General features: G+C 42.2%; 2 protein-coding genes across 2 annotated transcripts; one reads left to right on the forward strand and one right to left on the reverse strand.

Moving 5' to 3' along the window:
• Nucleotides 1-20,453: 20,453 nt before the first annotated feature.
• On the reverse strand, nucleotides 20,454-83,600 carry LOC311128201 (12S rRNA N(4)-cytidine methyltransferase METTL15-like). The gene is given in 7 exon segments (XM_084160217.1): nucleotides 20,454-21,181; nucleotides 27,958-28,136; nucleotides 31,252-31,316; nucleotides 31,319-31,445; nucleotides 37,529-37,665; nucleotides 82,896-83,149; nucleotides 83,589-83,600. Coding segments are annotated over 6 exon segments (1,176 nt in total). The 5' UTR covers nucleotides 83,142-83,149; nucleotides 83,589-83,600; the 3' UTR covers nucleotides 20,454-20,759.
• Nucleotides 83,601-83,843: 243 nt separating this feature from the next.
• LOC311128195 (kinesin-like protein KIF18A) lies at nucleotides 83,844-109,066 on the forward strand. The gene is made up of 18 exons (XM_084160209.1): nucleotides 83,844-83,924; nucleotides 84,303-84,635; nucleotides 84,951-85,108; nucleotides 85,289-85,393; nucleotides 85,535-85,645; nucleotides 85,769-85,966; nucleotides 90,530-90,709; nucleotides 90,951-91,025; nucleotides 91,224-91,333; nucleotides 92,170-92,332; nucleotides 92,534-92,698; nucleotides 93,861-93,982; nucleotides 94,834-95,102; nucleotides 97,838-97,897; nucleotides 105,397-105,802; nucleotides 106,239-106,328; nucleotides 106,436-106,533; nucleotides 108,711-109,066. Exons 2-18 carry the CDS (start codon nucleotides 84,326-84,328, stop codon nucleotides 108,845-108,847), a joined length of 2,757 nt encoding a protein of 918 aa, XP_084016335.1. The 5' UTR covers nucleotides 83,844-83,924; nucleotides 84,303-84,325; the 3' UTR covers nucleotides 108,848-109,066.
• Nucleotides 109,067-132,585: the final 23,519 nt, after the last annotated feature.

The following is a 132,585-nucleotide window of genomic DNA, read 5'->3' on the forward strand; positions in this document are numbered from 1 at the left end:
AGTTTTTACATGACAAATTGTAAACTAATGTGCGTTTGACACTTGCGCCTCCTTAGCGCCAGCTGAAAATATAGCCCTTAAAGTGTTATGTAGTTGTTTAGGGCATTCCAATTTTAAGGACTTCCCTACTAATAGATTAAGGACACAAGTCATTTGTAACCGAGTGGCTATGCATGGAAAGACATTTAAGAAAAGTGACACTAGTATTTTGGAATGTTTTGCATTCTGTTACCTTACATGAACGGAATGCATCCTAAATCACATGGAGGCATATACATAGATAGGGGTTACGTAGCATCACCCCTCACACACATACATACACATCCTCTGCCATCTTCTGCATTTTAATTGTCTCGCTGTTTGAAGTAACTCAAAGTGAATATGTGATTTGTCAATTGATTTTTTTCCTCCCAGGCTATGAATAAAACACTTTAATTATTGATGTGCTGACGTCAGACGTCCGTTTGAATGTTGTATGTGGTGCAGACCTCTTTCTCCGGGCTGGCTACTTCCCCTCCCCTCACATACTCCCCCTATCTGACACCCCTACCTGGCATTAATGGAACTCTCAGCGCTTACGTTGCAGGCAGCTTGCAGAGAGGCATCAACCAATGAGAAGGCGGCGCCAGGCACGAGGAGGACGGGGCATTCACAAGCGTTGAATAATAATAAAAAATGAGTCTCTCTCTGCTGCATTCCCCTCCGCTAGAGGCTTGTCTATGCCATCAGAGTGGTGTAACTCTCTGGAGCAGCTGGCTCCTATGGTAAACTGCATCTCAAAGAGCACTGCTATGATTTGGCTGATTATGATTTCTCAGATCATAGCATCATATTCTCTGGGACATACTTATTTTCCCCTAATGTTTTTTAGAAAGAAAAAAGTGGATATGGCACAATGAATAAAATAAAGAACACTTCATCTATCTGTTCATCTTTTATTCACATGTATTTTACCTTTGGTCAACACATTTAATATGTTATATTACAAGTTACATTGCCTCATTATGTTATGCAATCATAACTTAATGAGGCAATTGGCAGAAAAAGTTTCCCTTCACTACAAAATGCTAACATTTTGTTAATATCAAAATGTGATTTTTGTTATTCACTTTGAATAACTGAAATATATTTGAAAGATTCCATTTGAATATCTGAGGGATGTTAGTGTTGAATGGCCAGCTTAGCAATGCATGCACCAGTGTGGAAATTGGGGGACAAATGATGAATACCAAATCTGTCAACAGGATCAATGGGTGACATTCGGCCAATAGGGTGCGCGTGAATAATTGACTGGGTGAAACATTAGGCCTAGTTCTTGCTCGGTCAGCGTTCCTTGTACAAACTTCAGGTGGAGAGAACATAAAAAAATGTTTGTGTGATTTGATGCTGCGGTCAATTTGAGGAAACATAGTGTGTGTTTTTGTTTTGTGTGTGTGTGTGTGTGTGTGTGAGTGTGTGTGAAAGAGAGAGAGAGAGAGAGAGAGAGAGAGAGAGAGAGAGAGAGAGAGAGAGAGAGAGAGAGAGAGAGAGAGAGAGAGAGAGAGAGAGAGAGAGAGAGAGAGAGAGAGAGAGAGAGGTGGTTAAATTCTACAACCATCTAAAAGGAAGTGATTCCCAAACCTTCCATAACAATGCCATCACCTACAGAGAGATTAACCTGGAGAAGAGTCCCCTAAGCAAGCTGGTCCTGGGGCTCTGTTCACAAACACAAATATAATTCACAGAGCCCCAGGATAGCAACACAAATAGACCCAACCAAATCATGAGAAAACAAAACGAGAATTACTTGACACATTTGAAAGAATTTACAAAAAATCAGAGCAAACTAGAATGCTATTTGGCCCTAAACAGAGAGTACACAGTGGCAGAATACCTGACCACTGTGACTGACCCAAAATTAAGGAAATCTTTGACTATGTACAGACTCAGTGAGCGTAGCCTTTCTATTGAGAATGGCCGCCGTAGGCAGACCTGGCTCTCAAGAGAAGACAGGCTATGTGCACACTGCCCACAAAATGAGGTGGAAACTGAGCTGCACTTCCTAACTTCCTACCAAATGAAAAGAACAAAAGAACAAACACCATCGTAAATACAACCTATACTTATGTTTATTTATTTTCCTTTTTGTACTTTAACTATTTGCACATCATTATAACACTGTATATAGACATAATATGACATTTGAAATATTTTTATTATTTTGGAATTTTTGTGAGTGTAATGTTTAATGTTAATTTTTGATTGTTTATTTCACTTGCTTTGGCAATGTAAACATATGTTTTCCATGCAAATAAAGCCCTTAAATTGAATTGAAATTGAAAAATTGAGAGAGAGAGAGAGAAAGAGAGAGAGAGAGAGAGAGAGAGAGAGAGAGAGAGAGAGAGAGAGAGAGAGAGAGAGAGAGAGAGAGAGAGAGAGAGAGAGAGAGAGAGAGAGAGAGAGAGAAGATATAGACTGACAACTCCATCCACTACAGATAGAAGGAAGGTAGAAGTTTATAGTTGTTGCTTTTAATAGGTTTTGAAGAGCCTATTCAGAGCTCATAGAAAAACCAGACTCATTTCATTCTGCTGCCCAGTCCCAATAAGACCTAGGATTGGAGAAAAGAATGGAATGTTGTTCCAAGGTCTCGTGAATTAGACGGATAAGAAATAGGGGAGAGGAAAGTGGGAGTGAGCAAAAGTTTAAGTTACAGCACAAGTACGCAACTATGTTCACTATTTCACATATTAAAGGTGTGATCCATACGCTTGCCCCGGCCGACACTTTCTATAAATAACTTGATTGCATAATGAAACTCAAACGCGTTTGAATTGTCTATAGGTGTTTAACTATGTTGTTACTGTAGCACTCCAGAAATAAACATTTTAACCTCTTAAGGATCTGACCCTTTTTTTCAATTTTCGCCTAAAATGACATACCTTACATAAATTAATGTAGGAGAACATAACACATTACATCCGGTAAAAGATAATACAAACAAAAAACCGTGTTTTTTTCTATTTATTTATTTTGTTCCATCATCTTTGAAATGCAAGAGAAAGGCCACAATATAATATTGCAGTTTAGGCACACTTTAGATTTTGGCCACTAGATGGCAGCCGTGTGTGTGCAAAGTTTCAGATTGATCCAGTGAAGCATTGCAATACTGGACTATTTTGTGTCAAGTCTGCCCAAATGTGCCGAATTGGTCAATTGATACATTTTCAAGTACATAACTATAGAGAACATACAAAAATGATATGGTAATACAAAATGTAAGTTTACACACTCCAGGAATGTCATTCATGATGGATCATTAGCTTATACACTAACTTTCACACATTTAGATGACCGGGCGGGGTGGGTGTGGAGCCAGAGACAGCAGGGGTTCAAACTGTAGAATCCAGTTCCTATATTTGAATATAAAAATGGATTTTATCAAACAAAACTATGCTAAATTTTATCTCTGGGACCCTTAGGATGACAAATCAGAGCAAGATTACTGAATGTAAGTACATTATTTACCTTCAGAGGTGAATGTATCAAACCACTGCACTCTCCTCATACAATAGCATGGTATTTTTTCACTGTAATAGCTACTGTAAATTGGACAGTGCAGTTAGATTAACAAGAATTTAAGCTTTCTGCCCATATAAGACATGTCTATATCCTGGAAAGTTTGCTGTTACTTACAACAGTCATGCTAATCACATTAGCGCACGTTAGCTCAACCGTCCCGTATACGGGACACCAATCCCTTAGAGGTCAAACTCAACACACGTTTGACCACACGTTTGACCTCTTTATTATATCATTTCGGAAATATAATGCAAATAAAAGGTTTATTTGTGAGCTTGTGAAAGAGGTGCTTGGCTTAGATAATAGATTAATTTAATTTTGGAAGACTAAGGTCCTCCTGCATTATCACTTTGTCACGTTTGCCACAGGGAAAAGAAAATGGATTCCAAATTTAAGTCAGATATTTGATTATAATTCAGTTGTCTGGGGGAGTAAAACCAAGGGTTAATCGCTGCATAGCATTACTTTTTAGAGTTGTAATAAACAATGGCAGAAAGCTGCATCTTTTTAGATGGCCTGTCTGTAATGAGGACTGCAAGGCTCTCTATTAAACATAATGAAAATAAACACCAATTAGGGCATTTTACACACTCAAGATAGAGATGGGCTCTCTGAAATAAGTGATGAAGGAGATTCAAGCACCTAAAGGACTGTTGAGGAGAGCTCATAAAAATGATGCTAAACAGGCTGAAGGACATATGACAAGCTACAGATGCTGATGATGAGTAATCCTGGAGTCAATCATCTTTTCATCCTTTTATATTCATTATTTACAATCAATGGCTGGCTCAGGGAAAACTGTTCTGAGGGCCGGTGGGGGTGAGAAGGGAGGGTTATGTGTCTGTGCTTGTTTTAAAAGTGCCTATCTCTGTTAATGATGGGTGAATCATCCCGGCCCCCCTTCCCACCCCTTGTCCACCACTAGCAGCATACAAGCTACTAATGAGCTCCTTATCAGCATCAAGTTTTTTTTTTTTTTGTAATTTTAGCAGATGCTCTTATCCAGAGCGACTTACAGTTAGTGAGTGCATACATTTTTCATACTGGCCCCCCATGGGAATCGAACCCACAACCCTGGCGTTGCAAACGCCATGCTCTACCAACTGAGCTACACGGGACCTGAGCTACACTCTGGTCACATATAAATGTGCATTTGCTCTCTAACCTGGTAAATCCATAGAAATTCTGACTGGAGGATAATATGTTGGCTGTTGCTGTACATATTAACTAGCCATCAGCAGCAACATGAAGGGTGTCCCAGCTAGCACATTTGGTTCTTCGGAAGTTGTGGGAACGTATGTTTTTAGTTTCACACTGGTTGAGGGGACGAAGCCATAAGTTTCCTGACAGTAAAACTGAATTTTTTTTAAACGTTCTGAGAACAGAAGTGAACATTTTGCCTGTTCTGGGAATGTTTATTTTTAGGTTGCAGGGAGGTTCTGAGAACGTTTTACTCTGGTCCCTTGAATGTTTTCCTGGGAGGTTTAATCTACACTCTGAGAACGGAAATTATAGGTTATTTGGAGGTTTTTGAATAACGTCCTTAAAACTTTCACAGAATTTTTCAATAAGACTTTTAATAACACTGTTAGCTTATTTTGGGTTAACATTTTTGAACTCCAAGCACAGATAGGACAAATGGAAATGCATTTCCTTAGGCATTAATCATTTATTTTTTATTGTGACAGCATGAGTGAGATTCAAACCTATAATCTTCTGCTCTCTATAAATGGAATTAGTCCACTGCGCCACCAGAATGGAACTAGCATGCCATGTTTCTTCACGCATACAAAGCTGTTCATTTCAGTCTATTCAAACAGACCCCATTTCAAAGGAAACAAGCACTCATTAAATGTGCAATATGCAGAAATTGCTCTGCCATTTCCTGGTTGCTAAAATTCTAATAGTTTGCCTAATTTCAGTTTATGTGACAAAACAAGCAATGGATAGTGTTGAGAATCATTGTCCCATTTAAACTGCTGTAAAATATATTTTCAATAACCAAAGATATTGTATTCTCAGCTGTTTGAAGCTGGTGTACAAAACCAAAAGTAAAAGACACAAAAACGAAACGTAAGAACAGGAAGCATAGAAATAGCGCACATAGAACACATCTACCGCTTCTTAGACTTGCTTTCGATGAGAATTACATATCTATAACTCACACTTCTATGTGAATTTGGTCGGGTCGCCCAAAAAGTTACATATTGCAGCTTTAAGATCAGGTGTGGCCAATTAGTGGGTGCGGCCAACACACCTGAACACACTTAACAAGCTAGAGAGTTTTGTTGATGCTGAGAATGGAATGTATATGTTTTTAAATAACATTCTTAGAACATTCTCCAAACATTACTACAGTTTTCTTGTGGTTTTTATGGAAAGTTTTCTTAAAGTTCACTGAACAATTTGAGAACATTACTTTAAATAGAACAATGAGGAAACCTCTAGGAAACACTGAAATTCCCACAGAAGAATGTTGTTTCTTAAGTTTCTCTGAACTATATGAGAACATTCCCAATGTCAAACCAGTTGGAGAACGTTCCTAGAACATTACCAAAATTAAATGTAATCATGTTTGAACTTTTAGAAAATGTTGTGTTAAAGTAATGAAATACCAAGAAAATTGTTTTTTTTGTCAAGTTCCTTAAATGTGCTGAGAATGTTCCAAAGCCACGCAACTATCCTGCACCTTTCCCAGAAAGTAATAATAAGACAACCACTCTCTCACCAAGCTCTAAACGTACAATCATCACCTTGAAAATGAAGATTAGGGGCTTGATTCAATCCAAGCCGGAAGGCAGTATTTACCCAGTAGCTCTTTTTCCAATGGTCAAATTCACTCACAGATTGGTCTTGGGTACTGTATAAAAACCTACAACTACTACCAGGACGACTCCTCTCACAGGTATGCTTTCACGTTTCAGAATTAGAAGTGGGTGGGCACAGGATGAATATTGTCAATAAAGGATTTGAAAAAATGAATACAGTACTAGTCAAACGTTTGGACACACCGACTCATTCAAGGGTATTTCTTTATTTTTACTATTTTTGACATTGTAGAGTAATAGTGAAGACATCAAAACTATGAAATAACACATATGGAATCATGTAGCAACCAAAAAAAGTGATATACAAATCAAAATATATTTTATATTTGAGATTCTTCAAATAGCCACCTTTTACCTTTATGACAGCTTTGCACATACTTGGCATTCTCTCAACCAGAGTCAACTGGAATGCTTTTCCAACAGGCTTGAAGGAGTTCCCACATATGCTGAGCACTTGTTGGCTGCTTTGCCTTCACTCTGCCGTCCGACTCATCCCAAACCATCTCAATTGGGTTGAGGTCGGGGGATTGTGGAGGCCAGGTCATCTGATGCAGCACTCCATCACTCTCCTTCTTGGTCAAATAGCCATTAACAGCCTAGAAGTGTGTTGGGTCATTGTCCTGTTGAAAAACAAATGATAGTCCCACTAAGGCCAAACCAGATGGGATGGCGTATCACTGCAGAATGCTGTGGTAGCCATGCTGGTTAAGTGTGCCTTGAATTTTAAATAAATCACAGACAATGTCACCAGCAAAGCACCCCCACACCATAACACCTCCTCCTCCATGATTTACGGTGGGAACTACACATGCGGAGACCATCGGTTCACCCACACCGCGTCTTACAAAGACACGGAGGTTGGAACCAAAAATCTCCAACTTGGACTCCAGACCAAAGGACACATTTCCACAGCTCTAATATCCATTGCTCGTGTTTCTTGGCCCAAGCAGGTCTCTTCTTATTGTTGGTGTCCTTTAGTAGTGTTCTTTGCAGCAATTCGACCATGAAGGCCTGATTCACACAGTCCCCTCTGAACAGTTGATGTTGAGATGTGTCTGTGACTTGAACTCTGTGAAGCATTTATTTGGGCTGCAATTTCTGAGGCTGGTAATGAACTTATCCTCTGCAGCAGAGGTAACTCTGGGTCTTCCATTCCTGTGGTGGTCCTCATGAGAGTCAGTTTCATCATAGCGCTTGATGGTTTTTGCAACTGCACTTGAAGAAACTTTCTTGAAATTTTCCGTATTGACTGACCTTCATGTCTTAAAGTAATGATGGACTGTCATTTCTCTTTGCTTATTTGAGCTGTTCTTGCCATAATATGGACTTTGTCTTTTACCAAATAGGGCTATTTTCTGTATATCCCCCCTACCTTGGCACAACACAACTGATTGGCTCAAACACATTAAGAAGGAAAGAAATTCCACAAATTAACTTTTAAGAAGGAACACCTGTTAATTGAAATGCATTCCAGGTGACTACCTCATGAAGCTGGTTGAGAGAATGCCAAGAGTGTGCAAAGCTGTCATCAAGGAAAAGGGTGGCTATTTGAAGAATCTCAAATATAAAATTTATTTTGATTTGTTTAACACTTTTTTGGTTACTACATGATTCCATATTTGTTATTTCATAGTTTTGATGTCTTCACTATTATTCTACAATGTAAAAATAAAGGAAAACCCTTGAATGAGCAGGTGTGTCCAAACTTTTGACTGGTAGTGTATGTCTGCCCGATGTGGGCTAAAAACTCAAAACCATTGATCTATGAGCCAACTATTTTCGTGGACTACGCCATCAATTAGTCTAGCAGTCGGGAAAAAATACAACAACCTGACATGACCACCATTGTCATCTATTTTTTAAAATTTTATAAATTTTAGTCATTTAGCAGACGCTCTTATCCAGAGCGACTTACATGAGCAATTAGGGTTAAGTGCCTTGCTTAAGGGCACATCGACAGATTTTTCACCTAGTCGGCTCAGGGATTAGAACCAGCGACCTTTCGGTTACCGGCACAACGCTCTTACCCACTAAGCTACCTGCTCTTATTTCTTGTGACGATGGATGTAGCTCCGAATATAAACGTATAATCCTCATAGTTTTTTCTTCGTAAAAGCACATAGTAATAATAATGGCGCCAGAGTCCCCCTAACCAATTGTGTGTGTCTTTTCACGTTATTTGTAATTGACCAAAAATAGCTTCTGGATACAGTGGGGAGAACAAGTATTTGATACACTGCCGATTTTGCAGGTTTTCCTACTTACAAAGCATGTAGAGGTCTGTAATTTGTTATCATAGGTACACTTCAACTGTGAGAGACGGAATCTAAAACAAAAATCCAGAAAATCACATTGTATGATTTTTAAGTAATTCATTTGCATTTTATTGCATGACATAAGTATTTGATCACCTACCAACCAGTAAGAATTCCGGCTCTCACAGACCTGTTAGTTTTTCTTTAAGAAGCCCTCCTGTTCTCCACTCATTACCTGTATTAACTGCACCTGTTTGACCTCGTTACCTGTATAAAAGACACCTGTCCACACACTCAATCAAACAGACTCCAACCTCTCCACAATGGCCAAGACCAGAGAGCTGTGTAAGGACATCAGGGATAAAATTGTAGACCTGCACAAGGCTGGGATGGGCTACAGGACAATAGGCAAGCAGCTTGGTGAGAAGGCAACAGCTGTTGGCGCAATTATTAGAAAATGGAAGAAGTTCAAGATGACGGTCAATCACCCTCGGTCTGGGGCTCCATGCAAGATCTCACCTCGTGGGGCATCAATGATCATGAGGAAGGTGAGGGATCAGCCCAGAACTACACGGCAGGACCTGGTCAATGACCTGAAGAGAGCTGGGACCACAGTCTCAAAGAAAACCATTAGTAACACACTACGCCGTCATGGATTAAAATCCTGCAGCGCACGCAAGGTCCCCCTGCTCAAGCCAGTCGCCGTGTTTGGAGTAAGAAGAAGGATGAGTACAACCCCAACAACACCATCCCAACCGTGAAGCATGGAGGTGGAAACATCATTCTTTGGGGATGCTTTTCTGCAAAGAGGACAGGACGACTGCACCGTATTGAGGGGAGGATGGATGGGGCCATGTATCGCGAGATCTTGGCCAACAACCTCCTTCCCTCAGTAAGAGCATTGAAGATGGGTCGTGGCTGGGTCTTCCAGCATGACAACGACCCGAAACACACAGCCAGGGCAACTAAGGAGTGGCTCCGTAAGAAGCATCTCAAGGTCCTGGAGTGGCCTAGCCAGTCTCCAGACCTGAACCCAATAGAAAATCTTTGGTGGGAGCTGAAAGTCCGTATTGCCCAGCGACAGCCCCGAAACCTGAAGGATCTGGAGAAGGTCTGTATGGAGGAGTGGGCCAAAATCCCTGCTGCAGTGTGTGCAAACCTGGTCTAGACCTACAGGAAACGTATGATCTCTGTAATTGCAAACAAAGGTTTCTGTACCAAATATTAAGTTCTGCTTTTCTGATGTATCAAATACTTATGTCATGCAATAAAATGCAAATTATTTACTTAAAAATCATACAATGTGATTTTCTGGATTTTTAGATTCCGTCTCTCACAGTTGAAGTGTACCTATGATAAAAATGACAGATCTCTACATGCTTTGTAAGTAGGAAAACCTGCAAAATCGGCAGTGTATCAAATACTTGTTCTCCCCACTGTATCAGGACAGCGATTACTCACCTCGTATTGGATGAAGATTTTTTCTTCAATGAGTCGGATGCGAAGGATATTCTACAGACAAGATAATCCATCCACCTGACAGGTGTGGCATATCAAGAAGCTGATTAAACAGCATGATCATTACACAGGTGCACCTTGTGCTAGGGACAATAAAAGGCCACTCTAAAATGTGCAGTTTTGTCACTCATGTTTTGAGGGAACATGCAATTAATTTCTCAACAATAAGCCGCCTCCAACGTCGTTTTAAGATAATTTGGCAGTATGTCCAACTGGCCTCACAACAGCAGACCACGTGTATGGCGTCGTGTGGGCGAGCGGTTTGCTGATGTCAACGTTGTGAGTACCCCCATGGTGGCAGTGGGGTTATGGTATGGGCAGGCATAAGCTACCGACAACGAACACAATTGCATTTTATCTATGGCAATTTGAATGCACAGAAATACCATGAGGAGATCCTGAGGCCCATTGTGAGGTCAATTTTTTAAAGGTATCTGTGACCAACAGATGCATATCTGTATTCCCAGTCATGTGAAATCCATAGATTAGGGCCTAATGAATTTATTTAAATTGACTGATTTCCTCATGTGAACTGTAACTCAGTAAAATCTTTGAAATAGTTGCAAGTTGTGTTTATATTTTTGTTCAGTATAATTTCCTTTGTTCATATTTCCCAGGTTATGTTAAGAGTTACGTGTGTCTCTGTCATTCTGGATGTGCATAATAGGAGTGCCTGCGCACTACGCTTTGGAGCTTTCCGTTGAATAAGAGAAAATTATTGTTCCATATATGAATGGTGATGAAATATCATTAATAATCATTAATTCTGATTAAGATGAATGTACCAATGTAACAATGGATGTGGAAATTGTATTTTACATTGTAGAACCAGTTTATTGGTTGTAATTGCCAAATGGGTAATTGTATGGTCCTGGGAGGGGCCAAGTGCTTATGTACTGTACCTGTTTGAGCTCCTATTAGACAGATTCGATTTGGTTTCTCAAGGGGAGGCTCCAACTATGGGTAACTGCATACTTGGAGCGTGTCTAAAAGTGGGCATTGCAAAAGAAGTGGGTGGCTCAACAGCGATGGGTGTAAAATCAGCGCTCCATTATTGGTTAGACCGGCCATAGTTAGGTGCACCGCTGTTCAGCTTAATGTTTACGTAGCAGGTTAGGAGAATTAACGTGGCAAGTTATGAGAATTAATGTAGCAGGTTAGGAGAATTAATGTAGCAGGTTAGTATAATTAACGTGGCAGGTTAAGAGAGTGAGGTTAAGGTTAAGAAAATGGTTAGGCGTAGCTAAAATGCATAGGATGTTAGGATAATTAACGTGGCAGGTTAAGAGAATGATGTTAAGGTTAGGAAAAGGTTTAGGATTAGGATTAGGCTTAGCTAAAATGCTACAGTTTTCAACAAATCGACTTTAGCCACGCAAAACAGTCTTGAGTGGTATCAAATCTGCCCAATTAGCTGATTCGCTTTCCATACACCCACTTCTGTTGACATGCCCACTTTCAGACACACTCCATGTATGCAGTTACCCATGACTCGGAGGCTGTGCACCCTTTACCTGTGTCTGTTCAGATAGAACAGGTTAAGCCTGATACAGAGGCTATTTCTTTGTTTCTTCCTTTGTAAATCTACTTGTATATTTTGTATCTGGCACTTTCACTATTGGATCACCAAGACCTATAAATAAATCTACACTCTGAGCACGTCAACCTGCCTTGCCTTCTGCTGATTTCATCCCCTTACGACTGCTACAAGGTCCCTATTTTACAATTACATAATCAAAATGTGCTGTAGACAAAATAATCAAAAGGGCTGTATGGTAGCCTCAATAAATTGACAAAGATTTGTAGTCGAACAAGTCATTGCATGTATAGATTTTTTTTTTTTACTTGACTTGAAAAAACTTGTGACAACTTGACTTGTGCTTAGAATGCACGACTTGGACTTCACTCAACTCGACCCGTTTTACTTGCGACTCAGACCTTGTGACTTGGTCCCACCATACTGAACCCCTCCCTTGAGATGATGTAGAGTCATCACGATTTCAATGGTAAAGTTGAACCGCTAGGGGCAAAAAGAGCTAGATTTACTACAAAAATACCAATATATATCACTTTTGCAAGGAACTGTCAAAATGAAGACCAGAATTGACGTCTGGTTTTCCATTAATTTATTTTCCATTTTTATGAAAGTTACTCTTTAAGGCCAGGATTCAATCAGATTAGAGTTAACCCGTGATAACCAACAAACGCATAGCATATCATTGCTTTTGTTTAGGCGATGTCGGAGGTTTAACTGCTTTGGAGCTGTCAAATCAGTGAGCGGCTGCTGTTGCGGTCATTGTGACGAAACCATCCTTATATCCCACCCGCGTTAGAAGTTCAGAATGAGAACGTGTAGGATATACAGAAATGACACTCAAATGTAAAATCATGAAACAAAATAAGGATTTATATCAGCCTAATCGAGGTGTAATGGCCTAATATACTGAACAATAACCCCTCCAAAGATTGAAAGGTGGCTGTAATCATCGGAAGGCATATGAATCCCAAAACATCAGCAGAACAACAAGAATGGATGGTAGTAATGTCTCAGTATGCACTTTGGGCTGCAAAATGTTCCATGACGGGTTCTTTACAAAGAATACATGTAAAATAAATATTCAATATGGAAAGCACCTCCACACCACACCTGTCAACTCCCACTGCTTGCCCTTCTACAGTACATTTAGTGTTTTAAGCAGAAGGGTACAGCACACACCTGTATTCGAGTGTGATACGCTCTGGATAAGAGCGTCTGCTGAATGACTAAAATGTAAATGTAAACGATACAACGCATCACTCAATCAACAGCTATTACCTAACACCTGAAAACAATGAAACATCCTGTCAAGCTCCAGATATTCTCTTTTGTTTTTAGCAGTGTCCTCACTTTTTGAGCTCCCAAACAGAAAGTGAACAGCTTGAGTGCTGGCCTTGAAGAATAATAAGGACGGGGAGGCTGATGTGCACCTCTCTCCCCTGTGAGCTTGCCTGCCTGTGAGGAGGAGACGGAGAGAGATAGGACTGGCGTACGCCACAGATGAAGTGATCCTCGTGAGGAGGAGGAGGCACATTGAAGCAGATGCAGAGAAATGTGAGAGGGTGTCAGTGAGACTGGTGATGACGCGCTCATGGCTGCGGAGAACTGGCGAGGCCGCGGACCTGGCTCTGACTCACCTCATCCCCACGAGGCCTCCTGGCTGACGTCACTCGGCGCGCTGTGGCATTTTTCTGCTTCAACTTCACTTGCAGGCAGGCACACTTGAGCCCTCGCCTCTAAAAGACTCACACAAATGTGTACACTCCCTCCTGCAGTCTCACTCACTCACAACCTCTTCGTTTTCTCTGCCATATTGCTGTTTATTACACGTGCACACTCTTTCTGTCTACCAAATGATTCCCTCTTAACCCTGAGCCAAAACCTTTTGGCTGCTGAGTGCTGGAAACACGTGAATGGCTGGGTATATAGCCATTTTACCATGTCTACAAGATCAAATTAAATGAAAAACAATCACACTGGACTAGATCACCAACTGTTTTCTCCAAAAAATTTACAGTTTTAGTCCGTTTGCCACCTACGCACAGGGCTCATGATGCAATAATTGCATCACATGATTCAATAGGGTTTGGGCTGACCAATTTGGTTTATACCTTTGGTAAAGTTGGGGAGAACGTCACTGGTTTTACTACTCAGGGGAAAGTGAATGTACTGTGCATCAAAGGACCATGATGCTGCAGGTTTGTGTACATTGGTGGCCTCTCCTTTTGAATGAAAACTATGCAAGAGAACAACACACACAAACATCACATGTTAACAATGCATAGAACAATAAGAGGCAGGGGTACATTGCAATTAAATCATAAGTGGGCCTCCTCAAATGTGGAAATTGTACATTATTATCTCGCCTGGCAAATAATGCATCAGTGGTAATTGCAGTTGCACTTACGACTTGTTTTGATCAATTACTTGTAATCAGCAATAATCATATAATTTGCCTGGTAGAAACCAGAAATACCAACGACTATTCCGCTCTCTCTTTTTGACCTACCTCTCCCTCCCTTTTTCTTTCTTTCTGGTAAAATGTCAAGCATGAGGTAAAATAACCAACTGCCTGATTCAATGGTAATTGTATCTGTTAATAATTAATAAGGACAGTCTTAGTCATGCTGCTGGGCTGCAAGAGTGAATGTATTGATGTGGAATAATAGACTAAAAATCATTGTGTTAAAACTGTGATGGAAGATACAGTAGTTGTAGCTGTGTGTGTGTGTACAAGTGTGTGCATGTGATTCAGTCAGAGGAGGCTAGTAGGAGGAACTATAGGAGGACAGGCTCATTGTAATGGCTGGAACGGAATAAATGGTGGTTTCCATGGAATAAAATGTGGTTACATTTGTTTGATGTGTTTATACCGTTCCATTTATTCCATTCCAGCCATTACAATGAGCCCATCCTCCTATAGCTCTTACATTTACATTTTAGTCATTTAGCAGACGCTCTTATCCAGAGCAACTTACAGTTAGTGAGTGCATACATTTTTCTTTTTTTTCTTCTTTTTTTTCATACTGGCCCCCCGTGGGAATCGAACCCACAACCCTGGCATTGCAAACGCCATGCTCACGGGACAATTATTTCTTTATGTCCCGACTCATTTACATTTACATTTAAGTCATTTAGCAGATGCTCTTATCCAGAGCAACTTACAAATTGGTGCATTCAACTTAGGATAGCCAGTGGGACAACCACTTTTTTTTTAATGGGGGGGGGTGGGGGAGGGGTAGAAGGATTACTGTTATACTATTCCATTATTAGTTTTTGACCAATCAGGATCACCCATCTCTCGGCGTCGGTTACAAAGCGGAGAGCTTAATTTCATTTCATTCCTGTGGCGGCCAAGGAGCCGATGACCATCTGGCCAAGAGGGTCCTCATTGGTCATGTTTATTTGTCCTCCACATTTTGACCAGTGAAGGCTGCTGAGGGAAGGATGGATCACAATAATGGCTGGAATGGCATGAATGGAATGTCATGAAACATGGAAACCTTGTGTTACTTCCTTGTGATACCATTCCACTCCAGCCATTACCACAAGCTCATCCTCCCCAATTAAGGTGCCACCAACCTCCTGTGATTTAGACCCATAGCAAACATTTTTTTTTGGTCTTTGACACTTGATCATGCTGTCCCATGAATCATTTCAGCTACACCATGCCCCACAGTGGAATAATATAGAACTGATCTCAGGTGTTTCAATTCACCTGGGACCAGATTGATTCTGGTAACCCCGTGGATCAAACAGACAAGGTGACAATGTAAAATGAGGGAGGAGTATTCATAAATACATAAAAGTTTTAACAGAGGAGTGGAGGAATCATAGGAACCTTCCCTCTCATCATCTAATTAAATGCTCCATCACAGCTCAGAAATCCAACACCAGGGATCATTAACAGTCTCTTTGGCCCTGATTAAAAAAGGAATCACCCTCCCCGCTAACTGCATTAGAGTTCACTAACGATGAGAGACAGATGTCGTGGCCATTACAGACAGACCACAGGACTCCTGTTCGTACACTGCTCCAGCAATCTGACACACCAACAGGGTAGCTGCTGATAAGCTGCCAGGAGAGACCAGTTTGAGGAGGACTCCATTTGGGCCGTACAGGAGGATGTGCTGCTTGGTCTGGAGTAAATGACACCTTCAACAAACCCTGTCATTACCTAAGGGTGATTGTTTTGTCTGCAACCTCCAATTCACTGTCATCTTAAAATGGTGCGTGGTGAGAGCCCATGGACTGCCACTGGGAATATTACAGGCCGCAGTGCAGACGTGATAATGGAGCCAAAGTGGAGGGGCCGCAGGACTGAGTCAGAGGCCCCCACTGTGAGGAAGATTATTTTATTTTGCCGCCACTATCCAATACGTTGCCTCATTGGTGTTGATTACTGATAGCTCCTGGTTTCTGGGCTTTGTCATTCCCCACTGTGCCAAAGAAACCTCCTGTCAGTGTGATTTCCTTTATAGCACCGGACTATTTTGTTATTTTAACAAACAACCAATAACAAAAATAACCCATCTCAATTTATCTATTCCCATGTACGAAAATATATAGCATTTTTCAGAACTCAAAATTCAGAAATTGACTTTGGTGAAGCCTTAACCCAAATACTTTTTCCTTGAGAATAGACATACTGTGTTTAAAAGCTAGGGCACATCTAGGACTAAGAGTTTTTCCTGACTACGTAACCTCAGGCCTGGAGAATTTACTGATGAGAAAAAACTCCTGGCCCCAAATCCTATAGTAATGTCTGTGCCCTGTGTAAATTACGTTATAGACTGTGCACAAGGTTTTCCTCTAGCTCTGGGACTTCTCAGCCTGTCCAGTATGTTGATCATTATTATATGAGCAGAGTGGTGTGGAATTCAGTCCATTCATACAGTCCACTGGGGAGTCGGTGACCTGTCTCCAGGGTATCTACTCTCCTGAGACGAGACCATACTACCTCAGGTCACTATGTCATCTGACAATGCAGAGAGGTGCATTCTATTACAGGTGAGAATAAAATAGATTATTTTGAGAACGGACTGAGTCAGAGTGGGGATATTTATGGTTGGGTTCAGGGCATTAGCTATGCATTCTCAGGAGGGGGAGGACTTTGAACTAGGACTATTTGAATTTAATATTTTATTATCCATATCCAAGTTTTTAATTGAAAGTCAGCAAAATGCAGCAGAAGCCTCCCCTACAGTAGCTGTGCTCCCCGGCTCTGCTTCAATATGTCTGTCTCCTCCCACAGCCCCTGCGTCATTCACAAAAATCATTCAAATGGCTTTGACCTCAAAGCCTTTTTCATTGAGAAATCTTTTTATAGCAGGAGCAAGAGAGACGGGTGGGGAGTGAGTGAGTGAGAGCAGAAGGGTGGGAGTTGTTGGGGGGATGGGGTTCGGAGACTGTGCTGTCCCTACCTGACTAGCAATGTACTCTGAGCCACTGCTTCTCTCTATCGCTCAGAGGGGGAGCCATTGGCCGGCACGTGTGTCTGTTTGATCACGTGTGACGAGCTATTGGCCAAGATACATATCTCTTCTGCCTCTGATAGTGAAAAATTGTCTGGAGCAAGCAACAGTCAGACTGTTCAACTATTGAACAGTAAGCCATTGGCTGGAATAGCCCTCTGTTTACGGATTGGCTAGAGAAGGCTTTTTGGCTCAAGTTACAGCAGTGCAGACAGGTTGAGTGAAACAGTGAGCTAGTCTTGGAAACAGGCTAAAATACTTCAGCTCCTTTGTTCATCTCCCAAGCATGCACAGCACACACACGTATGTACTGTAGAGCTCAGATTCCATTGGTGGGCCCTGTGTAGCTCAGTTGGTAGAGCATGGCGCTTGCAACGCCAGGGTTGTGGGTTCGATTCCCACGGGGGGCCAGTATGAAAAAAATTATAAAAATATGTAAGTCGCTCTGGATAAGAGCGTCTGCTAAATGCCTAAAATGTCAATGTAAAATGTTGGGTCATGGGCATGTCTTCAATCATTGACGTTTTCCCAATTTCAAGAGGATGTCATTTTTTCAGCCATACGCATTGAATCTTAACAGGATTCTACATGCTTGTGAATGCAATTTTTTCATTAACTGCATATTTCATATATTTTATTTTCTTTATTCTATGCTCCCTTTCTCAAAGCTATGGCTAGTGTTCCAAGACTTGTTATTATAAATATAATTTCCCTTTTCCAAGGTGACTCGACAGCAGGGATCCAGCGTGCACACCCCACCTCCACAAATAGCCTACCCCCCACCACCATACCATCTCCACTCAGCCCACTCAGGATTTCACATAATGGACAAAAGGTGTCTAATTATGGCTAATTAGAATAAATGCAAGCATGATTCTCATTACTAGCCCATTTATTCTGTTGACTCACATTTTTAATTGGTACATTAAAAGAAACACTGCACGCAAAGTCAGGGTGGAGTTAGGCGATGAATGTATTACTTTTGGTCTAGAATGAGCAGCCCAAAGCGAATGCACAGAGCAGGAAACAGGAAGTGCTACTAGGCTCACGTGACAAAGCGTTCTTTCATTGCCCCTCCCATTGTAAATGTAGCCAAATTTGTGGAAACATCTGGAAAAGTGTCAAATCATTGTTAATGTAGAAAGCATCCAGATCCATTCATATCCTTATCCTTTGGCTCCGGACAGACAGACTTCATCCAATATTGTCAAGGCTGTCTAATCTATTCCTTATTTTTTTAGACGTATACCAAACAACCAAAGCATTCACAGAGAAAGGGACTGGATTTCATTTTTTATTTGCATTCAGTTACAATTTCCCTCTGTAATACCTTTCTCAGAAAACTGAGGTGAGTTAAGAAATCGGTTTTGTGAGTTTGTTCCTATGGCAACTTACCCAATACACACCTTTTGTTAGTACATGGGGACGGACGTGTGTAACTCTGTGAGACTTAGCCAGAAACGGGCTCTGAGTATTGATTAACATCTTCCTGGTAGGTATTACTTATTACTTGGTAGTAATTCAATCCATGGATTGATACATGGCTGTTAATAATAGAGCAATTTATCCCAACGACTGTTTACTTAAGCAACTGTTTCCATGGTAATTGAGAACATACAGGCACAGGTTAGTCTCATTTACAACCACTGACATATCTCCTTTATGCTCATCTCCCTCCACACAAGATTAACTCAATTGATGTTCACAATGTAGTTTACAAGTCTTAATGTTACCAAATCAGGATCCATGACCAAGAGCATGTAGTGTAAAACAGAACACTGACAACAATTGTTGACAGCTATATGTAATACAAGAGACTTGTTGATAGATTTGAATGTAAAGAAGAATGTGGAATTTGCAATATTTTTCAGAGGGGTCACTAGTAAAATACAAAAGGTGACACAGGTTATGAGACGTGGGGAGAAACAAAGAACATATTGTTAAATTGGTTGGACAAACTTGGAGTACTGAAGAAAGATTTAATTTGGTCAGGTGGCAGAGAGGGTGTACAGGAAGGAGGCAGATGATGGCGTGATGATGTGTACAGGTACTGGCGGGTGGATATCTATAGAATAATTTATGGTTGGAATTGTCACCAGTTGCACGATTATGAGTCAGTTATATTGTGGTCATCAAATGGAAAGAGTCACATTTTGAGTTTTGTTTTTTGAATTTAGATTACACACACCAGGTGTTCCATGTCTGAATAATTCCTGATTAGAGGGGAGGAATGAAAATCAGCAGAACCTCTGACCTCAAGTTCCAGATTGTAGAGTAGAGGGTCTTCAGAGTAAGGGGCTTAGAACCCTTGGACCATCCATTAAAGAACAGATCAAAACATTCTTATTTCAAACTGAATTCAAATAACCCTGACGACTGTGTGACGTCGACCGACCTCAAAGGACGGGCGTCCAAATTCTACATACGCCATCGTTTCGCAGAAGATTAAAACAGCAAACACATTTAGACACAGTTAAATGTTACTTCTGCTGTTTAGTTTCCAAGGTAACAAGAAGTGTATATTTAGAGTGTACAGAACGAGGCAGAGGGGAAGAAAAGTGTTGATCCTCTTGATGGAACAATTACAAATAGACAAAGTCCAATAGTACAGATCAAAACACCTTATCTGTTAACAGTTGGAGAAGGCTCATGAACGAAACAGTCATCCGCTCATTCACCGCCACTTGTGACAGTTGAGTCACTTGGTATTTAAAGACATTACTGATTCATGCAGTGCAGTGCAGTACAGTACACATTTGTCCAAAACTACCTAGGAAGTTGTCATCTCATTGCTGGGGAATACAGACATCAGTGAGGGAGGTTAGTGCCTACATCCGTTGATCTGGCTACTCACCAGTCGGTTGGAGGCAACATCGTTCTGATTAATTCATTAGTCAAAAGAGCAAAGACATTATGGGTTCAGCCAACGGGGAGAACTGAGGAAACTCAGAATACAAGACAGAACTGTTACTGTATGCAACTGTGTCAGCTCATCCATAAAGTAATGTGTGAGTGAGCGAGTGAGAGATTGAGAGTGAGAGAGAGACTTTGGTATTTTGTGTCTCTGGCTTCAGCCAGGTTGAAGATACCCAGATTAGAATCTTTCAAAAAAGAAAACAGACTCATGGAACCAGCGCCGTTGCTAACTAGCATAGCTGGCCCCTTTGTTTTTGAATTATTTCTCATTTATGCAAAGAGTTATGGGATACTAGAATCCTCGTCTTAACCTTTATCTTCTTCAACTTGGGCTTCAGCACAATTGTGTTTCCTATATTTCAAGTAGTGTACACAAGTCACTTAAACTAAATTAAATACTCAGTACCAACACACAGTATACGATGAACTAAGGAGCACATGCCTAGATGGATTGTTGACTGTTAGTGCATGGCAGTTGAATTCCAGTCAGCCTCAGTGTTCCACCATTAACAAGGCACTTGTTCTGTATGTCACCCGACCGACACCAGTGAGACCGTGCCTGGATATGATCAGTATGGTGGTGTCTGACAAAGACCAGCCTGGTGGTTCTGTGGTTCAGTCAAAACAAGGAGGATTTAATTGGTGCAGGTTGAGGCCAAGTTCCAGAGGGTTATTGTTTGAATGCTGCCCTGAGTTTGGCTGAGCGTCCTCGTGGGTTCTCCAGTACGTCTTCTGCATGTGGCGTTAGCACCCCTCTCTGCAGGTCAACCCAGTGACCACTGTCCCTTTCCCCATCTTTCTCTTCTTCCTCCCATCGCTTGACTCTCTGACGGAGACTCCGACGGGGTGGGGCACCTAAATCCTCTCCATGGAGAAATCGCTTTACCAAGCGGTCCTCTAGTGAATGGAAGGTCAGCACACAGAGCCGGCCGCCAGGTTTAAGCATAGTCTGAGCAGTGCAGAGTCCAGCATGCAGTTCATTCAGCTCATCGTTGACAAACATACGCAGCGCCTGAAATGTCTTGGTGGCAATGTGCGAGGGCCGCTGAAGCCGATCTTTGCGGGCATAGAGAGCGCCGGCTGCAAAAGATCCTAGAGACAAAGAAATGCTTTTATTTTAAATAAATCAAACAAATTACATGACATCAATCAAGCATGTTATTCATCTGGAGAGCAGCATACCTGAAATGTTTCACATTCTATCCAGGAGACTCATGGTTCTCAGCAACAGACCAAAACAGAAGTCTCACAGCTGTGTAATGACTCTTAGTTTTTAACCACACTTCCAGTCTGAATAAGCCCCACTCACAGCCACATTTTACCATATCCTGTCCAGGCGGCAGCTTTAATATGTGATTGACAATGACAGTAAGTAAAACCTGTAAATAAACAGGTGCTTGTGATAATACTTGAAAATAAAGTTGAGGCTCTCTTTCAGATTACTCTCTCTTCATCCCCCCCATTGCTAGAAATAGCCTATAATGATTGCCTTTGCTTGTACTGTTTGATGACGCGGTGTTCAGACAGACTGTGTTCAAACAAGCTCAGATGGTCATGTTTGCATTTTGTACTGTTTGAAGTGCCACAAAACAATCTGTGCTGGGTGAAGAGCACAACCACTCCTCCCTGCTCCCTGGCACTGATTGACAGGGAAGGGCTCCAGACTGCAGTGCCTTCCAGGCTTCTGTTGCACTGCTCTGTTTCCTATCTGGAGCTTTGGTGTCCCCTGTCCAGAGTAATGCCAGCATTGATGTAGGACCCAGCCCATGTGTGTATGTGAGAGGAGAAGACAGACAGGAAGGAAGGGAGAGAGAGAGAGAGAGAGAGAGAGAGAGAGAGAGAGAGAGAGAGAGAGAGAGAGAGAGAGAGAGAGAGAGAGAGAGAGAGAGAGAGAGAGAGAGAGAGAGAGAGAGAGAGAGAGAGAGAGAGAGAGAGAGAGAGAGAGAGAGAGAGAGAGAGAGAGAGAGAGAGAGAGAGAGAGAGAGAGAGAGAGAGAGAGAGAGAGAGAGAGAGAGAGAGAGAGAGAGAGAGAGAGAGAGAGAGAGAGAGAGAGAGAGAGAGAGAGAGAGAGAGAGAGAGAGGGAGAGGTGGCAAGGGAGAGAGAGCAGTGTGGCATTTCTCTCCTCCTGCGCTCAACAGCACTGAGTGTGAGTCACCCAGCAATCAATAGAAAAACTGCGCACCGGCCGTGGCCCAGCCTCACCAAGTTGTGCTCTCTCTCACTAATTCATCTTTCAAGGGTCCCACAGCTAGAGCGCATGAGAAAGAAATAAGCAAAGATGCCACAAAGCAGCAGAACTGGGAAAAGCGAACACAAATCTAGCTATATCCAAACAATCTCATTGATCAACTGAACAGGCTGAACAAATAGCATTGCCAAACAGACACCAAATCCTCCAGACCTGTTGGAGGCAGCGGAGCTCTAAAACCCCTCTGGGATGTAGTGGTTATTCCTTTTTTATAAGACTGATCACTTTGTCTTCATCGCTAATGGATAAATAATAGTTGAAAAAATATACTTTTGTCTAATGTTTTTCGATACAACCATGACATAAAATCTGGAAGAATGCCAAAAAAAAGGGAATTTGGCAAGATCGAGCAGAATTGGTTTAAAATAGATACCAAGATGAGTTTTCACTTGCTGAGTTGCAAGATTATATAGAGTGCGAGGAAACAAGTTAAAAGGATGCTGGGTGGAGCCAGTGGCACCCAACCACTGGTGGTCTTGGTGACTCAGCTCTCCAAGGAAAACCATCGCCATAGTCAGTGCCATCACCTAATCTATCATTCCACTGACTCTTAGCTAAGGACTGAGAAAGGATGGCAACACACTAAGTAGCAGTTAGAATAGCCAGGTAAATGGATGCACACCGGGATATCCTGCTCCAATAACTGTAGCACAGCTCATTATTAATGAAGAATTTAGTCTAAGAAACAGAAGAATGCCCTTGTTTAAATACATTTTTTCTCCAGGTGATGTTACCCCTGGTGATTGTCTGGTCTGAAGGCTGACATGATGGAGTCTATGTCTTGCTATAAAATGAAAGGGTATCGCTGCTGGTTCACTACTGTTGAGCTGTTTAGACTCAAGGTAGATGTTTTTTCCATCTTATTTGTGTTTCTATAAAGGGGGTCAGGGAAAGGCATTTACGTCACAATCATATTACAGCAATTACTTCTCAATAAGGACAGTATTGCACTGTGGAACAATACACCACTAAATATAAGATGGATCCAAATTACATGGCTTCATTTGGAGTCCTGGAAGAACCATTCGTAGGCAGCCATTCGCTGCATGTTTATGCACAAGAGTATTTCAGAGTGATGCTTCATTATTAGTTCATAAATCCTGTGTTCTATAAAGCAGTGAGGCACTTGAGGATGTATTACATCATGAATATTGTCAGGGCTTGAGGCATGAGTGCAATTGACTGCACGTGAACTTTCCATGGAGCTTGGGCTTGTGCCGTGGTGATTATTAGTTTTTGTGAGCTGAAACCACCACCTCATTCACGGTCTGTGGTTAGTGAAACACCAATGCCAAATGTCACCAAGTTGCAGACACCAACATCGCTAGGAATGATGGCTCAATCATCACATGCAGATGACGATTATTTTGAGGTTGTTTTACATTGGAAAGTGTGATTTAGAAATCAACACAGTGTTGCAATGCTAAGGGATATTAATTTGTAATTGAAGAAAACAAGGGTGTCCAATTAGCTGGGCAAACTTCACACTGACACACTGCATTTATTGCCAGGCTAACAGCCATTACTAACTGCATCCATCACGAGTGAATGTTGGGTTGGGGGGATGAAAGGCCGCACACTCCTACAACAGTCAATCATGTTATCCTCACTAGCTGCGTCCATCACCATATCAAGCATGTGCCTGTTCACTCTCCTGCATTAACTCTCAACAACTTGAGTCCATTTGAGATGCATTTCCCAAGAGGCAGCCAGTGAGCCCCATGCACTCTCAATGTTTAGTGGTTAGATACACCACTCTGACCCACTGAATAACAGAGCCTATATGGCAGGGGTAGGCAACTAGATTCATCCGCGGGCCTATTTTTGTCGGAGCGGATGGTCAGAGGGCCGGAACATTATTATTATATTTTTTACACTGCAGATTGACCACATCTAAGACTAAAAAGAGATTGTATTTTAAAATAACAATAATGTCATACCTTGATTAAATTGAGACATGATCACATAACTTGTTCTATTTTCGTGGGAATTAAACTAATTTTCAGCTGAATTCCTGGTGATTTTACAGTGTTATTTGACAAAGAAACCCACCCCCCCCAATTTAAAAATTGTTTTTTTACTAAAAACTTGTTGCTGACCAATGCTATATGGGCTAAATGGCTTGCTCTCCATAATAATATATGTTAGGAGTTCTTTCAACAACAAAAAAATATATATATATATTTAAATGAGGAAAAATTCGCAATTCCATGGTAGGGCTGATGTGACAGTCATCCCCCCAATTATTATTTTTTGGGGACCTCAGTCAGCCACAGCTGTGTGGGTTTACACAAAGGAAGGAAGAGAGAGACAGGGGGATGGATGGATGGAGGGATGGAGTGAGTGAGTGGGGGGAGCGAAAGGCTCCCAAGGCACCTGTCATTATGGTGTCTCAACACCTTCAACAACCCAACCACCACTGCTTCATTTGTAACAAAATAGATGCTGGGGTGCAAGCGAGAGGGGGTAGGGAGGGCTCATTAGGCATTACTGTTGACTCTGGCAGGGAATGGGGTGGGGGACAATCGGCTTAGAATGTATATACAGTGGGGGAAAAAAAGTATTTAGTCAGCCACCAATTGTGCAAGTTCTACCACTTAAAGAGATGAGAGAGGCCTGTAATTTTCATCATAGGTACACGTCAACTATGACAGACAAAATGAGAAAATTTTTTCCAGAAAATCACATTGTAGGATTTTTTATGAATTTATTTGCAAATTATGGTGGAAAATAAGTATTTGGTCAATAACAAAAGTTTCTCAATACTTTGTTATATACCCTTTGTTGGCAATGACACAGGTCAAACGTTTTCTGTAAGTGTTCACAAGGTTTTCACACACTGTTGCTGGTATTTTGGCCCATTCCTCCATGCAGATCTCCTCTAGAGCAGTGATGTTTTGGGGCTGTCGCTGGGCAACACGGACTCAACTCCCTCCAAAGATTTTCTATGGGGTTGAGATCTGGAGACTGGCTAGGCCACTCCAGGACCTTGAAATGCTTATTACGAAGCCACTCCTTCGTTGCCCGGGCGGTGTGTTTGGGATCATTGTCATGCTGAAAGACCCAGCCACGTTTCATCTTCAATGCCCTTGTTGATGGAAGGAGGTTTTCACTCAAAATCTCATGATACATGGCCCCATTCATTCTTTCCTTTACACGGATCAGTCGTCCTGGTCCCTTTGCAGAAAAACAGCCCCAAAGCATGATGTTTCCACCCCCATGCTTCACAGTAGGTATGGTGTTCTTTGGATGCAACTCAGCATTCTTTGTCCTCCAAACACGACGAGTTGAGTTTTTACCAAAAAGTTATATTTTGGTTTCATCTGACCATATGACATTCTCCCAATCCTCTTCTGGATCATCCAAATGCACTCTAGCAAACTTCAGACGGGCCTGGACATGTACTGGCTTAAGCAGGGGGACACATCTTGCACTGCATGATTTGAGTCCCTGGCGGCGTAGTGTGTTACTGATGGTAGGCTTTGTTACTTTGGTCCCAGCTCTCTGCAGGTCATTCACTAGGTCCCCCCGTGTGGATCTGGGATTTTTGCTCACCGTTCTTGTGATCATTTTGACCCCACGGGGTGAGATCTTGCGTGGAGCCCCAGATCGAGGGAGATTATCAGTGGTCTTGTATGTCTTCCATTTCCTAATAATTGCTCCCACAGTTGATTTATTCAAACCAAGCTGCTTACCTATTGCAGATTCAGTCTTCCCAGCCTGGTGCAGGTCTACAATTTAATTTTGTTTCTGGTGTCCTTTGACAGCTCTTTGGTCTTGGCCATAGTGGAGTTTGGAGTGTGACTGTTTGAGGTTGTGGACAGGTGTCTTTTATACTGATAACAAGTTCAAACAGGTGCCATTAATACAGGTAACGAGTGGAGGACAGAGGAGCCTCTTAAAGAAGAAGTTACAGGTCTGTCAGAGCCAGAAATCTTGCTTGTTTGTAGGTGACCAAATACTTATTTTCCACCATCATTTGCAAATACATTCATTAAAAATCCTACAATGTGATTTTCTGGATTTTTTTTCCTCAATTTGTCTGTCATAGTTGACGTGTACCTATGATGAAAATTACAGGCCTCTCTCATCTTTTTAAGTGGGAGAACTTGCACAATTGGTGGCTGACTAAATACTTTTTTCCCCCACTGTATTGGAGCCATAACTGAAGCAAAACTGCATGATTGTGTTATGCAAATGTAGGTAAGCAAAACACACAATTATTTCAAATAGTCTAATATTTCATCTGTTAGTGGATTGTTGCCATTGTTTATCACACCCCAAACATTTATTGTTGTATTCATATCAATTTATATAAACTATGGGTCGGTTAAGTCATATTTATTTGACTGCTTTGTCTATTTCTGTATTGTTTTTCTCCTCATGACATCAGACCCATGTCCTTTAGCTAGCTTTGCTAAACAGGAATACAAACAGATTCATCAAATTCAAAAACATTTATGAATTACGTTCAGTACACTCTGAATGGCTCTATTGAGGCAGGAACAACTTGATTTAGTACGTCTCTACATTTTCATAATACAGGCCAATGGAAAGGAGATGGAGGAGGTGGGGCTACTACTCCTTATAGAAGAGCTGCAGAGCTATTTGTAGCAAACACAGACAGTGGCAGTGTTGAGCCCTGGCTCAAAATAAGCCCTGCACCCCAACATGGCCAAACAGTCTGGAAGTCTTCCTGCCACTGTAGTCTATGGGGCTTAAGAGATCTGCACCCAGATCTAAGTGTGCCTGCAAAAAGGTTGACAGAGATGGAGAGAGAAAAAGAAAGAGAGACCCGTCCAATAACCCTATAGCACACTGTCATTATGGTCCTGAACACCCCCAACCGTCACGCTACAAAGTGTGCCCCCTTCCACAAATACAACCTCCCCTCCGCCCACATAGCATTCTTCCCTAGGCAACGGTGTCACCAGCAGCCTAGCTGACCTGCTGGGACCCACACGAGTCAGGACCTCTTGGATTGATTGGAATAAAGATTGCTGGTGACTCGCTCTGCTCTTCAAAAGAGATCAAACAACTGTCCTTCCTCACACCTGTTCTCCCTGTGTGACGCACGTAGCGGCGTAACAGCCATTGAGAAGACCTCTCTTTCGAGCTCTCAGAGGGAGGCAAAAAAAACATTTACAAAAATGCATTAAAAAATGATGATCCATCCTCAATCTGTGCATGAGTGTGTGTGCATGAGTGTGTGTGCATGTGTGTGTGTGCATGTGTGAACGAGAAGGGGTGCGGGGATGGGTATAAAATGAGGTAGGGTGGGAAACGAAATCAAAAGCAACAAAGGGGAGGAGGAAGACAGGAGGGAGGGAGGGGATGGGAGAACGGGGGGGCTCGTGTGAAAAAGAGAAGTAGTCACTCTCTCTTGTCAGAGAGGCAGCCGCACCCTACGCACCTCTCTCCTCCTTTTTAATAGTAATCTCATCAGGAAAGGGGTGTGAGAGGCGTCCAAAACCCAGACGGGAGAGGATGATGCTTGAGATTAGAGCCATCGTGATTTTTACCCAGACAAATAGGTCCCACAGGGAGACGGGGGCTTAATATTTCCCTACCTTTTCTGCCCTGAGCCTCTAAGACGATGTAGGGAATTAATGAGGGTACCTGCCACCACGCTGGCCAGCTGCTGTGTCCGGGTGATGGGGTAGACACTGCGTGCCTCCATCATGGCCGAGGCTATTTTCCTGGCGTGCCTCTCTTCCCCATAGGCAGTGAGGATGGACGCAAGAGCCTGTTGATCTAAGCCGTTCACAACGTCAGCGGCGCAGGGCATGTCGGGGTACCTACGCACAAAGAAGAGCCCAATTAGGCTGCTTGACGTCACGTCCTTGCTGACAGCGGCGAAGGCTGACAACTCTCAGACACAGCTGAAAACCTCTGTGGCTAACAAGAGAGATGTAGCCAGTGGCAGAGCCATATGTCTATTTGCCAGTTCATTTGTCTCCATTTAGTCATCGACAGATTCTCGGTACATCTCATTAGAGAAACATAATTAGTGTGGATAAAAAATACATAAATATAACTACAAAAAACTGTTGGGAGGAAAATACATTTAACGCTTTAGATGAATAATGTGCCAATGATCATACATATGATGTGTCGTTTTAGTTGGTGCTGGAAAACAAGTGCAAACGGTTGTCACAGGAAAAATGAATGCTGACCTCCGCATATTAAAATTCTACATACGCCTCAACAGATTTGAATGCAAAGAAAAGGAGCAGGCATACAAACATCACCTGCACAGTAGACCCTGAAATAGACAGTGTAGACTACAATCTCTGAACTTGAGATCTGCCATATGAACAATTATTTAAAGGGGTTCATTGGTCATGTCAACTAGGGTAACAGAACGAGGGTAATATAATAGAAATATATTTTTTTTTTAAGGAATATGAATTACAATAAAATGCCTTAATGAGTTTAGTACAACTGTCATACCTTATCATAACCTAAAAACGAAGGATATTGTGCTCCATGTCTGTTTTTGTTGTCATAAGATACTTTAAAATATGTAGCTTCAAATAATGTTTAAAATACATTGCATTTGAGGTTCCTCAAATGGGGCAAAAATAAAACACATAATTGACTGAGATGGGTTTTTACAGTGTAAATGGGACGTAAAGGTAAAAAACGGATCTAAGCCCTAATATGTTGTTCATCTACCACAGCAAGAGTGACTCATTCCTTCATCCAACACTAACATGAGATACTAGTTTATGAACCACTCTGCTTTGCCACCGTGAGATGTATCGCTAATTTTCATTTTGCTGCTGCAAGGGTTGGCTGATGCGGCGGAATCCTACTGATTATACAATAACAATTGCCATTCCTTTCCTCAGAAACATAATACCTGTCAATTTGAAAAGCTCACGTCAAATCACTATCAAAGTCCTCGGAGGCATGGATAGATTGATAGACTACAAATTCCAGGCCTTATGAGTGCTCAATGTGCACATACAGTTGAAGTCAGAAGTTTACATGCACCTTAACCAAATACATTTCAACTCCGTTTTTTCACAATTCCTGACATTTATCCTAGTAAAAGTTCCCTGTCTTAGGTCAGTTAGGATCACCACTTTATTTTAAGAATGTGAAATGTCAGAATAATAGTAGAGAGAATGATTTATTTCAGCTTTTATTTATTTCATCACATTCCCAGTGGGTCAGAAGTTTACATACACTCAATTAGTATTTGGTAACATTGCCTTTACATTGTTTAACTTGGGTCAAACGTTTCGGGTAGCCTTCCACAAGCTTCCCACAATAAGTTGGGTGAATTTTGGCCCATTCCTCCTGACAGAGCTGGTGTAAATGAGTCAGGTTTGTAGGCCTCCTTGCTCGCACACGCTTTTTCAGTTCTGCCCACAAATTTTCTATAGGATTGAGGTCAGGGCTTTGTGATGGCCACTCCAATACCTTGACTTTGTTGTCCTTAAGCCATTTTGCCACAACTTTGGAAGTATGCTTGGGGTATTTGTCCATTTGGAAGACCCATTTGTGACCAAGCTTTAACTTCCTGAATGATGTCTTGAGATGTTGCTTCAATATATCCACATAATTGTCCTTCCTCATGATGCCATCTATTTTGTGAAGTGCACCAGACCCTCCTGCAGCAAAGCACCCCCACAGCATGATGCTGCCACCCCCGTGCTTCACGGTTGGGATGGTGTTCTTCGGCTTGCAAGCCATCACCTTTTTCCTCCAAACATAACAATGGTCATTATGGCCAAATTTTTGTTTCATCAGACCAGAGGACATTTCTCCAAAAAGTACGATCTTTGTCCCCATGTGCAGTTGCAAACCGTAGTCTGGCTTTTTTATGGCGGTTTTGGAGCAGTGGCTTCTTCCTTGCTGAGTGGCCTTTCAGGTTATGTCGATATAGGACTCGTTTTACTGTGGATATAGATACTTTTGTACCGGTTTCCTCCAGCATCTTCACAAGGTCCTTTGCTGTTGTTCTGGGATTGATTTGCACTTTTCGCACCAAAGTACGTTCATCTCTAGGAGACAGAACGCGTCTCCTTCCTGAGCGGTATGACGGCTGCATGGTCCCATGGTGTTTATACTTGCGTACTATTGTTTGTACAGATGAACGTGGTACCTTCAGGCATTTGGAAATTGCTCCCAAGGATGAACCAGACTTGTGGAGGTCTACACATTTTTCTGAGGTCTTGGCTGATTTATTTTGATTTTCCCATGATGTCAAGCAAAGATGCACTGAGTTTGAAGGTAGGCCTTGAAATACATCCACAGGTACACCTCCAATTGACTCAAATGATGTCAATTGGCCTATCAGAAGCTTCTAAAGCCATGACATCATTTTCTGGAATTTTCCAAGCTGTTTAAAGGCGCCGTCAACTTAGTGTATGTAAACTTCTGACCCACTGGAATTATGATACAGTGAATTATAAGTGAAATAATATGTCTGTAAATAATTGTTGGAAAAATGACTTGTGTCATGCACAAAGTAGATGTCCTAACAGACTTGCCAAAACTATAGTTTGTTAACAAGACATTCGTGGAGTGGTTGAAAAACAAGTTTTAAATGACTCCAACCTAAGTGTATGTAAACTTCCGACTTCAACTGTACCTATGGGAATAAATTGTTGACCCAAATGACATTCCTCTCATGCCAGTTACAGAAGAAGGGAAATAAAATTGCCAATTCAGATTATAACATTTCCCAGCATGCAGTAGGAAGGAGATGCCGTATGTGTGTTGAGGAACACAAATACTATGTTAGAGTAACCTGGGCTGATGGTAGTTCAATGTATCCTCCTGACACATAGGCCTATATCATTACTATTCACTGACGCTACCCTATAATACATAGTGATGGACATAAAATGACAATAATGCTTTGTGCGACTGTGTAGCGGTGATTATGCGTGGTCCCACCTGTCTGCATCCATCCTCATGTCCAGAGGGCCATCCTTACTGAGGGAGAAGCCTCTCTCGGGGCAAACTCCATCTGCATGGAGGAGCAGCCAGCATCCAGAAGAACAGCATCCACACTACCTGGCTGCAACCTCAGTCTAGACAGCAGGGCTCCCAGCTCACTGAAACGCCCCAGTAATGGGTTCACCTGGCCACTGGGGGAGGGAGGGAGGGAGGGAGGGAGGGAGGGAGGGAGGGAGGGAGGGAGGGAGGGAGGGAGAAAACCTTTAATTTAGATAATTAAATGTCAGGAAAGAGACATGGAGAAATGGGTACAGATTATGTAAACACATTCAACACAGGTCAGAAATACTGTACAAGAATTTGTACAAGAACTCCTGTTGACACTTCCTGTTTGTTATGAATGCTAATGAGAAGAAAATGCACTATAAAAGTAACCTTTTAAGCTAAAGTGGTTGACTGAAAAAGTCACCCTTTCCTTGCTGTTCAACACCCGTCTCCTCTGAACCTCATGCCCATGCAAATCCTTCCTGTACAAGACACAGCCTCCTGCCTCAACACACAGCCTCCTGCCTCAACACACAGCCCTGTACAAGACACAGCCTCCTGCCGCGCACACAGGTGGTGGGTTCTTTCCATCACAGTCATGCATTTTTCATGTGACCTTTTCAGACAGTGAGCACAGAGATGATGGCTGGTGTGAGCTAGAGGGGCAGCCATAAATCAGCCTGAGGGGCCAACAGGGCCACCCAACACTGGCAGACAGAAAGGGACAGGCAGAGGAGGGGTCTTAGACACCACACCAACCTGACTTATAACGTCTTCCGCATCTCAGCACCGCAGACAATTGCGATTCCTCCGCATCTAACCTCCTCTAGTCTCCTCTCAATAGAGTCTTATTAAAATGAAATAAAATACCCCCATTGCTGCAATAAAGCTATAATAGCAGTGGCCATCTCGATAAGGTCTCTCCCACTAACGGCTTAGCAAGGGGCGTTACCAAGCAGGCCTTGGGGTCCTTGTGTTTATACACCCACTGACGCTTGAGAGGCCAAGGGTTGAGGGGAGCATCTCGCCCGCGCTGTCAGGCCAGGGCTTTTCCTTATCATGCTCTAGAAGTTTTTCATTCTTCGCTGCAGTCGTTAATTGCTGTAAAATCTATAGCGAGGCATTCTCCACACCCACGTGCCTCACAGACCCGTCCACCCCCTCCCGGTCCCATCTCAACAGAGCAGTGCCCCCAGACAGAGCAACCATGCCTACTGTGTACCGATGCAGTATACAGTAAGACCTTATGTCAATATGCTGAGAATTTATGGCTTCAGCAGCTCATTGGTTTAAGACTGTTTTCGTCAAATCAGGACTCTTGATGTATTTCACTCCCTTCAGAGACTGAAGACCCCTAAAAAGTTACATTGGGTATAAATTGTAATAAAGTGTAAGGAAAACTGAAGGGATATCATATCCATTGGAGGGATATCATATTATCCATACATTGTTTCATGGCCATAAAAGCAACATTTACAAACCTTTGTTATCCCACTAATTCAATTAAACTTGGTTACCATGGTAAACTATACTGTGTGTGGAGATACATTTAATTTCATCCAGGTAGTTGACTTGTTTAAATGCATCGTAAGGTTTAATCAGAAACTTGGTTTGGTACAGATGGTGTCGTGTCAACTCTTCTAGCCTCCTCCACAAATCTTACATTATCTTCAGCAATAAGGCAGGCAGGCTAGGAGAAGAGGTGGATTAAGTAATGAAGAGAGAAAGACCCTAACAAACTCTTCTTATAGTAGTTATGGCAAAAATGTGTTGAACTACAAAAGATTATGATGGAGCTTTCTTAGTAAGGGATTTTAATCTATGGACTTCATTAATTGATAATTGCAAGAGATGAGACACTGGCCAAGTTGGCAATTTCCTTATCATTAGTTACCATTTTCAGTTACTATATTTAAGTTCCTGGTACTTTTTTCGACATGGCCATAACACTTGTGGAGCTCAACACCCTCAGCTATGCGGGTTGAACTCACCTTCCCCTACACACTGAGGAGGCTCCGATGCTCGCTTTCTGTCAGCCACAGAAGGATTTAAGAATATGCTAAACAGTTACACAACGTTTTTTAATTATTAACTTCTTTATGTGGCTTAGACACAGGGTTGGATATATACATGCCTTATACAAGGTGTTATATTATTAAACAGGACCAGTTTCAGTAGTGTGTGTGTGGTCCAAGTATAAGCTTAGAATTGCTTTAGAAAACGGATCTATATATAAATTAGTTGTGCAACCCACAACATTGACATCATTCTTAACTTATAACTGAATAAAAGGTTGTTGTTGTTTTAAATGCCATCTCCCCTGGCCCACCTACAACATGTTAAATGATTGAAGAGAAGACCACATTGGGGCATATGGTGGATTTAATGACCTTAAGTCATGCTGGAGGATGCCCTGCCCTGCTGAGTGAGGTAAGAGGGCTCCAGGCAGGTCAACCTTGTTTAAAAAAACAAATATGAACTGGTTATTGTTACAACCACTCTCCTTCACGCGCATGTGTCAAACTAGGGCCAGTAGGGGCACTCTTCCCTCTGGACAAAGTAGACCCAAATGCCCCAGGGTGGTGACTAGGGATACTGTCCTGCAAAGACTACCATTCTTCAGATGAGATGTTAGACTGACTGTCTGTAGTCACTGCAACTTCCATGTCACGTATCACATTAAAAGGGGTTTTGGGAACTGCTTCCATTTAAGTTCCATTAGGGTCTTCAGGAAGTGTGAAGATAGGCCATTAAAACTGCGAAACTTCAGTCTTTCAAAATCAACACCATGTTCCAATTTCATATTTCTGGCAAGGTTTTCCAGAAGTGCTCAGCCTGCATCTATTTTTGCTACTCAGTTTGCTACAGCAAATGTCCCCAGTTGTCCACAAATGTTAAAAAGAGAGCCCTTCCCCTGTCTGTGTACTGTAGGCCCATCCTGGAAGTAAGTATTGGTGGTAGTATTGGTGCCCTGGAGCAGGACCTTGATAAAGGAAGAGAGCTTTGAGCTGCTGCAGTCCTCTTCATATGAACGTCTTGTCACTTGTTTTCTGGATTTGAAGTAGAGCAGATAAAGTTTTCCTACAGATATTCCTTTGTTGGTTTGTTTAATCTTTTAAGCGCTTCCTCTGGCGGATGAGACAGATGTAGAGTTTGGATGTACTGTGTAAAGATTGTGTCCTCTGTTTTCATGACTGTAACCTGAACTATACACATTCTACAAAAATTCACTATTTTCAGCAGCACTTGAAAACACACATCCTCAGATGCCAATCCCCTGCCAATGCCCCATCTTGAGGTAAAAGTGCCAGGAGTCCTCACCGTTGAGTGCTAAGTGTGTGTGTGTGTGTGTGTGTGTGTGTGTGTGTGTGTGTGTGTGTGTGTGTGTGTGTGTGTGTGTGTGCGTGCGTGCGTGCGTGCATGCGTCTCCACAAATCAAGTCTGAAATATTCCCCAGTGCTGACCTGCTCAGTTCCTCTACCTGCGTCACTAAGGCCTAAGACAAGATGCTGATTGATTGCTTTCAGCAGGGGAGCAGTGATGAAAATATCTACAGGACATGAAAAAAGAACACACACAAAGTACCACCGGCGAAAGATGCTTGTGTTTGGTTTGGAATGTGAACTTAAGCAACCTCAACTCTAGAAGTTTAAACTAAATTTAAAAAGACAGAAATGTAGCATGATGTGTTTAAGATGTAAGCCTAAGACTAAAGAGAGTAAGAGCTACGTAGATTCTCAGTAGAGTGCCACAACTAATGTCGCTGCCTCTTTCTTCTCCCTGGCAGGCCTGTTCACCAGATTTCTTATGGATTGTCGCCCTAGGAGAGTGGAATGGTGTCTATAGTAAACACGATACATCAGGTTTCTTGCTAAATGCTAATCACCCTCTGCAAATCAATGACATGCAAACACCAATCACTAGTAATTGACTTTCTTTTTTTTTCCCCAGATGTGGCTTTTGTTCATTTTCTACCTAAAAGTTGCACACACATAAAGCCCCCTTTATGTAAGTAATAGCAATAACAAAGATATATCTGGTAATAGACTAGTGCATAGAATCTCCACAATATTGTCACACTCAGAATAGAGAATTGCGTCTCAACATTAGGGCCAGGACAATACCAGTATCGCGATACTCATTAGTGTAGTGGCAAGGAAACAAAACACAAAGCGGATTTACCTTCTTTAGGAAAACAGCCCTAATGTTGGAAACAAACATCATTATGATGTCCTTCAGAGTTACATTTAGAGATTTTTCAAGCTAAAGCACACAATATTTTACTTACAGCAGGTTTTTAAAGGACCAAAGAGTTTGATCTGCTTCGTGTTTTCATTTTTGGCCTGGAAAAAATATTGCGATACTGGTATCGTCCCGGCCTTCTTTCATTTTGATTTTGGCACAAATGAAAACGTGGCACTGACTCGCCCATGGATTGATGTTTCAGCATTGTCTCAATGAAGAGTTTGGTGTTCGACTAGCCATGTGTGACATGCACACCAGTTACAAGCCTGCAAGAGTTAGCGGCAGGCTTCATACCGTAGTAGTACGGATGAAGCCTGAGCTGAAATCTGAAGCAAATTGAAGCAGGTTAGCTTTAGAAAACCCTGAGTAGAGCTAGTTTCCTTCGTAGGATACCCCTCCGACCACTGCACCCAATGTGAAAGTTGTCCAGGCGACTACTACGCTAGAAAATCCCTTCCTCTGGGCTGTAATCTAAGCAATTACATAAATGCAGATTTACATCGCTCTTCAATAGTTTGCATCAAGGCTGTACTTTCTGCAAGGCAAAAGAGAAGTGAAATCAGTGATGGGAGGATAGAGAGAGAGAGAGAAGAGAATGCTCTCCAGCCCTGTTGTGAGGAGGCATTGCGTGGGCTGCAAGGGTCTTTTATACAGGCTTCCAATAATATTGGCTAATTGCTCGATTTCTCTGGCTTCTCTCAACTCACATCGTGAGTGGGTGTGGAAGGGTTTATAGCCGGGGTATATTGCTGCTGACAGAATGCCGTACTCTGATTTTCTCTCTTCTGTCTCATCCCCCTCTCATAGGCGCATTGCTGTAGCAGACAATCCCCCCGAGAGAGGTTTCCCCAGAATCTACGTAAAAGGATTCCTACCCACGCCATGGTCTTAGGAACATCTCATTTTCATCCTCCCTCATGCGCTCTCGCTCACTCTCGCACACACTCCCTCTCTCCCTCATTATTAAACACAGTGTCCTGGTGTCTCCCTCCTCTCTCTCTTCTAAGTTTGCTGGGCTCTCCTCTCTCTTTACCTCCCACTCACGGAACCTCAGTGGGAGGCAGCATCTCCCTCACACTGGGGCCGTGGGGGCCCCTGTTCTGACAAATGAGACGCCAGGCCCACCAGCTAAGCGTGGGGGGACTGGGTTTAAGTCTCCCTGACACAATGGATGTGGATGGATTGTGAAACGAGGGGCTTTAGCAGCAGTTACTCAGTGATGAGTTTCTTTTCAGGGTTTGAGGGTTGGCAGGGAGGTGGAGAGGGTTGGGAGGTGGGATGTATGTGAAAGGCTGTATCGTGATCTAGCTAACCTTCAATCTAAACTATGATCCAGAAATTGTTGACTGTATAACTTTGAGGGAAAATAACCCACATAACAGCATTAACAATGCAAGCACATACCAATCACATTTGGCAGTTGAGCTATTGTGGATGAGACTTTACAAGAGTGTCTATTCTGTTTTGTAGTCTCACTTCAAATAAGTGTCTCTAAAGCATGTATACATTAATCAATGTAAGCAGGTACAGTGTAATGAATTGCATTGTAGGTAGCCTACACATTTTACAATAACTTTTATGTGATTGCACATTAAGATGTGTTAAAGGGATCCTTTGGGATTTTGGCAATGAGGTCCTTTATCTACTTTCCCAAAGTCAGATGAACTCGTGGATACCATTTTTGTGTCTTTGCATCTAACGTTAGCACAATTTGCGCTAATGTGATTTAGCAACTTCCTTCAAACTGCACGCAGACATAAAAATGGTCTCCATAAGTTCATCTGACTCTGGGGAAAAAAGAAGGGCCTCATTTCCAAAATCCCGAAGAAATGTCAATGATGTTCATTGACATTTCTACATGCAGATTACATTTGCAAACAAATGTATTTATATTTGACTTGCAAATCTGTGAAATGTGACTTTTAAGTACAATTTGTACCCATATTATACATACAACTGTAATTATTATAAAAAAGGCAATCACCTGTGTTCCTTGGCCAGCTGTTGAGCTAAGCTGAATGCTGTGGGGTCTCGGTCTAGGGCCAGTACTGTCACCTCAGGAGAGGCCCTCAGGATGGCTTTGGTGTGACCTCCACCTCCAAAGGTCATGTCCAGAAAAACCTATGGACACAGACAATAGGCTATAGGTAGGCTGATGTCAAGGACAGTGCTTTCAGAGGCCTCACAATGACAACCATCTATCAGTTAGCCTATACATAGTGCTAATTTCTAAGGTGATCGTTCAGAGAATGATTAGTAAGTATACCTCAATTCCTAATGCTCTACTACACTATAAAATACAAAATAATCATGAAATGTCCAATCATATAATTGAAATTATATGATATATTATTGCCATTGTATTAATAGCTATCATGCACTTAAACATAGTTGTGAATATTTGAAGAACCTTTTAACCGTACTGTTTGAGTCTCTTTTATAAAACACACACCAGCTCGACTAGGGGCTCCCGAGTGGCGCAGCGGTCTAAGCACTGCATCTCAGTGCTAGAGGCGTCACTACAGACCCTGGTTCGATTCCAGGCTGTATCACAATCCGGCCATGATTAGGAGTCCCATAGGGCGGCGCACAATTGGCCCAGCGTCGTCTGGGTTTGGCCGGGGTAGGCTGTCATTGTAAATAAGAATGTGTTATTAACTGACTTGCCTAGACAAATAAAGGTTAAATAAAAATATAAAAAATAGACACCCAAAAGTCAATGTGTGAGTCATCCTTGCCCCTCTTGAAAGATCTTTCTCAACTCAGCCTGCAGTCCAAGCTACACCCCAGACCCCAATTCCCTGGATGATCTAAGCTACGCCCACACATCACACAATATGTGTCCTGATAAATACAAATGCCACTGAACAATAAAGACTTATCCCCAATAGTACCTTGTATAAATATTTACAATTAGTTTTACTGCCAATCTCCTTCTGGAGTTATAAGCTCAGCCCTTGCACATACTTTATCACTCTCTGCATCATCACTGGGGATGGGGATGGGGATGGGGATGGGGGTTGGGGGAAACGGCTGTCTGTGCATGAGCATTTAACTCAACAAATTGTAAAATTGTTCAACAAATCAGAGTAAATAAAAATTATGACATTTGTCAAAAGTATTTGTGCCTGTAGAAATTACCCATTGATTATTGTCTGAGAAAATCACTACCTAGTTTTGTAGAAATTACCCAATGATTATTTTCTGAGAAAATCACTACCTAGTTTTGTAGAAATTACCCAATGATTATTTTCTGAGAAAATCACTACCTAGTTTTGTAGAAATTACCCAATGATTATTTTCTGAGAAAATCACTACCTAGTTTTGTAGAAATTATCCATTGATTATTTTCTGAGAAAATCACTACCTAGCTGTTTCTCTCTTTTACTTCTCAGTGGTTTGTAAAATAATTGAGTCATCCAGACATATTTTTAAAATACCTACAGAGTTGTTCTCTTCCAGTGAACAAAACACAATGAGCATGAACCAGTTAAGAGATAACTTGTTTTATCAAAGTAATTCGCTTATAGATCAGTCTGTTTTTTACATTTTTTATTTCACCTTCATTTATCCAGGTAAGCTAGTTGAGAACAAGTTCTCATTTACAACTGCGACCTGGCCAAGATAAAGCAAAGCAGTGCGATAAAAACAACAACACAGAGTTACATATGGAATAAACAAAAACGTACAGTCAATAACACAATAGAAAATCTATATACAGTGTGTGCAAATGTACGGTAGTAAGTTATGGAGGTAAGGCAATAAATAGGCCATAGTGCAAAATAATTACAATTTAGTATTAACACTGGAGTGATAGATGTGCAGAAGATGATGTGCAAATAGAGATACTGGGGTGCAAATGAGCAAAATAAATAATTTAAATAACAATATGGGGATGAGGTAGTTGGGTGGGCTAATTACAGATGGGCTGTGTACAGGTGCAGTGATCGGTAAGCTGCTCTGACAACTGATGCTTAAAGTTAGTGAGGGAGATACAGTGGGGGAAAAAAGTATTTAGTCAGCCACCAATTGTGCAAGTTCTCCCACTTAAAAAGATGAGAGAGGCCTGTAATTTTCATCATAGGTACATGTCAACTATGACAGACAAAATGAGAAAAAAAAATCCAGAAAATCACATTGTAGGATTTTTTATGAATTTATTTGCAAATTATGGTGGAAAATAAGTATTTGGTCAATAACAAAAGTTTCTCAATACTTTGTTATATACCCTTTGTTGGCAATGACACAGGTCAAACGTTTTCTGTAAGTCTTCACAAGGTTTTCACACACTGTTGCTGGCCCAATTTTGGCCCATTCCTCCATGCAGATCTCCTCTAGAGCAGTGATGTTTTGGGGCTGTCGCTGGGCAACACGGACTTTCAACTCCCTCCAAAGATTTTCTATGGGGTTGAGATCTGGAGACTGGCTAGGCCACTCCAGGACCTTGAAATGCTTCTTACGAAGCCACTCCTTCGTTGCCCGGGCGGTGTGTTTGGGATCATTGTCATGCTGAAAGATCCAGCCACGTTTCATCTTCATTGCCCTTGCTGATGGAAGGAGGTTTTCACTTAAAAATTCACGATACATGGCCCCATTCATTCTTTCCTTTACACGGATCAGTCGTCCTGGTCCCTTTGCAGAAAAACAGCCCCAAAGCATAATGTTTCCACCCCCATGCTTCACAGTAGGTATGGTGTTCTTTGGATGCAACTCAGCATTCTTTGTCCTCCAAACACGACGAGTTGAGTTTTTACCAAAAAGTTATATTTTGGTTTCATCTGACCATATGACATTCTCCCAATCCTCTTCTGGATCATCCAAATGCACTCTAGCACACTTCAGACGGGCCTGGACATGTACTGGCTTAAGCAGGGGGACACGTCTGGCGCAGCAGGATTTGAGTCCCTGGCGGCGTAGTGTGTTACTGATGGTAGGCTTTGTTACTTTGGTCCCAGCTCTCTGCAGGTCATTCACTAGGTCCCCCCGTGTGGTTCTGGGATTTTTGCTCACCGTTCTTGTGATCATTTTGACCCCACGGGGTGAGATCTTGCGTGGAGGCTCAGATCGAGGGAGATTATCAGTGGTCTTGTATGTCTTCCATTTCCTAATAATTGCTCCCACAGTTGATTTCTTCAAACCAAGCTGCTTACCTATTGCAGATTCAGTCTTCCCAGCCTGTTGCAGGTCTACAATTTTGTTTCTGGTGTCCTTTGACAGCTCTTTGGTCTTGGCCATAGCGGAGTTTGGAGTGTGACTGTTTGAGGTTGTGGACAGGTGTCTTTTATACTGATAACAAGTTCAAACAGGTGCCATTAATACAGGTAACGAGTGGAGGACAGAGGAGCCTCTTAAAGAAGAAGTTACAGGTCTGTGAGAGCCAGAAATCTTGCTTGTTTGTAGGTGACCAAATACTTATTTTCCACCATAATTTGCAAATAAATTCATAAAAAATCCTACAATGTGATTTTCTGGATTTTGTTTTCTAAATTTGTCTGTCATAGTTGACGTGTACCTATGATGAAAATTACAGGCCTCTCTCATATTTTTAAGTGGGAGAACTTGCACAATTGGTGGCTGACTAAATACTTTTTTTCCCCACTGTAAGTGTCTCCAGCGTCAGAGATTTTTGCAGTTCGTTCCAGTCATTTGCAGCAGAGAACTGGAAGGAATGGCGGCCAAAGGAGGTGTTGGCTTTGGGGATGACCAGTGAGATATACCTGCTGGAACGCATACTATGGGTGGGTGTTGCTATGGTGACCAGTGATCTAAGATAAGGCAGGGATTTGCCTAGAAGTGATTTATAGATGACCTGGAGCCAGTGGGTTTGGCAACGAATATGTAGTGAGGGCCAGCCAACGAGAGCGTACAGGTCACAATGGTGGGTAGTATATGGGGCTTTGGTGACAAAACGGATGGCACTGTGATAGACTACATCCAATTTGCTGAGTAGAGTGCTGGAAGCTATTTTGTAAATGACATCGCCGAAGTCAAGGATCGGTAGGATAGTCAGTTTTACGAGGGCATGTTTAGCAGCATGAGTGATGGAGGCTTTGTTACGAAATAGGAAGCCGATTCTAGATTTAACTTTGGATTGGAGATGCTCAATGTGAGTCTGGAAGGAGAGTTTACGGTCTAACCAGACACCTATGTATTTGTAGTTGTCCACATATTCTAAGTCAGACCCGCCGAGAGTAGTGATTCTAGTCAGGCGGGCGGGTGCAAGCAGCATTCGATTGAAGAGCATGCATTTCGTTTTACTAGCGTTTAAGAGCAGTTGGAGGCCACGGAAGGAGTGTTGTATGGCATTGAAGCTCGTTTGGAGGTTTGTTGACACAGTGTCCAATGAAGGGCCAGATGTATACAAATGGTGTCGTCTGTGTAGAGGTGGATCTGAGAGTCACCAGCAGCAAGAGCGACATCATTGATATACACAGAGAATAGAGTCGGCCTGAGAATTGAACCCTGTGGCACCCCCATAGAGACTGCCAGAGGTCCAGACAACAGGCCCTCCGATTTGACACATTAAACTCTATCTGAAAAGGAGTTGGTGAACCAGGAGAGGCAGTCATTTGAGAAACCAAGGCTATTTAGTCTATTCTATGTAGAGTCTATTCACTTCCCAACTGTTTTGGCTAACAGCTACGGTTCCCAGCTTGAATTGAAGACTCTGGGGTATCGGGTTACATATCCACATCCATTGGAGGCTGGGAAGTCCCGCCTAAACTTTCATTCGCTGGTCAGACTGACCGTACATTTTTGGTGGAAGGATATGTCGCACCCTCATATACAACACAGCGTTGGAAAGCTAAGAACCTTCCACATAGATAGCAACTAGATGTTCTATGACAAACACAAATGGTTTCATAACAAATTATATTTTAAAAAATGAACAATTTGTAGAGAGCCATAATTCGTAATTCATTACAGCAGGACAAAATGTGGAGAAAATAGGAGACGAAAGCTGAGATCGTGACAAATTCGTAGAGTCACTAACCAACTCTGTGCGGTGTACAGGAGGGGAGGAAAGAATGAATCAAGGCAGTGCTGCAAGAAATAAGGATACTTTTCCCAACCCATTAGTTATATGAATTATTACAGTAATAAGGCAGCTGAAATCTTATTGGATGTCATTTGTAAAGTTGATAGTATATATATGTAGATTGTATTTCTTATTCAGGCCCTATTCACCCATTTTTCATGAATAGGTTGTTGAATAGGTTGTTCAAAGCATATGAAATCGTAAAATGTCCTCTTTACTATTTATATAAATAACATTGGTCTATTAAATCCTGTAATATTCATCTGTATGCAGATGATACGGTTATGTATGCCATTGCACCAACTGTTGACCAAGCTATGTTAGAGCTGCAATGTGATTTTGTAACATTACAGAAAGCCCTTGTTGATTTAAAACTTGTACTTAATGCGGGCAAAACTAAATATATGTTGTTCTATAATTCAGGCAAGAATGTCACAGATGGACTACATATTTACTCATTGGATGGTTCTCTCATCGAGTGGGTTCCAGCCTATAAATATCTGGGCGTTTGGATTGATAAAGATTTTACTCTTAAAAAAACATACGGAAGACCTAGTTATAAAGCTAAGATTTAAAGTGGGTTTCTGTTTTAGAAATAGATCTTGCCTCGCTCTAAACAGCAGGAAGCTGATTGTACAATCACTTTCCATCCAGTTATGGACTATGGCGACACCATTTATCAAAATGCAGCAGACATGCCATTCGTTTTATCACTGGTGACAGTTTTAATACTGACTCCTGCATCCTGTATCAAAAGGTTGGCTGGTCCTCATCAAAGTCACATAGACCAATGAATTACTGATCATCTTCTTTGTTTACAAAGCCCTACTACACAAGCTTCCAACGTACCTAACTTTGGTGCTAATGTATAAAATAATGTGATAACAAACCCGTTCACATGGTTGGTTAACTCTTCAGATTCCTAGGGTCTCCACGGAATTAGGTAAATCCACATTTAGTTTTCACACTTCACATTTTTGGAATCACTTACAAAATGCATTACATTTGGATTCCCTGGTGCCACTAGGGCATTTTAAAACCCTGATGATGAATGAGTTCACAGAGGTGTAAAATTGTATTGATTGATTGATTTAGTAACTTGTTTATGATGGCGTGATGTTGGTGATGTTCTGGTGTAGTGTACTTCTTATTGTATCTTCTTATATTTTTTTTATCTTTTGCTTTGTGGTCTCAGGCCACCATTGAAAATGAGACCCTGGTCTCAAATTGGGGTCCCCAGATTAAATAAAAGTGAATAAATAAATAAAATACAGCAATCAGTAAACATCAATTGATAATGTATTTTCAGATACGTGAGGGTAGCCAGATCCATTTGTCATGTAGCTAGATAGCTAAAATACTTATTTCCCTCATTAAAATGCAAATCAATTTATAACGTTTTTCTGGATTTTTGTTTTGTTATTCTGTCTCTCACTGTTCAAATAAAACTAAACATTAAAATTATAGACTGATCATTTCTTTGTCAGTGGGCAAACGTACAAAATCAGCAGGGGATCAAATACGTTTTTTCCCTCACTGTATACTTGTCAGGCATTGTTAACTTTTATATCATTCAAATATCCTATTAATGGTGGCCAATATTGAGAGATATCGTGTGGCTACCCTCACTTATCTGAAATGACCAATTTATGTTTACTGATCATGAAAAGCATTCAGTTACTTGCTGTAGGCCTATAACTCTCATGATAGAGCTAAATGTGTACCAATTTTTTTGCATGGAATAATCAGAAATGTGTAGTTCTGACTATGCTCTTCAAGAGGTGATGGATGATATTACAAACAAATAGTTAACATTTATTTAACAAAATAGCATGCAATTGTTTTAGACGAGCTGCAGGTTTCCTTGGCCCCCCAGCAGGAAAGTCGAACGCTCTGCACCTTAATGTGACGTTTTATTGATAAAAAGCCACAAAGTTATAATTATTGCTAAACCACACCAATTTCTACAATTTCTCTTCTTAAAATGTTATTTGAAACGTAACCATAACCACAGTGCTAACCTTATGCCTAACCCTTACCTCTGCCGAGTCCCCAACAACCGGATGTTCCAGTTTTCAGGGGAAATGGAAAGGATAGAAAGAGAACCTGTGACAAGACTTCTGCTTTTGGACGTTAACAAGGTGACACTCCATCTTCACTCCTCCTCCACATTTACTGGATTGGTTGAACAGTGTAGAAGAGAACCTCCCCTGACAGTTTTTTTTTCTTCTCGTCAAAACCAGTATGTAGGGGATCTAGTTTCAGGTGTTTATTTTACGCCTGCTATGTTGGGTTAGTGTAACCCTAACCTTAAATTAAGACAAAAAAAGCAAAATGTTTGTTTACAAAAATATTGACGATTTAGACAATTTTGACTTTGTGGCTATATAATCTAGTGGAAACCACTATGCCTGCTAACAGTTCGATCTGAAATAACACTGTGCCTCCATAACAATTTCATAATGTTCACATTGCTGTCCAAATCACCTATTGTATTTATTTTTTCCAATTGCACATTATTTCCCCTTGCTTCCAGCCTAGCATTTAGTTTGGTATAGCAGGGGTTAATATAAGCCTAGCAGTCTGCCTGTCCGGCCTCTGAAGATTTGTTTCACTTTTGAAATGCAAACTCCCCTGGAGCCTACATAAAGTGCGGACTGGTGTCCAGCCAGACGATATCACGCATCAACGTCATTATTATGGATATATCCAAGTAAATGCCGATAGAAAAGAAGCTAAAACAAATGAAAATGCAGCTAGTGTACTATCATTCCAGGAGCAATGTTTGATGTGACTGAGTTAGCTGAAGTTGGCTAGCTAGCTAGAAATGGTCAGGAACGTTAGTCAGCCTGCATAGCAACCATTTTTGTTAGAACGGATGACCAGTCCTTTTACATAGTAAATATACAAAAATCATTAACGACTGGAGCGCATCTGTAGCAACAGGACGAAAATAACTAACGACCAGACTTCTGTCAGGACTATTTCCTCTGGTGGAAGAATTTACTTTATTTATATATTTTTTATGAAAATGTGTATTTTATTGTTGTTTTAATATGTTGGTAAATGTTTTATAAAAGCAATAAGGCACCCGAGGCAGTGCTTTATTGCTTTCGTGTAGGGCGAAACAACGGCATTTACCTTTGACCTTATTCATGATACAGCACTGAAGAAAAAAAATATTTGGGCATAGCAATACAGATACGAGAATTTGTCCTGAACAGGTTTTAAGGCCTAAGCTTGGCATCTTTTTCCATTTTCTAAACGACTGATTTAAAGAATGTGCTACGCAAAAACCTTACGCAAAATGCGCCATAGCATTGGAACGTCGACCGGCAGAAAATGAATGGCGGCGAACCAATATACACTTACTTCCAGGTTGGAACCAGTCTACCGGTATCCTACATCAGCCAAATGCTTATTTGTTTCGTTTTCAAGCTAATTTTAGAACATAGAACAATTGATAAAGCTCTCTTGTAAACAACTACCACAAACAGTGCCGTGAAAAAGTATTTTGTCCCTTTCTGATTTTCTCTATTTTTGAAACGGAATGTTATCAGATATTCAACCAAAACCTAATATTAGATAAAGGGAACCTGAGTTTACAAATTAAAAAATATATACTTATTTTATTTATTTAATTAGCAAAGTTTTGCAACACCCAATTCCCCTGTGTGAAAAAGTAATTGCCCTCTTACACTCAATAACTTGTTGTGCCACCTTTAGCTGCAATGACTGCAACCAAATTCTTCCTGTAGTTGTTGGTAAGTCTCATATCGCTGTGGAGGAATTTTGGCCCACTCTTGCATGCAGAACTGAGCGACATTTGTGGTTTTCAAGCATGAACTGCTCATTTTCAAGTCCTGCCACAACATCTAAATTGGGATTAGGTCTGGACTTTGACTAGGCCATTCCAAAACTTCAAATGTGTTGCTTATTAGACATTTTCATATAGACTTGATTGTGTGTTTTGGATCATTGTCTTGCTGCATGACCCAGCTGCGCTTCAGCTTACCTACGGATTGCCAGATATTCTCCTGTAGAATTCTCTGATACAGAGCAGAATACATGGTTCCTTCTATTAAGGCAAGTCGTCCAGGTCCTGAGGCAGCAAAGCTTACCCAAACCATCACACTACCACCACCATGCTTGACCATTGGTATGAGGTTCTTACTGTGGAATGCAGTGTTTGGTTTTCGCTAGACATGATGGGACCCAGCTCGTCCAAAAAGTTGACTCAAGTTTGCCAAAAAGCACCTGCAAACACCTGGATGATCATCAAGACTTGGAAGAATGTTCTTTGGACAGATTATTCAAAAGTATTACTTTTTGGACTACATGGGTCCCATTATGTCTGGTGAAAACCAAACACTGCATTCCACAGTAAGAACCTCATACCAACGGTCAAGCATGGTTGTGATAGTGAGATGGTTTGGGGATGCTCGGGTGCCTCAGGACCTGGACGATTTTAACTTGGCTATTTAGCGATGTACCGTAACTGCGCAGTCCGGAGCGATGTTGCTGCAGAGATGGTTGCGTAACTAGTGTAGGTCTAATTGAGTGAGAACACTCCTGGAAATGTTGGCAACCTTTTCTAGTTCTTTGCAGAGACAGTGATTTTGACAGTAACAGCAGAGTCACCAAATTTGTATTGAAAGCTATGAACTCCAAGTTCAGTTGAGTAGGCTACTGAACGATGTTGCCGATAGCAGCAGATTTTTTCTACGTAAGGTTTTTGTGTAGCACATGCACAGAACGTTAGGAGGTTTAGAAAACAGGAAAAGGATAAACAGGACTCCAAGCCAATAAGTAAAAAAATATTTATACACATGTCAATGTTTTACACCCTTCAAAAAATACATCTCTACATTTTGGAAAGGAAACAAATTGCCAACTTGTGTGTCTTAAAAGTTGTCTGCAAAGTCTGGGTGAGCGACCATCAAATTCTAGTCTTGTCTCCTCTAACTGTTTCAGATATGATCCGCTCTATTGCCATAAGTATGAAAATGTATGCACTCACTAACTGTAAGTCGCTCTGGATAAGAGCATCTGCTAAATGACTAAAATGTCAAATGTAAATAAGGAAGATCAGGGGGGCAGGGGTTGAACAGGGGTTTAAACGTCACTAGGTATGTTTTTTATTTGATCCTGTCACAGAGACAGAGCTTTCCGCTGTCAGGACATGCTTGCCTTTTTGTGTGACTGTCAAACAGAAGGTGTGGGCCAACCTGTCCACATAAACTGTGACAAAAGGTTATTTTACTGCCTTTCCATTCATTTTCTTTTTCTACTATAAAAAATGCTATGTAAAAATTATTGATGTAGTGCACAAATTCCCAATTACAGAGCTGCCTACAGTACAATTATCTACATTACACTTGCATCCAATTACAGCAGCTGTGGTCATATTGTTATGCTCCCAATGTAATGGGGTATGGCCTTGAAAAACATTATGAAGGTAGAAAGAAAACACCAAGCATCTAATTTTTTGATTAGACCACAAATCCCTTTGAATAGAATTTGTTTTGATAACAGGAATGTGTAGATCCCTACCAACGTATTCAGTTCATCTGTATGAGCTGGTTCATAATGGTTGTCTGATGAGTAACTTTGCCTGAAGACTTATGTTAGCTCCCAGAGTGAATGCCTAGGCTTTAGCTCAGTGGGCTTACAGTCTTGTGGCATGCAAGACAGCCGGGTTTTAACCTATTCGTTGACATTGGTGCCATGTCTCAGATCGGTCTTTGCAATAAGATCGTCAAAGGGGGTAAAGTTGAATGAAGATGGTTTGGTAAGACATGCTTGTGCATTGCCTGAGAGTTGAAGACTTGGATTCAGCTCAGTGAGCTAACGCAGTCTTGTGGTGTGCAGGAAACCGGGTTCGAACTCAGTCGGTCACATGTACATAACCATAAGTGTTCAGTAAACCCAAAGTTTAGCCGTACTATACTTTCAATATATTATTTTATTCCTGTGCCTTTACAACCATATATCTATTTATTTTGGGTTGGAAGGGAAATTGTTCTCAGTGTGTCTCAACTGTCAACAGCGGATGCTCCCTAACCATTGCATTTTTTAAGAAAGGAAAACATTGCAGTCAAGTTGTCTGTGGCTTCTGCCTTTTGTCACATTGCAACAACAAAAAAGGCTTTTTGGTGACCAACACCATTGATGACAATGGGAAATGTCTTCCCTTCCCCACAAAAACATTAAACATGCCGATCGATAGTGACGTCGGAGGTGGGGTGTGTGCGTGCATGTGTGAGAGAAGAGGTGATCAATGGCGTTTCCCTCTCCCATCTAAAGCACAGCAACAGATGGGGAGGAGGTGTGGGCTAGTGGGATGAGTCACGCGCATAATGAACTCGCCTGTTGTGCCATTCAATACAAAAAAATAAAAACAACAAAATTACAAACTGCAAAGTCTGCTACCCCTTAACCAACATTCTTTATAAGACAACATCTCATGGCACAATAAGGACTGTGAAATGACACACACAGACACTATCACACACACATTCTGTAGTTGTATTGTTTGTATATTGTTGTATTTAACATTTGTGTGACTATTCTTGTCTATCAGTGTATCAGTGTTTTGTTACTTGTCATGTTTTGTTTTTGTGTGGACCCCAGGAAGAATAGTTGCTGCTTCGGCAAAAGCTAATGTGGATCTGAATAAACCAAACGTTTCTCAAAACCAAAAGGGTAAGCATATGCTACTGAAAGGCAAACTAGTTATTACACAAGAGACAAAATTCACAAATTCTACAGCACAACAGCAGAGTCATGTCTTATGTGTAAACCTAACATTATAAACTGTGTGTTTCGAGCCCTGAATGCTGATTGGCTGACAGCCGTGGTATATCAAACCGTGTACCACGGGTATGACAAAACATGTATTTTTACTGCTCTAATTACGTTGGTAACCAGTTTATAATAGCAATTAGGCACCTCGGAGGTTTGTGGTATATGGCCAATATACCATGGCTAAGTGCTGTATGAAGGCACTCTGCGTTGCGTCGTGATTAAGAACAGCCCTTAGCCGTGGTATATTGGCCATATACCACACCCCCTCGGGCCTTGTTGCTTAAATCCAAAAGTTATGGGCGGAGTTAGAAAGTTGGCTGTCAGAAGTATTACAATGTAAATGTACTTTTAAACCGTTTGTCTGCATATTTCAAGACATGGCATATGAGGGTGCAGTAAGATACCTGATGGGTTGGGCGATTCTTTTCTCGTCAATCATCTTGAAAAAACATATACTTAAAAACTGGAAATCAACCAATCTGCCATCGTTAACACAATGGAAAGGTCAAATGCTTTATTATCTAAAAATGTTACGTGTGGACGACGGAGAGAAACAAAATGGTGCAGTTTGAGGCCATGTGGCAGAGAGTGATACGGGCGCTGGAGATGGTTGTGTGAACAGGTGGGTCTGGGCAGGGGTGATGTTGTGGATGTTTGTGTGCGTCTGTATGTTGTCATTTGTAAGTGGATGTTTTGGATTGTTTAAAAATAGAATCTTACAAAAAAAGGCAAACTAGTCTTCTATTGGGGCAAGCAGAGGATCTAATCTTATCAACTCTACCTCAGCTCAGCTAAAGCCTCCTAAATCTTTCGAGCTGTGGCCATAGGAGCAACAATACTGGTCATGCCTAGGTGATGTGGACTACTGAAGAATGAAGTTGAATGTGATAATAAACAGTGTAGGCTTACTAGGCTATGTGCCAGTTTTGGAATCAGAGTTAGATAAGGAGGAATCCATCTATGAGCATCAACTAATATTATTTTATAATGCCTTCTAATACAGTACTAACCTGAAGCTAGTAATCCTGCTCATGTAATCACAGCACAACCCACTCCAGTCTAGACACCAATCCTCATGATGTCTCCTAGCCCAGTCTAGGATAACAAGGACTGCCTCTGGGCATGAACAGATAATCTATGACATTTTTAATCCATGCTTTAGATGTATGATGGGACGATCACCACCATGACTGCTCATTGTTGATTAGGCATGTGAACACATGGGACCTTTCAAGCTTCGGGCACCAAATGCACTCAACAGTCCATTTCTTTTATTTTATATATACTTTTTCGGGATGGTAAAACATTTTCAGTGTAAACTAAATAGACTAAAACCAGATATAAATAATATGCCATTTAGCAGACGCTTTTATCAAAAGCGACTTACAGTCGTGCGTGCATACATTTTTTTTATAAAAAAATATAAACTACGTATAACTAACAATCACTGTATGCAATCAGGAGTATTTTTGTCATGGCATGATTTTTTTTATAATGTTTGAGTCACTCAGATAGCATAAGAACAAGGCATAAACCATGCCAAAATGTGTAGAATTGCAGGAAAGCCCCTCCACTTGTGTCATATCATGAGGATACCTGGACCACCTATTGAGATGTGCCTTTTGTTAAGTAAATCAGGTGATAGAGGAGCTGAAAAGGAGACTGGAGTAGGACTTTAAAAATGCAATTTTTTCTCCCTGCCTCATGGAAATTGGCTTCAGAACAGCAACATTTTGTCTCTATGGCCAAGGGCCGCAAAAATGTAGCCCAATGCCCGACCCACCCACAATCTAAGCCCCATTTTGATCCAGGGGGGGATAGGACCAGAATAAATCATCACAAAGCCAGGTCATACAATCTCTCCAAGGGGAGTAACTCTGTCCTAGTAACAATGCTGTTACTGGTGTTCTTCTTAGATCAGGGGTGTCAAACATACGGCCCGAGGGCCGGATCTGGCCCACGAGGGAGTCCAATCCGGCCTGCGGGTGGTTGGGGAAAGAAACTCAATATACACTTAACAAAAACATAAACGCAACATGTAAAGTCTTGGTCCCATGTTCCAAGAGCTGAAATAAAAGATCCCAGAAATGTTCCATACGTACAAAAAACATCCCTGTTAGTGAGCATTTCTCCTTTGCCAAGATAATCCATCCACCTGACAGGTGTGGCATATAAAGAAGCTGATTAAACAGCATGATCAAGACACAGCTGCACCTTGAGCTGGGGACATAAAAAAAGGCCACTCTAAAATGTGCAGTTTTGTCACACAACACAATGCCACAGATGTCTCAAGTTTTGAGGGAGCGTGCAATTGGCATGCTGACTGCAGGAATGTCTACCAGAGCTGTTGCCAGATAATTTAATGTTCATTGCTCTACCATAAGCTGCATCCATCGTCGTTTCAGAGAAATTGGCAGTCTCTCCAACCGGCCTCACAACCGCAGCCCACGTGTTTGGCATAGTGTGGGTGAGCGGTTTGCTGATGTCAACGTTGTGAACAGAGTGCCCCATGGTAGTGGTGGGGTTATGGTACAGGCAGGCATAAGCTACGGACAACAAACACAATTGCATTTTATTGATGGCAATTTGAATGCACAGAGATACCGTGACAAGATCCTGAGGCCCATTGTCGTGCCATTCATTCAGCATGATAATGCACGGCCCCATGTCGCAAGGATCTGTACACAATTCCGGGAAGCTGAAAATGTCCCAATTCTTCCATGGCCTGAATACTCACCAGACATGTCACCCTTTGAGCATGTTTGGGATGCTCTGGATCAACGTGTACAACATCGTGTTCCAGTTCCCGCCATTATCCAGCAACTTCGCACAGCCATTGAAGAGGAGTGGGACAACATTCCACAGGCCACAATCAACAGCCTGATCAACTCTATGCGAAGGAGATGTGTCGCACTGCATGAGGCAAATGGTGGTCACACCAGATACTGACTGGTTTTCTGATCCACGCCCCTACTTTTCTGTGAGCAACAGATGCATATCTGTATTCCCAGACATCCATAGATAAGGGCCTAATGAATTTATTTCAATTGACTGATTTCCTTATATGAACTGTAACTCAGTAAAAACTTTGAAGTTGCAGTGATGAAAATTGTCAAGCTCAATGGCCCATCTAGTGTTCAAAGGTGTTTCCCTACGAAGGCTGTTTACTGTGGATCAATGCTTAACTTTGTGGCTTTAACAGATCAGGCCCACAACGCTCTTTTCCATGAACTGTAACTCAGTAAAATCTTTGAAATTGTTGTATGTTGTTTATACTTTTGTTCAGTATACTTTAAAAAGACTAAAACCAAATCAAACAGTGTAGAAATGATAATGGACCTACCTTTATACAGTTTCTTGACTGTGTCCAGCTCACTAATAATCACCGAAATGAAAGCTACACAGTCGGGGAGTATAGAACATTTCAAAAACCATGCAAGGAAATATTTTGACGGCAAGGAAATATAACCCATTTTCAGTGCGGCCCCCTGGACCTCGTTGAAGATCGAAGGTGGCCCCAGGGACAAAATTAGTTTGACACCCCTGTCTTAGATTAACATACTCAGAGATGAGACATGCAAATGATGAGGTTGTAATCTGATTTGACAAGGCAGGAGAAAAGGTAAAGCAATCATAACAGGTGAGACATGTATCTTGAACCTTAGCCTTGTGAACGAATGATCGTCAAACATACAGGGTTGCATGCATGTCCACAAATTAAGGCATGTAATATCTGCCTTTTCCAGCAGAGGGAACAGGAGAGTCAGGAGTGCCCCAAGTGTCGCAGTTGGGCATTGAAACTGCAAGGCAGTGGTAGCTTGCAGGGCAGTTGGGCACAGTCACCTCACTGCATTCCTCTAAACACCTTCTATGCTCAACATCCTAACAGATGCTAAATGGTAAAGTTACACAATAGCCTATATGAAAATACTTCAGGGATGCCCTTGCATTTTATCAAATGTTTTTACATATTCAAATCAAATGTATTGGTCACATACACATACTTAGCAGATGTTATTGCGGGTGTAGTGAAATATATTGAGTTCATTAGTGAAATTAGTGATTTAGTTCATGCAGACATTTGATGGTCTCTGGCAATATGGAAAAAAAGGCCACATCTCGATCGTCTTCCTCTTCAGATCATTAGGAAAAGGGGACAGGAACATGAGAGATGGCAGAGGACTCACGTAAATCCTACTTGTGACTCCCCAGCCCGGGTCAGTTACAGTGAGGGATCTAAAATGTCATTGAGGGGAGTTTTTAAATATCTTGTTACACTAACAGACAGACCATTAGGGAGACCGATCCACTGGTACAGGATCGCGTTCCTTGTCGCATCCGTTGCCATGACAGGGATGGGGGAGTGGGTTTGCATTTCCCCCGTCACTCAAAGTTCAGAGCAAGATTAAGTATACACACATTTGTCAATCTTGTGATGGAGCGCGTGTATTTTATGTAGGGCACTCGGTGTCTTCAATCGCTAATAAAGGTGCAGAATGTGATGGGGGTGAGGACAGATGTCATCGACTGGATGGCTTTACGGTTGAGTAGCAGAAGTGTCTCCTGTATAGCCGTTGCCCATGGATTCACTCAATTGCCACGGAAGGCAGGCAGCCAACTGGCACTCTTACTGGTTAAGGCTATTAAGAAGCTGTAAACTACTGTTAAACATCTACATTTACACTGAATCTTGAAGACTGGAGATAAAATCTTGAAATAAGGTCAATGTGCTTTGCAGAAGGAGATGTTTTGTTTATTAGAGTCAACATTACCCTCTCCTCATCGCAGATCTCACAAAGAAAAAACATCTTAGTGCTTAAATCGGTATTTCTCGCTGCACACCTGTTCAGGAATTAAAATAAGTCCGGGCTGAACATAGGGAGGGAATCAAATATAATACTGAAACAAAGATGTATCTGGACAAGCCAATTAGCAGGTAGCCTGGCGGGTAGGAGCGTTGGGCCAGTAACCGAAAGGTTGCTGGATCGAATCCCAGAGCCAACAACGTTAAAGAAAATTGGTTGTTCTGCCCCTGAGCAAGGCAGTTTACCCCCAACAACAACTGCTCCCCGGGCACCGATGATGTGGATGTCGATTAAGGCAGCCCCCTGCACCTCTCTGATTTAGAGGGGTTGGGTTAAATGCGGAAGACACATTTCAGTTGAATGCATAAAGTCATACAACTGACTAGGTATCCCCCTATCCCTTTACTTTAAACCAAGTTCTGTTGCTCCAAGTGCACATATAATTTACAACCCAGCACACTGAAACAGAGTTCACACTTAATTTAAAATAGGTCTGAAGAACTTGCACTAATACACAGTATGGACTTTGTACCACAAGATGTTGTATCTGCACTTCACATTATTAATCAAGGTCAGACTAATCCCCACTAAGCTAACTTACTTTCTACAAACGCGTCACAGAAACTCTTAACGGTGTCCAATACAAACCAAGTGGAAGTTTAAAATGTTGCAGAAAAAGAATTGCAAGCTACCTCAGAAAACAAATAATTGTCTGGGCATCAACTCCATACACCAAGGCTTGAGCAGCAGCAACGCAGAAGGCAAATGAGAGGTGAATATCTCATGGACAAGAACATTTCAAGCAATTACTCTGTCAAGACTGAGGTTATTATGTTGATTGGGATCATTGATGTTCGTGGCCAAGACACATGTGGTCTCTTGCCTCAACTGTCTCTACAGGCTTTGAGTAGACCTACCTGAAAAAATGTCTGTCTGTCTGTCTGTGTGTGTGTGTGTGTGTGTGTGTGTGTGTGTGTGTGTGTGTGTGTGTGTGTGTGTGTGTGTGTGTGTGTGTGTGTGTGTGTGTGTGTGTGTGCCGCCTGACAAAAAATGAGATGGCAAGAGGGCCGTCTTCTACTACCTTGCTGTATGTAGAGGTAATCTCCCTTTTGTAAATGGAATGCAGTAAAGTTACAACAAATACAAACATTCTTTGTCTATTCAAACATCTACAGAGATTAAGTAAAGATTTTTTTAGGAGAAAGCTTTTAAGCTAGCGAGGACAAGAGGGAACTGCACGAGCCAAAACATTTGTTACAATAACCACCCCGTCTGAGTAGGTTTAGGGAATATTTCCCAAAGAAATGAATACATTAGCAGCTGAAATCCATCAGGAAAATGAGTCAGAGGCCCAGAGCACACAGTTTTTGGGACCCTACCATAACCCCTCTATGGAGAGTCCGGCCAATGGCTGCCATACTAGAGATCTAACCCATCCTAACCTCGGAACCCATTAGCACATCTCTCGCCAGGTAGCTAGCTAATGCTATCTTCATATTTATATGAATATCTGTTACGAGAGATTAGACCCATCACGATCTTCATAAAATCATAACTGCCTTTTGCAGACCAAGTCAGATTTTTCAGACCGAAAAGTCAGCAGGTAAAAACTAAATTGCTTGCAAATCAATTGCAAAACTGACGTCCTGCAATGTAACATTATTTTTTAATAAAAACAAGTTAGATTTCTTTGTGATTTTACAGATTAAAGAAATTGACTTAGTGTGCAAGAGGAACTGTACCCAGGACCCGGAGGTGAAATTAGCTATACAATAATGTTTCAGTTAGTGAGTTCTACCTAGCACACACCGTCAGTGGAGGAGCTCTACCTTCTTTCGCCCTTTGCTAGCAAGGAAAATAGCTGAATTTTACTACGCCACATAGGCTATTCAAGCTGCATAAAAAGAATAACAAATATTTGCACTTAATATTTTTTCATTATTAGATGGTCTCAACATAATCAATTCAATCAATGTGAATTACTTTAGGGCTTAGGGTGAGGGATCTAGTGCCTTTTAAACTAATTGGCATTGCCCTTATATCAAATCAAATCAAAATCAAATTGTATTTGCCACATGCGCCGAATACAACAGGTGTAGACCTTACAGTGAAATGCTTACTTACAAGCCCTTAACCTTAACCAACAATGCAGTTTAAAGAAAAATAAGTGTTAAGAAAGTATTTATTGAAATAAACTGAAGTAAAAAATAGATAAGTAAAAAATAAAAAATAAAAATAGAAGAATAACAAATAATTAAAGAGCAACAATAAAATAACAGTAGCGAGGCTATATACAGGGGGTACCGATACAGAGTCAATGTGCAGGGGCACAGGTTAGTTGAGGTAATATGTCCATGTAGGTAGAGTTAAAGTGACTATGCATACAGTGGGGGAAAAAAGTATTTAGTCAGCCACCAATTGTGCAAGTTCTCCCACTTAAAAAGATGAGAGAGGCCTGTAATTTTCATCATAGGTACACGTCAACTATGACAGACAAATTGAGGAAAACAATTCCAGAAAATCACATTGTAGGATTTTTAATGAATTTATTTGCAAATTATGGTGGAAAATAAGTATTTGGTCACCTACAAACAAGCAAGATTTCTGGCTCTCACAGACCTGTAACTTCTTCTTTAAGAGGCTCCTCTGTCCTCCACTCGTTACCTGTATTAATGGCACCTGTTTGAACTTGTTATCAGTATAAAAGACACCTGCCCACAAGCTCAAACAGTCACACTCCAAACTCCACTATGGCCAAGACCAAAGAGCTGTCAAAGGACACCAGAAACAAAATTGTAGACCTGCACCAGGCTGGGAAGACTGAATCTGCAATAGGTAAGCAGCTTGGTTTGAAGAAATCAACTGTGGGAGCAATTATTAGGAAATGGAAGGCATACAAGACCACTGATAATCTCCCTCGATCTGGGGCTCCACGAAAGATCTCACCCCGTGGGGTCAAAATGATCACAAGACCGGTGAGCAAAAATCCCAGAACCACACGGGGGGACCTAGTGAATGACCTGCAGAGAGCTGGGACCAAAGTAACAAAGCCTACCATCAGTAACACACTACGCCGCCAGGGACTTAAATCCTGCAGTGCCAGACGTGTCCCCCTGCTTAAGCCAGTACATGTCCAGGCCCGTGCTAGCGTGCATTTGGATGATCCAGAAGAGGATTGGGAGAATGTCATATGGTCAGATGAAACCAAAATAGAACTTTTTGGTAAAAACTCAACTCGTCGTGTTTGGAGGACAAAGAATGCTGAGTTGCATCCAAAGAACACCATACCTACTGTGAAGCATGGGGGTGGAAACATCATGCTTTGGGGCTGTTTTTCTGCAAAGGGACCAGGACGACTGATTCGTGTAAAGGAAAGAATGAATGGGGCCATGTATGGTGAGATTTTGAGTGAAAACCTCCTTCCATCAGCAAGGGCATTGAAGATGAAACGTGGCTGGGTCTTTCAGTATGACAATGATCCCAAACACACCGCCCGGGCAACGAAGGAGTGGCTTCGTAAGAAGCATTTCAAGGTCCTGGAATGGCCTAGCCAGTCTCCAGATCTCAACCCCATAGAAAATCTTTGGAGGGAGTTGAAAGTCCGTGTTGCCCATCGACAGCCCCAAAACATCACTGCTCTAGAGGAGATCTGCATGGAGGAATGGGCCAAAATACCAGCAACAGTGTGTGAAAACCTTGTGAAGACTTACAGAAAACGTTTGACCTGTGTCATTGCCAACAAAGGGTATATAACAAAGTATTGAAAAACTTTTGTTATTGACCAAATACTTATTTTCCACCATAATTTGCAAATAAATTCATAAAAAATCATACAATGTGATTTTCTGGATTTTTTTTCCTCATTTTGTCTGTCATAGTTGACGTGTACCTATGATGAAAATTACAGGCCTCTCTCATCTTTTTAAGTGGGAGAACTTGCACAATTGGTGGCTGACTAAATACTTTTTTTCCCCACTGTAGATAATAAACAGAGAGTAGCAGCAGCATAAAAGAGGGGGTGGGGACAATGCAAATAGACTGGGTACCCATTTGATTAGCTGTCCAGGAGTCTTATGGCTTGGGTGTAGAAGCTGTTAAGAAGCCTTTTGGACCTAGACTTGGTGCTCCGGTACCACTTGCCGTGCGGTAGCAGAGAGAACAGTCTATGACTAGGGTCTCTAGCCTAATATCAAACCACATAGGCCTACTTCATCCTCCTCAAAATCACAGGACATGGTGAGAAGAAACCAAGAAAGGATTCAATTTTTTTTATGGCAACCAATTCAGTCATAAATTCATGGCTTGTTAATTGTCTCATTGGGGTGATCAACTCTTTAATGATCCTACAATCACTTGCTGTTTTACAGATCATGAGGCTTCCACACTGTGTCCCCAAGCCACACTTGGAGGGGGACAGAGGGAATTGGGAGATAAGATTTATCTCTCCATCAACGCCCCCAAAGATGTTTCTAGATGTTAGCAATGCCATCGACAACTCCTGTCTGAGCCTCCTCTTCATAAAAGCCCCTGTCAACCCTGCCTCCCACGGCAGGTGCCCTGAGACTGTCTTAACAGATACGGTGGTGGATGGAAAAGTAAGGAGGAGCCTGTATATGAAGCACTTAATTCTACCGTTAAAATAGTCTGCAATGAATCACATACTGAACTTGTTGTCAGCAAAATACAATGCTAGACAAATGTCTGAGCTATATCTGATGTGAAGATTCTTTTTTTCCTCTGTCAAATACAAGCCACATCAAGTAGAGACCCAAAATGTTTCACAGGTAAAAGTCCAATATGGTGGCAATCTAGTCTGGAGGCAACGAATGACAGCAGGTAATTAGTTATTTCAATATTGCAGGTGAGGGAGAAGGAGCAAACTCTAAGTGTGTGCATGAGTCATCACCCCATAGACGGAATTCTAGACTGATTTTGCCCTGTAGGTTAGTTATTCACCGAGCACCACTTCAGCTTATTTCCAAACAAATGTGACTAACTCATTTATATCATCCTCAGCATCATCACAATCATCCTCAGCATCATCACCATCATCAACATCATCCTCAGCATCATCACCATCATCAACATCATCCTTAGCATCATCACCATCATCCTCACCATCATCAACATCATCCTCAGCATCATCAACATCATCCTTAGCATCATCAACATCATCCTTAGCATCATCATCGCCATCAAATAATATGGAGATTAAAAAATAAAAAGGCTTGTGAAAAAGTGTGGTGACAAATGTACGCAGACATCACTCGGCTGAAGGAAGTGTTGATTTGAAGAAAAAAAGAAAGTCTAACTAGAGTGAAATCTGATGAGTAGGCTGAATCCAAGCCATAGCTTTGAGGTACGGAAAGGATGTTAGTCATGCCTGCTGTCTCTGGGAGGGGGTGGAAGTGAGAATATCAAATAATTTATTATAAAGCTTGAACTAAGGGCGTAGCTTAATATTGCGCCAAGATATTTTGATTGCCATTAATTTGAAATATTTCTTGCCACTAGAGATATTGGAAAATTTCCCGAGGTTGGGGGATGAGGGGAAGGATTTAAAAGAAATGGCAATGCCAAAAAGCTCTTCTTAATTCATTTTAACAAGAACAAAACAAAAACAGGGTCAAACATGATACAGCGGATCCATTCAAAATGACTATGCGGTCGGTTGGTGCCCATTTTAAAAGACTCCACTTTGTCAAATGGATGAGAGTGTAACAGTATTGTCAACACGGCGTGCAAAGGAAACGATGCAAACTATTTATAGCCCAAATGAAACCAAATTGAAAGGAGGGGATTCGGGGGTGGAATCCTCCAACCACTGTATATTCACAAAATGTAAAGAAGCAGCGGGAGAAATGGCTTCCCTCCTGAAGGTGAATTTCATGGTACTAAAGGAAGACAAAAGAAGAACAGGGCCATGTCCATTAGTATGTGTCAAGTGTGGCGTCAAGCTAAATGAAGACCTTCCAGTGAAAGAGTAGTCATAGAAAAGAAGATCTAGAGGCATATGAAGAGATGCTTCCGGTAGTTGAAGGCTGCTTTCACAATAACCGATGAAAGAAATATAAATGGGGGGAGGGAGGGTTGGATGGGTTGAGAGACTGAGCCATCCTTCATCATGTACTGCAACGGTTTAAAGATTTCCTGATAAAGTGGATGCCCCAGGCAGTTTGATGACTGGAATTATCATCAGTCCATAGCTAGCTATTTTGTATACATCTAGCTGTTAGAAAGGGGGTGGGGTGTAGCCTACTAAGTGCACAGTATTTCTAGTTCAGCCTCTCAGACTAGACTTAGACACTATCTTCACTTTCTAAGCCTTGTGCTTAGAAACCCCTGAAATGGGTAAGTCATTAAGGCACCAAAACACCCTCAGATCTTGATCTATTATCTTTGTTTTGTGTCTTGTGTCTTATTTGTTTTGTATTGTATAGTTGTATCATTTAGCAATATGCTAAATGACACATAATTCAATGTTGGCAATAATATGCAGAGGTTCACGTTCCTGGACGTGCTATGGGATTAGGCAGAATAAGCAAGGAGTAGGATGGAAAAGAGCGTTGTGGGCCTGATCTGTTAAAGCCACAAAGTTAAGCATTGATCCACAGTAAACAGCCTTCGTAGTGAAACACCTTTGAACACTAGATGGGCCATTGAGCTTGACCATTTTTATCACTGAAACTTCAAAGTTTTACTGAGTTACAGTTCATATAAGGAAATCAGTCAATTGAAATAAATGAATTAGGCCCTAAAATATGGATTTCACATGACTGGGAATACAGATATGCATCTGTTGGTCACAGATACCTTAAAAAAAAAAAGTAGGGGCGTGGATCAGAAAACCAGTCAGTATCTGGTGTGACCACCATTTGCCTCATGCAGCGCGACATATCTCCTTCGGATAGAGTTGATCAGGCTGTTGATTGTGGCCTGTGGAATGTTGTCCCACTCCTCTTCAATGGCTGTGTTAAGTTGCTGGATATTGGCAGGAACTGGAACACGCTGTCGTACACGTCGATCCAGAGCATCCCAAACATGCTCAATGTGTAACATTTCTGGTGAGTATGCAGGCCATGGAAGAACTGGGACATTATCAGCTTCCATGAATTGTGTACAGATCCTTGCAACATGGGGCTGTGCATTATCATGCTGAAACATAAGGTGATGGCGGAGGATTAATGGCATGGCAATGGGCCTAAGGATCCCGTCACGGTATTGCTGTGCATTCAAATGGCCATCGATAAAATACAATTGTGTTTGTTGTCCGTAGCTTATGCCTGCCCATACCATAACCCCAACGCCACCATGGGGCACCCTGTTCACAACGTTGACATCTGTCAGGTGGATGGATTATCTTGGCAAATGAGAATGCTCACTAACAGGGAGGGGAGACTGCATGTGTCCAGATTCCCGGTCTTCCCTTCCAAGGCTCTTGTTTGTTTGTTTGTTTGTTTGTGTTGGAATAGTGGATTGGTCTAGCTCCAATTCGGGAAACGGAAAGGGGGATACCTAGTCAGTTACACAACTGAATGCATTCAACAGAAATGTGTCTTTCACATTTAACCCAACCCCTTTGAATCAGAGAGGTGCGGGGGGCTGCCTTAATCGACATCCACGTCATTGGCGGCCAGGGAGCAGTTGTTGTTGTGGGATAACTGCCTTGCTCAAGGGCAGATTTGAACCAGCGACCTTTTAGTTACTGGCCTTAACCGCTAGGCTACCTGCCGCCCTTCAAGGCTAGTGCTCTAAGTGGTTATTGGACAACTAAAAATACTAAAACGTCTCAGAAAATCTAATTGTGACAGATTCTGGGTGTGACAGATTCCAGGCTTGTTTGAATATGAACTTCCTTTGAAACAGACTTTTGAAGTTGACTAAACATATGAAACCATATTATACTTATAGTACAAATGTAGATTTCTAATACTTAGCTGGCAGGCACATTAAATCAGACTGAAGACTGCTTGTTGACAGTGTGTTGAAAGCCCTGCTGCACCTGCCCTTTACTACCCCATTCCTATTTTTCCCCAATAACAATAACAGCATCATCCTGGGAATGACAGAGCCAACTCAACCCCACCTACAAGCCAAATACGTGGCACTTCACTTCCCTTCACTAACAGAGTGTTTATTCTGGGGCTGTTTGAGCTGCATTAAGTGTGCTTGTACTATGACACAGATACAATGCAAACAGATGACCTACCCAACTAACAATAAGCAACGATCACAGTGCATACTGGGAGCTCTATGAGCCGGTTTAGTACAAGCTAAGGCAATGTGTGTAGAGTAGACCATTCATAACTGGTACTAGTCCGGTTGCCCCAATTTCCGTTACACAACAATATATGCCTACCGAGAGATTACTCGTTTGTCACGTTGAGCCTTGAACATTTACAATGTTGGAAACCCAAAATGTTCTACTTTGGCTTGGGAAGTCCTAGCTTTTGCTTTGGTGGCCCATTGCAGCTTTATCTGCATATCAAATCTCACGTCTTTCGTGAAGCAACCATTTGGGTTTGTGGGACATAATTTATGAGGACTAACTTCTGCTGGTGAAGACTGCTTCGCCACGTATTCCTTCATTCTGGTTTTGCCAGGGTGAGAATATAAACAGTACCAGTCATTCCAGGGTTCTTCTTTATTTTCTACATTGTATAATAATAGTGAAGACATAAAGCTATAAAATAACACATATGGAATCATGTAGTAACCAAAAAAGTGTTAAACAAATCAAAATATGTTTTATATTTGAGATTCTTCAAATAGCCACCATTTGCTTTGATGACAGCTTTGCATACTCTTGGCATTCTCTCAACCAGCTGGAATGCATTTCAATTAACAGATGTGACTTGTTAAGAGTTAATTTGTGGAATTTCTTTCCTTCTTAATGCATTTGAGCCAATCAGTTGTGTTGTGACAAGGTAGGGATGGTATACAGAAGATAGCCCTATTTGGTAAAAGACCAAGTCCATATTATGGCAAGAACAGCTCAAATAAGCAAAGAGAAACGACAGTCCATCATTACTTTAAGACATGAAGGTCAGTCAATCCAGAACATTTCAAGAACTTTGAAAGTTTCTTCAAGTGCAGTCGCAAAACAATCAAGCGCTATGATGAAACTGGCTCTCATGAGGACCGCCACAGGAAAGGAAGAACCAGAGTTACCTCTGCTGCAGAGGATTTCATTAGAGTTACCAGCCTCAGAAATTGCAGCCCAAACAAATGCTTCAGAGTTCAAGTAACAGACACATCTCAACATCAACTGTTCAGAGGAGACTGCGTGAATCAGGCCTTCATGGTCGAATTGCTGCAAAGAAACCACTACTAAAGGACACCAATAAGAAGAAGAGACCTGCTTGGGCCAAGAAACACGAGCAATGGACATTAGACCGGTGGAAATCTGTCCTTTGGTCTGAAGACTTCAAATTTGAGATTTTTGGTTCCAACCGCTGTGTCTTTGTGAGACGCAGAGTAGGTGAACGGATGATCTCCACGTGTGATTCCCACCGTGAAGCATGGAGGAGGTGGTGTGATGGTGATTTGCTGGTGACACTGTCTGTGGTTTATTTAGAATTCAAGGCACACTTAACCAGCATGGCTACCACAGCATTCTGCAGCGATACGCCATCCCATCTGGTTTGTGCTTAGTGGGACTATCATTTGTTTTTCAACAGGACAATGTCCCAACACACCTCCAGGCTGTGTAAGTGCTATTTGACCAAGAAGGAGAGTGATGGAGTGCTGCATCAGATGAACTGGCCTCCACAATCACCCGACATCAACCCAATTGAGATGGTTTGGAATGAGTTGGACTACAGAGTGAAAGAAAAGCAGCCAACAAGTGCTCAGCATATGTGGGAACTCCTTCAAGACTGTTGGAAAAGCATTCCAGGTGAAGCTGGTTGAGAGAATGCCAAGAGTGTGCAAACCTGTCATCAAAGCAAAGGGTTGCTACTTTGAAGAATCTAAAACATAAAATATATTTTGATTAACACTTTTTTGGTTACTACATGATTCCATATGTGCTATTTCATAGTTTTGATGTCTTCACTATTATTCTACAACGTAGAAAATATTAAAAAATAATAATAATCCCTTGAATGAGTAGCTGTGTCCAAACTTTTGACTGGTACTGTATATATATATATTATTTGATTTTCTTCCACAGCTGACTAGTTGCAGGTGTAATTCAGCACCACAAGGAGTAATGCATCCTACCCCACCTGAACCCTGGGCCACTAAGCAGCCTGAGCAGGAACAAGGCCAACACCGCAGTATAATCCTACTATCAATGGGCTCAATGTAGAACATTTAAAGCACTGGAAAACCATTATTTAACTTGACCCAATCATGTGCATAGTGAATGCATATGATTGTATGAGTTTGTAGATAAATCCAACATATGTTATTGTTGCCATTAGTATCGATACTGTATCGTATCGTTGTGGCCATGAGGTTTACAGGCCTTGGATTGAGCTCCTATTGGATATTGAATTTGTATCAGAAACGTGTTTGTATTGCAGATAAAATATTGTTATCATATTGGTGCATTAAAGCCCAATGCGGATTGACCAAATCCCTGCTATAATCTTTTCAGGGGTTTTATTGAATGTGAAACATGTTATCGTATTTGATCTGAAGGTGTATTGAAATGTTTATAAAAATTCACCTACATCAGTACTTTTTAACATTGCTAAGTGAAATGAATTTTCTCTCAGAAAATGGTCTCCCTGCTCATTATGAAAGTTGCTATTTTTTTTATATATCATTAACAGTGGAGTGATTCCTTATTTTTCCCTGACCATATTTTTAGCTATGTTCTACATAAATAAATTAGCCATGAATTTAATTAATCAATTAGTTAATTCCCATTAGATAGTGAGCTGTGTGGGAGCTGACGGCTGCTGCTTAGAGAACTAACAAGACACAAGTTCAGGAAAATTCTGATAAATAGGCAAAAGTGATGTACGTTTATCAAACACATTCAAGTACTATCCATTAACTCAATACAGTCATGTAGAGCAGTGTTTCCCAACTCCAGTCCTCCAGTACCCCCAACAGCACACATTTTTATTGTAGTCCTGGATAAGCACACCTGATACAACTTGTCAACTAATCATCAAGCCCCAGATGAGTTGAATGAGGTTCGTTTGTCCATGGCTAAAACAAAAATGTGTACTTTTGGGGGTACTTGAGGACCGGAGTTGGCAAACACTGATTTAGATTACATGGGCTGTGTTTATACAGGTAGCTCAATTGTGATATTTTGTTTCACTAAATTGGTCTTTTGACCAATCAGATCAGCTCTGAAAAAGATCTGATGTGAAAAGATCTTATGTGATTGGTCAAAGGAACAAAATACATTGTTGAATTGGGCTACCTGTGTAAATGAGACAAAGTCAGTCTGGTATAAAGTAGGTTTGTCATCACACTGTAGACTGAAGGTCATGCCAAAATGACTACATTATGTCAACAATCAGTTAAACTTGGTTTTATGGCAAATTCATGTAATGTTTTACATCAGTGATGAGTTTAAAATGTTGACTTTACTGATATTTGCTAATAATATACCGTAATTTTCGGACTATAAGCCGCGCCTTTTTTCCCATTTTTCGACCCTGCGGCTTATATAACGGTGCGGCTAATCTATGGATTTTTACAGCTAACGGCCACTAGAAGACCTCCTAAATCTATGGATTTTACAGGTTACAGTCCACCAACTTTAACTCTATGGGCTCTATGACCGGTCCGCGCCCCCCACCTTTAAGCGGCGGGCTCCAGCAGGAAAAGCTGTAGGCCGGAAAAGAGTGAGACAGGTAGCGCGCAAAAGTAAAAGTGGAACCGAGAGTGGTACGAGAGACAGAACGAGAGCAAGACAGACAGACATTACGAGAGCGAGACAGTTTGTCTCTTTCCCGACAATCCCCTCTGTGCACGAACCCTTACATATGGTAATTAAACATTAAAACACCTGCGGCTTATAGTCCAGTTCGGCTTATATATGTACACATCATTCAATATCATTCAATTTAGCTGCTGCGGCTTATACTCCGGTGCGCCTTATAGTGCCGAAAATACGGTAATTGCTGTTGTACATCAATAACCAATGATGATTACAGTGCCACTATGTTTGACATGTTCTGTATGATATGAAAATGACAGCAGTGTTAGGGAGGGTCACAAAATGAAACAAGACAAAATGACAGGCTTCTCAACTCGCCCCCTCTGAACTTGCCTCAGACAAGAGAGCTAGTTTTATTTCCAGCGCTGTATTACAAAGAACTACAATTGTTTCATATGCCTACCCAAACCTCTGTGACCTGTGTATGCACTATACACAGGCCCCATTACTTATGAATGCATTTATTGGGTCAATGCATTGTTAGCTGCCCCCCACGACTGTCAAAATAAACACAAACAGCTAGAGGAATCCATGATGGCATGAGCATACCTGCAACAAGAAATAAATAAATAGGGGTACATACTTTGAGGACTTGTCAATCAGGTGAGGGGCTAAAAACTCCACTTCAATTAAATCTGAGGCGGTTTCCCATTACTTAGGCGAGGGCAGGAAAGCTCAGAGTCAGGGAGGCTGACTCATTCCCCAGCAAAAACTTTTTAATCCTCCCTCCCCACTTCTCCCATTCCGTTCAGAAAGACAAATATCATCTGCAACAGATCCGTCAAAGATAAGATCATTTCCTTATCTAACACACTTAGCCTAGTTCTACCAATTAGATGCTCCTCAGCACCTTGATTAGCTAAATCAGGCGTGTTGTAGTAGGGATGGAGCAAAACCATGCAGCTCTCCAGGAGGAAGGTTGGCCACCCCTGCTTTACCCTTTCTATGTTCACAGGTCTAAAAGGACTGGATAGGTGCAAGCAGTATGTGACCAACTCTAGGAAAATGGGGTGTATGACTCAAAGGCTGCGTTTACACAGGCAGCCCAATTCTGATCTTATGCCCAATTATTGGCAAAAGTTCTGATTGGTCAAAACACCAATTAGTGGCAAAAGCTCAGAATTAGGCTGACCATGTAAACGCAAGGGATCCCCCTCTGGTAAAAAAAATGTACAGTAATCAGGGGCGTAAAACAGACAACCTAAATGTTTTAAGAATTTGGTATACAAAATAAAAAAGTAGCAAACCAATATTTGTCATTGAAGAAACATGAGGGTGAATTATCATTTCCTGCTCTAACAGCAGACACCCAACCACAATGTTATGTTCACAAGTACACCACGTGAACTGTCATGCCTATAGTTGTGCTAACAATTTCATGTGAGGTGTGTGTGCTTCACCCCAGTGTTTCTCCTAGGATTTATTTCTGCAGCAGTGGCATGAACGACTGAAGGTCACTTCTGGGGCCTTTTTTTTTTTTAAAGGACATTCTACTCCAAAATGCATGAAAATTCAATGATGTTCTCTTCCTTTGAAACTTATCAGAAAATCGAGGACAGTTTAATTTTATCTCTTGATCTCAATGACATCACCAGCCAATTCTATATTAGCTAGGGGTGCATCTTTCCCTTTCAAGACGATACGATACAAGAACTATATGTTATTGTTTGAAACGATTCAGTTTGACTAGAGAACAAATCAATGTGATACGATGCACTAACATTTGTTGCATAAACACATACATTTTCAATTATAAATTCAAATCTGCTGCTGAAGCTCACGAGCTGGGCGTGCGTGTATGTGTGTGTGCGCATGTGAATTATGCATGTCTATGGTGTATGTACTACAGTGAGGGAAAAAAGTATTTGATCCCCTGCTGATTTTGTACGTTTGCCCACTGACAAAGAAATGATCAGTCTATAATTTTAATGGTAGGTTTATTTGAACAGTGAGAGACAGAATAACAACAAAACAATCCAGAAAAACGCATGTAAAAAATGTTTTAAATTGATTTGCATTTTAATGAGGGAAATAAGTATTTGACCCCCTCTCAATCAGAAAGATTTCTGGCTCACAGGTGTCTTTTATACAGGTAACGAGCTGAGATTAGGAGCACACTCTTAACGGGAGTGTTCCTAATCTCAGATTGTTAACTGTATAAAAGACACCTGTCCACAGAAGCAATCAATCAATCAGATTCCAAACTCTCCACCATGGCCAAGACCAAAGAGCTCTCCAAGGATGTCAGGGACAAGATTGTAGACCTACACAAGGCTGGAATGGGCTACAAGACCATCGCCAAGCAGCTTGGTGATAAGGTGACAACAGTTGGTGCTATTATTCGCAAATGGAAGAAACACAAAAGAACTGTCAATCTCCCTCGGCCTGGGGCTCCATGCAAGATCTCACCTCGTGGAGTTGCAATGATCATGAGAACGGTGAGGAATCAGCCCAGAACTACACGGGAGGATCTTGTCAATGATCTCAAGGCAGCTGGGACCATAGTCACCAAGAAAACAATTGGTAACACTACTCTTTGAAGGACTGAAATCCTGCAGCGCCCGCAAGGTCCCCCTGCTCAAGAAAGCACATATACAGGGCCATCTGAAGCTTGCCAATGAACATCTGAATGATTCAGAGGAGAACTGGGTGAAAGTGTTGTGGTCAGATGAGACCAAAATCCAGCTCTTTGGCATCAACTCAACTCACCGTGTTTGGAGGAGGAGGAATGCTGCCTATGACCCCAAGAACACCATCCCCACCGTCAAACATGGAGGTGGAAACATTAAGCTTTGGGGTTGTTTTTCTGCTAAGGGGACAGGACAACTTCACCGCATCAAAGGGACGATGGACGGGGCCATGTACCGTCAAATCTTGGGTGAGAACCTCCTTCCCTCAGCCAGGGCATTGAAAATGGGTCGTGGATGGGTATTCCAGCATGACAATGACCCAAAACACACGGCCAAGGCAACAAAGGAGTGGCTCAAGAAGAAGCACATTAAGGTCCTGGAGTGGCCTAGCCAGTCTCCAGACCTTAATCCCATAGAAAATCTGTGGAGGGAGCTGAAGGTTGGAGTTGCCAAACATCAGGCTCGAAACCTTAATGACTTGGAGAAGATCTGCAAAAAGGAGTGGGACAAAATCCCTCCTGAGATGTGTGCAAACCTGGCGGCCAACTACAAGAAACGTCTGACCTCTGTGATTGCCAACAAGGGTTTTGCCACCTAGTACTAAGTCATGTTTTGCAGAGGGGTCAAATACTTATTTCCCTCATTAAAATGCAAATCAATTTAAAAAGATTTTTACATGCGTTTTTCTGGATTTTTTTGTTGTTATTCTGTCTCTCACTGTTCAAATAAACCTACCATTAAAATTATAGACTGATCATGTCTTTGTCAGTGGGCAAACATACAAAATCAGCAGGGGATCAAATACTTTTTTCCCCTCACTGTATGTAGGCACCTGAGCTGAGCCATAAGGGAGACTAGGCATCTCCCACCCCACTATCAGATTAGGGGGTGTAATGTAGACAGTTTTTTTTTTGTCCGCCCACTTTGGTTCTGAAATCACCATCACCCACTAATTAACTTGTCATTTTTGCAGTTTAAGTCTTTGAGCTAGTAATGTATCAATATTTATAGTTTAGAAATGAGCTATGACATAGCCAATGAATATATAGCACAACTTTGGATTTCACCCCCATCTCAAAAAAGTTTGGACGTTTGGCCATGCAGTGTGCCTTGCAAAAGTGATTGCTGTCCTCGTTATGAAATTATCAACTTTACCGTGTATATAAAACAATTAATATACAGTCGTGGTCAAAAGGTTTGAGAATGACAAGTATTGGTCTTCACAAAGTTCGCTGCTTCAGTGTTATGAGATATTTCTGTCAGATGTTACTATGGTATACAGAAGTATAATTACAAGCATTCCATAAGTGTCAAAGGCTTTTATTGACAATTACATTAAGTTTATGCAAAGAGTCAATAATTGCAGTGTTGACCCTTCTTTTTCAAGACCTCTGCAATACGCCCTGGCATGCTGTCAATTAACTTCTGGGCCACATCCTGACTGATGGCAGCCCATTCTTGCATAATCAATGCTTGGAGTTTGTCAGAATTTGTGGGTTTTTGTTTGTCCACCCGCCTCTTGAGGATCGACCACAAGTTCTCAATGGGATTCAGGTCTGGGGAGTTTCCTGGCCATGGACCCAACATTTCGATATTTTGTTCCCCGAGCCACTTAGTTATCACTTTTGCCTTATGGCAAGGTGCTCCATCATGCTGGAAAAGGCATTGGTCGTCACCAAACTGTTCTTGGATGGTTGGGAGAAGTTGCTCTCGGAGGATGTGTTGGTAACATTCTTTATTCATGGCTGTGTTCTTGGCTGAGACGCAACCCCACACATGAATGGTCTCAGGATGCTTTACTGTTGGCATGACACAGGACTGATGGTAGCGCTCACCTTGTCTTCTCCGGACAAGGTGTTTTCCGGATGCCCCAAACAATCGGAAAGGGGATTCATCAGAGAAAATGACTTTACCCCAGTCCTCAGCAGTCCAATCCCTGTACCTTTTGCAGAATATCAGTCTGTCCCTGATGTTTTTCTTGGAGAGAAGTGGCTTCTTTGATGCCCTTCTTGACGCCAGGCCATCCTCCAAAAGTCTTCGTCTCACTGTGCGTGCAGATGCACTCACACCTGCCTGCTGCCATTCCTGAGCAAGTTCTGCACTGGTGATGCCCCGATCCCGCAGCTGAATCAACTTTAGGAGACGGTCCTGGCGCTTGCTGGACTTTCTTGGGTGCCCTGACGCCTTCTTCACAACAATTGAACCTCTCTCCTTGAAGTTCTTGATGATCCGATAAATGGTTGATTTAGGTGCAATCTTACTAGCAGCAATATCCTTGCCTGTGAAGCCCTTTTTGTGCAAAGCAATGATGACGGCACGTGTTTCCTTGCAGGTAACCATGGTTAACAGAGGAAGAACAATGATTTCAAGCACCACCCTCCGTTTAAAGCTTCCAGTCTGTTATTCTAACGCAATCAGCATGACCGAGTGATCTCCAGCCTGGTCCTCGTCAACACTCTCACCTGTGTTAACGAGAGAATCACTGACATGATGGCAGCTGGTCATCATGAGGTAGACGGCCTGTTCTTGTGCACATCTGCGTGGCACCTTCAGCATCCTTTTGTGGCAGGGCTGAAATGCAGTGGAAATGTTTCTGATCACTCTTCATGACATTCTGGAGTATATGCAAATTGCCATCATCAAATCTGAGGCAGCAGACTTTGTGAAAATTAGTATGTGTGTCATTCTCAAAACTGTTGACCACGACTGTATACACTGATTGTTTAAAGCAAAACCTGAACAATCAAAATAACAAATTAAAAGCCCCGTTCAGCAGGTATAGTCTCCGGTAGATTACTTTTATTCAGGTAAAACACTATTTTCAACAGCTAATAGATAACAAACTAGGAAATTACATAGATTGTCAACTAATAAAGCCAAATATCATGCAAGCCATTTTAGCATTTGAATGCTGAAGGTGCCACGCAGATGTGCAAGAACAGGCCGTCTACCTCGCGTCGGGTCAGCGAGCGAAGCTGGGCACAGTGCGCAGTTTGACTCGGCTACTGGGGTTGTTTGGCATGCAAAAAGACTTGTAGATCAATGACTGTCAACACAGTTACATGCAGTTCGACACTGAAGTAGAGGACGCATCAGTTGTCATAAAAGATTAGAGGTATTTTCGAAATGTAGAAAGGAAGCATTTTTGTGAACCGGTAATTCGTAACGTTTAAATAGATTTTCTGACGGTTTGGGGTCCACAGACCGATGCACTTCTATCTTAAACATTTGAATTGGAGACCGATGCGTATCGGTAAAATCGTTATATCCCTAATATTAACCCCCAAAATAATTTATCTTAGCTAACAATTATTACATACATATTTTCATAGGGTTGGCTCATAGAGATAGTTAGAGGACGCAACATTGTATATGTCCCATTATGGCGTCTGTGAGAGCATGGGCAGATGAATTGAGGCTAGCTCCAATTTGAAGTAGCACATTTTCTTCTTCTACTACTTCTATGGAGTTGGTAAACAAACTGAAAGGGTGCATACTGCCACCTGCAGTGTGGTGTTTGAACAGGTATGAAGCCAAGGTTGGCGATTTACTGCCACCAGCAGTTATGGAATGTTTGCTCACGAGTATAAATGATTGGCTGATCCCTCCTGATGACCTGGATGGAATTATGTGATCCTTCCTTAACCCATAGGAAGTCCCAACCAGTTGACTACTTCAAAATGGTGAAAGTCCTCAATGGCACTGCCCAATCTAAAACAGGCTTTTGAGTCCTCTATCCATCTCTATGGGTTGGCTACACTTCCAGGATTACAAGCTAGCTGGTAACCTACCTTGGAGGTTTCTCTGACAATCTGATGAGAATATGAGGAAGATATGTAATTTGCTGTAACTTGTCACTCTGATCTTAAAAGCACGTCTCGGCAGAAATGTTAAATTATTATTATTAATTTATTTTTATGTGCAGTGGCGGCAATGATTTAGCAGCGGTCATGCGCCGCTGCTAAATAAATATAGGGGAAACACTGAACCCCATACACCCCCTCACCCCAAAGAAAAACCTAATCTCCTGACAATAAAGGAAATGTTTGTGGACATAATGATAACATTCAATCCACAAACATAGCTGGAGATGTACTTTTTCAGGAAAAGTTTTCATTATGGAGATCTACTGTAATACATTTAAGAGAAATCCTCACTCAAATAATGCAGTTTTTGAGCCCTCATACAAACCCCAATCAAGGACATGTTGCAGGGATGAGTCATCATCTCAATCCAGCTGTCCACGGGGCATACATCTGATTAGCATACCCACGCTCACACACCAGGCGCAAATGTAAATATTGTAATAAAACCCTCCGTAATAACATTGCTCCCGTGTCTTGGAAAGCCTTTGCTTTGTTTATTTTTCCCACTTTCAGCAATATTGTATGACTGTGAGCAAGTACTCAAATAACAGTTATTAAAACAGGATTTCAGGTACAGCTTTCTAAGATCCTTCTACAGGCAGCCTCCCCTCCACTCTATTCTGTGCCTTATGCTCTCTCTCCTGCCATTTTCATCATTAGTATAAATATCATCCTCATTTTTGACAAGAGTAACCATCAAGGCAAATGTTCAACTGTACATTTTGATCTCAAGATATCAATAACTGAGGTCAAATTCATGGAACCTGTTGACAAAACAAGCTAATTCTGCACACAGTAATGTTCTCATGTGTAATGTATTCAAATAAAACAAACTGGCAAAAGGATACATTTGGCTGTGATATGATCAAAATGGCTATATTCACACATTATGGCCTTATGCCACTCATAGTTTGCATGTACAGTACATTGATGTACATGTATTTAAATGAAACTAGAGCCGCAGACTGTGTAAGATGAACGGGTTAAAGTAGCTCAACATGACAGTCTGGTGGAGCACCCACAAGGGGGTTGTCTGCTCAGCAATGCTGAACCACCTGGTGCTCTATAGACTCAGGCAGCCCATTTGGCTAATGAAGTCCCAGACTCTCTTTCACACCACGCCCCCATCACCACTATGAAATGGTCTACTCATGAAAGTAATGAGCCAGGGAGGGAGAGAGACTCTGCTGGCCACTGATAACCTCAGACTAAACTTGCAACCTTACGAGACAAGGGCTTAATATCTGGCCGTCAATCAGCCCCGGCGTCCCTAGCTGGAGTGTTTAATTACAAGGATAAATTATTCACCAGCCTCCTCTTTCACTACTCTGTGAGCCGAAAAACAATGGAGGAGTGAAAAAAAAACTGTGGCCATGGCCCACAGGGGGGCCCAATTTTACCCTTGGGGGACAGTTAACCCCCTGCTCTTGTACATACACCGAGTGTACAAAACATTATGAACACCTTCTCTTTCCATGACATTGACTAACTGACCAGGGGAATCCAGGTGAAAGCTATTGATCTCACTTGTTAAATCCACTTCAATCAGTGTAGATGAAGGGGAGGAGACAGGTTAAAGAAGGATTTTTAAACCTTGAGACAATTGAGACATGGATTGTGTATGTGTGCCATTCAGAGGGTGAATGAGCAAGACAAAATATTTAAGTGCCTTTGAACGGGGTATGGTAGTAGGTGCCAGGCGCACCGGTTTGTGTCAAGAACTGCAACACTGCTGGATTTTTCACGCTCAACAGTTTCCCAATTTGTATCAAGAATGGTCCACCACCCAAAGGACATCCTTTGTCTGTGGGAAGCATTGGAGTTAACATGGGCCAGCATCCCTGTGGAACGCTTTGACACCTTGTAGAGTCCATGCCCCGACAAATTTAGGCTGTTCTGAGGGAAAAAGGGGGTGCAACTCAATATTAGGAAGGTGTTCCTAATAATGAGGTCGTTCCACCTCAAAAAGCACAAGAAAGAGGTTTGACACCCACCATCTCAGATTGTTCTGAAATTGTTTCTGTTGTTATTAACAGATAAGATTTGTAAGTCGCTCTGGATAAGAGCGTCTGCTAAATTATGTAAATGTAAATAAAGATAGTGTATACTCGTTGATAGGGTGGGATTGGCGTAGGGTGCGGGGGGGATCCGTGGGTGGCTTTTGACAATTTATTTGGATTCCTCATGTCCTACTCACTGTTAGAAAAAAGTTTGGTCCAAATCAGATGTTAGGTATTTATTGAATGATATATGAATCCTATAAATAAAAAATTGCCAATTTGGGTGCAATCAATTAGCTTCATTTATCAGAGATGAAATTATATTGCAACAAAATAATGTTGCAGGAATGCTAATCTTATCTGTTCTAACTACGGAAATTATTTCAGAACAATCCGAGATGGTAGGTTTGAAGACAGTCATTTGCATGGTTTTCAGTTTTTTCACTAGGATTGTTTTCAGCAGCGGTGGCAAAGTTAGTGTGGGTGCGGCGAGAACTTCCTGCGAAGATAACATTTTACAGTTTTAAAGCAAATTTCCTGCAATTTTACACATTTTGCCATGGCTTATGCTGTGTTCTTATGCTATCTGAGTGATTTAAACATTATAACAAAATCAATGGGGGCTCCATGCCATGCCATATTTTAATTCTCCCTGACTGTCTAGTATTTATATAGTGATTGATCATGATCTTATACAAAAAAATATATATATACAGTGGGGAGAACAAGTATTTGATACACTGCCGATTTTGCAGGTTTTCCTACTTACAAAGCATGTAGAGGTCTGTAATTTTTATCATAGGTACACTTCAACTGTGAGAGACGGAAACTAAATCCAGAAAATCACATTGTATGATTTTTAAGTAATTAATTTGCATTTTATTGCATGACATAAGTATTTGATACATCAGAAAAGCAGAACTTTTTTAAATATTTGGTACAGAAACCTTTGTTTGCAATTACAGAGATCATACGTTTCCTGTAGGTCTTGACCAGGTTTGCACGCACTGCAGCAGGGATTTTGGCCCACTCCTCCATACAGACCTTCTCCAGATCCTTCAGGTTTCGGGGCTGTCGCTGGGCAATACGGACTTTCAGCTCCCGCCAAAGATTTTCTATTGGGTTCAGGTCTGGAGACTGGCTAGGCCACTCCAGGACCTTGAGATGCTTCTTACGGAGCCACTCCTTAGTTGCCCTGCTGTGTGTTTCGGGTCGATGTCATGCTGGAAGACCCAGCCACGACCCATATTCAATGCTCTTACTGAGGGAAGGTGGTTGTTGGCCAAGATCTCGCGATACATGGCCCCATCCATCCTCCCCTCAATACGGTGCAGTCGTCCTGTCCCCTTTGCAGAAAAGCATCCCCAAAGAATGATGTTTCCACCTCCATGCTTCACGGTTGGGATGGTGTTCTTGGGGTTGTACTCATCCTTCTTCTTCCTCCAAACACGGCGAATGGAGTTTAGACCAAAAAGCTCTATTTCTGTCTCATCAGACCACATGACCTTCTCCCATTCCTCCTCTGGATCATCCAGATGGTCATTGGTAAACTTCAGACGGGCCTGGACATGCACTGGCTTGAGCAGGGGGACCTTGCGTGCGCTGCAGGATTTTAATCCATGACGGCGTAGTGTGTTACTAATGGTTTTCTTTGAGACTGTGGTCCCAGCTCTCTTCAGGTCATTGACCAGGTCCTGCCGTGTAGTTCTGGGCTGATCCCTCACCTTCCTCATGATCATTGATGCCCCACGAGGTGAGATCTTGCATGGAGCCCCAGACCGAGGGTGATTGACCGTCATCTTGAACTTCCATTTTCTAATAATTGCGCCAACAGTTGTTGCCTTCTCATCAAGCTGCTTGCCTATTGTCCTGTAGCCCATCCCAGCCTTGTGCAGGTCTACAATTTTATCCCTGATGTCCTTACACAGCTCTCTGGTCTTGGCCATTGTGGAGAGGTTGGAGTCTGTTTGATTGAGTGTGTGGACAGGTGTCTTTTATACAGGTAACGAGTTCAAACAGGTGCAGTTACTACAGGTAATGAGTGGAGAACAGGAGGGCTTCTTAAAGAAAAACTAACAGGTCTGTGAGAGCCGGAATTCTTACTGGTTGGTAGGTGATCAAATACTTATGTCATGCAATAAAATGCAAGTTAATTACTTAAAAATCATACAATGTGATTTTCTGGATTTTTGTTTTAGATTCCGTCTCTCACAGTTGAAGTGTACCTATGAAAAAATTACAGACTTCTACATGCTTTGTAAGTAGGAAAACCTGCAAAATCGGCAGTGTATCAAATACTTGTTCTCCCCACTGTATGTAGTTGGTTTAGTCGTTTAAGTTTACACAGAAAACGTTTTACCCCCCCCCCCCACCCAAAACAAATCTACAAATTAAAAACCTTAATATATTTGTATCCTTTTTTTTGGAGTGGAGGCAACGATTTAGCAGATGTGGCCTTGATGTAAATGGTGCTCTTTACGTAAATGCATAGACAAACAGTTGCAGAAGTCACAAAAACAAACTGGAAAACAGCCATTTAGGTCATCCATTTGTTCACTTTTTATTATATTTTTTATGAACAGACTGAACTATAGATTTACATGTATTTTGTACCTATGTAACTATTTCTGCTGAGTAAGTTGAATCTCTGCAGTTCAGCACATACACTTTCCTGTCTCCCTGTTTTTCAAACAGCCGAAAGTATAAGGTGCTTTGATTATATAAAAGTAATTTCATTATTTGGCTAACAAATTTCATTGGAGCTAAATCACTCTTGTAAAAGGACATTGTCCTTGTTAAGTATTTAAAATTAGGTAAGGAGAAGGTGTAACACGGGAGGCCATTTTAATTCCACAAGGGGGAGTGTGGTGAGACTGCAGTGGCCGCCTTGTTTTTCCCTGCAAAAGCAATAGTGGATATTTCCCTGGACACCCAGTTGATGGCTCATTAATCTGCCCTGGCGGAGGTCCCCAATCCTGGCACCAGAGAAAAGGATTCCCCACACCTTGTCCTCACTCTCGCAATTCCACCTGCCTGGGCCAACCACTGACATGAGGAGGGGACGAGGGCCACAACAACGAGACGGGGATTCCTGGCAGCATAAAAACAAAGAAATAACTTCCTGCCCGTGGAGCCACCGGGATGTCCTCTGTGAGTGGGCGTGTGAAAGCAGGGGGAGGGGCAAAGGAGAAACAATCACCCACTATCAGTGGGCTGGTAATGAGGGATGCTGGAGGAGAAAATCTATTGCAGTGGTCGTGGGTGGACCTGACAAAAAGACAAAACACTCAACAATATCGAGTTCCGGGGCTGCGCGACAGGCTTTTAGTCCATACATTTTGAAAAGATGTCTATTTTCCTAAGAGTGATTGGGGAGGTCGTGAATGGATGAATAACTTGTTCAACTTGCTGAGAAAAGTAAAATCGTATTCTTTCTTTTTAAACATTGTATAAAAGCTATGTTCTACACTTGCAGAGAACACTTGTACAAGACAGTTTTCTTCATTGTTTCATTCAAATAATTAGGTTACAACAAAGGGAGTGTCAGGGATGATGCAGGGGGTTTCATCAACGCTATTAACTTAGCCTGAGTAATAAAGCCTAATTGTATCATCAGCCAGGGTGTACCACAGTGATTTATGATTAATGACTGATGGGCTAGGAACAAAAATATATTCTCTGTATGTTCCTAGCTGACGGGGCAGCCCTGACATTATGTGGTGATGCTGACTGACACTACCTTCTCTAGTGTATTATGATCAGTCGTTAAACTAATGACTTGCAAGTATCAAAAGGAGTGACAGAGTAGGGGGATACTGTACATTTTTGTACATCATGTGGACTTTTAAAATATGGCCATCCTATTCATCCATTTCAAAATCTTAGTGGCACTTTGTTAGTGTTACCCATCTTCTGACACCTTCTTCCTTTGATTCAATTGGATTTATTTGAGTCATTTCCATAGCAATAAGCAGCCAGAAATCCTGTCCCTGCATGTAAAGAAAATACCCTATCCTCCAGCTACTCCTGTCTTAAGTAAAGTAATAACCTCCAGGTCAGGAAAAGCCTGATTCTGCCCTGAGAAAGGATATCCTTCTCCAAGCCCCCTACCTCGACCGCCGTCTTCCCACATCACGGATTATAAATCACGCTTTAGGCCTCACACTGCCCATTATTCAATTAGCCAAATGCTACAATTGCATCAAGATGGTGAAGACAATTAGGTTAAAATGGTTATCCGGCTCGCTAAGCACATCCATGTTCAAGGTGAATAGAAAAATATTCAATTGTACAAACTGTAATCTTTTAAGAGCTAATTTGGTGGTTAATGAGGCCAATCTAGTTTGGGTAATTTATGGTTGATGGGAAGGGCAGGAAGGCCAGCAGGAGAGCAACTCTGTGGCTGCTTGAGATAAAGCTCATTTCTGGAGTATAAAAAGGTTTTACAAGGTCCATCTCTACACTTATCAACTATCTCTAGACTGATCAGCACAATTAAGACCTAAGCCCACAACCTTATCGTCATTTTTGTAAGGAGTACAATCACTTGTTATTTTAAGGGCTGTGCATGTGCAGCACTACTAGCCCTGACAGTGTGAGAAATATCACAGTGTAACTAGTCCACCTGTGTAGATATCTGCGCTGGACTTCATGCGTGGGAAGCAGCGGGCCGCTGAAAGGCTGCATTGCCATTTACCCACTTTGGTGTAATTGCAGCGTTTGCTCTCAGATACCCATCATCTCCCTAAGTGCTCCATTCATACACACTCTGTTTAGCCTGACAAGAGCAACTACGCAGGGTTGATTGCTTTACAATAGCAGTTCAAAATATTAATCTGACTCAGTTCAGTGATTTAAGTGAGTATTTGGCTAACATGGAGGGTGGGTTTCCTCCCCGTCATTGACTTGTCAGTGAAACCCCCACTTAAACAAAGAGGGTCTGTGATTACACTACCTAGCTGCTCTACAGGACAGCTGATGGAAACAGAGTGCAGACACCTGATTGCCTGACTGGTTCAGGAACAGAAATGGTGGGGGGATTTCACATGGGGAATCGCTACCATAAGGATTTATATTGTAAGAGCGCTTAAGTGTTTACATGTCCTGTCATTACTACATGGAAATGGAAACACAAAAACTAAATTGCTGGTAGCTGTTTATTTATATGTATACCTTGACCAAGGCTGCACTTAAAGGCTATTACATATAGCCTAATAGACCACATGAATGAATAAACATTTTATTTATTAAGAGCATGTTTGTGAAACCTTACATTACAGTTTATAAACAGTTGCCATTGTCGTTGCAATGTTCCAGCGAGCTGTCTGAACATGACGCATTTGAAATCTCCATCAAAGAGAAATTACAGTAAGAGCTGGATTCAATCAAACATGCCAAAGTAGGCTTAGTGTTTATGCAGTTTCTGTTTCCACAACTAGCCTACTTCCTGCAAACACAAGTGTCTCAGTCTGAAAGTTGAAAAGGTAAGATGGATGTGCAGTACCCAAAAAATTCTGCTAGTGTATTTGAGTACGGGTGAGGGGCCTGAGTACCCCACTGTGTATATACTGGAATGCTGGTTTGACAATGTTGCTACGAGTGGAATTACAGCATCACACACAGGTAAGCACAACTGTGACTACTACTGTTACTACTACATCCCCTTTTGGCCTTTTAAATGAATGATTCTTGAAGAATATACCTTATAAATTCCTCAAGAGCTTAGTTCAACTGTCGTACCCCATCAGAACCCAAAATATTGCCTAAACTTGCTTGTAAATAATGTCATTATAAACACTGTATGGCCTAAAAACATGGTTAAAACTCTAATTTTGCATCATGGATGGTCAGTCCAGCCATAGCTCTGTCTATGAAATTGAGAGTGGTTACATTTCTCCAGCCCCAGCCCTCAACATTTTACCAAAACAGTGGCGGGGTGTTATTTTATTATTGTTTTAACAGCAGATTCCAGCTTTAATGTAAAGTATTAAAGCTTTTAATTATTGTGCTACGTTGCCGGTCTTCCAGCTTTTAATATGTTTTATTTCAGCATTTGGGGTTGAAGCAATTTACAATATTATGGTATTATATAAAGCAATACCGTAATATACAGTACCAGTCAAAAGTTTGGACACACCTACTTATTCAAGGGTTTTTGTTTATTTTTACTATTTTCTACATTATAGAATAATAGTGAAGACATAACAACTATGAAATAACACATACGGAATCATGTAGTAACCAAAAAAGTGTTAAACAAATCAAAATATTTTATATTTGAGGTTCTTCAAAGTAGCCACCCTTTGCCTTGATGACAACTTTGCACACTCTTGGCATTCTCTCAACCAGCTTCATGATGTAGTCACGTGGAATGCATTACAATTAACAGGTGTGCCTTGTTAAAAGTTAATTTGTAGGGGTCTTAAGGTAGGGTTGGTATACAGAAGATAGCCCTATTTGGTAAAAGACCAAGTCCATATTATGGCAAGAACAGCTCAAATAAGCAAAGAGAAACGACAGTCCATCATTACTTTAAGACATGAAGGTCAGTCAATCCAGAACATTTCAAGAACTTTGAAAGTTTCTTCAAGTGCAGTTGCAAAAACCATCAAGCGCTATGATGAAACTGGCTCTCATGAGGACCGCCACAGGAAAGGAAGAACCAGAGTTACCTCTGCTGCAGAGGATAAGTTCATTAGAGCTACCAGCCTCAGAAATTGCAGCCCAAATAACTGCTTCACAGAGTTCAAATAACAGACACATCTCAACATCAACTGTTCAGAGACTGCGTGAATCAGGCCTTCATGGTCGAATTGCTGCAAAGAAACCACTACTAAAGGACACCAATAATAAGAAGAGACTTGCTTGGGCCAAGAAACACGAGCAATGGACATTAGACCGGTGGAAATCTGTCCTTTGGTCTGATGAGTCCAAATTTGAGATTTTTGGTTCCAACCGCCGTGTATTTGTGAGACGCAGAGTAGGTGAATGGATGATCTCCGCATGTGTGGTTCCCACCGTGAAGCATGGAGGAGGAGGTGTGATGGTGCTTTGCTGGTGACACTGTCAGTGATTTATTTAGAATTCAAGGCACACTTAACCAGCATGGCTACCACAGCATTCTGCAGTGATACACCATCCCATCTGGTTTGGGCTTAATGGGACTATCATTTGTTTTTCAACAGGACAATGAACCAACACACCTGCAGGCTGCGTAAGGGCTATTTGACCAAGAAGGAGAGTGATGGAGTGCTGCATCAGATGACCTGGCCTCCACAATCACCCGACCTCAACCCAATTGAGATGGTTTGGGATGAGTTGGACTGCAGAGTGAAGGCAAAGCAGCCAACAAGTGCTCAGCATATGTGGGAACTCCTTCAAGACTGTTGGAAAAGCATTACAGGTGAAGCTGGTTAAGAGAACGCCAAGAGTGTGCAAAGATGTCATCAAGGCAAAGGGTGGCTACTTTGAAGAATCTCAAACATAAAATATATGTTGATTTGTTTAACACTTTTTTGGTTACTACATGATTCCATATGTGTTATTTCATAGTTTTGATGTCTTCACTATTATTCTACAATGTCAAAAATAGTAATAATAAAGAAAAACCCTGGAATGAGTAGGTGTGTCCAAACTTTTGACTGGTACTGTATGTGCAATAAGGCTACACCCTAGATAGAGCCTCTCATTGTGCAGTGACTAGAATTACATAAAAAATCCATCTAACACTTGTTTTAAATGGCAAGCTCTTGGCAAGCTTTCTTGGGACAGTTGGTCAATGGGCGGACAGTGAAGGAGTTACAGTAAGAGGCGCTAAAGTTCAGGCAGAAGTGTTGCAGGCAGCACTCTATGTCCTGCCAACAGCCTTACGGTGGCGCAATGCCTGACTAAGTTGTTGACCCATGGCCCCCACCTGCCCTGTCCGTGCAGCATCTCTCGGCCACCCAGGGGGCCCATCAAGTCTCCCTCCGCACTGCCCACCAGAAACAGAAGGCCTTTGACTCATGCCCATCTGTCCTGGTAGTATGTAAGGGAAAGCCAAGGTAGTGGGATCCTGGTGACTTAATGTGCCCTCTCAAGAGAAGTAGCCCATCTTATGAACTGAAAAGTGAAGTTTGGCCACAAACAACCTTTCAAAGAATGCAGATTTCCCTATGACTCATCATAGGGGTAAAAACTGGCAAAATGCATAACAAACCTTCCCTGCTGTTCCATTGAATTTTTAACCATCAAGGGCTCACTAAGAAAAGGTGGGTCGACACACACACACACAGCGTGTTAGAGAAGCAAGACTTACCTGGCCAGGTTGAATATCTAAGCAGCGGAGCACTTCTTTAAGCATGACAGGTGTGTGCAGTGTCTGTTCAGCCAAGATGGTGGAGTCCTCTTTACGTCTGTCCTGGTGACCAGGCTCCAAGGGAGCAAAGCCCGAGTAGGACAACCTACTCCCCTTCCATGGCTGGCTGACTCTACAAGCAGCATCAAGACCCACTCTCCATGATGATCTCAAGGTGATACAAGCAGACACATGCTGGCATGCCATGGTCTGGTCTGAAGAGAATTGGAAGGGGACATGATGAGAGTACATGATGAGAGTGGCATGACAAACACACAGCAGCTTTATAAGATACTGTTCTAGCTAATGCAATAACGGCCACTAATTGTGGATGACAGAAAGAATGGTATTAGATAGCTACAATATGTAGCTAACATAAAAGATAAGCCATTGATCCGTTATTTCTATTTAGTTATCCAGCTACAGTAAATTGTTAGCTACTTAGCCAACTACACAGTGATCCAAATCAAAGTGGGCTACAGGGCACCTTTTTACAGTAGAGTTTTGTTTAGCTAACTTGGCAGCTACTAGCATTAGACAGCTACTAGCTAGCTATTCTCAGGCGCATCTTCATAAAAAACTATCGGGAAAAGTGTACGGACATGTGCGTTCCGTTCAGCTGTAGTAGCTAGTTAGTAGTTTGTGTTACAACACCTTGAATAGCTTGCAACTGGACGATGCAAATTGTACTTAGGATATTGGTCTTGACGCAATAATGTTAGCTCTGTGCCAAAACGGTTTCAATTATATGATACAAACCAAATTTGCTAGATAATAGCTGGCATACGAACAGAGTTTTTAAACCACTTCTTCCTCATGCACTGTAACACCAACCTCATCGACGTCACTCGCAGTGCATAGCCAATCAGCTGTTACGAAGGAAGAGGGGGCTTGTTTTTGAAAAGACGCGCTGGTCTTGGGAGAAAAAGTAGCCTTGGCTGTACTAGTTAGCGAGCCACAATTGCAAATGTGAAACAATTATAGTCAAAGGTAAGCTGTGGATGTATTATACTTTGCTCCTGAGCAGAAGTAATGTTTACGATGTATTTTAAACTCGCAGTACTTGCTGTTTTCGCTCAGAGGGGAGCTTATATGGCTCTTTGTTGACTGCTAATGGTAGTTAGCCAGTGACGAGGCAATACGGGCGACGACTACACGAGACATTCAAGTCGCCCTGTTCTGAATGTAACAACATATTTGTATATGTTCACTGCTTAAAATGTAATGTTGTCGAATGCAAGTAGCTAGCTATGTTATTATTACACAAAGCCTGGTCTCTGCTCCACTCCGTTGGTGGAGTTCATCAGAAACATCCTTCACCTTGGAGTTTAGTCAGCTAAAGCCTCTTCCTTGTGATCTCTCAACTAGATCAATACACAGGGAGAAGAGTCATGGACGTGTGCAGCCATGTCAAAGTGGTTGTTCGTGTGCGGCCAATAAACGACAATGAGAAGTGCGAGAACTTCAGGAATGTGGTCCAAGTTGTGGACAACCACATGCTAATATTTGACCCCAAGGAACAGCAAATTACATCTTTCGGGGGACCAAGAGTTCGAAACAGAGATGTCAACAAGAGAGCCAATAAGGACCTGAAATTTGTCTTTGACAATGTTTTTGGGGAGGATTCTTCTCAGGTGGATATTTTTGAGAACACCACTAAAAGGATACTTGATGGAGTGTTGAATGGCTTTAACTGTACAGGTAATAAAATGGGCCTAAGCCTACTAATCTATACAGGAATACACCATCTGATTAGTAGGCCTATGGCTATGTGCACATTGAGACAGACTTCGTGAAAACAGTGTTGCAAACAGCCTGATTTAAATTAATGTCATAGTATAGAGGCCCATTTTAGAAATGTTAATTAGTATGCTGCACTAGCCTACATCTTTATACCCCAGTTAAATTCCAAAACATTTGGTTTCACATTTAAACCTACCAAAATCAGATTTATTTTAATTTGAAGTGGAAGTTTTGATATTGTTTAATTACTAATCCTTCTCTGAAACGTTGCAGTCTTCGCTTATGGCGCAACAGGAGCAGGCAAGACACACACCATGTTGGGCTCAAACAATGACCCGGGTGTGATGTATCGCACCATGACGGAGCTCTTCAACCGTATGGATCAAGTCAAGGAAGAGAAAATATTCGATGTAGCATTTTCTTATCTTGAGGTGACTCTTTGGTTTTGTCTGTCTGATTTTTTTCAGTTAATAAATGTACACAGAAATCAAGGAAAAATATTCCTCCACCATACCTGGGAATTAAAGAAACATTTTATTAATGAATCAGAATTTGAATGTCTTTAAATTGTCATTAGAAAGAAGTCACGTTTTGTCATAACTGGTTTGCAGGTCTATAATGAGCAGATCCGGGACCTCTTGGCTAATGTGGGACCTCTTGCAGTGAGGGAGGACCCCTCGAAAGGAGTGGTTGTCCAAGGCCTTACTCTGCACCAGGTTAGTGAGAAACAGGTTATTTGTTGTCTGTCAGCTGTGTTTGTTGTTGTTTTCTCCTTAGTTGAATGAATTTACATATATTTTTTATGTATGTGTACTGCTTTTATTTGTTTAAATGGAGCCATGTGACCTCTTCTGTAGCCTAAGTCTGCTGTGCACATCCTTGAAGCTTTGGATTATGGCAATCGGAATAGAACGCAGCACCCCACCGACATGAATGCCACCTCGTCACGATCCCATGCTGTATTTCAGGTAGGCTGTTTCAATGGAGTGGAGTCATCTACCTTTCCTCATTTTACCAGACGGCAAGCGGGTTTACCCACTGCAGTTACTGGACAGGTGAAGATGAAATTGTTGGTGTTCTTGTCCCCCTAGATTTACTTGAAGCAACAGGACAGGACGGCCAGCCTTAATCCAAATGTCCGTGTGGCCAAAATGAGCCTGATTGACCTCGCTGGCTCCGAGCGAGCAAGTGCCACTAACGCAAAGGGAGCACGTCAACGGGAAGGCGCTAACATCAACCGTTCACTCCTTGCCCTGGGAAATGTCATCAACGCTCTGGCTGACCCTAAGGTATGTGTAAAGCATCTTGATGCATGTTTCTGATTGAATAGGACCTTCAATTATTCAAAGAAAATGTTGCCGCGCACAGAATTCAATATAATTCAAAAAGGTGGTTGATCTTTTGACAATACCACCCACAGGCATTTCGGTGTGACTCGTAAGCAATGTTGAACAGGCCTGGGTGCTGCTACCTCACTACTGAGAATACACAAACTTATGTCTAGATTTAACTCTTATGATAAGCTGTAGACCACACTATTTACCAAGAGAGTTTTCATCTATACTTTTCATAGCTGTCTATTTACCACCACAAACCAATGCTGGCATTAAGATTGCACTGAATGAGTTGTACAAGGCCATTAATCAACAGGAAAACGCTCATCCAGATGCAGCGCTCCTAGTAGCAGGGGACTTTAATGCAGGGAAACTTAAATCCGTTCTACCTCATTTCTACCAGCATGTTAAATGTGCAACCAGAGGGGAAAAAACTCTAGACCACCTTTACTCCACACACAGAGACGCATACAAAGCTCTCCCTCGCCCTCCATTTGGCAAATCTGACCATAACTCTATCCTCCTGATTCCTGCTTATAAGCAAAAACTGAAGCAGGAAGCACCAGTGACTCGGCTAATAAAAAAGTGGTCAGATGACGCAGATGCTAAGCTACAGGACTGTTTTGCTAGCACAGACTGGAACATGTTCAGGGATTCTTCAGACAGCATTGAGGAGTACACCACATCAGTCACTGGCTTCATCAATAAGTGCATCGATGATGTCGTCCCCACAGTGACCGTACGTACATACCCCAACCAGAAGCCATGGATTACAGGAAACATCCGCACTGAGCTAAAGGGTAGAGCTGCCGCTTTCAAGGAACGGGACTCTAACCCGGACGCTTATAAGAAATCCCGCTATGACCTCCGACGAACCATCAAACAGGCAAAGAGTCAATACAGGTCTAAGATTGAATCATACTACACTGGCTCTGACGCTCGTCGGATGTGGCAGGGCTTGAAAACTATTACAGACTACAAAGGGAAGGGGAAGCACAGCCGCGAGCTGCCCAGTGACACAAGCCTACCAGACGAGCTAAACCACTTCTATGCTCGCTTCGAGGCAAGCAACACTGAAGCATGCATGAGAGCACCAGCTGTTCCGGACGACTATGTGATCACGCTCTCCGTAGCCGATGTGAGTAAGACTTTTAAGCAGGTCAACATTCACAAGGCCGCAGGGCCAGACGGATTACCAGGACGTGTACTCCGAGCATGTGCTGACCAACTGGCAAGTGTCTTCACTGACATTTTCAACATGTCCCTGACTGAGTCTGTAATACCAACATGTTTCAAGCAGACCACCATAGTCCCCGTGCCCAAGAACTCTAAGATAACCTGCCTAAATGACTACCGACCCGTGGCACTGACGTCTGTAGCCATGAAGTGCTTTGAAAGACTGGTCATGGCTCACATCAACAGCATAATCCCAGAAACCCTAGACCCACTCCAATTTGCATACCGCCCCAACAGATCCACAGATGATGCAATCTCTATCGCACTCCACACTGCCCTTTCCCACCTGGACAAGAGGAACACCTACGTGAGAATGCTATTCATTGACTACAGCTCAGCATTCAACACCATAGTGCCCTCAAAGCTCATCACTAAGCTAAGGATCCTGGGACTAAACACCTCCCTCTGCAACTGGATCCTGGACTTCCTGACGGGCCGCCCCCAGGTGGTAAGGGTAGGTAACAACACATCTGCCACACTGATCCTCAACACGGGGGCCCCTCAGGGGTGCGTGCTCAGTCCCCTCCTGTACTCTCTGTTCACCCATGACTGCATGGCCAGGCACGACTCCAACACCATCATTAAGTTTGCCGACGACACAACAGTGGTAGGCCTGATCACCGACAACGATGAGACAGCCTATAGGGAGGAGGTCAGAGATCTGGCCGTGTGGTGCCAGGACAACAACCTCTCCCTCAACGTGACCAAGACAAAGGAGATGATTGTGGACTACAGGAAAAAAAAGAGGACTGAGCACGCCCCCATTCTCATCGACGGGGCTGTAGTGGAACAGGTTGAGAGCTTCAAGTTCCTTGGTGTCCACATCACCAACGAACTATCATGGTCCAAACACACCAAGACAGTCGTGAAGAGGGCACGACAAAGCCTATTCCCCCTCAGGAGACTAAAAAGATTTGGCATGGGTCCTCAGATCCTCAAAAAATTCTACAGCTGCACCATCGAGAGCATCCTGACTGGTTGCATCACCGCCTGGTATGGCAACTGCTTGGCCTCTGACCGCAAGGCACTACAGAGGGTAGTGCGTACGGCCCAGTACATCACTGGGGCAAAGCTCCCTGCCATCCAGGACCTCTATACCAGGCGGTGTCAGAGGAAGGCCCTCAAAATTGTCAAAGACTCCAGTCACCCTAGTCATAGACTGTTCTCTCTGCTACCGCACGGCAAGCGGTACCGGAGTGCCAAGTCTAGGTCCAAAAGACTTCTCAACAGCTTCTACCCCCAAGCCATAAGACTCCTGAACAGCTAATCATGGCTACCCGGACTATTTGCACTGCCCCCCCACCCCATCCTTTTTACGCTGCTGCTACTCTGTTAAGTATTTATGCATAGTCACTTTAACTCTACCCACATGTACATATTGCCTCAACTGCCTCAACTGGCCGGTGCCCCCGCACATTGACTATGCAACGGTACCCCCCTGTATATATAGCCTCCCTACTGTCACTTTATTCTATTGTATATATAGCCTCCCTACTGTCACTTTATTTTTTACTTCTGCTCTTTTTTTTTCTCAACACTTTTTTGTTGTTGTTTTATTCTTACTTTTTTGTTTAAAATAAATGCACTGTTGGTTAAGGGCTGTAAGTAAGCATTTCACTGTAATGTCTGCACCTGTTGTATTCGGCGCATGTGACCAATAAAATTTGATTTGATTTGATTTTGAACTCTAAGACAGGGGTGTCAAACTCATTTTGCTCCGGGGGCCGCATTCGGTCTTCGAGGTCCAGAGGGACGCACTGAAACGTAGTGAGCAGCTCCCTGTGACTCAAGGAGTCTTGCTTGGTCTGTTAGCTAGCCAAGTATTTGGGTAATATTTCATACCAGTTGTCACTGAATCGTCTCGGTTTACCACTGTCCCTGGTGAGTCCACAAGCAGGCCACTTGCATTTAGGAAATGCTGCACAAACGTGCCACCGCTGTTCCTAAATGTTTTTTTATTTTTCATGGCACCGTTGTTCGCTTTAGGGAATGATAGGACTGGTCCCATGGCCATGAATTGCAGTTGCACATTTAGCCTTTGTGGTTTTCTCCACTGGCCCATTTCCTCTCTCTCAGGCTGTTTCTCTGTACATTGTAAATCCTGCTCTGACGAAAGACTCGCTCTGCTTAATTGGGACAACCTCCTTTTAGCTGCAAACTTTGAGCTCCCATAGGATCGGCTGGAAATATAAGGGTTTCCTGATTCCAGATGTAGGGTTTGGCCAGGGAGAACAGCTGGGCAGCCCCCAGCTCATTGCAGATCACTTTTCCTCTGCAAGTTCCTGGTAATTCCTGCCATTTGAATCTCCATGAGACTGTGACTCACCTGAACAGATGTAATGTACTCAAGATGCATCTGTGCCATTAGTGAAGCCAGGCTGAATTCAGACCTAGCACATTCACACCAGCAGAAGATAATGTGATTGGGAGTTTTCATATTCTATAGAAATTAAAGGTATCTGTCTGCCAGAAACCTGTTTATGGAAACAAATAGTTAGTCTGCCAAAGTAAAAAAAAAAAAAAAAAGTCTATATACAAAACATTAAGAACACCTTCCTAAAATTGAGTTGCAATTTTTTTTGCCTTCAGAACAGCCTCAATTCCTTGGGGCATGGACTCTACAATGTGTCGAAAGCGTTCCCCAGGGATGCTGGCTCATGTTGACTCCAATACTTCCCACAGTTGGCTGGTGGACCATTCTGGATACACATGGGAAACTGTTGAGCATGTAAAACCCAGCAGTGTGGCAGTTCTTGACACAAACTGGTGCGTCTGGCACCTACTATCATACCTCGTTCAAAGGCACCTAAATATTTTGTCTTGCCAATTCACCCTCTGAATGGCACACATACACAATCCATGTCTCAATTGTCTCAGCTTAAAAATAATTATTTAACCTGTCTCCTCTCCTTCATATACACTGATTGAAGTGGATTTAACAAGTGACATCAATAAGGGATCATAGCTTTCACCTGGTCAGTCTGTCATGGAAAGAGCAGGTGTTCTTAATATTTTGTACATTCAGTGTATATGACTATTCTAAAACGGCCCACTAGACAGCCTTATTAGTGTGTTGTCCCATTGTCACTGGGCATTTACTGTATGCTAAGGGGTCATATGACTGTTGGAATGAATTGGTATAAATAAAAAAGCATTTTATGTTCAGTGAGGTTTTTCAGACCTTTCCCCACCCCAAACCTGAATGTGTAGGTCTAACCTTTTCCTGTTTTCCGCTTTTACTCTTTTCGCAGGCTAATGTTGCTTTTGCTTTATTTATTTTAGCAGAGTAAGAAAGCCCACATACCATACAGGGACAGCAAGCTAACACGACTCCTTAAAGATTCTCTGGGCGGGAACTGCAGGACGGTCATGATCGCCAACATTAGCCCCTCCTCCAAATCGTATGACGACACCCACAACACACTGAAATACGCCAACAGGGCCAAAGAGATCAAATCATCGGTCAGTAAACTACTCACCCATCCCAACAATGTTCTAGGATTTACTTAGGCCTCTTTGGCTGTGCTCCCCTTAGTGTACCTTCATCTGTAATAAGCTCTGTGTTTTTTAAAAGCCAAACATGAGTTCAGAGAGGTAGTTTTGATAGTGGAACTTGTACTACATGGCATTTCTTAAAATATTTCTCTGTTTGTAATGTCTTTCTCCCTCCTTACATCTTTACATGCATCCACCTGTCCTTTAGCTCAAGAGGAATGTTGTCAGCTTGGACAGTCACATCGGCCAGTATGCAGTGATATGTGAGAGGCAGCGAGAAGAGGTAATGGAAGACGAAGCACCCATCTCTACTACACTGACTGGAGGCCCTTAGGGTCAGAAAATGTGTGCATATACATTTCACTGTCCTCTTTTTTTTTTTTTTTTTGGCCTTCCTCCTCAGATAAAAGACAGATACTTTGTCTTGAAATAGGTGATTGTTTCTACCTGACCATTTTATCAACGGTTTATGCCGTTTCAGATCGTTCAGTTGAAGAAGAAGTTGAAAGAGTATGAGGAGAGGAAGATGGACCCTCTTGTTCCTGGAGGCCCTAATACCATCTCCATTCAGAACCAAACAGAGATTCACAAGTAAGCACTTATTTCTTGTGCCAGTGTGCATGCAACAAACAAAGGCAAAACATGTATTTATACAGTAATATAAGTTCTGTTATGCATAATATGCAACCACACTTGAGTGTTGTCCTTTAAACTTGTACACTTTTAATTGAAATCCATAGATAATTTATAATGACGAGGAAAAGTACAAAGCCCAAGGACCTGGTGGGTGGAGAGTTTGCTCTGCATTTTTGATAGGGGCAGCTGTGAGCCACGTAAAAAAAAACAACAACAAAAACATTTACACATATCTATATTAGACACCCCAGAAAGCAAAAAACGTCCTTCCTTCACTCCCCTCCAAGGGCTGCAGTGGCATCTGTTTAAAAAGGGAGGGGGGGGGGGGGGAGCTGAATGAGTATCATTCCCACGCGTTTCATTCACCGGCATCAGAATTCACAACTCGCACAATGTGAGGCTCTGAAGAGAGGCAGCACGCTTCTCACACTATTAAAAATTCATCAGTCTGGCAAGGCCACGGCGGCTCCTACGTCACAGGGGTTACATTGGAGAGTGCAGTCACATCTCAGCGGCAGCTCTCCACTGTCTGTCTATTTATTTATTTACCTGCATACCCCTCTTCCTTTACCAGAATGAGACATTGTTGCAAGGCCTCTGCCTTATTGGGTAAAAGCTGCTGAGGGCGATCCAGGGCAGCAGCCTGATTTGAACACCGTTCAACCTGTTGAGTAGTACAATAACATGACATAGGATTTTTATTGAGGAAAGGCAAACACTAAAAACAGTATTTTATTAAGCAAAGACTCCATTTAACGATAACTGGCTGGTTGCCCCTTTTTTCTGGACAGGGTGTCAGAGTCCCTGCAGAGCATTTTCTCCAGCCGTACTCAGATCAGGAGGGAGCACCTTGTTCTGGAGCGGCAGCTGAAGGAGAATGAGTTACGTCAGCGCCACAGCGAGGAGTGGAACCAGCAGGCCCAGCTCTTCGGTGCCAAAGACAAGACTGAGAAGGTCTGAAAAAGGACCTGCTTTATATCACCTCACTTAGAAGACTCCCTCCCTCCTTATCAAATGTTATCACTGTCATTTTAGCCAGAAAATGGTTCCAGAAGGAGCTTGTCTTTTACGATGTATCAGCGATAGATGGATGTTTAAAGCGCATACACTCCTTTGTCATATCCCCATCTGACAGGCTCTGTTGTTGTTGAATAGGCCACCTGCAAGCACGAGCGCAAGCTGGCCTCCCTCCTCACACAGCAGCAGCACATCCGCAAGAGGCTGGAGGAGGCTGAGCTGCGCTTCCTTGAGAACGACGGCTGGCTGCACCGCATGGAGAATGACATGAAGCTGCTGGGACAGGACTCCCAGCCACCAGAGGTGAGGGATCAGGAGATATGGTAGCGCTTGACCCAGGGGTTGGGGTGGTGTGGTATATGGGATATTTTGTTCATGTAGTGGTAGGTGGAGATGTAGAGGAAGACTCCCTCCAGGATTTCCTTGATTCTGCGATCTCAATTTTTTTAGCAAAATCAACAACCCTGCATATTGTGCGAGGGTTTGCAAATTTGACCAATCACCGCACTATTTCCACATAAAACAGTAAAATCGTCACATTATTAACGCATAAAACAGACCTGTCACCGCAGTACAAAAAGAGGGCTTGCAATTTCAACCAATCGTTGCACATTTATAGCATAATATGTTTCAACCAAGCCACACGTCAACACACTTTTTCCCTCGTCAGCGCATTGTTGCCCACAAATATCACAGAAAATCCTCGCAAAATCCTGAAGGGATTGGGAATATTTATTGACAATGCTGCTAATTGTAAGCTACCTAAACTAAGCCATCTTTTTGGTTGCTGACACGCTGGATCGGAGTCATATAATAAACGACTTGCTAATTATACATAGAAATTGTCCTATTTACGGTTAAGGTGAACTATCCCTTTAAATATGTCATTTTCCATCTCCCAGAGTAAATTTTTAAAGGGATGGAACGCGTCACAGGAAGTTAGCTCAATGCTACCTTTCTTTGTGTGGGGGGTGTTTGTTCTTGCAATTATGTCCCAACTGTTGTTGTGACAGTTTGTTTTCTTCCATCTGTTCTCCTGGTAATTAGAACTGTGCTTATTTTATTGCTCTTGTTCACTGGTGGATGACTGAGGTGAATGGATCAATGGTCTTTACGCATCCCTCACACAGCCAGTTACCTAAAACCATGTAGATGTTTTTTTTCTTTTCTCATCCCTCTTCTAGGAAGTGGCACAGAACAATGATTCATCCGCTTGTCAAATGTTCTCTCTGCTGTCGTTTCGTATAGTCTTTTACGTCAGAGGTGGATGACAGCTTTTCTTTTTTACCCAGAAGACAGGTTCTCAGAGATGACGCATGGCACAAAATAAACTCCTCAAGACTCATTGTCTTGTGCGTCACTGATGACTCCCTGCCAGCTTGTTCTCTAGCTGTGGTCAGGGTTACTCAATATGTTCCCTCGTGGTCATTTCACCAGCTCTTCCACTTTCCCCTTTCCCCCTCAGGTACTCCAGAAGGACCTTCGCTGCCACAGGCTCCAGCTACAGGTAGAGGACCTCAAGCAGCACATTGAGCAAATGACCCACCTCATCAGTCTCCAGGACCAGGAGAACAAACAGACTAAAAAGTAGGTCATTTTTCCTATTACAGGGTTAAACACGTAATGTTGTCACCATACCAGAATTTGGACTTCGATACCAATATTAATTGTATTATTTGATACTCGGTACCCCAGTGATACCACGGTAGAAAAATACCTCACTTACTGTATACAACATGTGGCCAAGCCAATGCTCCAGCTGGAGAGCTGCTGGGTAGGCAGGCTTTTGTTCCAGCCCTGCTCAAAAAGATCCTGTTGAGCAGCTGATTGCAAGATTCTGGTATGCTACAGCAGGGCTGGAACAAATGCCTGGCATTGCATGTCAGAGTTGAATCATCCACGTGTATCCACTGAAGACAGAGAGTGGAAATGCAGTGATATTAACATAAGATGGCGTTGGGGTTTGTCAGACCTTTCAGACCAATAAAGTAGACTTAAGTCAATCTGAGCCCGTACTCCACAACATCTGTTGTACAGATATTGCTACATGTTTTAGAAGGAATCTTCCGGCCTCAATCCTATACGAATGGGCAGATATGGGCAGGTAGACAGACAGGCATATTAAGATGGGAATGATATGAAATAATATTTATGAATAATTGAGTATCAGTCATGTGACTCACACTGTACTATGTGAGTATGAATGGCTGTGCGCCGTCCATACCTGTGTCATACATTACCTCCAGAGAATGTACAGTGTTGTTGTCGCTTACTCATATGAATTAGTGAATAGAGAGTATTAGTCATATGAATCATACTGTACTAGGTTTTGCATACATATGGAACATAATTCACTTTGGCACCTTTACACTATAAATTGTGATACTGACTCAACAGAATGTCATTTAAGCCTGAGCTTCATGCTTTCTTCCATTCAGAATGGTGCACATGCTGCTGCCAGCCTACAGCAGACAGTACTGGACGCTGAGGGGGTCGGGCCTGGTCACAGCTGCCGACGAGGCTGAGAACCAGGACCTGGAGCACCTGGTCCTCAGGGAGAGGGGTGTGGTGTGGGCCGATCAGGAGAAGGCAGGGGAGCAGAAGGATGAGGAGACCCAGGCTGAAGGTTCTAGGCTTAGGCCAGAGCTCGCACCCATCCTGTCATTCTCACACCTCATCTGTCCCCATCAAAACAGTCCCTGCAGTAGTAAGTCATGACTTCACACCTTATGTTGTCTTAAAAACCCCAAAATATTTGAGTGTGTGTGCACCGCAGAATTGTTTGGCCAATTTGCTTGAACTCCCAGTGGCAATGATGACATGTCCTTTCCACCTGATGGGGTATACTACAAAGCAGGATCAATGAGTTAGCCAGCTAACTTTGATAAACAACCAGAAATAACTATTGATTTTCGGGTTCATTAAGAAAGCTAAAGTTAGATATGGGTTTTTGGTTGTTGAGTTAATTAGACTGTGCCCATTTCATGCTCATCTTTCTAGAAAATCTAAAGTTAATTCAGAATATTTTTGCAAGTTAGCTGGCCATAGATCTTGCTTTGTAGTATTACCCCCCTGGTCGACTGTTTAATCATCTGTTGTAGTGCTTTATTTTCAGGCCACCAGTGGCCATACAGCAATATCTGGTGGCCTTGGGCTATTGGGCTCTATTTACTGTTGATCATGGGAGCCTACACACATGGGAGCCACCATTCTCCAGGTCCTATCACACCCTTTATAACCCAGCACCAGTGTGCCATCAGGCCTCCTTTCATGACATTCAGCCCCTAGGAGACAATGGAGCGTGAACCAAAGCTGGCCAGCAATACTTAATTACTATGTTGCTGTCCATCATATGTCAGCAGGTGCACCCCGCACCTGTCCCCCTGCACCCGTCACATGCTTGTTTCCCTGTGTCTTTTATTTAGTATTTTTGGCCTTGTCCACTTGTGCTTGTAGTTGAGTGATACCCTGTAATTTGACCCTGCTTTCACAAGCCATGAGCACAAACGTATGATACCAGATCTCAGTAGGTCCCGTCTGTTTGTTCTATTCTATTCGTTTTCACCTTGCAATGACAATCCTGAAGACTACTGTTATTATTTATTTAACGCTACATTTATTTAAAGGCCCAGTGCAGTCGAAAATGTGATTTTCCTCCATTTTATATATATTTTTACACTGAGGTTGGAATGATACGATGAAATTGTGAAAATTATGATAATGCCCTTTTAGTTTAAGAAAATACCACCAGAAATGTCTGCCTGTTTTGATGGCATTTTGGCCTGCCTGGTGACATCACCAAATGGTTAATTAGTTAATAAGAAACCGTTCCAAACCTCTCTGCTAATAACAGCTAGTTTTCTCTGCCAATAACCTCATTCGACCACTCCCAGACAGTCCACTAGCAAACTTCTTGCTTGAGAAATTGCTCTTTGCTAAAAAGCAATTTTTGTTTGTTTTCAATTAAAATGGTCAAAAATAATCACAGTAAGGAACTTAATTGTTACCCTGAAATGATTTCATATTTAGATTAAAATGGATGCATTGGACCTTTAACCCTTACCCTTGTGGGAATTGGATAGGGCTAAATTGAAATGTTTCTCACAGAAGAAATATGGAAATGCATAACCATGGTAGAAATTAAAAGGGAACAGTTTGGAAATTATGGGAAAATGATTAGACTAAAGGTGAGGCCAACAGTTCAGCTGACACAAGACTGAATCCAAACATTACACTGTTGATTTTATGTGCATTTTACATTTACTGTCATTTTCACCGCTTTAGTTTTTTAACCAAATCTGAAAATACTCTCTGCAGTAACATGATAAGAATATTATTTGGAAATTTGAGGTAGGTGCAACATAAGACAAAAACATTTCAAGTTTTTGAGTGAGAGGTCTAAATGATGTTTCAAAGTAGCCACACCTCAAGTGTGCACAGTTCCAAAGTAATTTCAATGCAGTTTTATGACTCAGAAGTCCTCAACTATAAGGTGCTTTTTTTTTTGCTCTCCTAGCTGTGCCGTTTAGGAATTAGAGCAAGCACACTGGTAGTTGTTTTATTTGGAATATAGCCCTGCATCCTTGCCTTTACACAATTACTGTTGTTTACGCAATCCAAACACTGTCAATTTTATAAATCACAATCTGGGTCAAGTGGGCAAAATGACTAGCAAAATTATAAAATACAATCTTAGTGTTAGGCTTTCACAAGGCAATTCAGAGAAACAGATTGTAATTTTGGTGCGCATGGAATGGATGCACGAGTGCATTCAGATGCGTGGTCCGCCGCAAGTTTTCTTCACAATACAACAAATAGGCTCATTCTGTTCAGGACAACCCAGGGTATAACGCCATGTTATCTTGTAACTGTACATCAAACATAGTCAAACAAAGCGATATGTATTATAATCCTTTATCGTCTCATCTTTCAAAATACATAGAGTCCTCGTACTTTACAGCATTTCAATCACTCAGACATGTTTTCTAAAGTTGCTCAATTAGCGGGAGGGATGGGGGCATCTTCTTGTCGTGTGCGGTGTTCAGAACAGCTGTCAGTCAAAACACATACAGCGCTGTGAAGCTCAGACCCTGAGATCTGAAGTCATGTATAGCATGTTACTGTACAGCCACTGCGTTCCAATTTAGGTGCTTATCAATGTTCAAATCTGCCATTTTCAACCCATATACGGGTACAAGTGTAAAGGGCTACCCATTCTTTAACCAGGCAAGTGTACAGCAGCAGACGTTGCTGCACAGCTCATGATGACTATTCACATTTGCCACAGCCAAATGCTGAGGCACGATTGTGTCTGTTCTATTGATAACTGTGCAGGCTGAGCTGTGACGCTAGTCATGCTGTGTGTTGTGCTGATAACTGGGGGGTGGCATGGTAGTCATGAAGGAGGCTGTGTTGTTGAACATACTGTTGTCTGTCACTCAGGTGCTGAGAAACATAAGAGGAGAGTCTCGCTGCGCCTTCAACCCAATCCATCATGGAAAGGTAAACCTGTCTTTACTCTCCAACAGGCCTGCTAACCTGGTCATTAATCTAACAGCTTGCCACATGGAATCCTTCATAGTGACTGTCGGAGGGGATCAAACATGTCCATCAAAGTCATCACTCCTGTGGTAAAAGCTCTGTTTCAGCTGTTAAGTGTTCATCAGCAATTTCACAGTTGTGATAAAACTTGTTTCAGGATTCACTAGTATAAACTTGATGTTAACAAAGACTGGAATGGTTAAAATAATGAACTGACAATATTAAACATCCCCACTGTAATGGTCAAACGGAAGTGAGAGGCCATGAGTAATATTGATCTGTGAATTAACAATGTGTTTTTTGTTTTATTCCCACTGATCACTTGTGTTTAGTGTAACAACTTAATTTCCCTTCTGCCATCCTCAAGAGATGATGGGATATCAATTGGCACTTCAACTGATTCTTAAACTAGGAAAAATAGGCAAACTGTTACAGAATAAACTACAAAAGTATTCCGAAATTAAATAGAATTTGATTTCCAGTTGTGCAGCACTGCAGACTTCCTGGTCTGGAACTAAATATATTTTATTGAAATGAAATAACACTCAAGACCCCTTTTAGAGAAAGAAAAGGACTGGGAAAACCTTTGGGAAATACAATAAGGAAGTATGTGAAATATGGCCGTCCAAATTGGCTGTAATGATATTTTCTGCTGAACAGGTGGTCTACATTTGATTGAAACACATTGTGGGAAACGTCGGCTACATTTGAAAGAAAACAACACCAGACGACCACAGTGCAACAACGGAAATGGCTTTAAAAACACTTTTTACTAATAACCTTCATAACCATTTAAAACGTAAAAAAAATTTGGGCGGATGACTGAAGACTGGGTGGCCGGGCATTTGTGCGGTTGAGTCTGTTTCTGCGGTAACATGGACTCTTAATAATGTGATGAAACTTTGTTGCTCCTTGCTGAAACAAGCAAGGTGTTGTAGCAAACATGTACTCGGTTGCCTAGGCTACAGCCCCTCCCTGCAGCAGCAGCACATGCAGTCAGGAGCAGAGCAATGTGCATATTTTATTTTGCTATTTGAGCAGTAATAATGGTGACCGGTCATTTGGCTGACCAATAACCATCATCCAAAATTCTATGACCGTCACAGCCCTACTTTTTGCACGTCTTTCTTATCTAGTTCAGAATTGCTTTTTGTGATTGTGAATTACATGAATGTCCTTGACTTAAGGGTTTATCATAGTCCAAAACCTGTACACATCCGCACTACAGTGTTCTAGAATATTGGACCGTTGGCTTTCATACTTTTCTCATTCTGAGCGCAGCTCAAGCAATTTCTCCAACTGTCAACACTTTCAAATGAATAGAGGACAGGGACCGGGACCAGGGGCGCAACTTTGGTTTTAGAAGTGGGGGGTGGGGGGGGGCATCAGCCTACCCGACCGCTCGGAGGCGTCCGCGTGGTCCTAAAGCACATCGTTGCCTCGTTTTGTATCACATTCCAATGATAAAACTGGGGGGGGGGGACAAAACCCCGTCCCCCGTGAAAGTTGCGCCCCTGCGCTGGAATATCGAGTCTCAGTGTCTGGACTATGATTTAAGCTTTTGATATGAAATAAGATCTTGTCCAAGTCATGTTACCTGTTAGTGTGAAATCTTTGATTTATTCTGTGTTGGCGTAACTAGCATCAGAGCTTGATCATGATTGAGTATGGAGATCCTCCCTCTTCCAACCTCTTTATTACCGCACCATCTGTAAGTAGATGGGAGGGCAGGTCATCACACATGACCCTCTCAATAGGGTTCTACACCCCGCCAGTCCAATGCCTTGTACCCATCCCTTTATCTCCCCTCAGCACAGCATGGCCCACACAATTTCAATCACTCTTCTCTCTCTCCTCCAACCTTGTTCTGTACCAGTCTTACTTATTCCTGCTCGATCACACTCTACCTCCTTGCCCCCCTCCCCCTTTCCTCCATATCTTGTACTCAGTCAATCCAGCATCCAGCCCTCCCAACCCAGGCTGCTCAAACCTCATTCATGAAAATGCAAATTCACTGCAGGGAAAAGAAGGTAGGCAAGGCAAGCGTAAACGCCCCTGCCCCGTCAGCGAGAACAGTAGCAGTGCTATAAAGAGAGAGGCAGCAGCCAAGCGACCCTAATACGGCGCGGTCTCCACCAGAAATAGCACCTCATGCATGTATTAATCCTACAAGCCAAAAATATGTGATTGAAAGAACTTGGCTGCCATTTATTGCCGGGCCAGATCTCCGTCAGAGAAGCAGTACCATTTATCACTGTCCCCTCACCCTGCCTTGTTATCTGAGCTGTGACTCAAATTTCCTAAATATTGCATTCTGCTATCCACATTAATAAATAGGTCCATTAATCTTACATATCCCCCCCCCCCCCCCCCTTTTATGATACGCAAATATGTTGTTAAAAATGTGAGCATTGTCACTTAAAAGCTTCTACATTAAACAATTAGTTGCTTGTTCTATTTTGTCTGTGGGGGGGGTGATGTTTGAGTTGGCAAATTGATATATCAAATCCACCACCACACAGTTCACATTTCTGGGAATTGCCTCCTCAGTAAAATGTAGGAGGTAGGAAGCAGTGTCACAGATCTGTGGTCAGCAGCATGTAAATGATGCATCCGCAGTGTCTCACTGAAACAAGTGAGTCTGCCTCCTCATGCTGTGATGCAACGTGCTCTCCACTTTACTTTTACACACCAGCGTTTAACCTCTAACAACCCTGCTTGTGTATGTTATTTTGGTGACATCATCCTCAATCTCAGCCAGGTGTTATCATAGTCTAGCTATTCCCGTAATTTGTTTAATTTATGAATGTTCATAAGTTTAAGCTCTTTTATTACAGAATTAAATCCCAAAGTTCTGTTCATAACATTTATCAAATATAGCTAGGCCGGTTAATGGAAGACACATTTATATTAAAATGACTTTGGTGTATATTAAAAATAAATTGTGTAGCCTATAACAATTATTCCCATTTAATCAGTTGTATGTAAAGTTAGTTGTATCTAAATTGGTCTTGATCAAATGTCCAATAATTAACAGTATGTAGCGTGTATGACTCATCCTCACTGATGACTAATATGGTGACCATTCAGTGTAGCTGTATCTTTTATGCGACAGGTTGTTCAGCGTGAGTCATCCATCATGGCTAGTGATTGTGAACCACTTATACCATGAAAAACGTAGGCCTAACATAGGATGTGTCCACTCCTGTTTTGTCGGCCATAAGTTGTTTTCCCTCATTCCCTGCTTTGTGTTCCATAAGGACTTTATGTGGCCTTGTTATGTTTGCTTGATTGGTTAAAAGTCCAATGCAGCAGTTTTTATCTCAATATCAAATAATTTCTGGATAACAATTAAGTACCTTACTGTCATTGTATTCCATTAAAATGGTCAAAAATAAACAAAAATAGCTTCTTAGCAAAGAGCAATTTCTCAAGCAAGAATTGTTCTAGGACTGTCTGGGAGTGGTCTGAGTGGGGAGGGGAAAACTGAAAACAAGCTGTTATTGGCAGAGCGGTTTGGAACTCTCTTATTGGTCTATTAACTAGATGACTGTCTGGTGATGTCACAAGGCATGCCAAAACTCCATCCCACCAAAACAGGCTGACATTTCAGTATTTTCAAACAGCTCTTATTAAACTAAGAGGGCATTATAATTTTCATAATTTCACAGTATTGTTCCAACCTAATAATGTGGAAAATATACACAGTATACAAAACGTTATGAACACTGACCAGGTGAAAGCTATAGTCCCTTATTGATGTCATTTGTTAAATCCACTTCAATCAGTGTAGATGAATGGGAGGAGACCGGTTAAAGAAGGATTTATGAGACGATTGAGACATGGCTTGTGTATGTGTGCCATTGAGGGTGAATAGGCAAGATAAAAGACGTGCCTTTGGACAGGGTATGATAGTAGGTGCCAGGCGCACCGGTTTGTGTCAAGAACTGCAATGCTGCTGGGTTTTTCACGCTCAACAGTTTCTAATGTGTATCAAGAATGGTCCACCACCCAAAGCATATCCAGCCAACTTGACACAACTGTGGGAAGCATTGGAGTCAACATGAGCCAGCCTGTAGAACGCATTCAACACCTTGTAGAGTCCGTGCCCTGACAAATTGAGGCTGTTCTGAGGGCAAAAGGGGGTGCAACTCAGTATTAGGTGTTCTTAATGTTTTGTACACTCAGTGTATATAAAACACAGGAAAATCATGTTTTTGACTGCACTGGGCCTTTAAGTCTTGGTTTCTTTGAAACATCTAATTATTCTATTTTTCTTTTGCCTTATTCGATTTGATTCATTTTCTTCTTTCCCTTACTTAGCCATCTTCCATGTCACAGTACCTGGGCTTGTGTCGGGGCTGGTGAAACTCAATTTGTGAGCATGAATGTGTCCAGGCCCTTACTCCCTTACACCTCTGATTTAATGTCTGCACTGTGTAAAGGTCACCAGGTTCACTTTCTTTGGGTACCTCTACACTTCTCCAACTGCCAAAAGATGAGAACCCATATTAGGCCTACTGCAGACATGGACTTCTCCTTTCAGTATTTTACAAAAAGGTTATTCCTTTGTCTTTCAATGGTGGTGATACTCTGTATCTTCTTTTTATACCGGCGCCACCTAAGATCTATTCAGATGTGATTTAGTTTCTTTAAAAAAATGATTATTGTGCTCTAACACACATGGTAAGGCCATGCAGAGGTTAAAGTTCTCCGGAGGGTGATTATTTTGGGTAAAAACATTTTTTTACAACACTTGACCGTCTAAGACTAGATAAAAAGTATGTAGAAATTGTAATGGACATACACTACCGGTCAAAAGTTTTAGAACACCTACTCATTCAAGGGTTTTTCTTTATTTTTACTATTTTCTACATTGTAGAATAATACTAAAGACATCAAAACTATGAAATAACACATTAAATCATGTATTAACCAAAAAAGTGTTAAACAAATCAAAATATATTTGAGATTCTTCAAATAGCCACCCTTTGCCTTTGACAGCTTTGCACACTCTTGGCATTCTCTCAAACAGCTTCACCCGGTTTTCCAACAGTCTTGAAGGAGTTCCCACATATGCTGAGCACTTGTTGGCTGCTTTTTCTTCACTCTGCCGTCCGACTCATCCCAAACCATCTCAATTGGGTTGAGTTCGGGGGATTGTGGAGGCCAGGTCATCAGATGCAACACTCCATCACTCTCCTTCTTGGTAAAATAGCCCTTACACAGCCTGGAGGTGTGTTGGGTCATTGTCCTGTTGAAAAACAAATGATAGTAGCTCAGTTGGTAGAGCATGGCGGTTGCAACGCCAGGGTTGTGGGTTCGATTCCCACGGGGGACTAGTAGGGGGGAAAATAAAATAATGTATGCACTCACTACTGTAAGTCGCTCTGGATAAGAGCCTCTGCTAAATGACTAAAATGTAACAGTCCCACTAAGCCCAAACCAGTTGGGATGGCGTATCGCTGCAGAATGCTGTGGTAGCCATGCTGGTTAAGTGTGCTTTGAATTCTAAATAAATCACAGACAGTGTCACCAGCAAAGCACTCCCACAACATAACACCTCCTCCATGCTTTACGGTGGGAACTACACATGTGGAGATCATCCGTTCACCCACACCGCGTCTCACAAAGACACGGCGGTTGGAACCAAAAATCTCCAATTTGGACTCCAGACCAAAGGAAAAATCTCCACCGGTCTAATGTCCGTTGCTCGTGTTTCTTGGCCCAAGCAGGTCTCTTCTTCTTATTGGTGTCCTTTAGTAGTGGTTTCTTTGCAGTAATTCGACCATGAAGGCCTGATTCACACAGTCTGAACAGTTGATGTTGACATGTGTCCATTATTTGAACTCTGTGAAGCATTTATTTGGGCTGCAATTTCTGAGCCTGGTAACTCTAATGAACTTATCCTCTCCAGCAGAGGTAACGCTGTGTCTTCCATTCCTGTGTCGGTCCTCATGAGAGCCAGTTTCATCATAGCGCTTGATGGTGTTTGCGACTGCACTTGAAGATACTTTCAAAGTTCTTGAAAATGTCCATATTGACTGACCTTGATGTCTTAAAGTAATGATGGACTGTCGTTTCTCTTTGCTTATTTGAGCTGTTGTTGCCATAACATGGACTTGGTCTTTTACCAAATAGGGCTATCTTCTGTATACCACCCCTACCTTGTCACAACACAACTGATTGGCTCAAACACATTAAGAAGGAAAGAAATTACACAAATTAACTTTTAAGAAGGCACACCTGTTCATTGAAATGCATTCCAGGTGACTACCTCATGAAGCTGGTTGAGAGAATGCCAAGAGTGTGCAAAGCTGTCATCAAGGCAAAGGGTGGCTATTTTGAAGAATCTCAAATATAAAATATATTTTGATTTGTTTAACAGTTTTTTGGTTACTACATGATTTTATGTGTATATATATGTTTTTTTTGTCATTTAGCAGACACTCTTATCCAGAGCGACCTACAGTTAGTGAGTGCATACATTTTGTTTTTTTCATAGTTTTGATGTCTTCACTATTATTCTACAATGTAGAAAATAGTAAAAATAAAGAAAAACCCTTGAATGAGTAGGTGTTCTAAAACTTTTGACTGGTAGTGTATATATTTTCAAATAACTGCCCTTTTTCATGCCCGCAAATCGATTTTGACAATAGATATGTGCTGCAATTCGTTGAATTTCGAAATCCCAATGTGTCCCTCAAGCCAAATAGTTTCCAGCTGATCTGAGATCAACTTAAGTTTCAGTCATGGGATTTAAAAAACTTTCATCCCTGGGCCATGTATGACATTGCTATGGCAAACTGCTGCCATGTTGTTAGTGAATACCCACATGCTGAAGCCGACGTGCTGCTGTGATTTAGACTGGATAATGCGTTCTTATCTTGTTCTTGAGCTCAAACTAGTAAACCATGTAGGAAGGCCTCACCAACCACTAACAGAAAAAGGTGTATTGCTGAACAGGATGAACCCTGGACCCTGTTCAGGAAGAAGCAATGTTATAGAACTCTCCCATATGAATGTGTGTAGAACAGATGTGAATGTTTGTCAAGTAAAATATGGAACTCTTTACATTTTATATCCGCAACATTCTGAAGGTCTTACCGTACTGAATACATCCAAGTTGTATACACTTCCATGTAAGTGCTTGGTGGAGGATGTTTTGAATGACTTTATAGAAATGAATTGTTGTTATTTATATAAGTCAGGGTTGGGGTCAATTCAATTTGACCTCTATCAATTAAATTAAGTGATTTGAAGAGCTAGGCCTAAATTGAAACATCCTCTAATTGTCAATTAGCAGTACATGGATTGGACTGTATTAAAATGGAATTGACCTTGATGAAGTGTGTTGTGTAACTTGTTTTGCACATTTATTTGATAATGTAAGGCCTACATTTGTTAGGTTCTTTGTGGCTTCTTCATAAAATAGAAATCCTATGGATGTTGTTTTCTAGGCCCAGCGGCCCAGGTGACAGTGATGGAACCCATTCCCAAGAAACCTACCAGGAGGAAGCTTGCAGTGTCTCCACCAAACCCTGGGAGTGTTGTCTCCGCCTCAGCACAGGGTCCCATGGTCCTCCAGGAGGTGTTGAGACAGGAGGGGATGTTTCCACTGCTCTACACTCCAGAGGCCAGCGGTACACTCAACAGGCCTTCACTCCTGCCTCTCCAGCACTCTGCAGTCAATGACCCCAACATGACGTTTGACATTGAAGATGAAGACAATGAAGCAGCTCTTGCCAACGCTACCATCGTCCTTTACCAATGTAGTCCCAATCATCAAGCTGAGTCTTCGTGCCCCTTGGGTCCAAGCCAACAGCAGGCTCCCCGAGCCAATAACATGAGCAGACCCCCCAAAAGGTGGGTGTGGTATTGTCAAAGATGGTCATCATACTCCGTAATTCCAACAGTCCAATTTAATATTAGCTGCTGAACAATGTAAAACAATACATACATTCATAGATTTAGACATTCTCAATAGAAATCCTTTTTAAGCCATGGCTTTGCCTCTCTTACTATTTCAACGATTCACATTTTTATTTTACACATTTTGTCCCAGGAGACAGACTGACAGAAATTGTATTAGATTTCGAGCCCCTCCAAGTACGTATTTCTAAACCTTAAGCTGCCTTGTCTTAAGTTTTAGGTACGAGCAAGTGGCAGTGAGAGAGCTCAGAATTGTCTAACGTAACAGAGTGCTGTACTTATTCCAGTGTGTTTATTTGTTTTGGTCACATGTAAGAGACTGTTCAAATCTTGAGAAGGAAAGTGACATTGCCAGTCTTGTGTCCCACAGACTGGAGATACCGTCTCTGTTAGACATCCGACGTGGCAAAACCTACATGACCATGACTTCGGCTGCGCAGGGCAAACGCAAAATGAACTGGTGAGTGTGGTTGTGACATACTCTAAATACATTTTTCAGGGAAGGAAGTGTTGTACTGCTCAGATATTCACGTATTTCATCTCTTGTGTTTCCATCTCCCCCTGTAGCAGCAGCAGAGAGCAGGAAAGCCTTTCAGCACCCAAGCGCATAAAGCAGGACCCCACAGTAGCAGCAAGCAGACCGCTAAGAGTGCGTCGCTTTGCTGGTGAGTGCAACAATACCAGTATTTCTCCCCTGAAGCGACCCAGAGAAAGAGTGTAATTGTCTTTCATTAACTATTTATAAAATATATTAAATGTGTGCCTTTTTCCCCATCTAAAATCCCCATGTTGATTTCAGTTAGTGGTGCTTACACACAGAGCTTAGGCCTACATCTGTCAGCTGCAACACAAAGTTCAGGGCAGGGCCAGAATGTGCTTTTTTGAATATGCCTGTTATGAAGAACACTTGCTTTTAGAAAGCCAGGCTGTTTTTAATCTACAGTGAAGGAGCTTGTCTGCCTGTTACGTATGGCCCTTATTCTTTTATTTTGAAGGATTTTCTTTGGCTTTTGGACAAAACTGCAGAATTTGGTTTCTCATCAGATGGCATACTTTTGGTGTGATGTGTTTTTGACAGCGGTTAGTTTTGTTTGATTTATGTACAGTTGAAGTCGGAAGTTTACATACACTTAGGTTGGAGTCATTAAAACTTGTTTTTCAACCACTCCACAAATGTCTTGTTAACAAACTATAGTTTTGGCAAGTCGGTTAGGACATCTACTTTGTGCATGACACAAATAATTTTTCCAACAATTGTTTACGGACAGATTATTTCACTTATAATTCACTGTATTACAATTCCAGTGGGTCAGAAGTTTACATACACTAAGTTAAGTTGACGGTGCCTTTAAACGGCTTGTAAAATTCCAGAAAATGATGTCATGGCTTTAGAAGCTTCTGATAGGCTAATTGACATAATTTGAGTCAATTGGAGGTGTACCTGTGGATGTATTTCAAGGCCTACCTTCAAACTCAGTGCCTCTTTGCTTGACATCATGGGAAAATCAAAAGAAATCAGCCAAGACCTCAGAAAAGTCTGGTTCATCCTTGGGAGCAATTTCCAAACGCCTGAAGGTACCACGTTCATCTGTACAAACAATAGTACGCAAGTATAAACACCATGGGACCATGCAGCCGTCATACCGCTCAGGAAGTAGACTTGTTCTGTCTCCTAGAGATGAATGTACTTTGGTGAGAAAAGTGCAAATCAATCCCAGAACAACAGCAAAGGACCTTGTGAAGATGCTGGAGGAAACAGGTACAAAAGTATCTATATCCACAGTAAAACGAGTCCTATATCAACATAACCTGAAAGGCCGCTCAGCAAGGAAGAAGCCACTGCTCCAAAACCGCCATAAAAAAGCCAGACTACAATTTGCAACTGCACATGGGGACAAAGATCGTACTTTTTGGAGAAATGTCCTCTGGTCTGATGAAACAAAACTAGAACTGTTTGGCCATAATGACCATCGTTTTATGTTTGGAGGAAAAAGGGGGTGCATTGCAAGCCGAAGGACACCATCCCAACCGTGAAGCACGGGGGTGGCAGCATCATGCTGTGGGGGTGCTTTGCTGCAGGAGGGACTGGTGCACTTCACAAAATAGATGGTATCATGAGGAAGGACAATTATGTGGATATATTGAAGCAACATCTCAAGACATCAGTCAGGAAGTTGAAGCTTGGTCGCAAATGGGTCTTCCAAATGGACAATGACCCCATGCATACTTCCAAAGTTGTGGCAAAATGGCTTAAGGACAACAAAGTCAAGGTATTGGAGTGGCCATCACAAAGCCCTGACCTCAATCCTATAGAAAATGTGTGGGCAGAACTGAAAAAGTGTGTGCAAGCAAGGAGGCCTACAAACCTGACTCAGTTACACCAGCTCTGTCAGGAGGAATGGGCCAAAATTCACCCAATTTATTGACCCAAAACGTTTGACCCAAGTTAAACGATTTAAAGGCAATGCTACCAAATACTAATTGAGTGTATGTATATTAAACTTCTGACCCACTGGGAATGTGATTAAATAAATAAAAGCTGAAATAAATCATTCTCTCTACTATTATTCTGACATTTCACATTTTTTAAATAAAGTGGTGATCCTAACTGACCTGAAACAGGGGATTTTTACGAGGATTAAATGTCAGGAATTGTGAAAAACTGAGTTTAAATGTATTTGGCTAAGGTGTATGTAAACTTCCGATTTCAACTGTATGTTCAGTAATCTAAAATAACCAACTCTTTTAATAATTAGATTTTTCACACCGCAAAGGAAAAATATTATATTATAATCTCTCCATACAGATGGGGGCTCTAACTAAGCATTGTGTTTCTCCTTAGGGTCAGAGGAGAACGAGCCCAGAAGAGTTATGAGGAGTGTTTCTGAGGGGAATCTCCACCTCATGGATGTTCAGAAGAAAAAGTCCATATTCTATAAAACCTCCCAGAAATTCAAGAGTGTGACAAAGAGGATGTGAGACCTGCTTTTGGCCAGATGTTGCTCAATGCTTGTAGATATTGGGGAATCGTGTGTAGGTATGGAGAGAGAGAAATTAAGTCCTATGGATTTCTTGAATATGTTTTGCTTGAATTGTGTATGATTCTGAACTTGTACTTAGTTTTATTTCCTACATTAACATTTTTTGTACAGATCATTTGCTATTGTTATTTAGTAATAAAAGTTTTTGTTAACTAGTAATGTATGTGGTTGTTTTTACCATGAATATATCCACTCGTCCAATCATTCTTCTTTCGAATGGTTCATTTCTGGGCTTTTCCCTGTTTAGTGTACATATATTTCCTTTCAATATTTAAATTTAACGGAAGGGGTAGATTTAGTTATCAGACATGCAGTTGTACTGTCAAGTCATGTTGCCATGCATGTGAATGCTGTTGACATGGAGACTTGTGATGTTCGTTCATTCCGCTTGTAACCCATCTGTATAGGGAAACTAATTCACCTGTGAAACTCTTTTCACTGTTCAATATCAGGCTACACATAAACAGAAATGAAGGCTCATAAAATATTATGTTGAACAGTTAAGAATTCCTACTCACTGAGATTTAGATTTCAGTCATTTAGCAGACGCTATTATCCAGAGTGACTTACAGTTAGCGAGTGCATACATTATTTTTATTTTTTTCATACTGGCCCCCCGTGGGAGTCGAACCCACAACCCTGGCATTGCAAACGCCATGCTCTACCAACTGAGCTATATCCCTGGCCAATCCTTCCCCTAACCTGGACGACGCTGGGCCAATTGTGCGCCGCCCCATGGGTCACGGCCGGCTTCGACAGAGCCTGACATTTTTTTTCTGAGCTCTTGGCTGATTTCTTTTGATTTTCCCATGATGTCAAGCAAAGAGGCACGGAGTTTGAAGGTATGCCTTGAAATATATCCACAGGTACACCTCCAATTTACTCAAAATATGTCAATTAGCCTATCAGAAGCTTCTAAAGCCATGACATCATTTTCTGGAATTTTCCAAGCTGTTTAAAGGTGCCGTCAACTTAGTATATGGAATTGTGATACAGTGAATTATAAGTGAAATAATCTGTCTGTAAACAATTGTTGGAAAAATTACTTGTGTCATGCACAAAGTAGATGTCCTAACCGACTTGCCAAAACTATAGTTTGTTAACAAGAAATTTGTGGAGTGGTTGAAAAACGAGTTTTAATGACTCCAACCTAAGTGTATGTAAACCTCCGACTTCAACTGTATATCTTCAGATTAAAAAAATCGGACTTACAATATGTCTGGAAAGAAGCCAACTCGTCACTTTGAATTCAGTCTTTCAGTTGCACAGCATCCAATGTGATCATTATTTTTAGCCAGGAAGGTCAATGCCAGGTGCACAGATGGGTTTACCTGTGCTGAGCACACGCCCCTTTGCACTCCCAAACACAGTGACCTTTTGGGTGGTTGTATACAGTGCCTTCAGAAATTATTCACACCTGTTGACTTTTTCCATATTTTATTTTGTTACAGCCTGAATTAAATGGTTTAATTGAGATTTTGTGTCACTCGCCTACACACAATACCCCATAATGTCAGAGGAATTATGTTTTTAGAAATGTTTACAAATTAATTAATGAAAAGCTCATGTCTTGAGTGAATAAGTATTCAACCCTTTTGTTATGACAAGCCTAAATAGGTTCAGGAGTAAAAATGTGCTTAATATGTTGCATGGACTCACTCTGTGCAATAAGTGTTTTTACAATTTTTGATGACTACCCCATCTCTGTACCCCACACATACAATTATCTGTAAGATCCCTCAGTCGCGCAGTGAATTTCAAGCACAGATTCAACCACAAAGACCAGGGAGGTTTTCCAATGCCTCGCAAAGAAGGGCACCTATTGGTAGATGTAAAAAAAATGATGTGAATATCCGTTTGAGCATGGTGCAGTTATTAATTACACTTTGGATGGTGTATCAATACACCTAGTCACTACAAAGATACAGGCGCCTTTCCTAACTCAGATGCCGGAGAGGAAGGAAACCGCTCAGAGATTTCACCATGAGGCCAATGGTGATTTTAAATCAGAGTTTAATGGCTGTGAGGATGGATCAACAACATTTACACCACAATACTAACATAAATGAGAATGAACAGAATACAAATATTCCAAAACATGCTGCATGTTTGCAATAAGGCACTAAAGTAATACTGCAAAGAAATTAACTCATCCTGAATACAAAGTGTTATGTTTGGGGCAAATCCAACACTTCACTGAGTACCACACTTCATATTTTCAATCATGGCAGTGGCTGCATCATGTTATGGGTATGCTTGTCTTCAGCAAGGACTAGGGAGTTTTTTTTTTGTATATATAAGAAATGGTATAGAGCTAAGCACAGGCAAAATCCTAGAGTAAAACTTGGTTCAGTCTGCTTTCCAACAGACACTGGGAGACAAACTCACCTTTCAGCAGGACAATTACCTAAAACAGAAGGCCAAATATTAACTGGAGTTGCTTACCAAGTCGACATTGAATGTTCCTGAGTGGCCTAGTTAGTTTTGACTTAAATCGGCTTGAAAATGTATGGCAAGGCTTGAAAATGTCTGTCTAGCAATGTTCAACAACCAACTTGACAGAGCTTGAAGAATTTCTTTAAGAATAATGGGCAAATATTATACAATGCAGGTGTGCAAAGCTGTAATCGCTTCCAAAGTTGATTCTAACATGTATTTTGGAAAAAGTCATGGGGTGTGAATACTTTCTGAAGGCACTGTATACATATCTTTTTTAATCGTTTTTGTTGTTGTTCTGAACCCACTGCCCGCAAGTCGTCATGGGCCTGTTGGTCTGCCCTGTATAGAGCTCCGCGCGCCTGTTTTCCAGTCTGCCCTGTATGGAGATTGCGCACGCCCGGTATCCAAACGTGCATTGCTTGAAATGCGGTCACCGGTCAAGTGTGTGTAGCCAGCTGCCACAGCAGCATAACATTTGATTAACACTTGATAACACTTGATTTACGTCATCATCAATATTGGGTCTGGTTGGCTGATACGCGCAGCAGAGAGACAGAAAGACAGAGAGAGGAGCGGCTGAATCAACGACCCTCCGACTCAACTCCATCCCTTATTCAGTCGGGAGTTGCACGTGTGTCAGGAGCAGCAACACAGGTAGTCTAGACTCTAGCTAACCACCACTCAAATATCCACACAAGCCACCAGCCAGCCAGCCATATATCATGAGTTAGAAGATTATGAATATTATATTATGAAGTTATTCTTTTAAAACTTTTAATTTTGAGCACCTACCCACTGAAAGGTCTGTGCACGGCGCTGCTCAATGCAAACATCAGCACTCTACTGTGTAAATACTGACACCTCTCTCTCATTCACAAGAAACTCTTCATTGTGTTTTTTTTTTTCTCCAAGAGAGGCAGGTCTTGACTAAAGTTGATTAACTTCCTCTGAGCCAATGAGGTGACAACTGCGTTTTACCCACTGACCAATGGGACAGATTGAGAGGTTGTAGGTGGATGTTGCTTAGCAACTGCAGGTAGAATCTAGGATCATGTTGGTATCATTGTCTTATCTTACCTCCCAGAGCGACATCACATGTTATGTGTTGTGACTTTTAAGATTACAAAATGTGAAGTTCTTAAGTCTGTTTTTTTATACTTCAATTAAAACCTCATTTCCTTTCATAATGTCACTGCGCAGTGTCCCTTTAAGGCAGACCACTTTTAATTTAATAAGATAAGTACCCAAAGCCTATACTGAGTGTACAAAACATTAAGGACACCTGCTCTTTCAATGACATAGACTAACTGACCAGGTGAATCCAGGTGAAAGCAATCATCCCTTATTGATGTCACTTGTTAAATCCACTTCACTTACTGTAGATGAAGGGGAGGAGTCAGATTAAAGCCTTGAGACAGTTGAGACATGAATTGTGTATGTGTACCATTCAGATGGCGAATGGGCAAGACAGAATATTTAAGTGCCTTTGAATGGGGTATGGTTGTAGGTGCCAGGCGCATCGGTTTGTGTCAAGAACTGCAACGCTGCTGGGTTTTTCACGCTCAACAGTTTCTTGTGTGTATCAAGAATGGTCCACCACCCAAAGGACATCCAGCCAACTTGACACAACTGTGGGAAGCATTGGAGTTCCTAATGTTTGGTATACTCAGTGTATACTGCCAACCCATTGGAAAATGCCTTCCTTAATTGAGAGGTAAATGTGTTATAGTACTTAATCAATGACCAGATTTTCTACTGGAGAATAATGAGGCATGTCTACTATTATCAAATTTATACTGCTAACTGCTGTAGTTATAGTTGTGCTATTAAAAAACATTGATATGACAAAATGAAACCTTTATTCACATACTTTCCTTGATCCTATGTTCTTTATCGTCAGGTTGCATCTTGTATAATTGTATGATTTTCCAGCTGAGGGGAGTTTGGCTGGACCTTTAAGGGAGGCTAATACTGATATAGCTGAGCGCGAGAGAGAGCATGATTTGGCGGGTAGATGCTGAAGTTTAAGACAGATTGCAGCTTGCTGTTTCCATGACTGGTAAGCAGGAAAACATGCACAGACTCCCACACAAACATACGCACTCCCCTCCTACAATGCTGCCGTCTCCCACAAGGCAGCGCGTCACAGCTGTGATCCTTTTGTCTCTTCACTAATTAGAGAAACTGAAGTCTTAAGACTTCTTCTTGAGTGGAGGGCTGCTTTTTATTGTTTGTCATCCCCCTTCTTTCTTCCAATAGTTTTTCAGCTTTTACTTTTACTTAACTACACTTTTCTCTGTGGAGTGTCTTGGTTCGGTTTATCTTTGTAGGTGGGTGTGTTTCTGTAAGTCTGTTTCTCAACCCAAGTCCAAAAAGGATATATTAAATGTAGAGATCAGGCAAGGTGACATAATACTATTTGTAGGAGAGACATCATCACCCAAAAATAAACACAAATTGTAATTATCAAAAAAGAAGGATGGAGAAAACCTCTTGAGATTCACCACTTCATCCTCAGGAGGGTCCAATACAAGTATACAAAAATCCTCTTACACAAGTAATATCACAGTAATGACAATCATTATAAACCACAAAACAAGAGCATGTCAACAGAACACAAACTCACCTACAGACAAATAGAAGTCAAGTTCTTCAATGCACCTTGTGGAAACATAATCTAGTCATAAATGTCACTACAGAATACTAAATTACTCTTTGCATACACTTAAATACATTAAGACTTTGGCTGCCATTCAAGCTAAGCCACTCTGCAGAATAGCATTCTATCGGCAGTATAGAAATGAACAATGCTATTTTTCTATAGTGATTGTGAAGGTAGGAATGGTAATCATGGAGGGCAAACAGACAAAATAGTATCAAGGTTTTCTCTTGCAAGCTTAAAATCTACTTTGACCCGTTTTTTAATCAGTAAATTTATTTTCTCCTGAGCCTAAATAAACGTTTTGCACTGGATCCTCTCTGCTGGCCTTAGCTCTATCCCAGCATCAGCACCAAGCAAACAGCTTTGAGCCATTCCTGCCAAGTAGGGGGCCTACCATCCTCCCTTACGGTCTCAACAACACCACACAACTGTGATGCTGGGTTTTTGTAAATCTCTTCAACTGTAGAGAGATTGGAACTGTTCACATTTGAAATTCAATTGCCTGCACTTAACTCTGGCTTCTCTATAGCCTACTGTGTTGGCATTTGTTCTCTGATGCTCATTAACCCTGTGAGACCCAACATTGTAAAAATATCAGCCAGGTCACCCGTGATACAAGTCAGTATTCGACATCCAACCATGTCTGAGGACGTCGAGAGAGGACTTGGAAACCGGCCACTAGGGGCAACAGTGAGCGCTGTTACCTTCAAGTAGGTTTCGGTTTTGCTAGGGCATTGTGGACGGGGATGGTGGATGGGCATAAAGGTTGCAAGTTTGAATCCAGCGATAGAAAGCTGTTTTTGATATTTTTGTTTTAAGCATATCCCAAACCTTAACCCTTACTTTAACCATTCGGAATTAATGCCTAACCTTAAACATTTGGAGTTAATGCCTAAACTTAACCTTAAACAAATTTTACGTTTGGAACAACTTTGAAATTTTACGTTTGAGGAACATGGATGAACATCTAATTCTGACGTGAGACCATGAGAGCTGGTAGCAGCATGCAATGTTTTCTAAATTGCAGTGTCAGTACGATTGTTGTAGCATCAGTAGCCTCTGAAACATTAGAAAACTGTCCACTCGCCTGACACCACACTGGCCCCTTCACAAGCATATGTTGTAGGCCATCCATGCAAGTACATGACATGAAATATGTCTGTCTTCTCTAAGATGTAGTGATTATGTACAAAAAAGAAAATCTAAAAACAAACATTCTGAATCAGAGCTAGAGGTAGTTTTGTAAATGTTGCAAAAAGGCAACATTGGGTTTAAAGGGTTGATACACTGATAGATCAACTCTTAGAAAAAAAGGTGCTATCTAGAGCCTAAAATATATTTTCGGCTGACCCATAGGAGAACCCTTTGAAGAACCCTTTTTGGTTCCAGGTAGAACCCTTTTTGGTTCCGGGTAGAACCCTTTTGGGTTCCATGTAGAACCCTGGGTTCTACATGGAACCCAAAAGGGTGCTACCTGGAACCCAAAGGAGTTATTCTATGGGGACAGCTGAAGAACCATTTTGGAACCCTTTTTTCAAAGAGTGTAGGGCCACAGTAATATTTTGATAGACAAGTTATTCTGCAAATATGGACAACCAAATACTTCAAGAGTAACTTTGATGCCCCCTCTACACATCAAAATAACAGAACTGTATATCTTTTTGTATGTGTGGTTTATGAGGTCAGAATACTGCCGTTGACTACCATTCATTTTATGGTAAAGAAATTAGATTGAAAGTTATCTCTACAATTTAGTCATTTAGCAGATGCTCTTATCCAGAGCGACTTACAGTTAGTGCATACATTATTTTTCATACTGGCCCCCCGTGGGAATTGAACCCACAACCCTGGCGTTGCAAACGCCATGCTCTACCAACTGAGCTACATCCCTGCCAGCCATTCCCTCCCCTACGCAGGGCCAATTATGCGCCTCCCCATGGGTCTCCCAGTCACGGCCGGCTACGACAGAGCCTGGATTCGAACCAGGATCTCTAGTGGCACAGCTAGCACTGCGATGCAGTGCCTTAGACCACTGCGCCACTCGGGATACTTTTTTAAGATAGAAAGGACGATCAGATATTACTAGAAGTAACTTAGATGTTCTCCATACACAGAAAACCCACAAAATAGTTTGTACTTTCAAAAATATACAAATGTGGTCAAGTTGATCAATTTGGCTATTTCAGACAAAATATGACTTCATTTTAAATGGATATACCATTAGACAATATTTTTTATTGTAAATGTAAATGCTTTGGATCCATTTTGATGTGATTTTTAATATAATTTCTTACCACACATTTTTGCTACCATTAAAGCCCAATGTTGCATTTTTGCAACATTTCTAGAATGGACTGTTTTCATAATCAGAGGACTATTAGTATTTCTGAAGTTTTTTTTCCCTCATCCTGATCTATGCTTGGGTCTCACAGGGTTAGTATTTTCTTGGTGGTGTATTGTTAGGGCCCTTTTATGTGTTTCTACTGTATGAAGTGTCCTTCGGATCCGGAAAGCCACAACACAAATACAATGTGTTCATTGTAGTATTCCTTGTTCAAAATGCAACAGGAAGTCTATCGTACGTGTATATACATCAAAGTGAATGTTACCCTACTCTGCTAATATAATTGAAGGGTACTTTTTAAATGGTGACTAGTGGATGGAATGAGAATTTTCAGGTGCTGCAGTGCCACATTGGAAACTGTATGACATAAAGAAATGCATTTGAAAGGATGATGAAGAAGCTGAGGGTGTAAACCAAAGTCAAAAATACAGTATGATGATGTTTTATTACCATGTTTTAATTATCATTATCAATCCTATGAAACTGGCTTTTTATAAAGGGTAGCATTGGGCTCTGTCCCATGTTGCTTAATTTAAATATTTTAAAAGGGTTTATGGAAATTTCTGTCATGCACCCTGGATTTGAAATGTAAAGCAGGGCAGTAGAAGATGGTTGCTGGGACTCACTCCGTACTAACAGAACAGGACAGAACCCTGGCATTACTTTGATTTGGGGTTCTGATATATTATTTTCTGGATCTGGGCCTGCGTAGGAGATACTGCAGTCCATAGGCAGTTGCCTGAAAAGTGACTTTAGCTACAGTATAAGGTAAGCTTTGCTGCACAGATTCCTTTATGCTTGGATTACACAGGTGGAATAGCACCACAGGATCTTGTTTCACCAAATTTTATGAATCAAATCTTTCCATGGTTTCCTGCCAAACTTGATAGTCTCAATGGAGATGTTCGTGTCTCCTTTTCAACTGGCAGCCTTGCCTCATAAGTACATGTTGATGAACTCAAGCCTCTGTAAAGCTTTTCTTTTAAACTTAGATCTGCCTTATCAATCAAGGTGAGTGATCTAAAGCGAGCTATACAGGTAACTGCCAAAATAAAGGAAACAACAACATAAAGTGTCTTAATAGGGTGTTGGGCCACCACATGCCAGAACAGCTTCAATGCACCTTGGCATAGATTCTACAAGTGTCTGGAACTCTATTGGAGGGATGCAACAACATTCTTCCACAAGAAATTCCATAATTTTGTGTTTTGTTGATTGTGGTGGAAAATGCTGTCTCAGGTGCCGCTCCAGAATCTCCCATAAGTGTTCAATTAGGTTTAGATCTGGTGACTGAGATGGACATGGCATATGGTTTACATAATTTTATAATAATAATAATAATAATAATAATAATAATAATAATAATAATAATAATATGCCATTTATCATTTTCATGCTCATCAAATCATTCAGTGTGTCGGTGTGGCTGTAGGTGGGTGTGGTGGTGGAATCAGGCGCAGGACGCAGAAGCACAGTCCAAAGACTTTAGTGAAAATCACAAGGGAAACGCACCAACTAGCCCGAAGGCGAAACTCCGCACGCAGGCGAGAAACAAAACGGGCGCACTACACAGGTGCGCCAAAACGCTCCAACACAGTGGAGAACAGCTCAACCGAGCAATACAATAATTACGTCCAGCAACGCACGACAGAGAAAACAATCACACACAACAATTGACAAACACAACGAGAACTTATGGGACACTAATTACACTAAACGATAACAGGTGTAACAACAATCAGACAAAAGCAAACGAACATAGAAACATGCAACGGTGGCAGCTAGTATTCCGGAGACGACGAACGCCGAAGCCTGCCCGAGCAAGGAAGAGAGGCAGCCTCGGCCGAAACCGTGACAGTATCCCCCCCCCCTTGACGCGCGGCTCCAGACGTGCGCCGACTCCGGCCTCGGGGACGACCAGGAGGACGCGGAGCAGGGTGCGTCGGGTGCCCACGATGGAATTCCGTCAGGAGAGACGGGTCTAAAATGTCTCTCCTCGGCACCCAGCACCGTTCCTCCGGGCCGTACCCCTCCCACTCCACTAGATATTGGAGACCCCCCATCCGACGTCTCGAATCCAAGATGGACCGCACGGAGTACGCCGGTGCCCCCTCGATGTCCAATGGGGGCGGAGGAGTCTCCAAGATCTCACTTTCTTGGAGTGGGCCAGCTACCACCGGCCTGAGAAGAGACACATGGAACGAGGGGTTAATACTTTTATACTCAACAGGCAGTTGTAATTTGTAACACACCTCGTTCAATCTTCTCAGGACTTTAAATGGCCCTACAAACCGCCGACCCAGTTTCCGGCAGGGCAGGCGGAGGGGTAGGTTTCTGGTAGAGAGCCAGACTCGATCACCAGGCGCGTACACCGGTCCCTCACTGCGGTGGAGATCGGCGCTCGCCTTATGACGACGGAGGGCCCGCTGCAGGTGGACGTGTGCAGCGTTCCATGTCTCCTCCGAGCGCCGCACCCACTCATCCACCGCAGGAGCCTCGATCTGGCTCTGCTGCCAAGGTGCCAGAACCGGCTGGTAACCTAACACACATTGAAAAGGGGTTAGGTTAGTGGAGGAATGGCGTAGGGAATTCTGGGCCATTTCGGCCCAGGGAACGTACCTTGCCCACTCCTCCGGCCGGTCCTGGCAGTATGTTCTGAGAAACCTACCCACATCCTGGTTCACACGTTCCACCTGCCCATTACTCTCCGGGTGGTAACCCGAGGTGAGGCTCACCGAGACCCCCAACCGCTCCATAAACGCTCTCCAGACTCTGGAGGTAAATTGGGGACCTCGATCAGACACGATATCCTCGGGTACCCCGTAGTGCCGGAACACATGGGTGAATAGTGCTTCGGCCGTTTGCAGGGCAGTAGGAAGGCCCGGCATAGGGAGCAAACGACAGGCCTTAGAAAACCGGTCCACAACGACCAGTATAGTGGTATTCCCCTGTGAAGGAGGAAGGTCAGTGAGGAAATCCACCGAGAGGTGAGACCATGGTCGTTGTGGAACGGGCAGGGGTAGTAACTTACCCCTAGGCAGATGTCTAGGCGCCTTACACTGGGCGCACACCGAGCAGGATGAAACATAAACCCTCACATCCCTCGCCAACGTGGGCCACCAGTACTTGGCACTAAGACAGTGCACTGTCCGGCCGATACCAGGGTGTCCAGAGGAGGGTGACGTGTGAGCCCAATAGATCAATCGATCCCGAACCTCGAGCGGAACGTACTTCCGACCCTCCGGGCATTGAGGTGGACTAGGGTCGGTGCGTAACGCCCGCTCGAGCTCAGCATCGACCTCCCACACTACCGGTGCCACCAGACACGACTCCGGCAGTATGGGCGTGGGCTCCACGGACCTCTCCTCCGTGTCATACCGCCGAGACAGTGCATCTGCCTTACCGTTCTGTGACCCAGGGATGTACGTGATCTTAAATGTGAACCGGGTCAAAAACATATTCCACCTCGCCTGGCGAGGGTTCAGCCTCCTCGCTGCCCGGATGTACTCCAGGTTACGGTGGTCCGTCAAAATGAGGAAAGGGTGTTGAGCCCCCTCAAGCCAGTGCCTCCACACCTTTAGGGCCTGTACCACGGCTAACAGCTCCCTGTCCCCTACGTCATAATTTCGCTCCGCCGGACTGAGCTTCTTGGAATAGAAAGCACAGGGGCGGAGTTTAGGTGGCGCGCCGGACCGTTGCGAAAGCACGGCCCCTATACCGGCCTCTGACGCGTCCACCTCTACCTGAAATGGTAAAGAGGGATCCGGATGCGCCAGCACCGGGGCCGAGGTAAACAGGTCCTTCAGCCTCCCAAACGCCCTGTCCGCCTCAGCTGACCACTGCAGACGCACCGGACCCCCCTTCAAAAGAGACGTTATGGGAGCTGCCACCTGTCCAAAACCCCGAATAAACCTCCGGTAGTAATTCGCAAACCCCAAAAACTGCTGCACCTCCTTCACAGTGGTTGGCGTTTGCCAATTACGCACGGCTGACACCCGGTCTACCTCCATCTTCACCCCTGACGCAGACAACTGATACCCCAAAAAGGAGACTGACTCCTGGAAAAACAGACACTTCTCTGCCTTGACATACAGGTCGTGCTCCAACAGCCTCCGCAACACTCGGCGCACCAGGGCCACATGCTCGACTCGGGTAGGCGAGTACACGAGAATGTCATCTATGTACACGACCACCCCCTGCCCCTGCATGTCCCTGAAGATCTCATCCACGAATGATTGGAAAACTGAAGGAGCGTTCATCAACCCGTATGGCATGACAAGATACTCGTAATGGCCCGAGGTGGTACTAAAGGCTGTCTTCCATTCATCGCCCTCCCTAATGCGCACCAAGTTGTACGCGCTCCTGAGATCTAATTTAGTGAAGAAACGCGCCCCGTGCAATGACTCCGTCATGGTCGCAATCAGCGGGAGTGGATAACTGTACTTCACCGTGATCTGATTGAGACCACGGTAATCAATGCACGGGCGTAACCCACCATCCTTTTTCTTCACAAAAAAGAAACTCGAGGACGCAGGGGAAGTGGAGGGCCGTATGTATCCTTGTCTCAGAGATTCGTCTATGTAAGTCTCCATAGCTCTCTTCTCCTCCTGAGACAGAGGATACACATGGCTCCGTGGGAGCGCAGCTCCTGCCTGGAGGTCTATCGCACAATCTCCCTGCCTATGGGGAGGCAACTGCGTCGCCCTCGACTTACTGAACACAATAGCCAAATCCCCATACTCAGGGGGAACGTGCAATGCGGGCACCTGGTTTGGACTCTCCACCGAGGTAGCCCCTACGGAAACGCCTAAACATCGACCCACACACTGGGCAGACCACTCCATCAGAGCCCTCTCCTGCCACGAAATAGATGGGTTATGGGTACTCAACCAGGGCATGCCCAGCACCACCGGATACGCAGGCGAGTCAATCAGAAATAGCTGGATCATCTCCTGATGACCCCCCTGCGCACACATCCTAAGTGGCGCCGTGACCTCCCTGATCAAGCCCGCACCCAACGGACGGCTATCTAGGGCATGAACGGGGAAGGGGACGTCAACAGGGAGAAGGGGAATCCCTAAGGCTAAACAAAATTTCTTATCAACAAAATTCCCAGCCGCGCCTGAATCTACCAGCGCCTTATGCTGGGAATGAGGTGCTACCTGTGGAAAACGCACAGGTATACAGAAGTGTGCAACAGAGAGCTCTGGGTGAGTGGGGCGCCTACTCACCTGGAAGGACTCCCCAGTGCGGGACCTGTCGTCTTCTCCCCTAGGAGGCCATCCCCAGCACCTAGCCACGGTGTGTCCTCCCCGACCACAGTTGGTGCAGGAGATGGACCCCCTCGTAAGCCGACCCCTCCTCTCTCTAGCGCCAGCGCCCCCGAGCTCCATGGGTCACGGCTCGGGGGCGCTGGAGGATGAAATGGACGGACCCCCCTCGGGACGTCCGCGGGTAGCTAGCAGGGTATCCAGCCTGATGGACATGTCGACCAACTGGTCGAACGAGAGACTGGTGTCCCTACAGGCCAGCTCCCTACGGACGTCCTCACGTAGACTACATCGGTAGTGATCGATGAGGGCCCGCTCATTCCACCCTGCATCCGCCGCTAGAGTACGGAATTCTAAGGCGAACTCCTGAGCACTCCTCTTCCCCTGCCGAAGGCAGAACAGACGCTCCCCCGCCGCTTTCCCCTCCGGGGGATGGTCAAACACCGCCCTGAAGCGGCGGGAGAACTCGTCGTACGTAATGGTGTTAGCGTCTATTCTCCTCCACTCCGCGTTGGCCCATTCCAACGCCTTGCCGGAAAGGCAGGAGATCAGGGCGGACACGCTCTCGTGTCCCGAGGGCGCCGGGTGCACGGTGGCCAGGTAAAGCTCCACCTGGAGAAGGAATCCCTGACACCCGGCAGCGGTCCCATCGTAGGCCCTCGGGAGCGAGAGTCGAACTCCTCTGGGTTCCGGAGCGGGAATGGGCTGACTTGCCGATGGTGAGGGCAGGGAAGATGGCGGTGGAGGTGTCCCTCGGGTCTCCCAGCCTCGGATGGTGGTGATCACCTCCTGCAGGGCGGCCCCCATCCGCAGGATCTGGTCATTCTGCTGGAGGACCCTGTCCTCCAGCGTCTCCTGTGCGGATGCGGCTCCTGCTGATTCCATTCGAGCAGGTGTGTGATTCTGTCGGTGTGGCTGTAGGTGGGTGTGGTGGTGGAATCAGGCGCAGGACGCAGAAGCACAGTCCAAAGACTTTAGTGAAAATCACAAGGGAAACGCACCAACTAGCCCGAAGGCGAAACTCCGCACGCAGGCGAGAAACAAAACGGGCGCACTACACAGGTGCGCCAAAACGCTCCAACACAGTGGAGAACAGCTCAACCGAGCAATACAATAATTACGTCCAGCAACGCACGACAGAGAAAACAATCACACACAACAATTGACAAACACAACGAGAACTTATGGGACACTAATTACACTAAACGATAACAGGTGTAACAACAATCAGACAAAAGCAAACGAACATAGAAACATGCAACGGTGGCAGCTAGTATTCCGGAGACGACGAACGCCGAAGCCTGCCCGAGCAAGGAAGAGAGGCAGCCTCGGCCGAAACCGTGACACAGTGACCACTCGTGCCCTGTGGATGGAGGGATTGTCATCCTATTGGGGCATAGCCGTGGTAGCCAATATAATGGCCTGCCCATCATTTTTATACATGATCCTAAGCACGATGGGATGTTAATTGCTTAATTCTCAGGAACCACACCTGTGTTGAAGCACCTGCTTTCAATATACTATCCCTCATTTACTCAAGTGAAGTGTTTCCATTATTTTAGACAGTTGTACATTAGCTTGTTAGTTGTTGTCAGTTTCTACTTTACATATTTATATTATGGTGCATGATTTCATTACAATGGATTCATTTAATTAGATTTAATTCATTTAGATTTTGATTTGGAACTCCTATTTGGTATCATCAGGTACCATGAACCTGCCTTGATTTATTGGTGGCTAATTTGCAGAGAGATCTGAGCAGGGTGTCTAGCTAGGAGATTGGCTGCACCAGCATTCAAATGGAATATATTGGCTGATTGGTTGGTTGGTTTGTTAGAATGGTTATAAGAAGGATATTCCTAATGCATATATTCAGTGTTTTGCCCATATATCCTGGTCCTGGACCATTGCTTAAAGGACTAATCCGCTCAAAACAATATATTTTTTTCATTAGTCCACTGTTGATAGAGTCCCAAAATGTGTTGCAGGTCGGCAATCAAGTTTTCAAGATATATAACTTTTCAAAAAGCAAGTTGTTGCCACATCATCATCATGATGTGTTTAACCAAGCCAATGTTTAATCATAATGAGAGCATACACTTTTGAAAATCGGTATGTTACCTCACTTTAATAAACAACTATTGAATAATTGAATTCCTTCATCAACGTACTGTTGAGCACTGTGTGATGGCGATAGTGGGGTGTGCATAGGTGGGGTGGTTACAAATATTCTCCTTACCAGGTAACGTCTACTGTTGTGAAATAAAGTGACATAAAATCACTATATAGCTGTGATGGCTCAGCAGTGTGCTCAGCTCCACTACCTCTACTCAGGAAGTCAGCCAAAACACACCCAAAATGTATAGAGCATGTGGATGACTCACCCTCAGGGGAATGTGTTGTATTGTGCAGGTAGCCTTGCATATAAGCACTACAACTTTACCCCGAGTTTGGTAAGCCACAGTGTTGTTCACCATCTAAATCGTGCCATCTGAGAATGAGTTTCAGATTGATAAGCGATTAGGTTTTGAATAAGGGATCTTCAAAAATACATGCTAGACAAAATAGACTGAAAGCTATGCAGCTGATGTCTATATTCGGCCATATTTATTGGAAACTAAACACATTTACCTGGTAAAGAGGCTCTTTGTGAAAGGAAAACAGAATCTGAAGCTGTAATGATGGCAGATGTGCCACAAACACAGTATAGTGTATGGTTTCTACCTCAAGGGGAGTTTGACGCAGGGATTACGAACTGGTTACTGTTCAGAGCCCTGTTTCTCATTCTCAACCTTCAACCTTTCCTTATTTAAATAGTGTAATAACAAAAACACCTGACCTTCTCTATCCAATTACAACGTATTTACTAAATTAACATGTAACAACATGGTAATACAATGTTGTTACTATTAATTACTGCTTTACTACAGAGGTATAAGCGTAACTTAATGTAAAGTGTTACCAAAAAATCAGATATCCAAAAGGAACAAAATAGGCTGATATAAGTAAATTGTATAGTAACAGGGCAATATGTATTTATATTTCATCAACATTTATTCATAATGCATGCACATTTGGAAAGATGAACTGCTGTTGTACATGAACATAGTCTATCAAAACAGGTTAACCTTCATGTTGGCCAGCATAGGCCAAAGGTGCCTCTCAAAGAAATGGCGCAGTGCCAACACTGTGTATTAACTCTTGGTGTTAAGGTCATGATTGGAGTAGAGAAAGCTGATCTGAGAACAACGCTTCCAGTCCTATCAATCACTCCATGAAATACACAGCATGTTCCTCTATGCTCCAATTATGCCCTTAGTGTTAAACTTCCTTTTATACTTCCCTATTTATTGAGACCCCTCACACATAGAAAATAGCAACTGTTCCTAATATTCACTTTAGTAGAGACACAGGTCTAAGGAGTGATATTTAGTTGTTATAGAAGTTGGATTGAGGTAGCCTATCTGTACGATTTTAGTAATGAAGCTAGTGTTAGCCATCTTGGACTTTCGTTATGGAAACTTATGGTCTCATCCCTCCTAAAGACTACTTATAGGGTAAGAAAATGCTTCATGCAATTTGAAATTTGAGTGAACTATCACTTTAAGTCTCATCGATGTTGGGTGATGAAGGTAGCGTTACCTATTGTGTTGCCATGGCTGCCTAATTAAATCATGGCTTCACTAGTATTATTGGTGTGGAAAGGTCCTTATGTTTGACAGAACAACAAGAGAATAATATTTTGTCCATTACTTTTTGTCCTTGCATTGCAAGGCTTTTTATGTGTACTTAGAATTGTAAAATACTTAGAATTGTGAAGGGAGAAGATGTCAGTTACTTTGGTTACGTAGACATCTGGGTAGCTCATGTCTTCATCAGGAGTAGCAGCCATTTGTAATGGTTGACATTTAACTGCAGTTGCAAGGTCTTACTGGAGAAGGAGGAGGGGGTGAAAATATTCCCTTCTTCTTTGGACAAATATAGCTCTCAAATAATAAAAACAATATCCAGCTTATATCTGCAAGTTAGTGAGACACCCACACTCATTTACAGCGATAGGCAAATGACCTTAATGATGACTCATATCATTCGCTTAAATACTTTTTTAAAGCACATTAAAAATCCTTTCATTCCAAGCCCAGGCGCCCCTGAGAAAGAAGAATGGGGTAAAGCTTTGCTGTGAACAGCAACCATGGGACCATGGTTATTGTCCAAAATGCCCTCCCAAGTAAAATCCCTTAGAAACTCCTCTCATGTTCTAGTGTACAACAAACATATCAGTCATGTTTATAGAAGTGCAAATCATAAAGCCTGCATAAATAATGAGTCATTTCACAAACATGACATAGCAGCTTTGTAAATCATTCATAAGCTTGTGTCATACTTTGGGTGACATAGCTCATGCTGAGGTGGATACAATGGTATGACCACATATTGTAAAACACATGATCTACACAGCATATTACATGTTACAATTCTACAGTATGTCATTCTTTAAAATTGTAAATAATGTCAAATTACCTGTATGTTATATGACGGTTAATTATGGTGTGCTATAGCATAATAATACTAATTCGATCAAGAAGTACATGCTGGAAATATGCTGTGTATGCAATAGATAAAATAGCGAGTTTATCTGTAAAACCTCTAAAGTCAAATCATATTGTTATGATACTGAATTAGTTAATTGGTGTGGCGTTGCAGGTCAGTTTACTGTGGGTAGGCATGCATCTAACATAGGTTTTCAGAATGGGACAAAAAAAAAGAGGACTTGGCTTCCCTGCCAGCTGCCACAACAATGTGTATTTGTCCAATCCGATCAGATCTGAGAGTACCTCTGCTAAAATCAGTAAGAACCTGACACTCATTTTAGGCCTCAGGCCTGAGGGGTGCAAGTGTTAACAGTCCCTGTCTTATCTGGCTGCATCAAGTTTACTTTGTTATTTTTAAAGAAAGTCGTGTAATTGGAGTCTTTAACAGGTAATAAAAGGGACTGAAAGGATTCTGATGCAGTGATATTATATATCTGTCCTGGTCAGGGCAGACAAAAGCACACAGCGAACTGCCAGAGCAAAGCATGTCATCTGAATGGTAAGTCTTCTTTGCAGTGTATTACATCCAAAGGCTTTGTGTCCCTGAATTTGGCTGGTAGAATGCACAAAGGAAGCAGTTTGTTCGCCCCTGACAAGTGTGCTTTTATTTGCCGCGGTCCTTTGATGTATAGAGAAACTTTGGCTGGGATATCCCTTGTGGACAAATGCAGGAGAAATACCACTCCTTCATATCATCCTTAACAATTCCTCACCATTCACTGGAGAGCCTTTATTCACTTTAAGACCTTAACTTTGAACCCTTGTGCCTACCGTCTGTTTCTCAAGTGTAATGAGGAATTTTGTATGACTTTATTGTTGGGGGTGGATAGTCGGTTGAAGTGAGGGACATGTTAGGAATCGTTGAGTAATGCTACAGAAGCATCACATCAGAAACACATTAGCCCTGCTTCATTAGAAATCCTACAGTGGCATTCATCTTTGCACCTGCTGGATTTGAAAGGATTTTGAGTTTTGAGACAAATATTCTGCCTCAATTATATTCAATAGCAAATTGTTCACGCCGGTGAAACAAAGAAAACATGTTGACAGGTAAAAAAATATTAGTTTGTAAGTCCAATGGATTTAAACACAGTGGCTGCATGGGTCTGGTCATTTTCTTAGGTATAAGTTGGCAATATAAAAATGCTAAGTATCTGCATGGCGCCAGAGAAGTTTGAGCTTTACACAAGGCCCCAACACTGTAATTGTGTGTTGACTTTGTGTGTTGACTGACAGCTTTGTTCTGACTGTATGCTTGAATAAAAGTGCTTCTCCGATCTTAGCTGCCTTCTGTGAACAATATCATGAATAGAGCCCAACCGATCATGACCTCTAAACTGCTTTTCCCATAGCATAGACAAAAGTATACATATAAGTCCCATTCCAGTGAATAGAGTGAGGGCTTAAGATGGCGTAACAGATCGCTTTTTGCGGTGTGAAAGTTGGGTGCTGAAAGGGGGATGGTATGACCAGTGTTTCTCTCTCACTTATTGGTAATGGGAGTAGTTAGCTTTGAACTTGGTCCCCAGCAGAAACTTCCATGAGTATTACTCGATGTAAAGACAGTGTCTCTGACTACTGGACTAATATCATTATATTGTAAGAGTTGAGGGTCAACCAATTGCATTTCAGATTGATATTTTTTTATATTAGTGTAATGGACTGCGGGGGTTGTCAGGGTAGTCATAAATGCAAATGATCAGGTCAGCACTCCTCGGAAGCCTGCAATGCCTTTGGCCTGGCAAAGAATAGTATGCAAATGTGCTTATTCAAATGTACACCTACCTCTCTGTACACATACATGGGCCAATGAACTACTGCTTTTGGACTGAGCAATACTGTCACTGTAGCTCAGTTGGTAGAGCATGGCCGTTGCAACGCCAGGGTTGTGGGTTCGTTTCCCACGGGGGCCAGTATGAAAATGTATGTACTCACTAACTGTAAGTCGTTCTGGATAAGAGCGTCTGCTAAATGACTAAAATGTCAAATGTAATTAAGAGGAGCAATTCTGACCCTAGTGAAATGGGTGTGTTCATTCTTACGTTCAGCTCAGGGAGAGGCAAGCAGCTCTATAGACTTGCAAAAGCCCCAAAGTAATAGCAACATGCATATTTACTTTCTTTTTAAATGTACATGGTTGGTTCTGAAATGTTGCTATTTAGTGGTGAGCTCAGGCAAACCTGACAGAGTATGATTTATGACAAGCCCAGAGCTGTCAGCATGCAACAGGCCCTAGCAGAGTCATAAACAAACACATCACCCCACTCGGCAAAAACTGGTTGAATCAACGTTGTTTGCACGTCATTTCAACAACAACAACAACAACAAAAATGTGATGACGTTGAATCAATGTGGAAAACTGATTGGATTTGCAAAAAGTCATCATAAGGAATTTCGTATTTTTTTCACCAAACGTTTTACCTAAATCCAACGTCATGGTGACATTTTTTGTTGATTTCACATTGAATTCATGTTAGTTGACAACTCAACCAAATGTAAATAAAAAATAAACGTTGAACTGACGTCTGTGCCATCTGTGCCCTGTGGGATGTGACAACAACAAGTAAGAGAGTTAAGAAAAGTAAAAACATAAGCTGTTATGAAGGAAATGACTGACAGTCTGTAATGACTATGCCGACCGTTCCTTTTCCTCATCTAGATAGATTTTTTTCTTCTTCTCCCATATCACTGTGGTTACTCTACCTCAGGGTTATGGCCACGAAGGCCAGTAACTTTATGTCACAAGTTGGGCCAACAGAATATGACTCGGGTATGACACTAGCAAGTAGACTGAGAAGGGGACATGTAATCTGATAAACCTATATTGATTCTGATGTTGCAGTGCAGCATTACAGAGAACTACAAAGAGTTCAGCACACCGAGATGAGAAGATAAATGTTTTGCTAGTGTTCTCTTCCTAAAGGGCAGTCGAAATATGAGAGGGGTGTCTGTGTTACAAAAGCATCATTTAGAACAATTCTCTCTTTTCTCTCTGTCCTTCTTTTTTGACAGGAAAATACTTACTCTTTCTGCATATTTGATTCTTAATGGTAAATGAAAAGGGAGTGAGACTGTTTCACTGTCCTTCTAGTAATTGTGCAATCCATGTGCTCAGTCTGCTCTCATCTGTAGAGACTAACATCCTGTAGACAGAGACATGGGGAGAGAAGTTGAAGAGATGGCTTGGGATCTGAGGGTTAGCGATACCCCGCCATCAGTGTGTACGCTATTTTTAGCACAGGTACTAGTAACTCGTGACGTGAGGCGCTCATTATCAATATTTATGGAACAAAGATTGAGACAGAGTAATGATAAACAGTCCCCTTAGGACCCATCCACCCATAATAGTTGTCATTACAGGCAACGAAGGAAAATGCTGATGGACAAAAAAAAAATAGGCGGGCACTTTACATTTAGTAATGATTTCAGAGACCAGGCTATGCCCAAATGTAATTAACAGACGTAAACAAGAAAGCCGGATGACCTAAAACACATGTTAAACTATAAAGAAACACACATTCTAAATAAATAGCTACAGGTAAACAAGCTAAGGATTGTATTTTGGCCTAGCATTTTCCAAGCTAGCACTGCAATACTAACACTATTTCACCTGTTGGAGCCTACTGAGAGAAACCCAATGTAATCACACATCTCTAAGGACTGCACTACATGCATAAGTAATAATGCATGAGGAACCTATTGAGGAAATTATCTTACAAACCCACAAAACATTATTTTTTTTTAAGTGATTGAATTCTACCAAATTCTACCAAACTGTGGATCTATTGATTTGATTTTGATTATCAAATCAGGGTAAAAATGATACTGCAACTCAAAACTATGTACTGTTGCTATAAAATGGAAAAAAAACTTGACCTCACAAGCCTTAGTGACTATTGCATGATACGAGACAATCCTGGATAGAGAACCTACAGGTAGTTAGTTGATGATGCTGCAGGTGAAGAGTTGCTCACCCCCTGCAGAAACAGACTGGCCATAGGTCAGTTTGGGCAAATGCCGTATTGGCTGGTCCGTCTTTAGCAGTGGGCAGGTCTAAATAGGTTTTTTTTCACAGAATTATCAATATTTGGCTAATAATGGGCCAGTGTGTTAGAAATCCCTGGGCCGATTTCAGGTCCCAGTCCATCCCTGACCCCGTCAAGAATGCATAATGGTGGGACCTGTGAGTAGTTATCACAGGAGTAGGTCTAGTTTCTGTAAGTTGAGGATTCAGGAACTGAAAATGTATCATATCAATGTGTTGACTCGGAGTAACAAGTTCTCATATGTTTGTTCCAATGTTTTTTTCTCATACTGAGTTTTTGTGCTGACTGAAACTGAGTTCCTTTTTGTGTGCATAGTGAATGTGCTGTAATGGAACATTGCCTGAATGGTTTTAATTTCTTTGGGACTTTTGTTTTAAGATTGCTAATATGTACGGTCCCTGCTGTTCATTGACCTGTTTTGCTTTAAACGTGAAGTTCTCGGTACATGGCCCTGTTGTAAGAATCAGTTCCTGGAATGGTCTTGGTGTTGATCAGTCTTGGATCTGTCCAATCACAGCTTGGAAAGATAAGAACAGAATAATCCTAACAAACCAGTTCCTCTACAACACCTAAAGTCATGTGCATGTTTTGTAGAAAGAGGTGACTGATATTGTAGAGTAGGGCATATGGCATAGGGGAGAATGCCATGCCAACTAACATGCAGTCCAGGAATCAAGTGATCGATTGGTGACCTCGGAGTGAGCCATAAGATATTGTGGTGCAGAGTGCGGGGGAGGGCATGGATAGTGGAAAAAGGGCGAGCATGAGTCAGTGGCAGAGTGTGTGAAAGCTGTGGGAGCAGAAGAAGCGTTAACAACATAACAAGTAGATGTAAGTCAAGTTGCCATGTTATGAGGAGAACTACGGAGGACTGAGAGTAGGATAACGGTAGAAGACGGAGAGGTGACTGATGAAGTACATTCTAATGTACCACCTTCTAGAGAGCTATGCTTTGTGCTTGTGGGAGGGCTACTGCTAATCAAACTTTGTGATCTAATAATGTGTGGTTCATCCACAGTTTGCCTTCATTTAACACGGAGCTGATCCGCGTCTAAAATAAGTGAGAATTAAACTAAGGAAAATGTAGTACCCATTGCCATGGAGGAAGACTGATTTATTTTTGATATTTTTGCCAAACAAAAACAGTCTTAGGGAATTGCCTTACTGTAGAACAGGTATGGAAACTACATGAGCTATGTAAAAAATACATATTCTGTAAAAATAATAGTCTATCTGATTGTGCACAAGTGAGTCGAGTTGATTTCAGGGACTTCATAGTCTTGCACAGCCTTCTTGACTTCCATAACGAATTATTAATACCATTCTGTTCGATAGTTCGAATCCTGGTTCAGAGACGGGCAAATATCTCCTGTTACTTACCAGTACATTTGTAGCGCACATACAAGTGTCACAGGTGTGACGAATACCCCAAGCATAGCGCTTCGTCACTGCATAACAATTAGATGGCTGAGTGTTCGCCGTGCAACTGATGGAATTGTACTGAAAACAGATATCGCGTTTGAACTTGGAATTAATGATTGTAAACTGAAATATTTAGGATTTAAACCATTGAGGTGTAGGCTACAACAAAATACCTAAACATATCTAGAAGTTTAGGGCATAGCCTAGGCTACTTGAAGACGTGGATTCACTTCTGATTTTTCTAGGCATTTGAAAACGAAGCACATAACAGTAAATTGCAAATGTAAGTATATGAGTCTGGCTCTGTTTCGTCCTCAAAGACAGTTTTATTTTTAGCAGCAACAAGTTCTCAAAGAACATCATCTCACTATCGAGAGGGACGCTAAAAGATTGAGAATGTGTTGTCTTATCGGGTATCATCCCACCTCTGATTGAAACAAATCAAAATGTTAAAAGTTGTCCCGGCTTTGCGTAATATTGCCTGAGTGATAACAATAGATAGGGAGCAAAATATATAGACTAGGCTACTTCGTACATATGTCTTATATTGTACAACTGTTAGGGGGGCTCAACATTATTGTGCAAACATAGCCTAATTGAAATAATTGAGATTGTATTCATTGAGTGGTCAGTTGGGGTCCCTCATAAACTTGACTGCCTTCGCTTATTTCAATCACGTAAGACCTCTAATGGCGTTGTCCGGGAGAGGGTATTGCGTATATCTGTCTTTCTATCTATACAGGCTTTTGTGAAAATCGCGGCTGGTTGTTGTTTGTCCTGACTGTAGAGCCACCAAGGTGTTACAGAGTTTAAGCACGCGGAGATTGCAAAGGGTTATTAGATTGATAAGTCACCGAAGTGGTGGGCGATCTACTGAGCACGGCAGAAGTTCTCATATGAT

The sequence above is a fragment of the Coregonus lavaretus genome (genome assembly GCF_964263955.1).
Source record: "Coregonus lavaretus genome assembly, chromosome: 4".
NCBI lineage: Eukaryota > Metazoa > Chordata > Actinopteri > Salmoniformes > Salmonidae > Coregonus > Coregonus lavaretus.

What these genes read in the sequence shown, in the direction of transcription:
- LOC311128195 (XM_084160209.1), top strand. Translation starts at nt 84,326, where the DNA reads ATGGACGTGTGCAGCCATGTCAAAGTGGTTGTTCGTGTGCGGCCAATA. An exon ending in GATCCCATGCTGTATTTCAG is followed by an intron (nt 85,646 to 85,768) that starts GTAGGCTGTTTC and finishes TTGTCCCCCTAG; the next exon opens with ATTTACTTGAAGCAACAGGA. An exon ending in TCAAAACAGTCCCTGCAGTA is followed by an intron (nt 95,103 to 97,837) that starts GTAAGTCATGAC and finishes TCTGTCACTCAG; the next exon opens with GTGCTGAGAAACATAAGAGG.